The 114596-nt window shown below is 35.5% G+C and overlaps 3 protein-coding genes and 1 long non-coding RNA gene across 8 annotated transcripts; 3 read left to right on the top strand and 1 right to left on the bottom strand.

Moving 5' to 3' along the window:
• Positions 1-9415: 9415 nt before the first annotated feature.
• LOC110095526 (transcription factor UNE12) lies at positions 9416-16582 on the top strand. The gene is made up of 7 exons (XM_020821109.2): positions 9416-10031; positions 10351-10434; positions 10679-10798; positions 13413-13478; positions 13671-13736; positions 15438-15515; positions 15846-16582. The coding sequence occupies exons 1-7, from the start codon at positions 9720-9722 to the stop codon at positions 16080-16082; spliced, it is 963 nt and encodes a 320-aa protein (XP_020676768.1). The 5' UTR covers positions 9416-9719; the 3' UTR covers positions 16083-16582.
• A 9967-nt stretch (positions 16583-26549) lies between these two features.
• Positions 26550-53861, top strand: LOC114580145. The gene is made up of 2 exons (XR_003701435.1): positions 26550-26709; positions 53396-53861. It is a non-coding gene; the product is annotated as an uncharacterized LOC114580145 (long non-coding RNA).
• A 5048-nt stretch (positions 53862-58909) lies between these two features.
• LOC110095506 (TNF receptor-associated factor homolog 1a-like) lies at positions 58910-94838 on the top strand. Of its 5 annotated transcripts, XR_002302969.2 has the most exons (14): positions 58910-59102; positions 59562-59811; positions 61589-61700; positions 63716-63804; positions 63887-63955; positions 64040-64169; positions 66948-67106; positions 67277-67637; positions 73690-73802; positions 84348-84495; positions 91487-91944; positions 92097-92253; positions 93047-94610; positions 94689-94838. XR_002302969.2 is itself a non-coding variant. In XM_020821077.2 (13 exons), the coding sequence occupies exons 2-13, from the start codon at positions 59625-59627 to the stop codon at positions 94493-94495; spliced, it is 3429 nt and encodes a 1142-aa protein (XP_020676736.1). In that variant the 5' UTR covers positions 58910-59102; positions 59562-59624; the 3' UTR covers positions 94496-94829. The 5 variants fall into 5 exon arrangements, 4 of the variants coding, with proteins under 4 accessions (XP_020676736.1, XP_020676734.1, XP_028552552.1 ...); XM_020821077.2 differs by having other exon boundaries at positions 84351-84495; positions 93047-94829; XM_020821075.2 differs by having other exon boundaries at positions 93047-94829.
• Positions 94839-98709: 3871 nt separating this feature from the next.
• LOC110095507 (cytokinin dehydrogenase 5) lies at positions 98710-104944 on the bottom strand. Its single transcript, XM_020821078.2, has 5 exons — positions 104321-104944; positions 102431-102558; positions 102052-102318; positions 101496-101758; positions 98710-99344 (listed from the first exon to the last, which is right to left on the bottom strand). The coding sequence occupies exons 1-5, from the start codon at positions 104898-104900 to the stop codon at positions 98996-98998; spliced, it is 1587 nt and encodes a 528-aa protein (XP_020676737.1). The 5' UTR covers positions 104901-104944; the 3' UTR covers positions 98710-98995.
• Positions 104945-114596: the final 9652 nt, after the last annotated feature.

Genomic DNA, 114596 nt, shown 5'->3' with positions numbered 1-114596 from the left:
TTGCTTTCACAAAGATAAATTAAAAATTCATATGAAAGAAAATGTCTTTATGTATTTTAATGTTAGAAGATAACTTCATTTTCTTTCTACTTTTTCCTCTCCCCTTTAATGATTTGGTTGAGTAATCATACCATGCTGTGTATAGTTCCATTATGTTACTATGTTCTTTATTGAGTATTAATCAGATTTTACACTAATTGATATTAAAGATCTAGTCACTTTTAGAGATATGAAAGCTATCCTACTTTATTGGTATTAATCAGATTTTACACTAATTGTTACTTTTAATAATATTTTATATTTTTATAATAACAATCAAAGCTGTCTAATTTCTTCAAAAAACAAAATATCGGTGAAAACAAATCTATTAAATAAAATATCAATTTGCATTTGTATTTAGTACTTCAAAAATCATATATATAAGCCAACAGTCGTACAATTACAACATATCATTTATCCACTACTAACTATAAAAGAAAAACTAAAGACTAAATGATAAAACAATAGTAAATCCTGAAGAATCATGTTTCTGATCAAACTCATACTCTTGATCTTATTTCTTGACCTGAAATAATTAAATCATATATATATATATATATATATATATATATATATATATATATATATATATATATTCCCTCATATATATATATATATATATATATATATATATATTCCCTCCAGGAAAAGTGTATGCAATGAACAAGGATTCCGCTTATATCTCGTCTATTTTTGATGAGATTTCTTTGGATGATAACACTTTCTCCTGGTACATGAATCAAATGTTTCATTTCATCCGAGAAAATACATCTCTTAGCTTAAAAAACCCAACAAATCACTAAAATCCTACAATTGAACTCAAAGCATTAAAATGGAACAATATGCATGTAATTATTTAGTTCATAATAATTGCAGTCAATATAATCATGAATTTATTCAAAGATAGTAAAACATATGTTGTAACACTAAAGCAGTAACGCCTGTAAAATAGTACAATACGGATGTCAAAAAAAAACTGTAAACAATCATTCTCAAACAAAATGTCATAGCAGTGTATCCAAATAGTAAATAAACCATATAAATCATTAAAGTGGAAATATCTATGAAAACTTTAAAATATTTATAACAATGCAATAAGTGTTATCCAAGAATAGTACAGAAGTGTACACATGAGGTTTAGTTATTTTGTCTATGTATCAAATCAATAATTTATATCACTTGTTCAATAATAAGTATCACGTGCTCAGTAACAATACAATAAATCATGTCCAAGCAATCATACTAACCAAGTTAGAAAATCCAGCTTATGTAGTACTATTTTTTGAGTAACAATAAATCAGTAGCAACTAGCTTTAAGTAAATGGGGTCTAACATAATATTTAACAGCTTCTTATAACTACCAATTAACTTTTTATGGCTACCAATAAGTAAATCAGTGAATTAGTTGAGAACAACACCACAAACCATGGTATTTAAAGAAACACTTATCCACTCACTATCTTGTACAAATATAAAATAATCTCCAACCAACTTTGGTGAATAACCAGCTTGTACTTGTTTTTACATGCATTATTATCATATTATTGTAAAAGTAATGACAAACAGCTATTAGTCATTCACATGTATGTATCCAATCATAAATAATTGCATTAATAGTAGAATCGTAGAAAAATGTTAAAACTATTATTCCTGTGCAAATCGCTCAAATACAATCCTATGATTTCTTCAGGATTAGTATGCTTATTTGCGATGAAATCCTAGGATGAGTGAGCTCCAGAGAAATTATGCCAACATGACAAAATCATGAGGCACTTAAGCCAAAGCGGCCAATATCTTAATAGTTAAGAGTTTGGGCTGTCGCAATTGGTATCATAGTAATGTTGTTGGAATAATTGATTTGTTATCAGAGCTGTAAGAATTGATTGTTTGTCGAGTATATTCGGAAGGTTAAGGTGCTTATTTTGCATATAGCACTTCTCAGTGCTATTGCACCCAAAGCACAGTGTCATACGCTCAAATGAGCAATTTTTTTGAAATTTATATTATTCAATATTAGGGCTGTTACATAAATTCTCATTTATGTCTAATAACAAATGTCATTTAAAATGCATTTTGACCAAGTATTTTTAGGTCAAGCTCTACCTTTCTTAATATAGACCAAATTTAATACACCAACTCTCCTAACTCGGTGGAAGGCTGACACTTTGTGTGATTAGGCCATTGAACGCAGCTCTCTAATCTTATATGCCACATGAGATACTCCAATCTTTTTATGTATACACTCATTATGTATTTTGTCTTTTAAGTTTAGAGACACTCATCCACCTACGTATCCTCATCTCTGCAACACTTAACTAAATTTTATACTTCTTTTTTAATGGCCAACATTCCACATCATAAAAGCATTCTAGGTCTTACCACTAACTTATATATAAACATTTCACCACTAACTTATATATAAACATTTTACTTAGGTTTGAGAGGTACTTTTCTATCACACAACAAGTCTGATACATTATTCCACTTCAACTATCCAACTTGAATTTTACTAATGGTATCCCTATCTATTTCACCTTTACTTTGAACAATATACCTGAGATATCTAAAATGTCCACTCTTTTTAACGACATGATCACGTAAAGCCATAATCCCACAACTAAATCTATTAATGCTAAAATTACACTATACATAGCTAGTTTTAGATCAACTTAAGTGAAAACCTTTAGACTCTAAGGTTTACCTAAGTAATTCAGGTTTTCCTTCTACTCCCTCTCTAGTCTTATCAATAAGAAGAATATCATCAGCAAAAAGCATACACCATGGTGCACCCTCTTGCAAAAGTCTAATAAGAACATTCATGACTAAGGTTAAAATGATATGGGCTTAAAGTCAATTCTTGATGTTGTCCAATTCAAATAGGAAAATAATTGCACAAATCATCTTGTATTTGAATACAAGTAACAATTATTGCATACATATTCTTAATGACTTGACTATAAGAACTATTAACTCCTTTCTTTTTTAGAACTCTTCATAGCACTTCTCTTGATATTGTATCATATGCTTTCTCTAAATAAATAAAAATCATATGTAGATCCTCCTTACTCTCTCCATATTTCTCCATCAAAACTCTAAACAAATGCATAGCTTCCAGAGCAAACCTACCTGGCACGAATTCAAACTGATTTTACGAAATATATGTTCAATTACTCTCTCCCATAATTTTAATATATGACACATGAACTCAATTCATTTATAATTTGCACACTCTTGTGTGTCAACTTTATTCTTAAAAATAGGAACCAACATACTCCTATTTCACTCATATGATAGTTTTTTAGTCTTCAAATTAATATTAAAAAGCTTAAAAAAAAAATCTTTAATCTCCTACGCATGTTCACACTTCTTTTCGAATACCATTAGGTCCAACTATTTTTCAAATTTTATTTTCCTTAAATCCTATCTAACTTCAGTTTTACTAATAATACGATAAAAATAAAATTCTCTATTTTCATTTAGGGTGTTAAGGTCACTAAAGTTAATCATATTCTCACAATATTCATTAAAAAGCTTATCGAAATGCATTTTAAAATGCAAGATATTTGAAAATTTTAGTGTTCGGTTTGAAAAAGGAATGTATTGTAAGATTTTAGTTAATTATTTTGTCACTCTGTAGTTCATGTTTGATGCATTAAAAATTCGTGTGTTTTCAACCAAATTCTTAATTACACCGACTATTGCCAACCACCATCCCTGCACCCCCACTCCCCCTTTGGCACCTACCGCCACCATCGCTGATATCAGCTATTACAAATATTGGATTTTACATTGTATTTATTTTACTCCAAGCGAAATAGAAAAAAAAAATTGTCACTTTTTTATCTTACACTTATCCAAACAACTCCAAATGTTATAAATACAATGTATTTCTTTCAAACTATATTCTATTTTAACAAAGGACAATTTTTTTTCTAACAAGGGTACAAATTATGTATTTTTAATATTTTCACAATTTTTTTCATCCGTGCTTGAGATTGATATTGCTAGTTTTAAACTTTTTTTTTTTAATTTGTTATTTTAGAAAGATAAAATATAAGATAATAAAAAAAATTTACATTTTACAGACCTAAATTTCATATTCTAAAAAAGTTAAATGATTCATTTATTATCAACTATCAATACAATTAATATTTATATTTCAATATTAGTGAATAAAATATCATTAATTCATTGATCTCCAATTATACTTTACAATCTATTTTTTATAATCTTCAAGCATAAAAAGTTTTTTAATTTATATTCTATTTAACTTAAAATAAATTCTAAAATTTTTAATTCATCATGATGAACTTTAATTATAATATTCAAATAGATTTTATTTTGAGTTACAAAGAGAAGGACAATAAATATTAATTATGCTTTTATTTTAATAAAAAAATAGATGATTATAATAATAATATAAGAATAAATTATCTTGTATTTTCTTAGCAAATCAAAATGCCAATAATGGTATAGCTTTTTTATGCTAGAAATAAAATAAAATAAAAGAAGCGCTAATTCAAAAAAAAACATTAGTTTATAATAAAAGTAATATGGATTGATAGCAGACTTAATTTTTAGACCAGAAAGGAAACCGACTGCTCAGTACCAACCTATGAAGTAACCATCTCAACCTAATAAAGCTCAAGAGAAATCCAAAACTACAAATCAATCTATTCAAGGCCGACCAAGGGAGTGATTGGTGGAGATGAACAAAAGTCAGAACATTTTAATAAGATTGATTTTTTTTTTTGGCAGGTTAAGCGACTTTGTGGGACCATATAGGAGGCACGAATGACCTCAACCGCCATGCCACAACACGGGCAAAATTTTGACATTTTTATTTCAATTTAAGTTGGGCGTATTTTAGGATTATGATTGTTTAATAAGGAGTTATTTGATTAGCTAAAAAAAATATAGAATGGAAGGTAAAAGAAGTGCATCGTGTTTGAATATTTTTTATTTGGTTGGATGAATGTAAAATAAATGTTGGTGATTGCTTTATTTGTTTGATTTTAAGTAAAATGAATGGAATATAAAGTTCAAAAATGATAGTGGTTGATGGTTGACATTGTCAGCGATTGCCAATGACAGTGGAAGTGATGATTGGCGATGGAGGGTGGAGTGGCGGCTGACAGCCGGTGATGGCGACGATGGGTCACCAATGATGGTGGTGGCTGTGGCGAGTAGTGGTAGATGACGACAACCAATAACAAAGGGTTGTCAGCAAAGGTGGTGGTCGATGGCATCGGTCATGGTGTGGTGGTGGAAGATGATGGCGGTAGAGGATGGCAGCAGTGGTTAATTGTAAAAGCGCCCTAGTGGCGATGATGATCGGCAATGACATCAATGGTAAGATAACTTGTGGAGAAAAAAAATTTCTATCAATATTAGGTAGTTTTCATTAAAAAAGAAATAAGAATACTTTACACTATAATTAGAATACTTTATATACAGTGCATTTCTTTTTCAACTTATTTAACATCAATATTTTTAAAACTTTTTTATTTGGAATACTTTAAACACATTTTTTCTCCAAACCAAACAGCGCCTCTAAATGAAATAATTTGTTTTATTTTATATTTGCGATTTTGAAATACTATATAACAATAATTAAAACCCAAAAAATATTTTAAATGAAGTATAGTGATTCATAGATTAAAAAAATAAAATGATGAAAGTTACAATCTATTAAATATATTTTTTCTATCATCAATTTGTGCAAATCAAATTAATCTAATGCAAATCAAGTAAGAAATATTAGTCTAGGGATTACTTTAGGAAAAATCTAGTTATTGTAGAGTTTATACTGTAATTTCTTTTCAAATTATAATGAGTATTATATAAATATTTTTTAATTCAGGTGGCTTCATTTGTACAACCAAGTATTATTCTAAGAAAGTTTTTTATCAGCTTAACCTAAATCCTAACTCAATTGATCATTTAAGTCAAATTAACCCAACCTAATCTTAATCTATTGAACCCATAAAACCTAAATTGACCTCTATATGGTTAACTAAACAATATTAACCGGCCCATCCGAAGCCTAATCCTAACAACTAAGCACTTGGGACTCCAATTAGCCAAGTTTAGTCTTAAAACTCTTAGCTACCCCTATTCTTATGACTATAGTAAAGACTCTCATGGCTAACCAAACCCAAGTTGTGGTCCAATAAGAACAGCTAAGCTCAAATGAGCCTAAACTACCCAACAAAATCCAATCCTTCTAAATTAACCTTGTGGGTTCTTGGCTTTGTTCCTAAGCTATCCTCAAGACCTTATCAAGCCATTTAGGGGTTCATATCAAATGCCTATGATAATTTGGTCCATGACCAAATACTTTAATCACTTATTGCATCTAATTGGCTAATTATATATCACCCCATGTATTAAGGTATATATTAGCATGATCTTACACCCCCAATTGAGTATTCTAAGTATGAATAAATCATGACCAATCCCTATATCCATAATCCTTTCTTGAACCACCTTAACAATCCATACCAAATATTAGGCAACAACCTATATAAACTATAGAATTTACTTGCAAATTTTAAAACTAAGTATTATAATTAGAACACCCTTGTGCACTCTAACAAGGTATCTCTAATAAAAAGACCTATTCAAGAACGAAGAACGTGGCGGTTATGGTGAAAACTAAGGTGCTAACAAGCCAAAAGGAAGGTCCAAGCATTCTCATAAAGTATTAACAAAGCCACCTAAATGATTTGGCTCAAAATCATAGTTGATATATAACTCCCAAACCTAAAGCTTTATGTTCTAGATGATCAAGAGCACACAGCACCCCATAATCATAGGAATGAGGTGCACCAACTTATATAGTGTCTTGAACTACTAGACTTTGTCTTTTAAATCATCAAAACTGACTAAGGGATGAAAAAAAAATCACCCCTTTAAAGATAGCCTATACACATGTTAAATGAAGATAGAATATATCTTTAGTAACCATTAGATCTCAGTTTTTTTAATCCAACGATTATGATTGAATCATATGACATTTTTAGAATGAATATATATGTTGTATTTAATTAATTCTTTTTCCAATGCTCTAAATGTTGCTTAAGTAAAAAAAAAAAACTATTGCTTAAGCACAAATTAACAATCCTTGCACTCTAATGTATGCATTCATTTATAACCCTATCATGTGAGATGTACGCTCCATACAATAACTAATCAAATGCTACTACAACATATTGTAATCTTTATCACATGTTTTTCAATTATTAGAATGTTTCCTTTTGTTTCCATATTTGAAATTTAAAACTCAAATCATGTCACGTAGGTTGCTGAAGATGTAGTCCAATTAAATAAGTTTTATATATTAAACCAATACCAATTTTAGTTTGAAAACCCATAACTAATAAAAATAAGGAATGTAAATTAAATGGCATTTTTGAAGAAAATTTTATATTTTATAAAACAAATCATATTTTGGAAAATAAAATTTATTTGAATACTTTCTTGAATTTTAATAATTTCTAAATTCCTTAAATGATTAAAAAAAACTCTAGACATATTTTCTAAAAATATGAAAACTTGTTTTATACAAAATTTCATACTTTTGAAAAATTTTAAATTAATTTCATAATTTTATTCATGCATTATATATAGGGGAATTTATATGCCTACCACTTAATACATATCTAACACTTAAAAGTCACTATTTACTTAAATAACATTTATAATTTTATATGATATCTAATACTCCACAACTAATAGTGCAACAAAATGATACATCAATTCCTCACGTGTTCAAATGTCTAGACCAACCAAAGAAATATTACCATGTGAATCCCCCGCCGTTCTGTGGCTTCGTAGCTCTTGATTAGTCATTGAAGTTTTGTCTATACGACTTCATAGTCCTCGAGTAATCATCAAATGCCCTCTCATCTTCATGAAGACATGAACTCTAATAGATGCCTTCTCACTTCACTTCAACTTTGAAATGATCGAAACATTTGAAATCGGGATGGAGAGTTTGAATATTCATATGTGATGAAGTGGGAGAAGACAAATTCAAGAAGGGAGAGGGCTTTGTGTTAGGGCACTCACTCTCGTGAAGGATTTGACATATTGGTTTATGAAACTATTAGTTATCTCAAAAATTTTAGATGTTATTAAAGTAAATAGTCACATTCTAGTTTGTAGTGCTAAATATGTAAATAGAAAGGCATGGAGAGATAGGCATATAAATCCTCTCATATACATTTCTTATATTTTGTAAATAAAAAATTATAAATAAAACTCAAATAAAATTTTTAAAATTACAAACATCATTTTAATGCATTGCATTTCATTTCAAACCATTTGAAAGCTTGTGATGTAACCTTGCATAAATGCAACATCATTTACCATACATATAGTAAATAAATCTTAAATAATTTTTTTAAAATTATATGAGTCATTTTAAAAGCAGATTTATATGAAAGATTACAATTATATTTGAAAGAACTTGTGAAAACTATTATATACATGGAAATCCTGAGATTGAGAAAAAAATGGTTGTGCAGAGTCTGAGCAGGAAGAACCGTTCGGACATGTGAGTGTGCATATTTGTATACGGTGTGTATTAAATTCTTGTACACACTGTGTACTCACAATCCGGATTGTTCTTCATGTTCGGACTCCGCACAAAATAATTTCTCAAAATTCAAAAGAATGAGGGCATTTTTTTCAATTTTCTTTTAACTAATAATTATGCCAAAAAAACACATAATGTTTTTTCATGTAATTAACAAAAACATAGGATTTTTAAATGTTGATATTAAAAAAAAAACCTTTAAAAAATTTAACTCAATTGCCTTGAAAAAAAAGAAAGAGAAAGCCAAAAATCAACGAAATTTAATTTGGTCTGGTAACCTGATATAGCTTTACATTCAGTGAGGAGTAAACAGGCGACACGTGTTCTCACTATTTACCGCGCGGCCCGACAATCCGACCCGGAACGGACCTGAGAGTTTGTGTATTACTCGGTATTGCTAGGTATTGGTCGATTTTGCTCGACAAAAACGAAAAATACCATTCTGTGAAGGCCAATACCGAGCAATATCGAGTTCTTTTAGGTATTAGTATTTACAGAGCGGTATTTCTCGTTATTGTCAAGCAATACCGAGTAATACCTAGAAATACACTAACATAGTAATCCCGGATTCCGGTGCGAGACAGGTCATCGGGCTGCACGGTAAAGAGTAAAAGCACGTGGCGACATATTATTGACTACCGAACGTAAAGCTACATCAGATCACCTGAACTAATAATTTTTCCCTCAGGGTTTTCAAGTGGCTATGATCTAAATTTATTATTATTACCGTCTATATTTACTCATCTTCCAAGTAGCATCTAAACAGAGCCAAAGAGTTGACTCCTATGACGAAAGAATGCTAGGAAAGAATGCTCGTCTTTCTTCTTCCTTTATATATACGTCGTCTACTACTCTCTAAATGATCTCGACTCTCGAGCTGCGAGCCCACTGTCCTGACATTTCAACAAACAAATTCTCTCTCTCTCTCTCTCGAACTCGACTTGCTCTCATGCTCGCGGTCTAGAGCCAACTCCCGAGGTTTCCTGCAGGGAGAACTCTCTGGACGCCTAAATCCCTCTCACCCTTTTTGTCCAGTCGATGCCCTCTGATAGCCCGAACGATTCCCATCTTCCCTGTCATGGCGAACCCACCTCAGCCCCCGCCTGACGGAATCACCGACGATTTCTTTGAGCAGATATTCTCGATGCCCGGATACACGACAGGCGATGGAAGCCTCGCAGGCGGCGACGGAAGTTCGGTTCCTGGGATCGTGCAGCAGTTTAACTCCGGAGACGGTTCTTCTCCTGGTACTTTCTCAGTGTTTCCTCTTGGGCTCAGCTTGGAGCAGGGGAGGCCTGGCTTCGCCGTGGCAGAAGAGGGCTCTTGCGGCGGCGGCGGCGTAGGGAAGCGGCTCCGCGAGGGCGTTGAGGCGAAGACCTCGTCGGATGCGGTGAGCTCATCTTGCTTTTTCTTGAAGCCATCAATCATTCTCAGTTCCGCCATGTTACCGTTTTGATGCAGCTCTTTTGCTTGTTAGTAGATAGAAATGTTTTCAGTCGTTTTGTTTGGGAAAATGAAACCATACATTTGAGTAATTATGAACTTACTTTTAGAGCCGAATATTGATTTCTTACTATATCAAACTAAAGGACGGAATCTAGCAAATTCACTGTTTTTAAAAGCATGTTTTATTACTTCAAGCAACCCAAATGAACCCTAGAAGATGGAATGAGGCTAGGAAATTATGATATGCACTTGTTCTTTGGCAGGAAAGGGATTCGATTCAGTTACCGAGCTTGTTTCCCGCGTTCGGACACGTGCAGTCTCATCAAATCCGGCATAATTCTCCTCAGGTACTTTGTCGATAACTAATTATTGAGAAATTTTGTTGTATTTGTGGATAAATTTTCATATGTTAAATTGTAAATTCTGGAATTAAACTTATATGTTTAAAAAGTTGTAGGATAAAACATATTGGGGCAACCTGATCTTAAAAAAAGGATATTGTTATGCTAATTGAGTACCTCACCTGATATTAAGTTTTAAGTTGTAAAATAATCGCTTCTCAAAAGATTTGGTGGTTTTTTTCTGCGATAGATTCTTCATGGTCAATCATTGCAAGCACAAGTTGCTTCAGCATCACAAGTGCCAGCTCCCCGTCCAAGAGTGAGGGCAAGACGTGGACAAGCTACTGATCCTCATAGCATAGCAGAGAGGGTAATTTCATGCTTTCTTACTTGCATGCATATGTAACTTGTTTGCTGGAAGTTTTGCATTCTATTTGGCGTCTTTATTCTGTTTTACTTTACTAGGAGTTGGTACTATGAATATTTCTTCTATTTTTTTTAATGCCTGATGGCCTATCCTCGATGATTCGAGGTTTTTGCTATGCTTCATCTGGAGGAGACATGAATCCTGTTTAAAATACGCACCGCTAATTAGTGTTTGAGGAAAGTGCTCATTCTTAGTTTGTCCACACAAGCACATGCTTTCATATTTACTTGTTTTGACTATCAACATCAAAGTTTGAGATTTCAGATAAATCACAATTTGAAAGATCCTCTTTTGTGTTAGGTGATTGTGGTAGTTTGATGGATCATACATTGATGCATTATTGAAATTTGCTTTTGTAAACATCGCCCGATGTTTTTGACTTGTGTGCATTATGTAACATACATATTTTTTTCTAATATAAAACACGAGCAGAGTAACATGCACTAAGCATGTATTTGGATATTCTATAAAAATGAAGAAATAAACAGTGATGCCCCTAAGATCTTAACACGGTACAATATGCTGTCAAAAGAAGTTGCTGAAGATAAGCTTGATTGAAGATCAATCATGTGAGCTATAAACTTGTACAATCTAAACCTTGAGTGATTCCTAATTATTTTACAGTTTTGTTTGGCATCCATAATTGTATTGTTGGTCTTTTTGGACTACCTTGGTCATATTGTTCCTTCATCTGCATGTTTAACGAAGTTGTTATTTGTTACGAGTAGGGGTGCAAACGAGCCGAGTCGAGCTCAAGTATGGCCTTGTTCGAGCTCGACTTGCGAGCCAACTACCGAGATCGAACTCATGTCGAGCTCGAGGTCGACTTGCCAGGAGAATACAAGCTCATCAAGCTGCTCGTCAAGTCTGAGCTCCGATCCGTGTCCCTCGTCCGTTTCTTGCCCGCTGTTTTGATTCCTGCTCGTCTTCCGTCTCGCCCGCGGTTTTGTTTTCTTGTCCGCTCGAGCTCCAATCCCGCTTCCCCCCACATGTGATTGTGCGAATCGTCTTCCCGTTTCGACTGTGATCCGGTTTAGTTTCGCGTCCGACTGCGATCCCTCTGCAAGCGATTCTATTCCGCCTTCCGCGAGCCGCTCGATGAGTAATTGAGTCGAGCAGAGGGCTTTTTGAAATCAAGCTCGATAAGCCCATCGAGCTCGAAATCCTATTCAAGCTCGACTCATCGAGCCCGTTAACGAGTCGAACTTGAGCCGGCTTATGAGTCAGCTTGACTCAGTTGCACCCCTAGTTATGAGGTTATTTTCCAAAATCATAAGAAATGGTTTTTGCATTTTGTTTGTTCACTACTAATGATTATTAGTTTCTTCAAATGATTACACAATGCTATGATGTATTAGAGTGTTGGCCGCATTGCACTTTAACCCATTCATGCTTAGATTTCGATCTGACAGGGAAGAGAAGTGATGGCTGTCTTTCTTTGAAATAAGGAAGCACAACAGCTACTTCCAAAGATTACAGCAGCTGTGCTAAAGGGAAGCAGTAGATAAATGGATTCAGTATGTCAGTTTATTGAGTGCAATAATGATGTAAAGAAAAGCAATAAACCATAGCAAAAATTGCGGGGTCAGAATATAAGATGCATATGGTTTCCCTCGTGTATACCTGAGTATGGAGAAGGATGATTGGGGCTGGGATGAGGTGTTGGGTTATCATATTGTTTATAATAAATAAACAAATGCGTCTTATGGACGATGGGTTAGTATTTTGGGAAGAAAAATGATCATAAAACTGTTCCCAAATAGTTGGGTTGGCAATGTCATCTTCCCTCCATACTTTCTAAGCTATTTTTTCAGAAGTTCTTTCAAAAGCTGCCATTACGAGTTCCAAATCCTGGGCATACTTAGTTCAAAACAGAAAGTAAATACGGATTCAGAAAGTAGATATTGGAAGATGTGGGATTTCTCAGTGGCATCATTTGCTTAAATATATTGAATGATTAGTTAGATGTAAAATACTCTGATATAAGAAGTTTAAGTTTTGTTAAGGGTTTCAATTTCTTAAAGTTTATGCTGTGTTGCAAAAAATCATTTATGCGTAGTGCCATATCACATCTTTTTAACTGGAAAGTTTTGCCTTAACAGAGTTAAAATCATGTTTTAAATGTTCCAATCTCTATTACATTAATTCAAGTAACCTTTTTATTGCAGAAGATGCATGATGTTGGATTATATGGGATGCCTTAAAGATTTTATGCCTAATCTCAAAATTTGTTCTGTTGGCATCGTAATATTTGCCTGCATTCTTCCTCATTGCTACTAATTTTATCACATTAGTTATAACATACTTTGAGATAATCTGTCCAATTTTTTGTCACGATAATTTGTTTTTGAAACAATTGGATTTATACAGCATAACATTGATTCTCTACATAGGCGATTTAATGAATAGCTAATATTTTCATTTTATGATTACTGCAGCTTTACTCTGTTTCTTTGAACTTGCAATGCATTGCATGATAATTTAGGGGTATGATAATATGAGAATAGTTATACTTCCAAATATCAGTTTCCTTCTAATCATTTTCTTTTCATGGCAGCTACGTAGAGAAAGAATAGCGGAAAGGATGAGGGCCTTGCAGGAACTAGTTCCCAATACTAACAAGGTCAACTTCTACAAATCTCTTTCGTTTATCATCTGTCTATTTAATTAAAATATGTCTTACACTCATCAAATGTAAAATTAGATCACTATAAAATTTGTCAACCCACTTTTTATCATTTGTTAATCCTGCTTTTGTATCATTTTAAAGATATGCTTTTCTATGCTGATATCAATGTTTTTGTTCCCTATGCAGACAGATCGAGCAGCCATGCTTGATGAAATAGTAGATTATGTCAAGTTTTTGAGGCTTCAAGTCAAGGTAAATAGGATCCCAATATTTTATGAATTGGCATAGATTTGTATCTTTGCATATCCCTTTTGCTGATAATATTCTTCTTGTTGATAAGACTTGAGAGGGAGCTGATGAAAAGCTTGAATTATGGAGGTCAACCTTAGAGTCAAAGATTTTTCTTTTTAGTTGTTCTAAATCCTAATACATGGAGTGTAATTTTAGTATAATAGATTTAATGGTGGAATTTTGACATTGGGTGATCAAGTCATTAAAAAGATCTAATCGAGTCTATTGTTCAAAGCGATGGTGAAATAGAAGGGGGGTATTATTAGTAGAATTCAAGTTGGATGGTTAAAGTGAAGGAATGCGTTGAGCCTCTTTTGTGATAGAAAAGTACCCCTCAAACTTAAGGGATATTTTATTAAATGGTGGTGAGACCTACAATGATTTATGTTGCAAAATATTTGTCATTAAAAGAGAAACATAAAATTAAGTTAAGTGTTGCAGATATGAGGATACTCAGTTTGATGAGTGACTTTATACTTAGAATATGAAATGAGTATATATGTGAAAAGGTTGAAGTAGTTCCAGTGCCAGATAAGATTAGAGAGTCATCTTAGATGATTTGGTTACTTAAAACATTGGCCTTCCAATGACCCTGTTAGGAGAGTAGATGTGTTAGATACAACCTATGTTAATAAAGTTAGAGGTAGACCTAAAAAGACTTAGTTAGAAAGTATTAAAAAAATATCTTTTTTTAATTAGATTTAAATGAGAATTTGATACTTAATAGGACCTAATGGAGAAAAATGATTCATGTAACCAACCCTACATAGTGTGATAAAGGCATGTTGTTGTCATTGTTGTTGTTGTATAGATTTGTTTCTAGATTTTTTTCAGCCTTGCAGATTATTGAATAATCTATTTTTTAATCATATCAATTTTCTTAATTTCATATATTATATCCATAAGAGCCACCATAAAAGTTCAAACAAAAATGTTCACCACATTATGGAGCGCTGCATGAGCATTAAATTATGGAAATACTAAGCGTTGAATTCATTACTTAATTGATCCACAGTCTTAGACATGCTAAGAAGTCTCTTGTGCAATTCTAATGCTTTTTATTTAATAGATGTTATGGACATTAATAAAGTAGTAATTCAATGGATTGCTGATGCGGTCTGCATTTCGCATCTGGTTCCAACATTCACATGTTTTATTTTTTGCCATTGGCTAAAACTCTTCATGACCTTTAGTGTTTTAGCGAGTGTAAAAATATCAGAATTGTCATAAGTTCAAGAAATATTCTTCTGCATATAGCACGTACCTTGCAAGTATAACCAACTGATATAAAGTCACAGTAAGCCTCTCTTATCTGCCCAAGATATGCGGAAAGTATCTGATTTTGTTTCATACTAATCTGTTGCTGGCAATTCCGAAGTTTTTGTAATCAGTCTGTCAACATGGAATCATTAGTTGTTATATGAAATTATGGCTTCGTTTGGGATGGCTTTCTTACTGCTTCTTTAAGCAGCTTTCTAGTGATTTATAAAGTTCTGTGCTCGGCTGGAAACCACCTGATTCCGTAACAGTTGAAGTTGTCAATCTTGTTACCCATATTTTCTTTGTAAATTGTTTTAGCATCTCCTTAAATGTTCATTTCTAATGATCGTCGCAAGTGATTTGTATCTCACAATACATTTTAATCTGTTTTCAAAATGGCAGGTTCTAAGCATGAGCAGACTGGGCGGTGCAGGTGCTGTGGCACAGCTGGTAGCTGATATTCCACTATCACAAACTGAGGTAATAAGCAAATATGTTGAATAAACATTACATCGTATGAAGCATGAATAGCTTAATATTTCACAATTCACAAATATATTTATGCAAATGTACTTTGTTTAGTAGGATTCACAACGCTTGCTCTAAACTTAGGCTTCGTTTGGGATGGCTTTCTTACTTCTTCTTAAAGCAGTTTTTTAGTACAAAAGTTTTAATTTTTGTACTTGAAAATTGCTTTAAGAAACAGGAAGAAAGCCGTCTCAAACGAAATCTTAGCTAAACTGCACTTGCTCTAAACTTAGCTAATCTACATATAAATATTCTTGTAATATGTATTGGATTTCGTATTAGGGAGACAGCAGTAGTGATGGAAGGACCAAGCAACAGGTTTGGGAAAAATGGTCGACCGACGGCACCGAACGGCAGGTAGCAAAGCTTATGGAAGAAGATGTGGGGGCAGCAATGCAATTCCTCCAGTCCAAAGCTCTCTGCATGATGCCCATATCCCTTGCAGCTGCCATCTACCACACACAGCACCAGCCGGAAAATCCTTCAGTGAAGAACGAACCTAACACACCGCCGTCGTAGGGCGGCGAAAGTTAAGCTACCTAACCACTTAGCCACGCTTATTCCAGGATGATCCTCATAACAGGTCTGAAGGAAGACCCTTCCCGTGTATCTTGCCACTTTCTTAACTTTTTTTTACTTGTCAAAGGTGGTGTGATTGCAAGAGTCAAGCAGAGGACAAAAGGAGACTCCACTTACAACTGTCTCCACATTCTCTGTCTTTTTCTCAGTGCTACCTGAAGTGCTCACTGGGGCATTGAGGGAGCCCACTCCACTCCCTATTTTTGGCCCTGTGGGGCTCTGGTGCACTAACTTGCCACCTTTTTTTTTTTAATTTCTGGTATGGGGTTTTACTCTTATTCGATAGTGGGATGGGGGACCTTATAAAAGTTAATTATGGGTATAAAATTAAGCATGCTTCTTGTTAAGAAAATGAATGGATGATTATGAAGATGATTATTGTTAATCATATATTTTTGTATATATCTATAGTCTATTCCATGTTGGATAGTTGAAAGTATTGATGGTGCACTCGTCATGCTTGATAGTGGACTATGTATCTGGATGAATTATTTTGTGCGGACGCTGAACGCCGTTTCATAGCCTAATGAAAATGCACCATGTCACTTATACTCGGTACTACGGCTCGGTACTTATCGGTATTGAGCTCGGTACTGGATGACGTAGCTGCACCTGATTGGCTTCTGGATGGTAAGCTGTGTCCATACATAATAATCTCTCATGCATATGGGGGTTTGGCAGTGGAGCTTTCTTTAGACTTTTTTATAAAAAAATTTAGTTATATAATTTAGTCCACTGGATAATAAAGACAATCATGCAATTGTTGAAGCCTTTGCTCACTAATTTGACTCCCCTTTCTCACCAACTACAACTGTAATGTGGTGCCCAAATTATGGCATGTGAACTTGTTGTCTTTTAAGAAGATTGATGTTATTTGCTTACTTTTTTTTTTATTCATTTCGGTTCTCTTTCTTGCTGCCAGAAATCTCTACCTTCATAGTACTTTTTTGTTGAATTAGTATCTAATTAACAATAGCATTAACATCTCTCTTTAGAGAAATTATTCTATGTTGGCATCGAACATCATCTGGAGACCAACTAGAATGAGTCATGTCGGTACCGTGGCTTGATACTACTCGGTACCGCAGTTTAGTACCGCTCGATATCGCAGCTTAGTACTACTCGATACCACACTCGGTATTGCTGACGTAACTCATTTTGGTTGGTCTTCGAATGTAGAGCTGCGTTCAACACCCGCACAGAATAATTTCTCCTCTCTCTCTCTCCCTCTCTACTGGTCTTTTTGCGCCTTTTTTTTATCTCTATTAATTCTTGTGAGTGAGACTAACAGATCAACAATAAGTTGAGGCTTCATGAATTTTTAGTCGTCAAAATTTAATTTTTTGAATTTAAGAATATAATAGTTCTCCTTCAAGTTGAATTTATTCTGAAATGATGAAAGTTTTAGAAGAAAATTGAAAATAAATAAAATTAGGTTAATGTAGAAGATTGTCATAATATCAATTTCAATTTCAATTCTATGATTTATTTGAAAAATTTACTAAAAAAACAATTAAGTTAAGCTTAATTTTTTTTGTTTATTTTAAGATCAGTGTAATATATGAATAATTTGTATTATAATCTTAAGTTAAGGGGTTATTTGAATGTAACATGTGAGCATTTAAAATACATTGTAAATTAAATTTATTTAGAATACTCAGGATTATTTGGTTGGTTACAAAATAAATATAGAAAATTATTTAAGCACTGAGTTGGAAGTAAAACGAATCTTAAATTTATATTAATATATATTTTAAATACATATATTTGTATTAATATATTATTTTAATATGTATTTTTTGAACTATTTAATAAATTTAAGGAACAATGAGTTCGATGGGTTTCGTTGAGATTGATGTTACCAACATGGGTGCAAAATTGTTTGAGACTAATTGAATGTTAAAGGCGCGACTCGTGAGCACATGAAGAGCCAAAGATCGTGAGCGAGTATAGGGATGTTCACAAGTAGAGAGAGAGAGAGACAGATATTATTATGTATTGACTGATTTGTGCAGACGAGTATTGCTAGGTATTGCTCGATATTGCTCAGCAATAACGAAAAATATAATTATGTCAAAACCAATACCTAACAATACCGAGCAATATTCCAGTTTTGCTAGGTATTGCTCGGTATTACTATGTATTACTCGGCATTGCTAGATATTGGTCTTGGCAGAGCGGTATTTCTCGTTATTGTCAAGCAATACCGAGCAATACCTAGCAATACCCGAACATAGCAATACCAGGTTCCGGGTCGGGTCGTCGGGCCGCGCGGTAAAGAGTAAGAGCACGCGACAACATGTTATTGACGTCCGGATGTAGAGCTACGTCAGGTGTCTGTACCTAATAATTGTTCCCTTAGAGGACTATTTTGAATTTATTTTTACTTTAGACCAAATGCTTGAAAACTTAAAAGCCATGATAGTTGCTTTACTCCCACTCCTAAAGTCCTAATACAATAAAACAAACAATCCTTAATAAATAAAGCTTAAGAAAGTTGCACGTCCAACTATCAAGAAAAGAAAACAAATGCATTCCTCTTTTTTACTTTTTCTTTTTTTTTTTTAATAAAGCCAAAGTCCACTACATTAGCCATCAACCCTCACTAAAAAAAAAAATCTCATTATGGCAATTAATCTAAATTAAGGCTTCATTTGAGATTTTTTTTACTTCTTTCTAATAGAATCTTTTAGTACAGTTTTTTTAGAAATCAACAAAAAAATAATAGAAAAAAACTATCTCTACAGGAAAATAACTCATTTTTGGCAAAATTTTTGGCGAATTATTTTGCTCCGAAAGGCCTTTTTTGACGCGCGTCAAACCGGCGAAAATATTTCCGCCAAAAATGCTAATTTCCGATGGATTTTGGCCAATTTTCCGGCCAAAATATCTGCCGAAAAATGACGATTTTCATGTAGTGTATCCCAGATAACGCCTAAATCAAACTAAAATTATGCCAATAAAATAAACTCCTTTTTTTTATTTTCCATCTATTACGAATATATCTAATAAAATTTGTTTATTATTGGATCATATCTAAATTACATGATTAATTGAACCTTGATTGCCCCAACTAATATATCTTGCATTTAGTTGATACAATTTGATGCGATATGAATTAGGATTAGGGTTTTCTATTAAGATTAAAATAATGCATAGTATGCTCTCATACATAAGAAAATTTGAGTATTCATAGATTATTATTTATTAAAGAATTCATGTCATGATTATTCGTAGGGGTGTCAATTCGGGTCGGGTTTGGGTCAAACCCGGAACTGACCCAACACTATTCGGGTCAACCCGAACCCGACCCGTTTTTAAAAACGGGCCAGGTTTCCGAACCCAAACCTGACCCGATTCGGGTCCGGGTCAACTCGACCCGACACGGATGACCCGAAGTTGACATAAAATTGCTAGTTTTCGGGTCAAAAGGGGTCAATCTCAGGTTTCCGGGTCAAATATGAGTTTTTGTATCAATTTCGGGTCATTTTCATGTTGCTGGGAACCCGACCCGATTTTTAAAACGAGTTGATTTGTTGAACCCGAACCCGACCTATTTCGGGTCCGGGTTGACCATAACCCAGATTTTTCTGGGTCGGGTTCGGGCCATGTCAAAAATTGACACCCCTAATTATTCGATAAGTTTTAGGTTGGTTGTCGACTACCTAACACAACCTTCCACATTTCTCATCCATAACTTGGGACTTGACAACAACAATGTTAAATGAAGAAAAATGATTCATGTAGCAGACCCCACGTGGTGGGACAAAGACTTGATGTTGTTGTTGTTGTATAGATTACTATGTATAAACCAAACAAAAATTCACTTTTATTTTAATGTAAACATGCAATATTAATCAGTAAGCCCAAAAAAAAAAAGAAATAATCCCAAAATTTTGAAAATTTTAGCATGAACTTAGAAGCAAATAATGTGTGATCAAATCAAATAAATTTAATACAAAATTAAATTACTGCAATATAAAATTTTGATAAAATCAATACAATAAAATGTGCTACTACTAATTTTTTATTGCTTTTTCATTACTTAAAAGAAATTTTATTTTTTGAAAATTTACTTTTTATAATCAGAATAGTTAAATTTTTTTCCTCACAACAACCCCAACAAACCCTAATATAAATCAAAGTGGAGCTCAAAACTCTTTAATATTCTTAAAATTAATATAATATTAATTACTTATATATTGTACAAGTATTAAAACATTTTCCAAGAACTTTAAGCCCCATTCTCATATATTTTTTTATTAAAATATCTTAATCAACTGATAAACTTACACAATATAAACGCTTGTAAATAGAAAAGAAATTTACAAAGAATAATTTCAGTTTAAATTCTTTTATTTTAAGAGATTTATGCTCTATCATCAAATTTTTTTTATTTAAAAATAATCATTTATATTTTTAATATGAATTGTTAAACTAATATATTTGCGTGTGTGTTGGCGAATTATTGAGAGTTCACTAATATTTTATTATGCAATCGAAAATGTTTGTGTAAAATAGAATTCTGTTGCCTTTACCAGCAAGAATTTCTTCTCTTGCCATCAATTTCCTGCCTATAATATCTGGATATGGATATTCTTCGCAGCTGTCTTCCACTACTCAGAACAAATGTCTCTGTCAAAAAGATTTCTGTCAATCTTAACCATTCTTAATAATAAGAATTTTTCTTTTGCAGACTAATTTTCTTATAAACATATCTCAATTTTATCCAAAAAAAAAATGTCAAAGCCGAATAACGTGTTGTCATCAAAAGTAATTCAAATAAAGTGCTACGATTCTTCCTTTCTTCGGCACTTAAATACTGTTAAGAGTCAAATTATTATTTAAATTTAATAAAAATATTATTTTTTAGTTATAATCATATTTTTTAAAATTTATCTTTATCTTTTTTAACAGAGGTCAGATCTAATACATCTACTCTCATAACGAGATCATCCGAAGGTTGACGCTTTATGTGATCAAATCATCTAAGTTGTATCTCTATAATCTTATCTATCACTGGAGCTAAAGCTACTCCAGCCTTTTCATGGATATACTTATTTTTCATTTTATCTATAAGTGTAAAATCACTCATCCACCTAAGGAAAAGTTATTACGTCCGGACAAAAAATGAAAAATCTGGACGTATATCGAGCAATACCGAGTGCTCGGTACCGAGCTCCAAGTTACGTGGGATGATGTTATTGGTCTCTGGACACGTTCGGCGTCCGGACACAATAATTACTCTCCACCTAAGCATCATCATCTATGTTACACTTAACTTAATTTTATGTTTTTCTTTTAATATCCAATATTATGTACCATAAAACATTGCAAGTCTCGTCACATTCTTAAAAAAAAATTCCTGTAGCTTTGAGGGGTAATTTTCTATAAGATAATTGGTTCGATGCATTCCTCTACTTCAACAATCTAATTTGAATTCTAATAATAATATCTCTATCTATTTCACCACCATTTTCAATAATAGATCCAAGATATCTAAAACATGCACTCTGTTTAACGACTTGATATTTTTGTTAAAATTACACTCCATATATTCAGTTTTAGATCTACTCAAACCAAAATATGTATGTCTAAAGTTGACCTATATAGTTCATTTTTTTCAACTCTATTTAATTTTATCAACAAGAAGAATATCATTAGCAAAGAACATACACCAAAATACATCCTTTTACAAATGTCAAGTAAGAACATGAACGAAAAGAATATGAACAAAATCATCATTATAATTAAAAATAAATAAATAATTATAAATATTAAGCAAATCTAATTTTTAAAAATTTTCTTGCATGCTAAGTAGAAAAATGATTATCGCCTAAAAAATAAAGCTAATATATATATAATCTTCTTATAATTATGCAAAATAGTATTTACCCAACCAACCAGCAGACAATCTTCTATATTTGACTAAACTTTCCTCATTAAGCTTCAATAATCATCATATCAAATAAAAAATATATATATAATTAGGGGTGTCAATTTTGGGTCACGAGTCGGGTTTGGATCGAATCTGAAATTGACCCGGCATCATTTGAGTTTGGGTCAACCCAACCCGTTTTTGCAAACGTGTCGATTTTCTGAACTTGAACCTGACCCGTGGGACAACAGTCGACGGCAGCGGGTCAACAGCCGGTGGAACTCAAGCGGGAACGCCGGGAAGCGGGCTAGACGGAATGCAAACTTTGGCAGCTGGCCTCGGGAAGCTACGTATGCTACGCTGGTGGTTTGCCTCGAGACGCGATGCAATGTGACGCAGGCAGCTGGGACAAGAGGGCACTTAGGCCATGGGGCAACCGGGATAGACAAGTTTTTAGGTAAACCCTTGCCATTCCGAGTCATTCCCGAGTTCCCGAGCCAACCCGAACCCAAACCGGTTTTTCAAGTGGGTCAATTTTCCAGACCCGAACCCGACCCGCTTCATGTTCGGTTCAACCCAAACCCAAAATTTTGGATCGTTTTCGAGTCGGGTTCAATATTGACATGTCTATATATAGAATAAAGGCGTCAAAAAGATGGGGCTGTTTATGGCCGACCCATTAGGCAGGCTAGCTTTTTATGCAAGACTCCTTTTACATCTGAAAATGCCATTATAGCTTGCATTGGGCAGACTTTGCAAATTCTAGAATTGATGTGCCTAAAATTCCAAAACTTCCAATAAAAGTTCAACACGTGTTAATTCCTAACCAAGCAAAGAATGCAAATTAAGGTTTTGAAATCCAACCTAAAAGTGTGACTAAGCTTTCCTAAAATAAACTATCTTACCTATATTTATGATTTGAATCTGAACCGTTAAAATCACTTCTTTTGAACTTCAATCTGAACCGTTAAAATCACTTCTCTTATTACCAAGCTTAAAGCCTCAAACTGAACTTGAATCTAAAGTTGAATCTGCAATTGGATCTGAACCGTTAAGAAAGGGTTGATAAAAAATATTAGAAAAATAAAATTGAATATAAAAGAAAGAGCAGACAATAGATCTGAAGAATGAATATTTTTTAGGAACAAAATAAGAGCATAATTGACTTTTACAATTACAGCCAAGCAAAATTTTTTGGCCAATTTTATTTTTAAATAATAATTGTTTTTTTTTCTTCTATTTTTTGGACATTTGGCTGTTTGTTTTTCTTTCAATGAATTTATTTTAGGATTAATACAATTCAAATTATTTACATAAAAAAACTAGTTTCAAAATAAATTTAATGATTTTTAAATCCATTGTGATATAATTTGCATCAAAACATTTTTTCCACAATTTTTTTTTCTTAGCAACAATATATTAATTTTTTAGAGGATTTACATATATAACACCCGAATCATTTATTTTTACATATTTAACACAAATATTCTTATTTATATCATCTAGTACTTTGTTAATAGAGTTAATGAAATTCAATGGGTACTCATCATATCTCATAATGTTGGCCTATTGATGGAGCTATTATTCTGTGTGGATACTGGACGGTTCTCCCATCTGGTTAAGCGCTCGGTATACCGAGCAATGAGGTGATGTGATATTTTTTTATTGGTCTTCGGACTCCCTCTCTCTGTGAGCTTATATATGACTTTCTCTTCTACTTATTTTGTCATGTTGGCTGGGCCTATAAATGCCTTTGCCTTGAAAAATTATTATGCCTAGTTACCGAAAGGTATGGAGGCCAAATCAGAACGCACCACGTCATCTGATACACAATGATGAAATACAACGTATTGATGACGTGATGCATCCTGATTGACCTCCAGCTGACGTTCGATGAACTCACATAAGAATTTCGCCTTTGCCTACCAACTCCAATGCAATTTCCTCTCTTATTTATCCTCGAGAGATTTTTAGTAGAAAAGAATAGGAGAGCGAGAAGAAAGAGAAAAAAAAGGAAGATTAAGACGTGGGTGGAAGCATGAGGATGATATGTGAAAGTGGGATGAAACTAATTATGAAGAGTGATATAAAAAATGAGGTGTGAAATGCAATTAGGATATATATATATATATATATATATATATATAATGTAGTAAGAATTTGGAAAAGCATTCAGCCAAATGTCATTAATGAAGATTCTATCCAATTTAATATGAATCGGGGCATCTAATCTCTGATTAAACCAAGTGTAAAAATGACCAACAGCCGCAAGGTCAGTAACAGCAGTATTAAACACAAAGTTGTTTAACTCACCCAGTTTGCTCCAATGTAAAGGCGTACCTCCAACCTTATCAGCGGGAGACATACAGCAGTTAAAGTCTCCAATAATTGCCCATGGTAGTGAAATAGAAGTAGCAAGCCCAGCAGTTTGATTCCACAGAGACTGTCTTTCCGAGACAAAATTAGAGGCGTAAATGACAGAAATATAACAAATTTCTGTCTGGCCCCGAGAAATAACACCATGGATGATTTGAGAAGTAGAAAAAAGAGGTTTGAAAGTAACTCTCTGGGCATTCCATTTGATCCAAATGCGGCCCGGAGAGGAGTGAGCAAAATTGTTGCAAGATCCTTCATCAGGAAAGATCGAATGGGTGCGGGAAAACCAGTCGTCAGCCAGAGACTGAGCCGAAATTTTTGCTTCAAGAATGAATATCATATCCAAACTGAATTTTTTAACCAAAGACTTACAAGACAAAACTTTGGAGGCATTATTAAAACCCCGAACATTCCAGGAAGCTAATCTGGGGAGGGTCATTTATGTTTATTTTTGGTATTGTTAGCCTTTTTGGCTTGCTTGCTCCTAGTGTTTTTTGGACTGGATTTGGCATATGCTGAAGAGTGGCTAGAACTAGCACTGTGGGAAGGGGTGCTAGTGGAGGTATTTTCGGAGCAGGATAGTCGGATAGGATTCTCCTGGACCAAAAGAGAAGACAGGGGAGGGTCTTTGTAAGTGTTTTGAGAAGGGGAAGGAGGAGGTTGATGAGAAGGAGAAGGAGGAGGTTGGAAGTCCTGCTGTTCAGACAGAAGATCAAATTTATTGGTGGTAAGAATGATAGCAGACTTTTGAGGTGGAGGATTCAAGTCATTAAGAGGAGGGGGAGGATTGTCAGTTTGGGCAATATCAGAGGTGGGCGAATTGAGGTTAGGAATGGAGACGGGATGGACAGGGGGTTGTAGTAGAGGGGTGTGGGTTGGGAGAAGAGGAGGCGCAACAGCCTGAACAGCAGCAGAGGTAGAAGGTTTGCTAATGGCTTTGGAGTTTGGCGGCTGGCTAGTCCTTGGTCGGCGACTAGTGCTGCGGCCACGAGCAGTGGGAGGGAGGTTGGTCGATTTAGACGGTGGAGGGGGGTTTGGAGGTGGGTTTGGATTTTTTGGGCATTGAGAAGGGGAGTGGTATATAGAGCGGCAAAAATCGCAAGGGTTAGGCTTCCAGTCATAGAGAACAGAGAGGGGTGTCAATTTACCATCCACAGATAAAAAGATTTCATCAGGAAGAGGGTCAGAGCAATTGACCTGGACGCAAACCCTGGCGAAGGTTAATCTGGTCTTCGCCGCAGTCAGAGCATCCACCGCCAGGGGCACACCGACACAGCTTGCTATTTTCGAGATTCCCTCTGGAGTCCAGCAGGATAGAGGTAGGTTTTTAATCTTGATCCAGAGAGGGATGGAAGCAAAGTCTTCTCTTTTGGGAACAAAATCCGGCGACCATTTGGAGGATAAACGGTTTCCCGAAAAAGAACCACGGGCCGCCGGACCAGGCCATCTCGTAATCTTCAGGGGCCGAGAACTTTAAAAGAAAAAAACCGTCGTCAAGCGTTAACAGGGAGAGTTCCCCTTTCAGCTTCCATGAACGCTTGATGAGCGAGAGAAGAGCTTCATAGAAAGGTCTTTTGCCTAAGGAATACCCAACCAAAGATAAAGACCACTCAGGAGCACCAGCATCGAACTGCGACTGAGTAAAAAAGGCGGTGAAGTTTTTTGTTGGGTGATGAGCAAGCGAGTTAGAGAAATCATGAGAGACGGGCGTTTGAGAAGATAAAAGCAGCTTCCAGTGAAGGAGATCATTGGGGAGAGGTGTCAAAGAAGCGGCAGAAGAAGATGAGGGAAGAGGGGGGAAAACGGAGGAGGACATCCTGCAAAGGAGCCCTCCTCAGGCGGCGGCAAGACACACACAGAACGACATAAATTCTAATATTTTAAGCATGCTAAGCCCCTAAAATTATTTAAATTATAGGTGGTAAATATAACATTGTTACCCACCGCGCGGTGGCCTGGTGGTGGAGAACTGGCTGGCCATTGGTCAGGTACCGAGTTCGAATCCCCTCGACGCTTCGTGCAAGCCTTAAGTATTGGCCCGTATAAATTGATGTGGGTTGCATGCTAGGTCGACCGGGTTATCCCCTAACCGGGATAATATGTTTTTTATAATATAACATTGTTCATTTATCTCACCCGGGCCGACATGAAATCCCAGTTTCCGCTCACCCGGTCACTCCTTCCTATTGCGGCTAGTCTCTCTCTCTCTCTCTCTCTCTCTCTCTCTCTGCCAATGCCAAGTTAGGTTTTAATTTTGTGAAGGTCAGCTGTTGGAAGCATTGGTCATTCCTCTTTATGCGTTATGGGTATGAGGTTATGTCTCTATCTGCTCCAGTTATTATTCCTCCGATGCTTTATCGTGATTATCTACGCACTTGCTTGTTCCCAGTCTAATGGGCTACGCAGTTGCTTCTTCCCCGTCTAATGGGCAGTTTTGCTCTCTTGTCCTATAATATCAGATTACCTTTTGAGTTATATAATTGTTCTTGGGTTGATAACAAATTTAACATTGGATTGATAACCGATTGGAATACCGCAAAATTTTTATTTTTTTTTAATGTTTGCATGACATTGTTTCCTAACGACCCAAAAAAAAAAAAGACATCCTTTTTTAACAACTGATCAAGTTCCATAATTATAGTAATGAACATCAAGGGTGTAAGAAAAAATCTCATTTTTTGTGAAGAACCTGTGTTTGGTTTGATAATCTTTTGTGTTTTAGTCGTCCATTAAGTAAATGAGCTGCAATTGACCAATTTTTTTTTTCTGGATTGATATAAGCTCAGCATATGGAAAGATATTTGAACATATATACATATATTTATCCATGCATATTTATATGCAAACGTTTTATTTGCTTATTTATTTAACTATTGAAAACCATCGAATATACTGAGGAAGCATGAAAAACATATATTTTATGCAATATGATGTTTTAAAAGATGTTGCTCTATAAAAATTACAAAAGTTTTATGAAAAAATTGAAGTCATATAATAAAATTTGTTTGATGCATCTGTGGTCATTTACTAGGCTTGTTATTCACAATTGGTTTGTTTGGTTCTATAATAAACGTGCCAAAAAAATTTTAGCTTGCTAACGAACTTTAGCTCATTCGTGTTTGGTTCTATAGTTAATGAAAAGAACAAAACAAAGAGACTTATTCATTCATATTTGGCTTATTTAAACCCTCATTGAGTGCTTTTATTAGAACCCTCGAACTAAATTAATAGTGCCATGATAGTGATGGCACTTCTATAACAAAATTTTATGTTTTTTCTGCTACAAGGAAGCAAAAGTTGAAGTAAGAAAATATTGTTAAGTGTAATTTGAAAATGACTCAATATTGTGGTAGCAAAATTGATTGCTTCTAAGTTGATAAGCAGAAGTGATAAGCATTTGTCTTTGCACGGCTACAACTGCCCATTGCATTACTTTTCAACCACTACCTCTGTCGTGCAGTAACACCTTTTGTAGATTAAATCAATGTTATTGAAGTGTAACTGATTTACATCTTACCGTTGATTGTATTACTTAGTCTAGCTATATATCCTATAAACAACAGAAAGGTGAAAAAAGGGGGTGAATGAAATTATTTTTGTATCTATGTTCTATCTTCCTTTACCTTTGCTTTTACTGTTGTTCCTTTTATTGTAAGCAACTACAGGTTCTCATGGTATCAGAGCAACCAGGTTGCGGTTGTAGAACTGAGGTTTTGTTCTACCTGTTTTCTTGAGTTATGGAGTTGGTCATCGTCAACCCCAACTAAAATGAATGCTGATTCTTCTATCAGTACCTCTATCCTTTCTTCTCAATCTCCCATCAAAATAAGTGAGATTTTCATACCTCCTCAACTGAAATTTCTAATGTCAGGTCGGTAATGAATATTCAACTCAATTTTGATAATTACCCCTTTAGAAGTCAAAGTGCTGAAGTTGTTTACTACAAACGACTTTGATAGATACCTAAACAGTTCTACGCCGAAACAAACGAAGCAAATTATTAATGAGTCCAGTGAAATTAACCCTACTCAAATTTGGATACTTGTGGATCATAACCTTGCAACAACCCTTTACTCTGTAATTTCATAGAATATTGTACCCTAAATTTTAAATTTGGAGTCCCGCGTAGAAATCTGGCAAACAATCGAAAGAAGACTTCAATCCATGAAGGATAAAACAATGCTACAGTATCTTTTCGATATCAAGAGTAAATGCGACGCAATCGCTACTTCCGGAACTCCATTGAATCCAGAAGATGTAATACTATATACGTTGAATGGCTTACCTTCTTTTTATCAATTGTTCAAGACTGCAATTCATACCACTATTCAGCCAATCAGTCTAGAGGACTTCTATACATTGTTATGTAGTAAAGAACTGAATATTGCGGCTGAATCTGCTCGTGAAGGCTCAGGCTCCACTCTCATGATCCCTGATCCACATTTAGCTTTAACTGCTTCTCGTGGACATGGCAGCTCGTGATTTTATTCTATTCGAGGACGCTCCCGATTTGTTGCGTCACCTACATTTTCTATACATAATGCTAGTCTGCGCAGTGGAAGAAATAATTCAGCCTACATTGAATGCCATATTTGCAGAAAACTAGGCTGCTTTGCCTTTAATGATGACATAGAGCAAACTTGCAGTATCAACTGCCCTCTTCCTCTGCTTTAATTGCTATATCTGCTCAAGATTCCTTGGATTGGGTTCTCGACTCAGGAGCAACTTCACATATCACGCATGATATAAATCTTCTTCAACAACCCCAACCATATTCTGGTCCCCAACAAGTTCAGAACTGGAAATGGATACATGCTGCCAATAACACATTATGATCAATGAATCCTTCCAACTCCACATTGTAAGCTTCGTCTTAAAGCCTTATTACATGTTTCTACTCTCTAATACAATCTTCTTTCAGCACATAAATTAGTTCATGATAATCCTTGCTCGATTATATTTGATAAATATGGATTTTCTTTCAAGGATTTGATGAACAATCAAACTCTTCTCCAAGGTCCCTCTCATCAAGGGCTTTATAGACTTTAAGCTCCACCAACAGCCTCATCAACTTCCATTGCCTTGCTTAGTAGTCTTTGGCATTGTTGTTCCATTTATCTTTTCTACACAAGTTGATCTTCCTACCGTTTTTTAAGCTTCTTTTACCAAGTTTCATTTAAAAGAGTCACAAATTATCTTTTTCTCGTTCTTTTAATTGTAGCAAAGATCCTTTAGAATTGATATTTACAGATGTATGTGGTTCTTCTCCTATTTTGTCAATTCAAAGATTTAAGCATTTTATACTTTTTTTGGATGATCATTCTCGTTATTGTTAGGGTTTTTAAATGAAACTTAAATCTGAAGCTCTTTCTAAATTCTTATTGTTTAAAATTTCAGTTGAAAAACAATTCAATAAACCTATTAAAATTCTCCGATCTGATAATGTTGGTGAATTCATTAACTCCAATTCCCAAGCTACTCTCCAAAATGCAGGCATCCTTCATCAATTAAGTTGCCCCTACACTTGAACAAAATTGTGTTGCCGAAAGAAAACATTGTCATATTATCGAAACTCTACGCAGCTTAATGTTTGATGCCAAACTTCCTTTGCAATTTTAGGTTGATACTTTGCTCTCCACCATGTATCTAATCAATCGTTTTCCTATTTTGCATAGCCCTAAAACATCTCCCTATCAATTACTTTACCGGAAACTATCCAACAATACTCATTTAAAAATATTTGGTTGTTTATGCTATCAATAAACGCCACATATTTGCAAGCATAAATTTGATCCCAAATCATCTCCTTGTGTTTTCTTTGGCTATGGTTCAACTTCTAAAGATTATAAATGCTACAATCTTCAAGCTCATAGGATCATCATTTCAAGACATGTTTAATTCTTTGAACATATTTTTCCTTTTCACTCAACCAACAACTCTTAATCATCTCCACCACCTCAACAATATCATCCACCATTAAACTTAGTTCCACTTAGATTTCCAGGGCCAGATGCTTCATCTCAATCCTCCGATCTTTCTAATTTCTCCTCTTTCCCAACTCCTTGTTGTCCTTCTCCTAACTCTTCACAACATATCTTTTCTCCAAATGCAATCTCTCCAACTACAATTCAATCACTCTCCTATATCAAACAATTCTTCTCAGCCACCTCATTACACTCATTATATGCTCACACTTTTTAAAATTGGTCATTTAAAATCAAAACATATTGTTAGCATGTCTCATAATCTTTATCCTATCGATCCCACTTGCTATTCTCAAGCTTCCGAGCAACTTGTTTGGCGGCAGGCTATGTTTGTAGAATTTGATGCTCTTCAAGCTCAAGATACTTGGACACTAGTTCCACCATCTCCTATACAAAATATTTTTGGCTGCAAGTGGATTTTCAAAACAAAATATAATGCAAATGGCTCAATTGCTAGACATAAAGCTAGATTGGTTGATCAAGGGTTTAAACAAGTATGGTTTGGACTACTTAAAAACCTTTAGTCCAGTTACTAAAATTCCTACTATACACATTCTTCTCACTGTTGCGGCCACTCACGAGTGGAAAATTTTGCAATTAGATGTATCTAATGCCTTTTTACATAGTGATATTAAAGATTGTCTCAACCATCTGGTTTTCTTGATCCGATGCATCCAAATTATGTTTGTCTTCTCAAGAAGTCCATAATGGCTTAAAACAATCTCCAAGGCAATGGTTTACTACCTTTTCTACTCATTTGTTTATTTTTGGTTTTTAGAAAAGCACTGTTGATCCATCTTTGTTGATTTATCAAAGCTGTACTATTGCTCTTTATATTTTGATCTATGTTGATGATATTTTGTTAATCAGTAGCAATGAACAACTCATTCAACATTTACTAATGGATCTTCACAAGCATTTTCAGTTAAAAAATTTGAGATCTATACATCATTTTCTTATCATTCATGTTCTTCCAACTTCAACTGGTTTATACTTAAATCAAGCAATCTATACTTTAGCTATTCTTAATCGGGATGGTATGCAGGACTGCAAACTTCCTTCTACTCCAATGACAATCAAAATAATTTCATCAGTTGACACCCAAGAATCGTATGCCAACCCAGATTTTTATAAACATCTTCTAGGGTCATTACAATATTTGAATATTACAAGGCTTGATATTTCCTATACATCAAACAAACTATGTCAGTTTATGCAACATCCTTTAAATGCTCATTTTTGTCTGCTCAAAAGAATTCTTCGTTATATCAAAGGGACGTTGTCGTTGGGACTGTTGATACAGCCGAGTCCTCTCCAACTTCTTGCATTTTTTGATTTTGATTAGGCGGGAGATCCTACATATCATAAATCAACAACAAATTGTGCCTATCTTGGGAATAATTTGTTTTCTTGGCTAATTAAGAAACAAAAGATTGTAGCACGTTCATTCACCGAGGCTGAATATCGTTCCCTTGCTACTGCTGCTGCAGACTTGTTTTGTCTGAGACGCCTTCTACTCGAATTTTGCGTCTCCATAGAGACTTCCAGTGCCTTGTTCTATGATAACATTTCAACCATTACCCTTGCCAACAATCCAGTCTTTCATGCTCGTATAAAGCACATTGAGATTGACATTCACTTTATTCATGATTGTGTTGAGAATAAAACAATATATATTCATCATGTCAATACTATTGATTAAATAGCTGATATATTTACCAAGCCTTTACCCATCAAATTCTTTCAAGAGCTTCCACACAAGTTAACACTCATTGAAAGGAGTGTCATCTTGAGGGGGGATGATAAGTAGAAGTCATTAACCATTGTCTTTGCACTGCTACAGCTGCCCATTGCATTACATTTCAGTCACTACCTCTGCCTTGCATTAACACCATTTCTAGATTAAATCAATACCATTGAAGTGTAACTAATCTACATCTTACCGTTGATTATATTACTTAGTCTAGCTATATATTCTGTAATCAGTAGAATGTAAAAAAAGGTGAATGAAATTATTTCTGCATCTATGTTCTATCTTCCTTTACCTTTGCTTTTGCTGTAGTTCCTTTTAATGTAAGCAGCTACAGGTTCTCATAAGGATTTTAAGGATCTTTGGTGCAATCTTCATAGTGATTGGTGTCTAAGTGTGCATGTGGGGATGAGATTAAATATTATTCTATGGAATTTTTAGCTTGTTTGGAGTGTTTTTTTTAGCATCAGTGTTGTCACTTTATTGTACCAGATTATTGCAATTGTACCCCAATTTAATTCAATTTTACTATTATTTTATTATGCCGTTTATTTTGGGAGCTTTGTACTAAACTTGTCGTTGTTCAGCATCAGAATTGGTACAATATCGCAAAATAGCCACCTTCAGCTAGTTTGGATCCACTGTTCTTTAAATATTTTGAATTATTAATATTTTACTATTCTGATTTGGTTTGTGTTTTCTGCACTTTGATAATTGGATACTAACAAATCCAGGGCACCACCATACAAACATACAACATTATTCTTACCTCCTACGGTTATGCAATGAAGAAATAATCGTTGTGAGCCTTACAACACAAATTTAGTTGCAAAATTAAATCATAATAAATTTTCAGACCATGTCACTGCTTTGATGATATTTCATTTTTGAGGGTTTCATAAACATGATTCTCTGTGATTGGAAAGATGTTTTCTTTTTGGAGATATCTAAACATTAAAAAAGAGCCATACTCTTTAAATGATTATTCTTGCAATGCCTTCTAAGCCTCAAAGAATACTTCTCATGCTTCTTTAACTAACTATTTAATCTGCATATCTGAGCATTTCCATTTTTTTGCGTAATGGAAGTGGACTTCAAAGATTCATTGAAAAATGTTGTCTGGAAGACCGGGTAGTGCTATGTTATTGACTCAAGCGGACAACTTAACACTGAAAAGACTTCGAAAAATATCAGGCATGTCCCAGTGGAAGGTCATTGAAATCTGCACTTGCCATCTGTAGGACTAATTATTTTGTGTGGACACCGGGATTTGTTGTGCACAAATCAGTTGATGCGATGAAGAATATATGACTTAATTCACACTTAATTTTTCAAGATGAAGAATATATGACTTAATTCACACTTAATTTTTCAAGATAGTGGCCGCCGAAGTCTAATTCCATTAAATTTAAGTTTACTGCTTACCATGTCTAAGCATTATATAAAGAGATTGTTGTATTATGTTAAAGCATCAACAAGAAGCAACAATAAAGAGAGAAGATGAAATGGAAGAGAGAGAAGGGCTGTCATCTAAGAAAGAAAGAAATATTTTTTTGAGTGCTTGCAAGGAGAGTTCTTAGGTTTCTTCAAGAAAGAATAAGTGTTGTTATTTTTGGATTTAACAAATGAAGAAGCTCTTGATCATAGCAAGGAATCAATCTTATTTAGATAGCCATAATAGAAGGAGAAAAGACTAGTTGGAGACACAACATCTCCTTCTCTTCTAATCCTCATCTTTGTAGTAGTTGATTGTATTTTACAGCTAGACAAAATGATAATTTATTTATATCTCAAATTTATATGAATTATAATTCTTCATTGATCCCTTTTGAAGCTTAAGAATTATTTAATCTTTTTGTGGGTGTGAATTTAGGCTTACTTAAGCCAAACCCAAACCATGTAAATTTTAGTGCTGTTTTGTAGTTTTTATTCTCTTTTGCAGATACTTTGTGATTTGCCGTACTTGCCTTTATTTTGAGTGCACTCTCTTCCTAAAATATATCAACAAGAGAAACAATAAAAAAACAGGCAGTCAAACCTTTTTATTTGCCAAGTTACGTTTCTATTGAGATCAGCTCAGGTATGACATTGTCCAACATGGGGAGGGGATTGCTATTGAGCAAGGATGCCCTAGCAGGTACATAGTCTTAACAAAATCCATCATGAAATAAGTGAGTGAGGTGATCCTAATGACAATGCTGGAGAATAGCCTGATATCATCTTTGGGAAAAGCTAAATCAAGCTCAACCCAAAGTGGATGAATTTCAGCTAGAAATGTGTTTGTTTAGGAGCTTGTCAATGGAGAATGTGATATAAATGACATTGAAGGTGCTAGGAAGGCTGATCAACCTGACTCTGCCGCTAAGGCTACTCCACCTTAGCCTGATTGTGAGATCCCCATGGGACATGATGATATGGAGGATAAGTATTGATGTGCCACCTGCACCAAGGGATTCAGAAACCTGCAAGGAAAACAATAAAACATGGCAATACGAAGAAGGAACGGAAATTCCTCTATAAAAAACTGTGATATATTTTTTTCTATCTATTTCTTTTCCCTCTTTTCCTATATGTATGAGGCTTTCTCCTCATTACTAAATAACTACTAGCAAGCAAAAAGTGGGACTAATTCCCTGGTAACTAAAAGTAGTAAAAGACAAAAGCGGTTAGTAGATAGTGGAGCTAAAATATAAGAGGGTTGTATACTAATATGCAGGTGGCTGCAGGTCCGTGCGCTGCATCAGGTCCCTCCGGCTAACTAGAATTGACAGTGTCCTCACTGTATGCTAAATCCATTTCATCTGGCGGCTTGTATGGATGGATGTCAGCCACGTTAAAAGTGGACGAAGTGTGGATATGCGGCGGTAATTCAACTACATACGCATTATCATTTATGCCTTTAGTAATTGGTACAGGCCCGATTTTGCGAGGACTGAGTTTAGAATATTGGCCTGCCGGAAAACGTTCTTTTCGCATCCTCACCATGACAAGGTCTCCTGGTTCAAATGTCAGTTTCCACCTATGAAGATCGGATGCTAGTTTGTACTGAGTATGGGATTCCAAAAGTTTTGTTTTAACCACCTGAAGCACAGACTGCTGTGGATCGGAGAATGAAGTGGCTGCTGCCGTGCGGCATTTGGGCAATACTGCTATGTCTAGGATATGATTTGGAGGTTTGGTATAGACAATGCTTAACGGACATCTTCCCGTTGACTGATTGGTCATGGAATTATATGCGAATTCTGCCTGACCCAAGGCCTCATTCAATTGTTTCGGACGGTTCTGCACAAGGCATCGTAGCATATTAGCCAACGTACGGTTCACCACTTCGGTCTGGCCATCGGTTTGGGGATGACATGCGGAACTAAGCTTTAGGTCAGTGTGTAAACGACCCCACAAATCTCGCCAAAAATGGCTAATGAACTTCACATCTCTATCAAAAGTTTTACTTCGTGGCAGCCCATGTAGTCGAACCACTTCTCTAAAGAAAATTCGAGCTACGTTAACAGCATCAAAAGTCTTCTTGCATGCTATAAAATGCGTCATCTTCGAAAATCGATCAACAACCACTAAGATTGAATCAACTCCATGCTTCGTTCTAGGAAATCTCAAAACAAAATCCATACTTATATCCTCCCATATGGATTATGGCATCAGAAGAGGCATGTAGAGTCCAGCATTCTGAGCAACTCCTTTATATTCTTGGCAAACGGAGCACCGCTCCACCGTTTTCAGAACATCACGGTGCAGCCTAGGCCAAAAGAACCGGCTCTGTAGTTGTTGCAGTGTTTTTTCTCTACCCAAATGGGCGGCCAATCCGCCACTGTGGGCTTCCCGAATTATCTGAGAGCGCTAAGACGACTCTAGGATGCACAATAGATTCCCCTTGAATAGGAAACCATGCTTTATGGAGAAGTCTTTGTATGGACTAATACTGCTGCATTGCTTCCAAATTTGTCTGAAATCCACATCTTCCTCATACAAGTCCTTTAAGCACTCTAAACCTGTGAGTTCTGTTTGCAATTGAGTGAGCAACGCCGCCCTCCTGCTCAGCGCGTCGGCTACTCTATTGGACTTGCCCGATTTGTGCTTCAATACAAAGGTAAACTTTTGCAAGAATAATACCCATCGAGCATGCATATGGTTTATTATCTTTTGGCTGTTTATAAATTGGAGTGACTTGTGGTCGCTGCACAACACAAAGTCCTGATGGAGTAAGTAGTGCTCCTAATGCTTAAGAGCTCGCACAACTGCGTATAGTTCCTGCTCATAAACCGTCCATTTCTGTCTGCTCAGGCTAAGTTTCTCGCTGAAGTATTCTATGGGCCTATCGAGCTGCATCAATACTGCTCCGATTCCCACCGCCGATGCATCTGTTTCCACTTGAAAGGGCTTGTCAAAGTCAGGTAAAGCAAGCACTGGGGCGGAACTTAGTGCTTGTTTAATGCATTCTAAGCTACCTTGTTGTTCAACTCCCCAAATAAAAGATTTTTGTTTTAAACAATCCGTGATCGGCGCCATTATCATGCTGAACCCCTTTATGAAGCGCCGATAGAAATTGGCGAGGCCATGGAAGGTACGGACGTCAAATAGTGACGATGGTGTCGGCCACTCCATAATAGCAGAAATTTTGCGTGGATCGACCTCAACTCCGCTGACGGAGACGATAAAGCCAAGGAAATACACTTGCGAGGTAGCAAATTCGCATTTAGATAAATTAAGAAATTACCGGTGATCTCTCAAGATTTGAAAAATTTCAGTCAGATGTTGTACATGAGCATCCATAGAGTTGCTGAAAACAAGTATATCATCAAAATATACTACACAAGATTTACCCAGAAGTGGTTTGAGTACATTGTTCATCAACCTCATGAATGTCGTCGGCGCATTGCACAATCCAAATGGCATGACTCGCCACTCATATAGCCCTTGGCGCGTCTTGAAAGCGGTCTTCCATTCGTCTCCGGGGCGAACTCGAATTTGATGGTATCCGCTTTTAAGGTCCATCTTAGAGAAGACTTCCGCACCCACGAGTTTATCAAGCAATTTGTCAATCCGAGGGATGGGAAAACAGTATTTTACCGTAATCTTGTTGATCGCTCGACTGTCAATACACATTCTCCATTGACCATCCTTTTTGGGCACAAGCAAAGCAGGGACTGCGCACGGGCTCAAACTCGGTTGGATGAGTTATTTGTTCAAGAGTTCCTCAACAATTCCTTGTAGTATGGCGTGCTCCTTTGGGCTCATTTTGTAGTGAGGCAGATTTGGGAGTGTCGCTCCAACAGTAAACTCGATCTGGTGTTGGACGTCACACAGAGGTGGAAGTCCCTCCGGCAGTTCCTTGGGCGCAAGATCCTCAAATTGTTTCAATAATAATTGGACGACATCTGGCATTTCTAAAGCCATGGAATCTGGCTGAGCATCGGTCACTACCAAAGCCATAATTTCATTTTCATTTTGCCCCGTGGCTAGCAACGCACGGCCCCCCACCAACTGAAAAACAACACTGGTCTCTTTACTGTTATACTTGGAGTCGGAGCCGAATGGTAGAAGCCGGATTTTCTTGCCTTTCCAATCGAAGGCATATGTGTTTTGCCTGTAGTCATAAACAGCTCCGACATCATATTGCCATGGTCGGCCCAGAATAACATGGCCGACATCCATGTCGATTGCGTCGCACAAAACTTCACACATATACTGCTTCCCAATAGAGAACGAAATTCGACACATTTTAGTCACCACGACTTCCGTCCCCTTCTCGATTCAACTTATCTTGTAAAGATTGGGGTTCTTCTGCGTCTTCAATTGCAATGCTTGAGTAAGAGAACGGGACACTATGTTCTCTGTGCACCCATTGTCGATGATGAGGTCGCACACCTTTCCTTCAATCGTTCCTCGAGTGCGAAAGATGGCATTCCGTTGGGACTGAACAAGTTGCCGAGGAGCTAGCAACAGTCGTTCCAAAATACAAATAACTACATCCCCCTCGTCAGCGCTCAATTCTTCAAATTCAGCCTCGATTACATTATCAACGAGATTTTCTGAGCTCTCCGCTTCACCTTCTACCAACTGAATACGTGGCCGAGTGGGACACTCGTTCAATTTATGGCCGGGCTGGAAACACCGGAAGCATTTATAAGTGGCAGGCTTTGAATATGGATTCTCTTTTACTCCAGGCCTCGGTTTAACAACTTTGGGATCAGCTGTTTGTACTTTGGCGGGCTCAGTTCCGGAGCCAGAACTGGCTGGTAGCGGCTTATTGCTCGGTGTCACGAATTGTTGCTCTCCCATAGATTCTATTCCTTGCCGTCGACTCGAATGGCTGCGCGAATGACGCGTCATTTGCATTTCGGCTTTGAGGGAAAAATTAACAGCTTGTGAGAGAGACCAAACAGAGTTTAATTCTAGTTTGTCTTGCAAGTTATCCTTCAACCCGCCAACATACCGCGCCACCAGCTAATTTTCTGATTCATTGAGGTTGTTCCACGCACTCAAACGATAAAATTCCTCGGTGTAATTAGTGACAGTCCGATTTCCTTGCATGCAATGTTGATACTGTATGTACAACATCTGTTCGTAATCTGTAGGGAGATAATGACTTCGCAACAACTGCTTCATATGGGGCCAATTGCGAACACTTCCCTTTCCTTATCTTCGGCGGGTTTGTAAAATTTCTGCCACCAAGCACTCGCACCACCTTTCAGTCTACATGCTACATACTTCACTTGTTTTTCAGCCGGAATCTCCATGTATTCGAAGGACTCGACTGCTCTCTCCCAGTCAAGAAATCTTCTATGTGTAGCCTGCCATCAAAGAAGGGAATGTCAAGTTTAATACGGAACTCACCGTTGGGTCTATGGTAGCGTTACGACATTCACCTATTCACGTCAGGCAATGTGATGTTCTCATTATTGGAATCGGAATAAGTAAATTGCTGATGCAGATCTACGTCTTCTTCCGAATCCGCAAATTCCATTACGAGCTCCCTTCGCCGGCGCGCCATTCCGCGCACAGGAGGAATGGTTTCCGATAGTGCTTGCCTCGCCGGAGGTAGTTCATAGCGGCCCCTACCCCTGTCCGCCTGGAGTGCTTGCCGAACCTCCGCTGTGAATCTATTGAAGCTGGCATTAAGCTCTTCCAGCTGCCGAGCCAGTTTGGTTTGTTCCCTCCACAAGGCCTCCACGCTCCGATCTACGTCCGGCGTGTTGTGAGGATTTCCATCTGCCATTGTCCCGCCAGGAATCTCTGCTCTAATACCAACTTGATGTGCTACCTGCACCAAGGGATCCAGAAACCTGCAAGGAAAACAATGAAACAGGGCAATACGACGAAGGAACGGAAATTCCTCTGTAAAAAGCTGTGATATATTTTCTTCTATCTATTTCTTTTCCCTCTATTCCTATATGTATGAGGCTTTCTCCTCATTACTAAATAACTACCAGCAAGCAAAAAGTGGGACTAATTCTCCGGTGACTAAAAGTAGTAAAAGACAAAAGCGGTTAGTAGATAGTGGAGCTAAAATATAAGAGGGCTGTATACTTATATGCAAGTGGCTGCAGGTCCGTGCGCTGCATCAAGTATGGCCCGTGGATTCTCGTCTCCAGGAGGAAGAATAATCACCAACATCGTTCTCAGGCCATGAAATTCGCTGCTATTGATGGAGCCCATCCAGCGATGCTGGCCCTACTGCAACTTCTGTTTTCTCCCATAGCCATGAGAAGAGCTCTTATGGACCACCAATCAGCTTTGCTGCCAATTGCTCTACCCCTCAACTGATGATATTTGATGCAGGAACTAAGGGTCTCTTGAACTGTCGAGAAGACATCAGGTACTCACTATTCCTGTTGGATTAGATTTGAAGACATGTGGTTAAGCTATCCCATGATGTGGTGGATTGTATGAGAAAAATGGAACAAGGACGCTGGATCTGAGGCGAATAAACCCCAGCATAAGTGTTCTCGCACCCTTAAAGCTGTCTACTTTTCGAGCAAGAATAAACTGTAGCAACTTAACCAGCTATAGAAGGCGTTGGAGCTTGAAATTGGCAAGCTCCTAGCCTAGAAATGCATGCCTAATAGTCTTTTTGCCGCACAATCTATAACACTAAAATGCACTCATTTCAACTCCACCCTTGCCCGTATTAGCTCCTGGTGGCAACAGCGGCCCAAGGTTCATTGGCTCAAAGATGGCGCCGCTAAATCTCACTTTTTTTTTCAGTCTATTGCATATGCGAGAAGATGGTGAAATCAAATTAATTAGCTCAAGCTGGTTCAGGGAGAGTTCATTTAGGAGCCGACAACCATTAAGGAAGGCTTCTGGGAGTATTTTAATTGTCCCTCGTTTGATGACTTTCCTAGGCTTAGTGACAAAACCGCTGCTCTCCTTATTGCCGCTGTCACCAATGGGGAGATCTGGAATGTTATTATATACATGAATTGCAACTGTTTCCCTAATGCCAATGGGACCACTTCCTTTTATTTTGAATGTTTTTGCCTTTTTGGAGCACAGTGGCCAAATTTCTTTTGTAGTCTTTTAATGCTCAAGATACTCTTGTCATTTTTATGCACAAAGTTGATAATGCTGACATCCCTTCAAAGTTTTGGCCTATTAGCTTATGTCAAACTATATACGAAATTGTTGCTAAGGTCCTTGTTCACCGGCTGTTGACCCATACATTAAGAAACACGAGAAAAGAACTGAAATCGGAGATGCAAGCAATGATTGACGAGCTCAACACGTCACTAAAATGGTCAAACGACATCCGATCACCAAGCGAACTGTGCTTTTGCGATCAGAACATCAAAATTAGCTAAGAGTGAGCCCCTCACAGTCAAATAGGGCAAAAACGGTTGAAATCGGCGGCTGACTCCTAAAAATGTTGCACGACACTACCCAAACGACATTCGATCGCAGAACAGATTTCGTTGTTGCATTTGGGAGACGACAAATACTTCGAGGCGACAACGACGTGAATTTCGAGGCAACAGACACAAATTGAGAAATCCTCTTATGCTAAAATCCCTTAAATCCTGCTCAAATCCCACTGAAATCTCGTTCAAACCCCTTTAGATTGGCGTTTGAACTCTCCCAAGATTTTTGTGAGTTCGTCTCGATTACGTGCATGCCTTCACTATTAAAACAACGGTAGATGGAGCTCTCGCGAGTTTTCTCTGATTTTTTCCTCTCGCACAATCCTCCCTGCTCCAATCTCTCTTCCACCAACCTAGCCCAGCACAGAGCCCAATCGCACCTCAAGCCCACATCCAATCTTCGTTCTGTCTGACTCCAGGCTATTCGAAACTCTAACCAGCCCTTGTTCTCAACCTTTTTACGACCACCTCTTTCACCTTCCAATTCCTTCTACCCGATCCGACAGAGTCGCAGCTCTTCACTATATCAAAACTATCTGCCTGAAGCCCAACCTCCAATTGACCAACTTCTCTATCAAGCAACCCACTCCAAACAACCTACTTGCCTCTCACCCTTCTACAACCCAAGATAGCCACCAAAATCAGCCCTCCTCGTTGTGGCCCGCTCTACCTATCTTCTATCTCCCAATAGTAGCCAAACTATCTTCATCTTCTCCACCTCTTATTGTTATTATTATTATTATTATTATTATTACTAATATTATTATTAGTGTTATTGTTATTATTATTGTAAAAAGAAAAGAAAAGAAGAAGAGAGAAAATAAAAAAGGGGGAAAGGAAAACAAAAAAAAAAGAGGAAAAGAGAGGGAAAAGAAATTTTTGTGCGTTTGTCGTAGTGCCCTCCACATCGACACCGTTGCTGCTTCGCTCGCTAAGGTATAAATGGTTCCTAAACTAAAAAAAATACCAAAATCCCATTTTCTGCATTTACGGCGCAATGAGCGGACAACATATACATGCTTTTCTTAACGTGGTGGGAAGGAGCTCAGTGCGATGCTTGCTTTGAGTTGGGTGGGCCTTGTATACGCTTTCTTAAGTGTAGTGGGGACACTGCTAAATACCCGTGTACGTACTTCTATGCTTACTTGAAAATTTGCGAGCTTCAACGCAAGTACCTTAAAGACCTATGGTTTCTTTTAGTAAAGTGGTGAGATTGAAAATCACAGCCACGGTATTGCCCGACACCGACAATACATGTTTTTTCTTGACATAGTGGGTAGGCCTATAGTCCCAATAGTTCTCCTAAACAAGGGAGACGTCTGAAGATTGCTGAAATTTAAACTAACAATGGATAAGACTTGAACAAATGACAAGGAATAAAACTTACAAACTAATAAATAGGGAAACAAATTTTAAATTGACAAATGCATGATCACAACGAAGCTACAAATGCTAAGTAATTTTTCGGGTCATTCAAATGGATGTCAACTAGCAAATATGGAACTCATGGCATGCAAAGAACAACGAATACTCAAATAAATACAACAAACCGCCAATAACTATGAACAAGAATATAATAATTGCATAAATACAATAGTTCATTTGTGAGAGGAGGGAGATTTGTAATGAATACACAATCCCGCTTACACGCGACAATATGAGGCGAGATGATTGCAATGAATGTCATGGTGTGTTCATGAATATAATGTATAAGGTGTGCAAGAAATGCAACACCCTGTAGTTAATATCAACATACAATCAAGCATATTAAACCCTACAAGCAGTGGAGGTTGACATGCAATGAACTGCTAATCGAGATGAGTTTGAAGAGTTTGAAATATATGCACCTTGTACTTAATCGATGCCACTTAACTGCAAACAAACACACAAAACCCCTGCAAGTGACAACGATCGATATGCAATGTGTAAAGAATTCCCTGCAAACATATACATGAAGCGTGCAATAAATGCTGGGACATTTGTCTAGTTAACAACAATTTAGTGTCAGGAAAATACATCAATCCTTTACGAGCTAAGGCTGTTGATATGCAACAATAGTCCACTTACAAGAAATTGCAAAAGAAAACGTATATGATGATTTACCCACAAGCACCAAGGAAGGATAGGTGCAATGAACACCTCGACACATTCATAAGCAAGACATAGAACTTGCCCGCAAACAATGTTAATGAAATAAGCATTGTGCAAAAACCATTATATGGGTAATAACTAGCAGTATGCAACCAATGCGACTGGTCTCTTGCACGCATGAGCAAGAAGATTGCAATGAACACTACATATTGCCTACCATGAAAAAGCATCAAGCCTCTTATAAATGCAAGCACTTACGAGCCACTATAGGAAATTCATCACATATGCAACAATCCTACCTACAGCTTGCCTATGAGCTAAAATAACAAGTTCATGATTTCCAATAAGTGTATATAGGGAAAATGCAATGCATGCAACATACTATGTACGAATGAGGGTAGAGAATGCAAGCACCTACGAGCTGCTGCAGAAAACCTTTCATGTACACAACGTGCTATATTCGAGCAAATATAGAAGAGTTGTAGTAAATGCAAACACCTATGAGCTAAGCTAGCGATTTCTGAATGTTTGGTGATAACCTATAGGCGGATTCAACAAAGCTAGCACGGCACGATAGGTCAACAACTCGCCTGCAAAAAGCAACAAGCGACCCGTGGCGTAGTGCTACGACCCATCTGCAGACAATGCTGGAAAATCTATGTTGGGCATAGTTCACCTATACTCAATAGCGAGTGACTTTTGAATGACCACTGACGAACTTCAAGCTAGTTTTACAAATATTGCATGACATGACAACTCGCCTGCAAGAAGCAACGAGTGCCCCTCAACGCAGCGCACCTACAAGCAGTGTTGGAGGATTCGTGCTGAGCACAGTTCATCTAAATTTAACAGTTGGTGGCTCCTGAATGCCTAGCGCCAGATCACAAATAGTATTAACAGAGCTTGCATTATGTGATAGCCTGCCTACATAAAGTAGTAAATGACCCACAGCGCAACGCTATGATTCATTTATAAGCATAAATAAAGAATTTGTAGTAAAAATTGTGGACCACTAGTAAACTGAGGCAATAGATTTGTGGCGCCATGTTGTCTCGCCGAATAGATCAGTTTACTTGCAAATGATAGGTGGAAGGCTCCTGATGCGTCGTATAACATATCTATCAACATAAGTACACTCCTGCAAGCTGAGCACTGAAGAAAATGACAACACTACTGATGTACAACAAATGAAACCTAACACATTTCTAAACAATGCCATCAGATCTGCAACTTTAATACAAGCGGACATAAGATGTTCATAAGCCCCCTATACTCAAGGAAACTCGTGCATCTTCCAAATGACGATCACTTGCAAAGTTGATCATATTTGAATATTGCAAAAATGCTCTCCCTCATGCATTAAAAGGCGTACTGACACATTCATAACATGTATACATTTGCAATATGCATTATGCATCATGCAAGTTCATCACTCAATATACAAAGTACGCCCTGATGTGATGACACATTGCATTAACATGCTTGCATTAACATGCAAAATGCATCGTGCATATACATGTTGCAACATACGAAATGCATTATGTAAATGCACCATGCAACATGTAAAATGCACTGTGTAGTAACAGTGCTATACATCGACATGCAAATACTTCATGCATTACATAAAGGCACTAGAGCATCATGCAAACAAACAGGCAATGCATAGATACATTATACATGCATATCATGTAAATGTACTATACGCTATCTTAGCAAGTTAAACCACTATATATCATCATGAAAGATGCAAATACACATGCCAACCTACATATATATATGCAAATGCACAAGTATACATGTGAGTATGTTAACATACGGATGAAAATATAAGTGTGTGTGTGTGTGTGAGCATGTGAATATGTTGTATATACCCATTGCACTACATACTTATAATTAGGGGTGTCAAAATGGGTCAACGGGTTGGGTTCTGGTCCAACCCAAATTGACCTGGGTCCAAATAGGTTAACCCTAACCTGACTCGGGTTTTGCAATCTTGTTAGGAATTCCTACCTAGACCATACTCACGCGGGTTAATGGGTTGACCCGACCCTACCCTCGAACCCAGGGTCTGCGCGTATGCATGGTGTGAGGTGCGGCGTGGGAGAAAGCCTGTTCGTGCGTGGGGTGCAGGTGATGGGGCGATGCTCGATGCGGACGTTGAAGGCTCGCGGGTGGTTTCGTTGTGCCGGTGCAGAGTGCAGACGCATGCACTGCGCTGTGTGGGCGGATGCAGTATGCTCGTGAGCAGCTGGCAAACAAGGGTAGGCTCACACTTAAGTGTCGTTGTGCCGCTACAAAACTGTTGATGTGGTTCGCGCTGTGCGAGTTGACACGGTAGAGCCGGTAGGCTACTAGGCTCGCGACACAATCAGCTAGCAGACGTGGTAGGGTTTTGTAAATGGGTCAACCCTGGTTGATTGCGGGTTTTTGGGTCAACCCTAAGCCGACCCGATTTTATGAAATGGTCGAAAAATGAAACTCGAACCCGACCTGTCTAACAAACTGGTCGACCCGAACCCAGAATTTTTTTGGGTCGGATCCGTGTCAGGTTTTGGGTTGGGTCAAATATTAACACCCATACTTAAAATTGTCGTACAAATACATGTTCCAAAATACATGAAAAAACATATTCCCACATGGGCCATGAAGAACGTGATGTATGCAAAATATATGCGTGTGTCAAGAAATGAAGTCAAGTTCAAGCCTGATCCTCTATCCGCAAAAATATAAAGTCGACACGGTTTGAATCATCAAACAAATATACGATCGTAGCATAGACTGAAGTAATTATTTTAAACCTTCATATTAGGCTATCAAGGTTTATTACAAAAAGAAATCGCTACCAAAAGCATAAAGCCAATAACAAGTTTGATCCTCTATTGGCAAATGGATAGAGTCGACAAGGCTCGAATCGTCAAACAAATGCACGGTCGTAATGCCAATGGAAGTGTTTGTACATTCGGTTAGGTCGGGTTGACAACCTCCTCTGACTAAGTAGACTAGGGGCCATGATGACCCATGACGATGGAACCAAAGGATCTTGATCGGATTCATCATCATTTTCTCGCTTTAAGGGGGTGTTTGGTATCGGATTTATTTCGAGTTTTTAGTAGGATTTACGGTAAATCCAGCCAAAAGCAAAAAATGGCGTCGTAAATCCGGCAAATCCGTAAATCCCGTATTTGCGGATTTACGGCGTAAATCCGCTAAATCCCGGTAAATCCTAATCCCGCTAGAAGTCGGATTTACGGGATTTGGCCGAAGAAGCGCGCGAAAGGGAGAAAGTTACCTTCACAGCGAGCGAGAGGGAGCTCCCGTCGTTGCTTCAGATCAAAATGTTGTAACGTCCGATCCGACAGGAAGGGAACGTCGTCGAAGGAGCGAAGTCGAACAGCAACGACTCGCAAGTCGAACAGCAACGAAGGAGCCGAAGAAGCGACTCGCAGGATTTACTAAATCCGGATTTACAGGATTTAGTAAATCCTACTAAAATTGAATCCAATCCTATACCAAACACCCCCTGTGCGGGGTGATAAATTTTAGTTTTCAAATATCAAATTTTGTTGTTACTATATGTTAGATACTATGTACCTGTTCGATGACTAGCTTTAATCGAAAGTTCTCTCTCATTATCAGGATGGGTAATTAAACCTAAACTCTTATCATAAAGTTCTCTCAAAATGAGGGTGAAATCTCTAGGTAATGTCTTATATAAAACTCAATTTGCCTTGGAACTTAAACGTTAGAACTCTCCTCATTTCAACGACCATAAAAAGAAAAAGGGTGGCAAAGAGGTCGGGCGCGAATTTTTGGATACCACAGATTTCTGGGGACTCCGCTGGGGCTGACTTTTCTTTCCATCTTTAGCTAGTAGTCTGTATGCTATAGTAACATCAAATCAATATGGGCTAAAATTCTAAATATTCTAAAATGACCCTTTAATAAACTCATTAAAAATTCACTAAGGAAGATCTTATTTTTTAAAAAATTATTTATTTATGTTATTATGTTCTATTTAGTCTTTGTATTTTGAAATTGTGGGGTGATGTATCAAATTCTAATTATTAAAACTTATCTTTCATTTGTGCATAATGGAACTACAGAACACCCCATTTATTATCGAGCTGGGACTAAGAGCAAGTTAATGCTGTTATCAACATCGAAAATGCTAGAGCCACCATCTAGTTTGGTGGATTGAAATTTTCTGCATCTACTGTAATGGATGTCGTTGTTCCTATACATGACATGGAAATTGAAGTCCTTGCCAGAAGATCTCGTTATACTGAAAGCACTGCACATTGCACGTATCTACCAGTGCTATGAATTGCCACTGATGAAGGTGTTCCTCGTAGGAGGATTTCTTTCTTTGAAAGGTTGTCTTAGCCAAGAACCCCAACTACGAAGAGGGTTGGAACCGGGGTAAGAATCCTTGTGGTGACTGCAAACACCGTTGCCTTACTAAGTACGTCTGTTTCACTTGGAAGGTATGATGTTGAAGCTTCCTCTTCTAGAGGAAAGTTGACAAGAAGGCAGTGAAGGAAGAAGAATGCGGGAGCTCAACAACCACTGCCAATCCATCCTTCCAAACTCCAGGCTCAAGTGTGAGAAGTGAGTGTTCCGTCCTGGAACAAATTTTCAGATTCGAAATGGGTGAAGAGGAATAGCTCTATTGGCGAGCTGAAACAGTCCTTCTGGGAACAACAACACCAAGCTCCAATTTCTCAGAGGAAGGGACGTGAAATGTTGTCTGCCAAAGTACACAAAGTACTGAATGTGGCAAAAGAAAAGGGACCCATGAAGAAGAGGTTCCAGAAGCCGCCTGTGACGAGGGCAAGGGAAGAATGACTACCATATGTTATGGTAGTGAAAAAGGAACAGAAGGAAGCCCCACAAGGTGAGAATTAGGGTGTGACACATAAATTGCGTGTCCAGAGATCCCACATATCCCGGGGACTTATGAAGAAGAGGATGTTTGTGCTACAGTGGCTCAATTTTTTTGTAGTCTTTTAATGCCCTCACATTGGAAAGAGACTTTTGTCATTTTGATTCCCAAAGTTGATAATGTTGACATGCCTTCTAAGTTTCGGCCTATTAGCTTATGTCAAACCATATACAAGGTTGTTGCTAAGGTCCTTGTTCACTGGCTCAAAAATTTGTTTCCATCTCTCATTTCTAAAGAGAAAGACACCTTTGTCCCCGACCGCTCAATTTCCAATCACTGTCTCATTGCCCAGGAAGTCATGAACAAGTTCAAGCAGTCCATGGCCTTGTCCAAGCTTATGACGATTAAAGTTGACATGGAATAGGCTTAGGATAGCATGTATTGGCAGACGCTGTGAATTGTTACGGCTAAAATGGGATTCCCACATACCTTCATATATTTGATTTCTCAATGTTTTGTGAATCCAAAAATTTCCATCTTAATCAATGAGACTCGTTCAAATTGGGTAAAGGTGGAGTCTGGGTTTTGTCACGGTTGACCCCTTTCTCGCTATTTGTTCATTACTTGTTCTGAGTTACACTCCCAGGTTTTCAAACAACGATGATAGCACCAGGGCATTTCAATTTTAAGGCAAAGCGACAAAATTTTTAAGATGCTGTATGTTGACTATATCCTCTTGCTATCCGAAGCTTCGACTACTGTAGCTAGCGCATCTCATCCATTCTTTTTTATTATTGCCTATTGTCTGGACAGAAGATTAATAAAGCTAAACCTATGGTCCTCTTCAGCAAGGTTACTGGCACCTGAAGAAGAATCAGCTTGCCAATATATTTGGAATTCGCAAAGTTACAGTATTCGACTACCTTGGAATAAAGCTGGCTTTACGGTGACTTGTGAAGAGTGACTTCTCTGCTCTCATCCAAAAAGGTGTTGCTAAAATCAACAATTGGGCGATCTGTCATCTCTCATTTGCCGACTTCTCCACTTTGATCAACTCGGCCCGCTTGGCACAACCAACTTCTCTGCTCATGTATACAGAACTCCCGGAGCTGTGCTGTTGACAATTGAGAAATTATGACACAACTTCCTTTGGAGAGAGATTGCTTTGAGGGACATTGGTGTGAGAGCTGGTTTGCAGTTGGTGAATCCAAATGTTTTGAGAAGCTCCCGTGCATTGTGTGTTTGGTTTAGAAAATAGCCTTGCAGGGTGTAAGTAATCTGTATGCCCAAGAACAGAGAAATCGGTCCTAGCTCTTTGAGGGAGAAAGCTGTTTGTAGTTTGGAGAGAAGCTATTGAGCTATGGGTTGATGACATCCTGTGATAAGCATGTCATCTACATACATTAGTAGATATATTTGAACATTGTCATGAAATTAGATGAGGAAGGAAGGGCCAAATTTGCTGAAAGTGAAGTCAAAACTGAGAAGAATGAGGTGAACTTATTGACCATTGCGTTGGAGCCTGTTTAAGATTGTACATAGCTTTATGGAGTTTACAAACATAATTGAAAAATCACGCGTCTATAAATCCTGGTGGTTGCCTCATGTAAACATCATTTTTGAGATCTCCATGAAGGAATGCATTGGAGGCATCTAGTTGGAGAACAGGCAAGTTTCTGTGAAGAGTGATGATGATTAGAATCCTGATGGTAGGTATTTTTGCAACTGGGCTAAATGTTTCTTTATAATCTATATCATACTCTTGGTTGAAACCTTGAGCAATTGGACGGGGTCACGGGCTTTGTAACGGCCTATCCATCCATCAGGTTTGAGCTTGATTTTGTAGGTCCGATGGCAACCAAGTTTTGATTGATTTGTTGGAGCTGGAACTAACGACCATGTGCCCTGTTTTTGGGGTGTTAGGAATTCAGCTGACATAGCTGAACGCCAAGATTGATGTTTGGCAACTTGAGTGTAACATGTAGGACAGTAGGAGTGAGATTGACTTGTGGTGTAGACGAGAGATCAAAGATTGGTATGGTCCTTAGATTCCCTGTGTTAAGACAGGTTTGCATGGGATGAGTGGAGGAACGGGATTGAAGAAGAGGTGGAAGTTCGGGGTTATTAGTTTCTGGAAGTATAGGTTCTGTATGGGATAATGGAGGATGGTTTGCATGTATGAAGGAGGAGGTTTGTGGTGTATTATTTGGGTGGATAGGTGAGCTGATTGTGGAAGGGTCTGAATAGTGGAGATTGGAATGAGTATAGGAGGAGATTGAGAGGTGGAAGATTGTGGAACAATTGTGTTTAAGGATATAGAGCTTTAGGGAAAGTACTTTTCATGAAAGATCACATGTCCGGAGATGTGAATTTTCAGGGTTTGTGGGTTGAGAAAACGATAACCTTTATTATGTAGAGTATCCCAAGAATATGCACTCCTATGATCGTGGTGCGAGTTTGTTAGAGGTTTGATGCTTGAGCCAAGGAAAACATAGACAACCGAATGTTTTGATATGGGTATATGTAGGTGGATGACCCTGTAAATGTTAGAATGGAATTTGAAGATTACAAGCCTTGGTAGGTAGACGATTGATGATGTAATTTGAGGTAAGTAAATCTTTGGCCCAGAAAAATAGTGGAAGGTTTGCTGCATGTAGCAATGTACAAGTTATATCAAGTAAATGTCTTTATTTTCTTTTTATCAACCCATTTTGTTATGGTGTGTAGGGACAGCTTAATTGATGTATGATGCCATTATCTAGTAGGCATTTCTTGAAGTTATGGCTTGTGTACTCACCACACCCATTAGGTTGAAAGGTTTTAATTTTGGAATTGAATTGATTTTTCAGCCATTTGAATGAATTATTGAAATTTGGATACTGTCTCATCTTTGGTGTGCATTAAAAATAGCCAACAAAATCGAGAATAGTCATCAATAAAGATTACATAGTAACGATAACCATTAATGGATGAGACCATAGCCGGACCCCAAACATCTGAATGAATTAGAGTTAAAGGTGTGGTAACATGAGTAGAGCTTGTAGTAAATGGTAGTTTGTGGATTTTGGCCTTTACATGATTTGCATAAAAAGACGTGGAGGAAATACATAGTGACGGGTTGATTTTAGATATTGTATTCATGAAAAGCTGATGAGGGTGGCCTAAGTGAGCATGCCATAGTGAGGTAGAGTTGAGTTTGGAATGAAATGCAGTGGAGGAAGGAGCTTTGCTTGTAGACACCAGATAAAGGCTGTCACGAATGCAACCATGAAGGAGAGTTTGGTTGTCCAATAGATCCTTGATAATGAATCCAGAGGCATCAAAGGAAATAGAGCAATTATTGTCAGAGGTAAGTTTGTGCATAGAAAGGAGATTGTGAGATAGAGAGGGGACATGAAGGAGATTGTGGAGAAATAGCTCACGATTCAAATCTAGAAGGGGCAGGATACCTTGGCCACTGTGATGTATGGGAAGGGAGCTGCCGCAATGGAGATAGAGTCGGCACCTTGGTAGGGGATTGGCTGTTGAAGATTGTTGGCGTCTATTGTCAGATGCTTTGAGGCTCTAGAATCAAGCGCCCATTATGTAGGTGAACTTTGTTGCTGGTGAGTAAATAAGGCACGAGGTGTCCAAGAGTTGGTTGGGATGTATTGAAGATTGCAACTATGCCAACAGGAGGTAACAAAATGTCCTGGTTTGTGACAGATTTGACAAATTTGTCTCAGAGGGGTAGGAAAGGATGATCCACGACCAACAGTGAATAATGGTTTGGAGAAAACTCCACGACTGCAAGTGAAGCGGGATTGGTTGGAGTGTTTGTTTCTGTCTCGGATTGATCTAGTTTTGGGTGAGTACAGGGCTAGATTTTCTTTTAGAGCAGTTGTGTCTTCTAGCAATTCGTTATGTATATTGATCTCCTCACTGCAGAGCATGGAGTAGCTGATGGGATTGAGAGAAGTATGGATGTTTGTCTTGAATGAATTGTACTTTAAAAGTAGACCATTTAATATGTATAAAATGAAGTCCTCTGAGTAAACTTGAGAGCCTGCCGCTGCTATGTTGTCTGCTAGAGCCTTGATTTGAACAAGATATTGATTCATGGTGTTGTCTACCATTTGGATGTGGTGGGTTCATTTTTGAGTTGTATGACATGGGGTCTATTTGTAGGTTGTAGTATTTTCTCTAGAATAGTCCAGATTTCATGGGCAGTGGTGAGATTAAGGATATATGGTAGAATCAAAGGAGATATGGTGGAGAAGAGAACAGAAACCAAATTATAATCGACGAGATGCCATAGGCAATAATCTGAGGTAGTAGAGGTATTGCCAATGGAGGACGGGGTCGGCTCGAGAGGGTGAGGTTGTCTGCCAGTTAAGTACCCTTCAAATTCATTTGCTGAAAAGAGTTTGTAGATCTCAAGTCTCCAAATTGAGTAGTTTTCATTGTTGAGCTGAATGTTGAAAATGAGCTTAATATTTGACATTAGAAATTTGAGTGGGGAAGGTATGGTGAATTCTTTCATGGAAGCAGAAAGAGCGGATGCAGACTGGGTACTTGAGAAATCCTGATCTGCCATCGAAGACGAGAGTAGGAGCTGCGAAGCTTATATCTCTGATACCATGAAGACAAACATGAATTGAACTAAGGAGAAATTCAGAAACGCAGAGAGAGGAAAGCTTTTTAGTAACAGTAATTCTGTATGTTCCTTTTCAATTGTTACACTATTTGAGAGTTTGTATAGAGGTGTAGGAGACAAGTTGGTTAGAGAATTTTGTGATGTCGTTATCAGCAAGTCGTGACTGCAGCACATATGGAACAGTTTGAGAATAATGCTGTAGTGGAGAGCAGAGGTCCTCAGTAATTTTTGCTGGCAGTTTGTGTGTGCTAACAGTTCTTCATCCTAAGATGGTGCAAAGAGCTGATGAGGATAACTTCTAGAAGTCTATTGTACTTACTCCATTTTATCTTATCCCAATTAGATTTATAAATATGATTGCACCCCTATTTCTAAGGAGAGAGTGGGAGATGCCATTGGAAGTATAACTAGCTGCAGATCACCTCATTCAATCTCAAAGGTTAGAGTAGCTTTTTTTTATACTTAGGCTTCGTTTGGGACGGTTTTTTTTACTGCTTCTTGAAGCAGCTATCTAGTACAAAAATTTTAATTTTTATACTAAAAAACTGCTTCAATAAACAATAAAAAAGCCGTCCCAAATGAAACCTTAGATTAATCAAATAAGATTAGAGCATAAATTTGATACTCTAATCAATCTCGTACAAAGTTTTTTTTTATAAAGGGTACATCAGGAGAGAAGTGAGACTTATTTTAACTCGTTAAAAGTATGTTTCCAACATTTGAATTATATTTTTATTGCAGTTTTTTTTTGTAGCATATTGATTATTTATGTTACTTAATTAGGGAACAAATGTGTTGCTGCCCAATTGCCTATAGTTTTGATGCAGTTGTATTGGATGAATCATTTAATAGTATCTACTTTTCAAAAGCTTAGGAGAAAAGAGTCCTCCAAGTCGACTGATGTAGCAATCATGTATGTCAATTGTATATGAGGTTAAGTATTTGAAGTCATGAGTTTAGGATTTAGGCTTCGTTTGGGACGATTTTTTTACCGCTTCTTGAAACAGCTTTCTAGTACAAAAGTTAAAATTTTTGTACTTAAAAGCTGCTTTAAGAAGCAACAAAAAAGCCGTCCCAAACGAAGCCTTAGTCATATATTTTGAATGAATTGGAACAAAGCATGTAAGATTATGTATGAGATCTTACTTCCTATGATCTCTATGAAGTTTTTTATAATTGTGAACCCTCGTGCATCTCATTAAGAACCATGACAACATTTAATAAGTGCTTTCAGATGTTGTTGAAGCAATTATAGCTATTTTACTACAGACATGAAGTTATTTCTCCAGATCTCATTGGATGTGGAATAGAGCCTCTACAGATGGAAAAATTATTACGTTCGGATAAAATATCGAGCATACCGAGTATATCAAGCGCGGTACAGAGTGCGGTACCGAGCATGGTATCGAGTGCTTGAGTGACGTGGTGCTTTGTTATTGGTCTCTGGATGCATTCGGTGTCCGGACACAATAATTACTCCTACAGATGAGGTCACAATGGTTATAGTAAGAGTCCATTTTAAATTTAAAAAGAAATAAATAAATCATTTAAATTATTGCATATAGAGTCTGATGATTGCTTCGTGTGTTATTTGTAGTAGTGATTATAGTGTATGTAATATAATTCTTGATATATATTGTTTAAAAGAAAATTCTTCTTGATGTCATATATGATCACATATTATTCTTTAATGATTGTTTCTATGTATATTTAGGCTTTTTAATTGCTTTCTAAAATAATTTTTTAGCTCAAAATTTCTTAAATTAAAAGATTTTGTACTAGAAAGCAGTAAGAAAGCGACCTCAAATGAAACCTTTTTCTGCAATAATGTAGAGTCATAGGATATTGATCGTTCTGATGTGACAACTAATTCTTTAATTATATTTACTTTTTCGTTAAACAAGTTTATTAAACTCTATTGCGATTGATGTGGATGGATTTTGGCTTCATTTAGTACAATTTTCTTACTGTTTTGTTTTTCAGATCTCAAGCACTATTTTTCAAAAAATTTGTATTAAAAAACTGTTTTTTACAACAGCTTTAAAAATTATTTTATATGGAGCAATTTTTACAAGATAGTAAAAAAAGTTATCAAAAATGAAATCTTGTTATGGATGTTATAAACTTACATAATTTTTGTGAAATGAGCATTGTCTTGCGGCAAAGAATTTTCTTGCCACCCTTCTTATATTTGATCTATATTTTCTTTCCTAATTTTACTGTATCTATTTATTTTACTGATGCATTATCAATACATGATGGATGCCCAAACTATTTATAATATGTTTTTATCATTTTATGTTCAATATATATTACTCATGTATAATCATTTTTAATGTAATTATTTATCATTTTTATCTTCAGAATATTATCACACATTTTAAATACAATTTTTCACAAGCTTTACTTATGTATCGATTTTTTTATCTCATAATTGAAAATTTTCAACATATTGATCAATTTTAAATTCATAAACCATTTATTTCACTACATAAAAAATCAAGCGGATGGAAGATGATTGTTGCACGCGTGAAGGTCGTGGAATAGGGTGAAATATTTTGTGCGGACGGTGTCCGGAGGCAAATTAGAGAGCATCACGTCACTTTTTTGTTGTGTATTGGATGATGTGGTGCGTTTGGATTAGCCTCCGAGCGGTCTAGTGACTGCACAGAATAATTTCTCGTGAAATAGGCCTTTCAAATGATGGTTATGGCATGCAAATGTTGCATCATATGTATTGTAGGGGATGGTTGATGTCCATTACAGGCTTTGTTTAGGATAATTTTTTTATTAATAACAAATGATGCATTTCATTATTTCACATGAAGTAATCGAAAAGTCTTTCCTTGGCTACTTAGGCTTTGTTCAGGATTGCTTTCTTACAGCTTCTTAAAACAGTTTTTTTTTTTAAATTATATTTTGTACTAAAATTTATTTTAAAAAACAATTATAAAGCCGTCCTAGACGAAGTCTTAGGCTTCATTTAGAGCAGCTATCTTCCTGCTTCTTAAAACAGCTTTCTTGTAAAAAATTAAATTTTTTGTTTAAAAAGCGGCTTTAAGGAAAGAAAGCCATCCCAAACACGAAGCCTTAGTCGACTAGATCTTTGTTAGCCGAAGTGGCAAATTAGGGCGATCTAGTGGTGACTACAGACAAATTGACAGCAATTGAAGAAGATTTTGATAATTAAAGCTTGAGGTCTTATTTTAATAGTAGCATCTTATTGAAACTATGCAAAAAAAACACTTGAATGATCAATTCAACCTTAATCAAATTAATAAATTTGGGTTGTTCCTCACACCATATGGGTCAATAATCAATTTTAGTTCTTAAAATATTTTGAACATAAAATAATGGTATACTTTTTATTCCACTAGTTGGGCAACCATAACCAAATCATTATAAAAATTGTTTTTAAAAAAATTCAATGGAAGTCTCACATACCAAAATATATTCTTAATAATTTTGCTATATGCATGCAAAATCTTATATAGCTTAAAGTGATACTTGTTCAATATTTGATATGTTTGCATGAAAAATGCTTAAAATATAAAATACTTGAAGCATTCTTCTTGTCTATAACACAAATCATATAAAAAATAATGTAAGTCTACCAATTTATGATTTGTTTGAGACAACTTTCTTGCTGCTTTTTAGAATAATTTTCTAGGATAAAAATTTCTTGATTTAAAAATTTTGTAATAAGAAGTTGTTTTAGAAAGCTCTTACTGCTTCTTAAAGGAGCTTTCTAGTACAAAAATTAATTTTTTAACTAAAAAACTGCTTTAAGAAGCAGTAAGAAAGATGTCCCAAATGAAGCCTTAATTAGGCACAATAATCTAACAAGAACCAAGCTTTTTAGGCTTCATTTGTGATAGCTTTCTTACTGCTTCTTAACACAACTTTTTAATTCAAAAGTTTTGATTTTTGTATTAGAAAGCTGCTTTAAGAAGCAGTAAGAAAGCCATCCCAAACGAAGCCTAAATATGATTCGATGGTTGCTTCTCATTCAAATAATATTAGAACCAAATAGATTGAATTCATAGTAGTAGTTCCAAAAAATATTCGATGATTGAAGCCATTTAATTCTATATTGGCCCAAAAACCTATTTGAGTCTAAACTTTTCTGAATGATTCTACTAAGGTCTCATTTGAAACAGCATTCTAATTGTTTCTTAAATTTAAATATTTTTTATTAAAAAGATGTTTTAAGAAGCAGTAAGAAAGTTGTACCGAATAAAGCCCAATGATAAATGTTATAGCTTATCAAGTGATTATCATGTAGGTATTAGATGTTTTATTGAGTCATAAGAGTCTTTATGATGTCTAATATGAATACTTCTCGTGTGCTGATTGGGTCGAGCCACTGTGCCTATTTAGTATTTACTATTATAGTTATTATGTGTTTTATTAGGCTATAAGGCTTTTTATGATCTATAAATACTTCCGATATGGAGAAAGACTTGTAATCTTTATAGAATAACTCAATTCCTTCTCTCTTTCCATTTGAAGGTCTAGACAAGCTACAATTAGCAAGCTTGACCAGCTCAAAATTAGCCCCCTATCTTACAGCTCAAAATAGATGCTTTTTTTTCTTCGTTTAGGCTTCATTTGGGATGACTTTCTTACTGCTTCTTAAAGCATCTTTCTTTTTTTTTGGGACATTTAGGCCATTTAAGGCAAACTCACACACACAACGCATACACAAAGATTCGAACCCAAAACCTCTTAGTTGAAAGCATAAGCTCTCAACCAACAGGCCAAGGTGAGCTGTGTAAAGCATCATTCTAGTATAAAAATTTTATTTGTTGTACTAGAAAACTGCTTTAAAAAACAGTAAAAAAACGGTCACAAATGAAACCTTGATCTTGAGTTCTTTTCAAAAGTACTATAACTTGTTTAATTGGTAGATATTTAAATACAAAATTCAGTTTTATTCAATTACTTACTCATTTGGACATACAAAATTATTTGTTAATATGATAACACATGGAAATTCTTCAATTACTTTGTTACGTGTTAGAAATTTCATGGCACTAGAGAGACGATTTTACATCTTAATTTTATATAAAGATCTAACATACATAGACAAATTTAAAGATGTTGGAATTACTATAGGTTTTAAGTGTAAAAGCCACGAAAGTAAAGAACTATGGGCTAACTTCAGCTAAATTTATTCATTAAGTAAAAATATTGTTGCTTGTCCCCAAATTAGAGAAGGCTAAGTTACGAGAGTATTAGTTGCTAGTGAACAATATCATAGAGTCAGTAGGGGATGAGAGCCATTCAGACGATTGTGGTAGAGTGACGGTGGTCCGATCATGGTCTTTAAATGACAATGATTTGATAACGAAGATCGTGTGATGATGAGGCTTGTGTGGCGGTAGTTTTATAATGATAGTTGGATAGACGTGGCCTAATGACAGTGGTATGGTGGTAAAGGTGGTCTAATGACATTAATCAAGCGACAATATTCTAACAACGGTTGTCGAGTAACGATAGTTCAATGATAGAGATTGAGTGATGACAATTAGATAATGGAGGTCGAGCAATGGCACTTTGATGCTAGAGGTTAGGTGATAATGGTCCAACAATACCGATCTGGGCGATGATGATTCAATAGTGCTAGTTCAATGACGGTGGTTTGGAAGCAATGGTCTAATGGCTGCAATTAAGCTATGGTCTCGGGGTCCAACGATGCTTAAGGTTGGGCAGAGTTCTTGGATTCTTTATGCTTCCCGGCTCTCTTGAATCTCGAAAAAATATCCTTCATATAAAGAGTAGGGGTATATTTATTGATTTTGAATGCTTGCCTCATAAATATAACATAAATTCAAAACATTTCATCATACGATTTGTACTGAACTTTTTGGATTTGTCTCAAGGAGATTTAGGGGTAGTGCCCAATTTCATTTTATCGTATATAAATAAAAAAAAATGTCAAAAGGCAAAAATGAGCTGCATCATTGCTCAAAAAAGAGCAACCAGAACAAAAAAAACCCAAAGTAGAAATATAAAACATGTAAGCTCATAATTTATTGAATTACATCAGCAGCAAATCAACTTCACTATAACTAGAACTAATGCTATATTTACATAACTTGTAAGAAGCTTGAGTACACCCCCTACCTATTAGTAGAGATCATAGAGATGGCCCAGGCCCGGTACAGACATGACCCGGCACATGCCCGCCCATCTTTGTACCTACAAGTAGCAATTTTCTTATTTCCTTTTTTATTTTATTTTTTTGCTTAATTTATATTTTTTTTTTAGAGAGTGAAGCCCTCGCAGCGCGACCTCTCATATAAATTTTTATTTTTCTGTTACCCCAATTTGCTCGCGTTGCTCGCATCCTCGAGCCCCAATCTCTGCTTCCCTCACATCATCTTCTCTTTCTCGCTATTGCTCTCCAAGGAAGTTGCAGATTTTCTTTCCCTTTTATAAGTTGTCAGCGCCCGGTGTTGGGGACGCCGCAGATGCACTTGCTGAGGTGCTCGATTTAGATTTTAATTAACATCCAGCTCCCTCTTGATTGTATTCTATAGGTTTTCCTGTTGGGCGCTTGCTACTGGAAAGCTGATTCCCGATTCCTCGTGGTTTTCATTTCGGATGCTGCATGGAAATTCCTTGAATTTGTTTTCTTCCTTGTAGGTGGTTTGGCGTTCTTTCTTATTGGGTAGCTGATTTTGTTGATTAAATTTTGGGAGTAAGCAGGGTTTAAGGTTTTTGGTTGGATTTTCTGGGGGGGCTAGTTTTAGGGTTTATTTGGGTTTCCGTAATTACTTGAAGAACTGCGAGGAATTCAGCTTCTTTGGTTGCTATTTCTGCGCCTTTTTCGATAGGCATTATTAAGATTTGACGCTCTTGCATAGTTTTTCATGTTTTTGAGAAGATTTCTTTTGGTTGTTGTCAAATGGACTGAGGCTTTTCGTATATTTGGTGTATGCAGCTGAAGAAAAGGAGGGGAGGAGAAGATAATTTAGGTTAGATTACTAAAGTTTGACTTGCGTTCATGTCTGGGATCTCTACTGAAGAGCACGAGGCAGGAGGAAGTTCATCGCTTACTGAGGGCATGTCTTCTGGTCAACGGTGCCAATCTATTGACTCTCTTGCAGAATGGCGTTCTAGTGAGCAGTTGGAAAATGGAATACCTTCCACTTCGCCTCCTTTCTGGGACACCGATGACGATGATGAATGTGGTATGTGGGTTATTCAATTCCTGGGTTATGAAAAGAGTGTACAACGTTATTTAAGCGTGGTAGGCTTTAGTTTTTTGTTTCTTATGGGATAATTATGGTGACAAATGCTTCTTTTTTGACTTGTTTTGAGATGTATACTTCATGGTATTGATTTGTGGTAATTTTTTTCAGTTTATTGTTGGATTCTATTGGTCTTTAACTGAGGTAATTGAATTCATATGGCTTGGTTCTGCTAATTACTGCTCAACAATGGAAAATTCAACTTTATGCTGATTTCCTTCTAAAGCCTATATTAAACTTAGAAATTGAATGGTAATTAATTGCTCATCGCAAAGCATGCATATCAAAATGTAATTTTCTTAGAAATGCACAATGAATACGGGACCTGGTGCACTGTATCAGGGTATGACCATGGACAATTCACATTCAAAGCAGCTCTTCTAACTTTGCATGAGCGATAATGTTTTGCACATTACCTCTTGAAACAAAGCACCCCGGAAACCTTACTAATGTACTTTATTAGTTAACAATGCTTCTTTGTTAATAGTTAACAAAACAAATTGTTATGATTAAAACCCAGATCTCTTTCTGGTCTAAAAAGGGATATTTCATGATTCTAAACAAAAGAAGCAAGAATTTATTTATTCTTCCAAAAATAAAAATGAAGAAAATTAGATGCAGAATTGATACTTAATTTGTAGTGTTCCCTGAATTCCGTAGGGAAATCTGTATGTATTTAGCTTTTAAAACTTCACGTTGGACTTATTAATTAGATGGGAAAGTGAATGATGCATTTAATATTTCTCAAGATGCCAAGTATTTTATGGTATTAAAGAATGAATTTTTATAATTCATCCTGTGTTGGATGATTAATATATGAAAATTCCTTGTGTTTGTAACCTCAAACTATTATGCATCAAGCTGGTCTCTTTGTCCTCAGGCTTCAATGATTTTGGCCCATGCAACAAATTTTTTGTGCCATGACAAGTGTATGAAGATCCTTCAATGGCGATAGTGGTTTTGATTTTGTTTTTCATGACTCTTTTCGCTAGTATGATGAGTGATTGATGAATATGATACTCTTTGTATATTGGCATTACCAATTGCTCCATTAAAGGGATGGTGTAAACATTGATATGTTAGGCCATATAGTCTCTTACTTGTTAATGGCTCATGGTGTCTACTGAGGTGGTTTCTCGTGGGACCTTAGGAAAAGGTTGACGAGTTATTATTGAAGTAGAAATGAAAGTGGATGTAATGTGGAAGAGTTTGAAATGCAAAAAATATAGAAGGGGATTTAGAGTAGAGTGTATAGGTTTTACTCAATAAAAGATGGACGACTGTTATATCAAGGCAGCAGTGAATATCTTTGTAGGTGTTGATCCAAATAGTTTATTGCCAACTGCAATGCACATGCGTGTATTCACACAGAGATATATATGTATATCTTAATGGCATGTAAATTATTAGAGAACTATTTCCTTAATTACTTTGTTTATTGGAATAAAAAGTAGTATGATGTTTTGAATGTCAGTGGAACATTTTGAATTATGTTGTTCATAAGCTACTTATTTTATTGCATTCTTTAGTCTTGTTGATGGAATGTGGATGGGATTGTTTCTATTGTTGCTAATATTCTTCATAATTGTTTAAGACCTTTGATTTCATTTATAAAGGACATTTTTGTGACATAATTCATGTTTTTAGCAATTTCATTTAGTATATTTCTTTTTCCTCTACAATGTAACTACTCACTAGTAAATTACTTTCATTTTAGGACCTAAACCCTCTGAGCTCTATGGAAAATTTACTTGGAAGATCGAAAATTTTCGACAGTTGAACAAACGCGAGTTGCGAAGCAATATTTTTGAAGTTGGCGGTTACAAATGGTGGGTGATTCATGTTAAGTTTAAATTTAATTTGACTCGTAATTATTTTGATTTCCATATCATTCACATATGTATATGTTTGTATCTAGAGCTGTAAGTTAATAAGTGCACTTTATGAATAGATCAATATTTGTTTATATAAACGTCATTTATATTCTTTTATTTATATAATTGAATGGTCTTGAGATAAAATTTTATAAGCTTATCGTATAAATGTTGAAGCTTAGAATTCAAATCCCTCTATTTATTTTCATGACCATGCTTGCTTGTTGTTTAGCATATTTCTGAAGACTTCAAAAAAATGCTCATTTAATTATGACTTAATTGCTATTTGATGACATATTCTAGGATATTCTTTTAATTTCTATATATGTTATTTCTATTGGTGTGATTAAAGTATTAAATAAATAGCTAGATATTAGATTTAAATATTTTCTTATTAATATTTAAACTTTACTAATATAAATAATGCCTGATAAATATGCTAATTTTGAATAAAATTTATAAATCCAATTATGCATAGCGATTAGGTTATATGTCCAAATTATTAGCATCAAACATATAATTAATTTAGCTTGATTATGTCAACTTGAATTTGATAAGAAAATGAATATATAAGCTTGAACAATATTTTAAAATGTGAGTCATGTTCAAGCTTGACTTGAACTCAATAAACAAATAAATGAATGGCAATGAATAAGATTGTATTCTACTCGCCTCGAGTCAGTTTACAACCCTAACTGCATTCACACCTATTTGGCTGATTTGCTAAATGATTTAATGCAACTGCTAAGTAATATTCCTATATGCATGCATTTCTAAGTATTTATTTGAGTTGGTAATACAGCTATTTTTGACAACTTTATTTGCTGCAAATGTCTTTAAGAATGCAGAAACATCTTTCATATAAGTAATTGAGCCGACTAACATAAACTATTTTAATTATTGAGCAGGCTGTTCGTGCAGTTAAGTTAGCCATATAATACATTGCAGGTAGACATTTATTTTACTTGTTAGGAAGCAAATTTGATCAATAGTTCATATTACTGACGCGTGCAGACATGAGTTCATTTAGGCTTATCTGACCGCTGAAGTGTAGCAAACATATGATCGTTCATTAGTCTATTGGCGGGAAGAACTTGCTGTCTTATAACTTACATAGTTTGCTAGAACATGAACATCACGTGCCTTTTATTTTTTTTTTTTTTTTTTTTTTTTTTTTTTTTTTTGTTCCAAAAGTAGTAGTTTGGCTTGCTATTTTTAAAAATGCAAAATTTTCCTATGCGTCTGAGTAATTCTTGTATGAAAATGTTATTGTTTTTCAATTTTCATAATCTATTGGAAATTGTATGTGTCTTTTTACATCGCATTTTAATTCGAATTCTATTCTTATCTGGGCTAGGACAGGGTGTCTCGGTGCTAGTTTCTATATGGTTATATCTAATTTGCTAAACAACTGAAAAAATTAGTAATTGGAGTTTCTGAGCAGTATTAAATAGGATTTTTTGTATTTATGTTGCTCTAAAAGATGGAAATAAAGTTTCCAGTGCCTTGATTTCCAAGGAGCTGCCCACTTTAATGAAGAACTTTGCATCACATTTCTTTTATTTGCTCTAAAATGTTTGCAGGCAAAAAGTTTTCGAGTGGCTGTGATTCTGCTAAGCGAGTTTATTATTCATTTAGCCTCTTCTTATCCTCTTTTCTTATAAATTGTTGATGACTTCTGTCGTTGTAATGACTCAATGCCTTCATATAGTTATTTTGTCTTTAATTACGTAACAAGTTGTTATTTTAGTTCCATTAATAATGCATTCTTATAGGAACATCTTGAATGCCTATTAATGTTATGAATTTTTTTAAATAAATATGTAAGCATCCATGGTTGTAATCGGATATGCTTTTGATTTAGTTGCATTGCAAATTCTACTGCAAGAGATGCATGTATGGCCTAATGCCTTTTTGATTTCATAGCAATGACCATATTTTTAAATTGATTTTATTAAGTGTTTGTGCAGGTATATTTTGATATATCCACAGGGTTGTGATGTCTGCAATCATCTCTCTTTGTTTCTCTGTGTTGCTAATCACGACAAACTTCTTCCAGGTCAGTCTTCAGACGTACATCTTTATTGGTAACATCATAATTTCTAATTTATCCTATCTATTTGTTTATGAAATGTTAACAGGATGGAGTCATTTTGCACAGTTTACAATAGCTGTAGTAAACAAAGATCCAAAGAAATCCAAGTTCTCTGGTAAGTAGTTAAGAACTTCGCAATCTCCTTATGTTTGGTGTAACGTAACGTTCTTATACTTATTGTGGCATATATGTTTGCTAGATACATTGCACCGCTTTTGGAAAAAAGAACATGATTGGGGTTGGAAAAAGTTTATGGAGATCAGTAAGGTTTATGATGGCTTTGTAAATGATGATAATCTCGTGATCAAAGCTGAAGTTCAAGTAATTAGGTACCACTGCATATTTTAGTCAATGGACACTGTTTTTGGTTCGTTTGGGGCAGTTTTTTTACATTTTACCTTTTATATAATTGTCACAGTTTTGTTTGACTATAACTTTTCTTTTTCTTTCTCAAACATTTCTATTATGAAAACTAGTTTTTTACATTCAGATTTATTAGAGTATTATAGTAATAAGAAAGTTGCCATAAAAAATTTTTAAAACAAAAAAATTCTATAATATCTACAAAAATTAGAAGAAAATTCTACAACAGCTTCACAACAACTTTTACGGACAGTTGCAACTGCTCCAAATAGGTCTTTCACTATCTCCATTTTTATTGTTGTGTAGGCTGTCATTTTGCTAGTGTTTTTGGCTTAGATGAAGCTTTTTGAAGTGCAAGTTATTGTCTTTTATAATCGTTTCAATTCCTACGGTGCACCGATACGGATATGGCAACACAAATACAACACAATACAGATACAGGAAAACATCAATTATTAAAAGTATAGGACATGGGTACTGCGCGGATATGCATTATAATTTATAAATCGTGCATTAAAATTAAAAAAAAAATCAAAGCATAATATTTAAAAGAGAAAAGGATCAAAATGGCCCATCAACTCTTTATGAGAGACCAAAATAATCCCCAACTATTTTGAGGGATTAATTTGGTCCCTCAACTCAATGGGATTATTTTTATATTTGGAACATTCATCTTTAATTGAGAGTTCTTTATTATCCGTTAAGAGAGGTAATTAATTAGGTGTGCTTGCGCTCATAGGAAGTAAGGACCCAGATCTAACTAAACCATGACACTGCCATAAGGGGAAATCTAGTTAACTACAATCTTCCTCAAGGAGAGTATACTCCTATGGCTGTAAAACAGGATTCATGCCGACCGCCATTTTTCTTGTGCCAACACACCTGCTCGCGTATTGCTCCTTCTATGAAGACAAAGAAAGCGATGAAAATGAATGCTCCTTCGGCCTTCCCTTCTTGCATATAACCCTCCTACGACGTCTCTTGCTCGCGTAAATGAAAATACATAAAACTTAACCGCGCCTCTGCTCGCGAAAATGAAATAGTGATACGGGCAGATGAGTCGAACGAGCCATATCGGTCGCATTTCCTCTTGTTTTATTTAATTTTTTTCATCAATTAATAGGACATGTGTGTCTGACACGCGTGTTTGCAATGCGTGTCCCTTTCAATTTGAACATTATTTTAATTGGACACATTTTTACCATGTCTGAGCTGTATCAGGCGTATGTCCGTGTCGGACACGTGACGTCGGACACGTGACGGACACGTGTCAGATATTGCATACCTTTATAAATAGGTGTATCAGTGCATCATAGCTCAGTTCTTTGCATGAATTTCCATTAGTTTCTATGTACTTAAAACTATAACAATCTACGGGTTTATGAATAATATTTTCTTTTGAGGTTATTTTAATCCATGTAATAGAGTTTGCATGGAATAGTGGAGGGTTACTGTAGTTTGCAATGCTCTTAAGGGCTCAGGCGGCCGTGGAGAAGAGTAGAAGGGACAAAAGTCATTAAATAGTAAGTTGTGTGGTAGGAGGATGAAATTTGTTACCTTTGAGGACTACCGGCTGTCTCACTCTGAATTACTAAGAGGATGGGAAAACATTAAACAATACTAAAATTATAGAGGCGTTGGTTGACAATTTCGGTTGCAGGAAATATTTTTCATTCATTCATTACCGACAAAAAAAGTTTTAAGGACCTTCAATAGCATGTAACCCTTGGGTACGAGTACAGAAATGTCAAACAAAACAAACAATTTGGATAGTGATCTTAAGTCCTGAATAACAAAGCAAAAGTCATTTATTCTTAAGAGCTCAAATTCATGTTGTAACTTAAAATAACACGCAACAAAATCAATGAAATGTAGATGTAGATGTGACATATAGAAATTCTGAATTTGTTTTGGACGAACACTTTCATCATGCTAATAGAGTAAACCCAAAACTTGGTTTTATGCTGACCCACCCCTAGGTTAATCATCTGTCCACAAAAGAGGCAGATGCCTTAAGGGGTAACCAGCCAGAGGAAGGGTAGAGTAGTAAGTGTGGAGTTCACATAAGAAAAGTGGCAGGGATAAAAAAAAAAATTGACCAAGCACAAGGCTCCTAATTGGAAGACTAGAGCCATAGATTAAGCAACTAAATATGAGATTGAACGAGAAAATGGAGAGAATAATTGTGAAAAAATAGGCAATGGATGCTTACTGTGATATTGGAAATGTTCCCTAGGCAAGCTCTCCTGCAACGATGGTGACAAAAGTAGGTGGATCTTGTTTTTCCTCCATGACCTTTTATTGACCTTCCCCTTGCTCTTTGCTATAATGAAAGGCATTCAATTATATGCATATAATAAGAGTTTGGTCATGTGCTCCTGATATCCTGGCGTGAATTTTATGTTGAAAATTTATTTTTCAGGCTAGATGAAATGATAGATTTGGGCTAGCATTGGCATCTGTCATCTGATGTTTTTTCCCCTTGTTTGGACTTGTGGAGTTTCTTGAGGTTGAAAGAATTCTATGTTTCTCCTTAAAATTCTTAAATGTTCCAATTTAACATATTGCTATACGAAACCATTTTTTACTTAACTTACTCTTGCTAGTCATAAAATATGTTTGTAATTACTAAATATTATTGAGAATTTGTTGCCTTCAGCTGATATTTTATACTTATGTTCTTGAACATGATCCTAAAAGTACATTTTCATAACCGCATCTGCTTTTCTACTTTATTCTTTGAGGGAGAAAGCAAACCGCCCCTTCCGTTGCCTCGACTGCCAATATAGGAGGGAACTAGTTCGTGTATATTTATCAAATGTGGAGCAAATCTGTCGACGTTTTATTGAAGACAGAAAAAATAAACTGGGAAAGATGATTGAAGATAAAATGAGATGGTCAAGGTTAGATCTTTTTTTTTTAAAATTTTTGTTTCAGATGTGTGATCTACATTGCTTCACTTATTACTTGTACTAAAAAGTGAAGTTCTACTTTTTTTAGCGCATGAAAATTTTGTTTGACTAATTTTTCTTGAAATTCAAGCTTTTGTTGACTTAATTTTGCCTGGCTGCAGTTTTCATGCCTTCTGGACAGGAATTGACCAAACTTCAAGGCGAAGGATGTCAAGGGACAAGTCAGATACCATACTAAGAGTAGTTGTCAAACACTTTTTTGTGGAGAAAGAAGTTACTTCTACCTTAGTTATGGATTCACTTCACAGTGGTTTAAAGGCTCTTGAACACCACAGTAAGAACAAGAAAGGGAAATTAAAAATAGAAATGGAGGATTCATCAGATCCAATGGTTCGAGTTGAGAAAGATATGTTTGTTCTTGATGATGATGTTGTACTATTGCTTGACAGAGTAGCATCAGAGCCCCTTCCCACAACTTCTTTGCCTCCCAAGGATGACAAGGTGTCGCTGAACCGTGCTAAAGTAAGATAAATTTTTGTATCATTTTAACATATTTTTAGTAGAAAACTGGTTTCATGGAGCGTAAGATTTTACCAGCTTTCCCTTCTGACAAACTTGATCATCTGGTAGTTTGTATGCTTGGACTGTAACTAAGAAGCTTTCACTTTTTTATGAGATTATCTGTTCTTCTTCTCTTTGTATGCGTAAATACTAATAATTATTTTACTTTAATCAGGATGAATTGCATGCTTAAGATATTGCCACCCAAGGACCTGGCTGTTTTCTGTGAGATTCTATTGCTGCTTCTTTAGTTAGTTAGTCTACTTGGATTTATTTTTTTCAAAGTTTTAACTTAGTGGATTAGATAAAAAAAGTAGTAATATTTAGTCGATTTAGAGGAAAGTACACTCTTATCGAGGAAACATAAACATATGTTTTCTCTCCTTATTTTATTGGACATTCCTCATAGAACTTCTTATAAAGTGGTGGATGCGAGGCATGCAAACCTGAGGTGTATCAGTGACGACAAAGTTGCTATCACTAGGACAGACTGGAAAAGTTAAGGAGATTTTTGTGTTAATCAATCAATAATTTAGTAGTGTACTCCAAGATATTGGCCTTCATGATTAGGATAAATGGTGTGCTGGCCTGTAACTGACGCCAGCCCCACACACACAACCCCTAACTACCGGCTCTCACTACCCACGATCACATGACCTCACCGCTCCCCACGATCTCTCCCACATACAGTAGAGAGAAGGATTAAAACAGAGAGATTGGGAGAGGTTACCTCAGAGACAATCGAAGCCCGTCCGCCTCTGCTCCTCATCCCGCCGATCTCCTGTGCCGGACCGACCTCCAGCTGTGCGAACTGACCTCTGCTACCATACGCAACTCCAAGCCGACGCCATCTGTCGAATAAGCCACGCCGACCCAACTCCTCCGACTCCGACCTCCTTCACGCGATGCCAAGCCCGCCGACCTCTAGCTGTCGAGTCCAATCCGACGTCGGCCACCTCACCGGTCGAGCCCATGCTGCCAGCCAACTCACCCCAGCCCAATTTCCGCTTGCTCCCGCCTCAGACCTGTGCGTGTTCCGGCCCCTCTCTCTGTTTATATATACTTTATTTTAATAAGAAAAAGAGATGAGGGATTTTTTTTAAACCAAGCATCGACAACCGACTACCAACAACCAATCATCAACGACAATTATCTGCAACCAATCACCGGCAACCAATTACCTGCAACCAATCATCGGCATTCATCAATTGGAGCTTCAAAACACAATTCCGGGACCCGACAATGTCCCGAAGCCCTCGGCCGTTGATTATCTTTCCTGCCGGGAAAACCAAAAGGGCAAGTGCCCTCCTCAACCTCCCCGCGAGGGGATGGGGCGCCGGAAGGTTGTCGGATTTTTAAGGGGATTTAAAATATTTTTTAAAAATCAAGTAAAATCAATAATCGACAATAATCGACAATCGTCAATTGGAGCTTTTGAAGACCATTTTCGGGACCTGACAACGTCCCGAAACCCTCAACCGTTGACTATTTTTCCTGCCGGGCGGATCGAAAGCGCAAATGCCCTCCCCAACGTCCCTGCGAAAGGAGGGGGCGCTGGAAGGCTGCCAAATTTTCAAGGGGATTTAAAATATTAAAAAAAAATAAGTCTGTTAATCGACACATCGCGTGCAACAAAGACATCCGAAGACCAATTCTGGGACCCGACAACGTTCTGAAGCCCTCGGCCGAAAACTATAACTATCTTTTCGGCCGAGCGGATTGAAAGGGCAAGTGCCCTCCTCTACCTCCCCTCGCATGGAGGGGACGTCGGGAGGTTGTTGAAATTTCAAATGACACAAAGAGCCCTTACAATTAATTTCAAAATATAAATAATAAAATATACATATAGATAATTAAAATTTGTGTAATTCAATTAATAAAAAAGGGGACCATCATACTTGAATCATACTCATAATTCCATTGTGGATGGTCAAGATTGAGATCATTTATGTTAAAATGACTCCAATACTGGTGGATTTAACCTTTGCCTCCCAATCATTAATGTGGATTGATTAGTTGGGATGAGCTAATTTCATAATACGATTACTGTGGTCATTGCAGAGGAAGTAAAATTGAAATAAAAATTTAGAGTCCATGCTGCCAATCTTTGATCACATATTGCCTATGATATTGGAATTGAAAAGAGTACCAAACTATGATTCTCTAATAATTGATCACAAATGACTTGATGATTTGGTATATGGAAACCTCAAAAAATACCCATTATTCCATAGATGGAGACATATCATAAATAAGTTGAGGGGTAAGGATGAAAGGATCTTGTTGATCTAGAAAACAAAAAGCTATGCTATGATGGTAGGAGCTTGATGGTCACTTGTTGATTTAAGGATATCTTTAAATATAATGATGGTATGATTTATTTTATTGGGCATAAGTATACTAAAGTCAATACTTAATCGATTGACAAGAGTTTAAATCTTTCAATATTGACTTTAACTGCAATTGATGAGGGAGAATGTAAGAGACCATAGAAAAGAGAGATTTGGGTTTAGTATTGTCAACCCCTAAGATTATATTATCATTAGTATGTGCCAAGAAAAATAAAGATATTTCCTTTGGAGAAGAGGAGCTTTCATCTCTTCCACTTACAAGATGTGATATGATATTGAATCATGAAAATAGTGACTCCTTTAGTTCATTTGAAGGAAATGTGAAAAGCTATTGAGTCGAGTTGTCAGAGCATAGTTACAAGATCATCTAATACAAGTAACTTAGGTTACAATGATAAAAAGAAAAGGATATTGTATTCAGATAGGAATATAGTTTTGGTGGTAGATGGTGGAATTGACAATAATCACGCAAGCAAAGCTTACACATCATCAAACAAGTTTTAAGTGCAAACATGACACTCAAGCATACTACAATTCACTTATGAGCAAGAATAGGGAATTTGTAGTGCATACAGCAATAGCCTACAAGCAAGGACAAGGAGTTTGTATCAAACAAATCAGTCTACCTACTGGAGAGAATAGGGGAACTTATAGCAAGCAAGATAATTCTCCTACGAATACGAGCACGGTCTCCTAATACCTATTGAGCAAATACCGTCTACGAGCCGTGCTAAATGACACTTTAAGGAGTCAAAGTGAACTAAACAATATCTCTTTTATACATGCAAGAACTGAAGCTAAAAAGTTCTTACACCACTGGATCCACAACATTTATACAAGCGGATAGAAGGCTATATCGTTATGATAACTCTAATCTATATGTTAAAATCCACCCTGCATGTGCTCCAACAAACGTGTTAAAGTTACAAATACAAATGTCTGAGAATATTGTGCAGGGTCAAATGCTCACTAATGTAACATTCTATTTTCAAAATAAAAATAACCCACATATGCTCGGACAAATGCAATAAAGTTACACAAGCCAATGTTTGAGAATGCTGCGCGGGTCAAATATTCAATTCTCATCCTCCTCCATGAAAGGATCGGAGTCGACCTGACTTGAATCATAAAATGCCTCCCAAATTCTTGCGAAAATATCCCAAATTCTTGCGAAAATACCAGTGACTTTAATGTCACCCTGATGATGGCCGTGTTGATTGAAAATCTTAACCGGATGGGTCAAATCCTAATACTAAGAAAAATATTGAATTCTTAAAATAAAATTTATCACCTAAAAATTTAAAACTAAAACTCATCCGCCTCCAGCAACTATTTGTCGGGTGTGATAAATTTGAAATCAACCTCAGCTCACAAAGAGCGAATGTTGTGTCGGGTGTATCACTAAGATTCATCCTTAAATAGTCTCTTGCCAGCAGGCACATGGCATGTGCCATTTGATCAGGTGGTTTTATTGTGAAATGACACCATTATATTATGATCACGGCCAAAGCCCACATGTTCCCGAAAGGCTTCAAACCCTTGAGTAATGAATCATAGGGTATATTCGATAGCCATAAAGCCCTCTGACAGCTAAGATGGATTCAAATCTATCTCCTTAGACAAACACCAACCCATGCCTACAAGGTATTCTTGGGCGAAGCAACCCATGACTGCCGATAAGATACCTTCTGTCAGGTTGGGTCGACTACCTCCTCTAACTAAGTAGAACAGGGAATATGATAACCCGGAACGACGAAACCATGGGATCTTGATCGGTCTCGTTTCATTCCCCCCACCACTAGTTTAAGTTTATGGTGATAAATTCCAAATCATAAAATCAAATTCAAACCCTAAAACTGTTGTTATCATATGTTGGATTTACAACCTATGTAACCTCTTTAACAACTAGCTTTAATCGAAAGTTATCTCGTGTTATCGTGAGGGGTTAGGGGTGTAAGTGAGCCAAGTCGGCTCGAGCACGACTCAATAATGAGCTCGTGAGCCAAGCTTATCGATCCACTAGCTCGAGCTCGAGTTTGAGCTGAATGAGGCTTGGCTCGTGAGCTCGCGAGCCGGCTCGAAATTATTTAATTAATTAAATTATTTTAATTAAATTAATTAGTGAACATATTTTTATTTTTTTTAAAAAAATCTATTCTTTACCTGTTTCGGCCTATATGATAGTTTTTAGAAAAGTATTCATGTTTCAGCCTGTATGACAGGACAACCTATACCTCCTCTTCATTAATATATGGGAAAAGTTTTAAAAAAATATGAATAAAAACTATTAGTTATTTTCCCCAAAAAGAGCTACTGCAAGTTCATGTTTAAAAAAAATTCTAGTGTTTCTACTTTTTGAAATACGAATGGACAAGGTGGCAAAATGAAAAATTGGGCCCGGAAAAATGGGACAAATGCGAAATCTAGTCATAATCGAGCAGCTCACGATCTGGCTTGAGCTCTTTAATAGTGGGACGAGCTCGAGTTTGAGCTTGACTTGAGCTCGCTTTCTGACTGATGAGCCGAGCTCGATAGTGCCACTCCACTCGACTCGTTTACACCCCAGGAGGGGTAATTAACTATAGGGGCTTGCGCCTATAGGAAACCACAACTCAGATCATAAAGTCCTCACAAAATGAGGGTGAAATCTCTATGTAATTTCTTATCTAAAACACAATTTGCTTTCTGAAATTTCACCCAGAACCTAAGCTCGTTAACTCTCCGCCGTCAATTATACAAACAAGAAAAGAAAATAGACTGGCACGGAGAGGCCGGGGAGCGAACGTGGAATTTTCAGAGCCCACATGGTGCTTGGCCCCTTCTATGAGTTAAGCTTTACCATTGAATTTACTCGATATTCAAAGCATACCCTTGTTGGATGATGTACTTTATTCTTGACTTCCAAATTGCTTACGCAACATGGAAAGAGACTAGCAAGAAAGAAAATGGCTAGAATAGGTACGGAAGAGGATGGTGTAAATTTTGAAGGGGTTTCCAGTTTGAGAGTACGGATAATTTACTTGATAATTTAATAACCGCAACCAAACTTGGGAGGTATGTTTAATGGTAGTTCTTTGATTTTGTTGTGCTGTGCTGTTTGCTATGAAATGCCGTTATTGCTAGCATACCAAAGATAGACAATCTAATCTGGGTTTCCTTATCATGGAACATTTGGGGTTGCACGGATGGACGATATTGTTTTCATACATTAAACTTATGATATGTCAATTTTTTCATAAAAAATAGTCGCTGAAACTAAATCCCAAACGAGGATAAATGTTAAGAGGGATAAAATAAGTTTGTACTGCATCTTTTATTTCCTTTGAAATTGTTAAATGACTACATCTCTACTGGATTTGCTTTTTGCACGTAGAAAGAGTGAGGAATCATGGTTTCATTAAGTATTGAGACTAATTGTGAAGTCTTATGACATAAGTCATGCTATATGTCGACCACTTTCACTCAAAACTCAAAAGAGTAACTATTTGTATGAGAAATTTACTAATTAACCAAGTTGTTTGTTGTATCACACTCTATCCATCTCTGTTTTTTCATCATGAAGAAACTTGGTAGACTTTTTACTTGTGGTATTCATTTGTCTTTTAAATTATCCCCTTGTTCATTTATGTTTAATGATTATTAAGTTTCTGTTTGGTGTATAGGAAGGCAGTTGTTGTGAGGAGTTCAATAAGGAGTCTATTGAACGTGATGAAAGACGTCTAACAGAGTTGGGTCAAAAAACTATAGAAATTTTTGTCGTTGCTCATATTTTCAGGTAATTTTTGTCTTAGTCCTTTTTTTTTTCCACAATTCACTTTCTATATATACATATATTTTAAGATATTTTTTATCCATAGTATACTAACAAGATACAAGACCCTGTGAAAATGCCTTTGGAGATCCTGGAAATTTATAAAAAAAGTTATGTTTTTATGTTTTATATGTCCATATGCATGCATATTAATGTTCTAACACTTTATATCTATATTTAAGAACACATAATATATTAAATATAGTGGAATCAAATTTACGTCAAGAGTAAAGATAAATAAGAGAACATTTAAACATTGATTTAGAAAAATCATATGATATTCAAAAATCAATTTGAATTTATGTTAGGGCGTTCTATTTATAGGCTATTTTTGTGCTAAGGTAATTAGTTGAAAATTCTTGAGCGTGATGGAAGGACTTATATGATTTATTGATATTGGAATACATTTGATTGAGTAATTTGAGAATTAATTTGGTGAGTATGAAGGAGAAATCATATATATCTCAAAGACTCAAACTATAACGTATGTTGATGTTGTTAAAAATATATATGATGGAGCAATGATTGACGTTAGAAGTAGTTTTGGATAAATCAAAGAATTTTCAGTCACATTAGGGATTGGCATTAAGTTTTTATCTTTTTGTGTTGGTTATAATTTCTTACAATAGATAATTAAGCAAGGTACCTTGATGTATGCTATTTGCATATGATGATTTTCATAAGCAACGTTTCTTCTGAAATGATGAAACTTCATTATGAGACAAATTTTTAGAAGATAGAAAACATAGTTTTAGTAGCAAAACTTGAGAACACAATATAAAAGCTTAGCGAACACATAATTGATAATTAATTTAGGAAGATTGAGTGATACAAAAATGTGTTACTCAAACATTCTTATTCTATTTTAGAGAAGAATAAGGGTAGAGATGAGGAAATGACTTCTGAAGTAAAGATAGATGTTTAAAATTGTGAAATATTTTAGTGGTATCATGCAATTAGATTATAATGCGGATCCTTGTAAGAAAATTTTATAAAATTTTAAGCAAAATATCTATTATTTAGGGATGAGAGTTTTGGACAACAAAGAAGTCATTGATAGTTTTGTTGACCAGGATAAAAATAATGATATTGTCATTGAATTAATTGTTAAAGTTAGAAGCAGCAAAGTGAGGAGTGGCAACATTAAATATATGATTGGAATAGATATGAAAGTTGAAAATAGTTTGTAGATAATTTATGCATCTATAATGGAGCTTATAAGACGCAACAATAATGTAGGTAAATAGAAATAACGTGGAAGGATTATAATGAAACAGGGGTAGATAAAATGTAATATGGATGATAGTTATATAAAAAATATGTACAAAATAGAGTTGAGCCTTAATGGGATACTCGATGGAATGAATGGAGAAGGATCAAATATAAAATTGATCCAACGTTTGATGTTGGGATATGAGATAATGATAATGTTGGTGTTAGCAATCTCATATGTATGTATTTAGATATTTGATATTCATATACACGTTTAGAAAAATGAAAATGCATCTATCATGGTCAAGAGTTGAGACAAATATAAATAAAATTACAAAACTAATATACACATGCATACGTGCGCTTGTATGCAAACGTGTGGGTGAGCTTGCATGCGGGCACCATAGGTGCATGCATGATTGTGAGTGGTATAGGAAAATTAATTGTACAGGGTCTAATGCAATCGATGATGAGATGCATAATAAAAGCATACAAAAGATCACAATCCACATGTTGCAAACTAATAACTTAACAAAAATCAACCACTTCTAATGTAAAAACATCAAGCACATTTATTGCCTTCTAAACAATATTATAATAGTCTAAAAAAAATCCACATGGATGAATTTGGCATGCATCACATTTGACATGATTTCAATGTCATACACACTAGTGAGTAAATAAATTAAAATTAAGAAAATTGATATAAATCATTGAAAGTGAGAAACCATGCCTCACATTAGTGCAAGATGTCTCTCTCAGAAGTAGTCGACAAAATTCTCAATGCATTCAAAGATTACACATCTAACTAGCATACAACATTGAGAAAAATGGAATTTTATTTTAATAATTAATATTCTATTATTTTGGCATTCATCATGGATGATACTTTTGTATTTTTTAATTTATAAGTGGATCAAATAAAAAAAAATTAGAATCCTCCTAAATTTAGTAAAAAAATGGCAATTCTAAACTTTGTAGCACATAAACAATAGGGATCATCTTTATGTTTCTTAATTTTCATGTGAATTTATCTTAATAATTCATTAACAATTGAGATTATGACAATTGGTATAAAGCCAGCTTAGGAATTTAGCAAAATGAAAAAAACAACAACAATCCAATAACAACAACAACAACATCAAGTTTTATCCCATTATGTGGGATCGGCTATATGTATATTTTTTCTCCATTGTGGTATGTTAAGAGTCAAATTCTCATTTAAATCTAATAAAAACAAGGCAATTTCTAATACTTTGTAAAAATATCTTTATAGGTCTACCTCTACTATTCTTAATATAGGTTGGATCTAATACATTTACTCTCATAACTGGATCATCGTAAAGTTGATGCTTTATGTGACTCAACTATCTAAGGTGACTCTCTAATATGATTTGGCATTGGAGCAAGTCCAACCTTTTCACATATATACTCATTTCACATTTTACCTTTAATATAAAGCCACTCATCCACTAGAGGATTCTCAGCTTTGCATTACTCAAACTTAATTTTATACTTCTCTTTTAATGACCAACATTCTATGCCATAAAGTATTGCAGGTCTTATCACCAACAACAACAACAACAACATCAAGCCTTTATCCCACTACGTGGGGTCGGCTACATGAATCCTTTTTCTCCATTGTGTTCTATTAAAAGTCAAATTCTCATTTAAACCTAATAAAGAAAGGTCATTTGGCTAACTTATTGCAGGTCTTATCACCGTTTTATAAAATTTTTCCTTAAATTTGAGCGATATTTTTCTATCAAACAACAAACCCAATGCATTCCTTCACTTTAACCATCCAACATGAATTCTACTAATAATATATGTATTTATTTCACCATTACTTTGAACAATAGACTTGAGATATATAAAATGTGCACTCTTTTTAATGACTTGATCTCTTAATGTCACATTCTTACCACTAGATCTATTACTACTTAATTTATACTCCATGTGTTCAGTTTTTGATCTACTCAAACAAAAAGCTTTAGACTCCCTTGTTGATTGTTGGTGATGTGGAGTAAACACCACAATGATAAAAAGCAAGAAAGTAAAAGCAATGAAAAATAGAGGACACTAGGATTAATGCGGAAAAACCCAAAATAGGAAAAAAAATCACAGAGTCACACCACACCAAGAAATTCACAATTAAAATTCGGAAAAATAAGTACAGATCTCTCCTCTCTCAATATCTCTTTGTTTCTCTTCTCACATGCACCGTTCTCTTTGTCTAACCACTTAAAATATAAGATAAAGCCAAGTAAATAACCCCAAGGGACGCAACCATTCAAAAAAATGAGAAATAAAACCGTTCAGTCTGTCTCGCAGCGCTGCGGCGCCAATTTGGAGCTCTGCGGCGCTTGACACTCTGCCTTGATTTGTCGTGGCATCGTATCTAGACCGCTGCGGTGCTTCGCTCTCTGTCGTTTAGTCTTGGGCGTTCGAGAACACAGTGCTGAGGCGCTCAAGTATGTAGCGTTGGGGTGCTCGTGTAACACCCCACGATACCTCTACTAGTAACTCAGAGTGTCACAGAGAATATATTCATAATTTTCAACATATAATAATTCTAAGCATTTTCATATGTATATTTCTCCAACTACATTATACATATTTTTCTTGTTGGCATGTCAAAACAAAAGAGAAAGCTCCACTCATATCTACTATTCCACTAAACCAAGTGTGCTTGCATAATGCTTTAAGACTTCAACCCGTGTATTTTGATTTCCACTAAACCAAGTGTCCTGAATAAACGAAACTATCTACATATTCCTACTTGCATCACATAAGTAATTACAGAGCTATTAGGAAAATCAAAATACATCACTATTATTTGACTGTATACATTAGGGGTGTCAATTTCGGGTCACGGGTCGGGTTCGGGTCGAACCCAGAACTGACCTGGGTTCAAACGGGTCGACCCTAACCCGACCCGGGTAGACAAACGGGTCGGAAATTCGAACCCGGACCCGACCTTGCGGGTTGCCGGGTTGACTCGACCTGACCCGATTTTGGGTTCTGCTGGTGCCGGAACGGCGGCGGGGCTGGAACCCGAACCCGACCAGTTTTGAAATCGGGTCGGGTCCAACCTGGATTTTTCGGGTCGGGTCCGGGTTGGGTTTTCGTGTCGTGTCAAATATTGACACCCCTAGTATACATACCTCATAAACACTGTTAAACAAAAAGCTAAATATTCAATAATCTGAGACAACTCTGCTTCAATTTTTCCCTCACCTTTTCTTGTAACAACAGCCAATATAAAAAAATTAATTAGTTATGAAATCATAAAAAAAAAAAAAAAAAAAAAAAAAATAAAGCTATGCAATTTAAATAAGAAATTAAATGCAAGATTATAAGGAATAACATAATTAAAATCATAATTGAATCAACTTACAAACATTTGCAAAACAACATAAAAATCATATTTAGGATCAACATTTATTTCAATGATAGCATGTACAAAATATTATAATTAGTCTTCTAAGATTCTGACCATCATTTTTCATATAGTTAACTTTCATAAGACTGTTCAATGGAGCCCAGATAAACCTGACATTGTCGTCATTGAACTATATAGAGCCCAGATAACTCAAATGTGCATGCAGTTGCTTATACATGAATACTTGATTGTATACTTATATTCATTAAATTGAATAAGCTTAATATCCTTTTTCCCTTTAATGAATTAAAAATCAACTCTCCATACTTATAAATGAAAGTATCTATATTTTTAATTAGATTTGCATCACTTGCTTTCTTGACGAGTTGTTTCTTCAAATCCGACACCTCGAGCCCTTCTTCGTTTGTAAATTACCTATAATTCACATCTCAATCTTTTAATAAATTGCATAAAATCAATTTATCCTAAAATCATATTTTACCTCGTAACCTCCTCTCTGCAGATAATGGATGAAACCTAGAACATAATTAGGTATATTCTTATTAAGGAACTTTTACTAGTGTTTGAAATTTTTATAAAAAAAACTGAAGAAAACCAAATTGATTACCTGTATTCCTTCTTCTTCATCTTCCTTAACATAGATTATTATTCACTCATAGCAGTACTTGTTTCCACCACTCACAAGTCCCCACTGAATTCTTATTCCACTCAGTAGAAGACACCCTGCTTCTATCTCCACCGAAAACAATTCTCCTCAATGCCAATGATCTATCCTAGTCGCAGGTTTTCACAGAATTCCACTATGTTCGTCCGTTTGCACTCCACACCTCTGCCTTTTTTCTTTCCTGCTTCCCACGCATTAACTATAACTGCCTGCCTTTCCTTCTGATTTCCCACTTTCACCCGATCCCATTATTTGTTTCCAATTAATGTGAATGGAAACCAGCCGATGCCTGCTTCGAATAATGGGTGGATAAGTGGAAACAGTTATTTCATTAATGTAATGTTAATACTATATTGAGATTAAATTTAATTAACAGCAGTGTTATTATTAACAGTAAGTTACATTATCTGCTATTTACTTAATCGTTTCACAGTAACTGCCACATTATACTTCACAATCTTTTGAAATCATCAATTCAGGAAGTATTTAATTGTCTAATTTAATTTTAATCTTTTACTTGAATATAAATACTAATATTTACTTAACTATTTTACTAATAGTAATTAATCTGATAATACTAATTTACTTGCAAGTTATCTTTAAAATTTAAATAAAAAATTTAAAATATATTTAATTAATTAAAATTTTTACATACCTAAAAATTTTGGTTCTTACAACTCTAGCATATAGCATTGGGGCATTGTATGAAAATAATTTTTCTAGTAAGAACATCTGAACCCAAGCAGGGGGTAATTCCCCTGCACCCCCCAGCAAGCACGACAAACTTGAGGTCCGAGGTAACAGAACAATCCGATTGATCAATACAATTAGATTCCACACATTCATTGACCTTCATAATTCAAGTTTTCCTTAACTCTAGTATTATCAACCAGAAGAATATCATAAGCAAAAAATATGCCCTAGGATACATCTTCTTGCAAATGTCTAGTTAGAACATCCATGACTAAACAAAAGGATATGGACTTAAAGTTTGATTAATTATTATTATATGAGTAACATTCGAAATAAGAGGAATTTATTATATTCCATTTTTCAATAATAATTGATAAAAAAATATTATTATTACCAAAAAAAAAAAAGATAGGATGTGCCGCAATTGCCATTGAAGGAATCCCCCGAAGCCCTCGCCCGTCGATCTAATCCGGCCGAGTAGATTGAAGACTATTTCCGGCTCCCCTGAAGTTCTCGCCGTTGATTTGATCCGTCTAAGTCGATTCGAAAGGGCAAGTGCCCTCCCCTAATCTCCTCTGGCGGGGAGGTGACGTTGGGAGGCTGTCGAAATTGCCCCACAAAATTATTTGCATTGAAAGCTTGCCAAACTTCCAAGGATTATTGCAAAATTTTTTAAATAACTGAACTCCAAAATAAATTTAACCAATCAATGAAAAAATAATTAAAATATAAAATCTAAACTCCTAATTAATTGACTGCGAATTCTCTAATAAAAAAATAAATATCAAATAGTTAACCAGTTAATTAATCCAATAGTCAACTCTAATTCTGCATAAATGATTGATTTAAAATATAATTGAAATTAAGTTTTGAAATAACCATCTTAGATTTAAATTAATTAAATCGAATGAATAAAAATCAATTTGAGCTCTAAATTAATTTAACTAATAAATTTAAATTAAAACTAAAAAAAAAATTATCTCTTATAATTAATTCAAATAACTAATTAACTCATTTTTAAGAAGGAAAATTTTTTTTTTTTGATTCATACCAAGCAGAACTTTAAATCAATTTGAAGATTCAATCATTAACTTAATCAAAATAAAGTTAAACAGAGCTTTTTAGTATTAACTAATAAAACTTAAACTAAAAAAAATAATAATAACTAATCTAAAACTTAATTAGAACTAAATTTGTAATCTAATTTAGTTAACTGTTGGGGTCTAAAACTTAAATCAAATTAAATTTGTAATCTAATTTAGTTAACTGTTGGGGTCTAAAACTTAAATCATAAAAAATTTTAATTAATTAAACTAATTAATTTAAAATCATTTAAATCAATAATTTTAATTAAGTTTAATTTAATGAAATAAATAAGAGAAATTTAAATAATTAAATTAATCAATTAATACGATATTTAATAAAAAGCTTTAATTGAAACTCAAATTTAATAATAGTTAATTAAAGAAACATTTAATTAAATCTTAAACTTTTAAATTTAATAAATTGAGCAAATAAAATTAATTTTAATTAATAATTATATCAAATCAATTGAACAATTTTAAAATACAATTTCAATTAATGAGCTGAGCAATTGATTTTAAATTAAAATTAAATTTCAATTAAAAATTTTATTTAATTAGTTAATTCAATTAAATTAAAATAAAATAAAATGAAATCCAGAACAATGTTCACACTAATGATATTATACAATACACACTAAAACTCAAACTCTTAAAAAACTAACCAAAATACCAAATAGAAAGAAAACTCCAAAATTCTATTCTAAACCCAGCTCCTAGCAAAACACCATGCCCCTAGTGAGGTCCAACTCCTAGCAAAAGTTGTAACTGTAAGCTCCATCCCCTATAATTGCAGCACATATAGCTGTAAGCTCTAGCTATTGTAACTGCTGGCTACGAGCACTTCCAAACAAGAAAATAAAAGTCAGCACGTCATAAATTAAATTAATGCTGAAAGTAGTAAATCTGACTACTACAGGCAGAACAAACACTGAAAGCGGATAAAAGAACAAACAATAGTACTAATGTATAGGCTGTATAGCAACAAACTACTGTAGTAAGAAAAATTACGAGCACAAAACAAACAACAAGCACATTGTTGAATTCTAAAGTAGAAAACAATTGCTGACAAGTGTCAAAACCATCGTCTAGTGTCAAACTAACAAACAATAGACTACTTCTAAGCTAAGCAGTAAGACCCGCATGTTAGAAAACTTCTAAATGAACGACCCTAGATTTAAAATTCAAACTCCTATGAATAGCCTTGTTTATAAGAACTAGGTTGTAAGACCCACAATCCAGCAATTTTTAATAGAAGCCGTAAGTCCGACCTCTAAGAAAAATTTTTAGGTAATAACACAAACCTAAACCCCTCACCTGGGCATCCTGGTCTATATGGCTAGGTTGTAAAACCCATCATATGGGCTGCTTAGCCTACAGGGCTAGGTCGTGAGACCTGTCATCAGACAACTTCTAAGGAAGCCATAATATCTATCCAACCAATATCCCTGGGCACCTTAGTCTACAGGGCTAAGTCGTAAGGCATGCTATTCGTGCCACCTCTAATAGAGGCTGTAAGACCCAATATTAAGGCTACTTTCAAATAAAAGTCGCAAGCCTCTACCTAAATCCAATCACACGGGCAACTCTTAAATAGACTTATAAGCCCCAACCCAAATTAAACCAAATTAAAAATTCACATTTCTTCACTTCAGTTTACTCGGGATTCCTAAGAGGAGGCAACCCATGACTGCTAATCAGATTCCCTGGATACTACAATCAATGATTGTTAGTATTATTGGACTGAACCCACAGTATACCCGGGATGATGAGGACATCGACAGACGCTACCGACATGTTTATCGCCGGCGAAACCGCAGATCGACGGCCACGATTCAGCGCCTCTACTTTTGATTGAGATGACATGATGTATTTTATTATTGTCTATTTTGTAGTAGTTTCACATCACGGGATGATCGAACCATGGGATCTTGATCGGGTGTACCTTCATCCCCCATAATAAAGATTAAAATACTAAAACACTGTTGCACATTTCCACACTCCTTGCACAAACTAAATATATTTCTAATGCGTTAGAAGGGGTAATTGATTATGAAGGCTTGTGCTTATAGGAATTAGAACCCAGATCTAAATAAACCCTGACCTTACTCTCATGAGAAATCTGATTAAATGTTAAATTCAATTTACCTCAGGAAAAATAAGGAACCTTTAAGTTTGTGAGAGCAAGGTTTGCAATTTAAATATTTTTCCGGAGCGAACAATATGAGGGATTCGTGGAGGAATGACCAGATTGTTACCATTTCTGGCCTGAAGGTCACATGTTCAAATCATAGAAAACATCTTTTAATCTATGGTAAGATTGCGTCGTCAACCGCCATGCGGGAGTCTTAAGCTATATATGCCTTTGTTTGATGAGTAAAACTCTAGTGGAAGTAGTCGCAGAAACAAGATGAGGCTGTTTCCAACTCTTGTTTTAAGAGAGTAAACCATTGGTTGGATTCCTTTACTCATTTTTGCTTTGGAGATATCCTTTTTTGTTTTGTTGTTTTTTCTTCAGTCATCATATCTTAGCACAGGCTACCTATACAATGTTTGCCATTCTTTTTTTTTTTTTTTTCTAGTTCAGCAAAAAATAGAGGAGAAATATAACTGAAAGTAGAGGAGAAAGTAGAACAAATGAAGATAGATCAAAATGAAACAGGCATCTGAATGCCAGAAATATATTTCAGTTTTTATTTCTGTGAATAATTCATTTATTACGTTTATACTATTTCTTAGTTCGTGTTAGAGGTCTGTTCTAGAGAATTGGCTTGTTGATTCTATTGTGACCTGACGGTCACGGTTTCTAATATTGAAAACAAATAATGTAGGTACTTGAACCACTGTTCCCAATATCCCACATTGCAAGATGCCTGATACGCTAGTGACATTTTTTTTTTTGTTCATTTTCTATCCCACATTTCATATCTAATTGCTCTAGCTGGTTATCTTTGTGACTATTGGCTTCTGATCATATGATCAGATCTTTATAAATCTGGTCGCAGCTGATATAGACTTTGAACATTGGTTATTTTTTCCTAGTATTTGATATATTTGGAAATGTGACATCTTTATGATTATGAAATTTTAATATGGCACTGAATGTTGGACTCGAGCGTACATTTAGAAACCTTTTACGATTACTGGATATTGGATGTAAGTAAGGATCTGGTACTCAGTATATTATCTTTTTAGTATTTCCTTTGGTAGATGAGCAGTGCTCATGTCATTTTGTGCATGCAATCCACTTAATGGGCATGTTAAATCTTGTTGGGAGAGTTCCATGCCACATGGAGACATTGATCACGCCTGGTCATGCCCGTGAGGTGCCTATGTAGGCCTAGCCAGCATTCTCCAAGTTAAATTTTCCTTCTGAATGTAAAAATAAATTTCTAGCCTCAAATGCTATGTATTATTTGGGGAGTACATATATATCATCTGTTTGTTTGCAGCAGTAGAATTGAAGTTGCCTACCAAGAGGCTGTTGCTTTGAAGAGACAAGAGGAGCTGATTCGAGAGGAGGAAGCGGCTGGCCAAGCTGAACATGAGCTCAAGGCGAAGCGTGCTGCTGCTGATAAGGAAAAGCGGAAGAAAAAGCAGGTAGTTTTCCACTATCAGCTTATATTTTTTATATATCTTGTCCACCTAAATTTGGTTGTTCCCATTTGTTTCCATGTAGCTTATTCATCTTCAACTAAGTATTTTTACGTTTGTTTTTTGCTCCTTGAATCTGCATCATGTGTTTGCACGGGGAAACATATAGATCAAAGAATTAGCGAGTTTTTAGCCGTTGATCATTTATTGATCAACAAACTTTTAGTGTTGACTTCAGGTCCTCAAATTTTTGTTTAACTTATATTTATATTCCTTCTTATGAACATTTCTATTACACGACTCCTTAGGATTGTTTTTCAATGGTCAAACAATGAAATTAGTATTCCTTCTGACTTGATGATTCTCCCCGCCCTCCTTTTTTCTGTGATTTTCTGATGCTTCTCGTTTTCCTCTTAAGAGCTTCAGAGAGCTTTGTGAGACAGCAAGTGCTTTTTGTCACCCTTAGAGCCTCACCGCATCATTGACAATCCTTTCTCTTCTACTTCTTTCTTTATTTATTCTCTGAGCTCCATTGAAGAGTTAACAGTCAGCCGTACATCTTCCAGAGCCACTGCAAACTACTAGCAAGCCTCACCATTACTGAAAACCTATGATGCACCGACACTTCTCCTCAAAGAGGCGTGCAGTGTCCGACACCGTGTCCGACACGACACTCGTCCGACACTCCTCCGACACGTGTCAGACACGCCGAAAACGTGTCCGATTAAAAAAATATTAAAAACTAATTGGACACGCGTGTCTGACACGTATCTTAAATATTTTCTAATTTTTTTTAAATATAATTTCTTATGTTTTGCGAGATTTAAATTAAATTTCTTATTTTCTATCTACAACACCAAATCAACGTCTGCATTTAATACCCATTCATCGAATATTCTCATTTTCATTTCTCTTTGGCAATGAATGTATTTTCATCTCCTCTCTTTTTATACAATTACAAATCTTTCTCTTGTTGAGCCAGAGTTGAAAGCAGTGATATTCAATGATGATGATATTGAAGGCAAAAAACAAACCTCTAAAGCTAATCCTAATAGTTGAAGTTTGAATGCTTGATGTTGTAGTAAGTGATTATTTGCTTATATTTTTGTGGTTGTATTAGATATTTTGTACTTAATATTTTATATTATAAGCTAGACAAATTATCATGTCATTCATTTATTATTGTTTGTCATTTTTAATATGATATTACATTAATATATATACACTATATAAAAAAATGTATTGACGTGTCCGCGCCGTACCGGTATCCTATATTTTTAAAAAAAGCCGTGTCCCGTGTCCGTGTCGCAGTGTCCGTGCATCATAGCTGAAAACTCGATCAATTGGTTAAGGATATGAGCCTATATCCCAAGCAGTAACATGGGAATATCTAGAAGCCTTTCTAGTGAATGTTCCATGCTCTGATGCTGATTGATAGAGTTGCAGGAGGCATGGATTCTTACCAGATGGCTACGACATTCCTGGAGGGTGTATGATTAGTGGAATCTCTTGCTTGGGGCTGAAAACAACAATAAATGGGGAAGGCTTAGGGCTGTGGGAGGGAAGAAAGGATGGTAAGGGACAGCTTGGAAGATGAAGCTGCCAGCATCTCATTCAGCTTTTTGAAGCTCTTAAAGAGAGGGAGAACATCACACAACCCAATCAGAGGAAACAATGTGGCCAAATATTTCAAGCAGATCCAATTCATTCATCATAATGTTCGAAAATTACTCTAAATAGACATTTTTCATAGCTAGACTACTAGAAAGACTTAACCTTCAGACTTTTTTTAATCAAAATCATTCATAAAATAACCAAATGACAGTTCAAATAAATAAATACATAAAGAGTAAAATGGTATCCATTGACTAACTATGCATCAATAGAGCCCGGACAAATCTTAATAATGGGTAGGGCAATAGTGTTCTCAAGTAACGAATGGTGGGGAGGCTTTTTGATGGACTCCATGGATATTATAAAGTGAAAGCCTAGTGCATGATGGGGTTACAAATGTTGGGTTTGGAGGTATATATCTCATTTCGGAATTGGATTTTTGCAAGCAAAGGTAAATTAGAACTCTTCTCTTGATATTTCCCAATGTGGGCTCCGAAAATTTGCGCCCTGGCCTCCCCGCGCTTTTGCTTTGGGGTGGGGGGGGTTAACAAATTAAGTTCTGGGGTAAATTTTCAGAAAGTAGATTGAGATTGTAGATAAGACACACTCAGAGATTACACTCTCATTTTGCAAGGAATTTATGATCTGATTTCCAGTTTCTTATAGGCGCAAGCTCCAAGTTCTTATAGTTAATTACCCCTTTCGATAATGAAAGAGAACTTTCGATTAAGGCTAGTCATTGATGAACACGTAGATATGTGAGATTCGGTATATGGTAGCAACATTGATTTAATATTTGAGAATTTAATATTTAAAAATTAAAATTTCACCATCTTGCACTTAAACGGATGGTGGGGGGAGTGATTATGAGCCTGATCAAGATCACATGGTTCTGTCGTCCCGAACCATCACAATCCCTGGTCTACTTAGTCAGAGGAGGTAGTTGACCCAACTTGACAGAAGGATCCTTGTCAACAGTCATGGGTTGCGTCGTTCAAGGGTACCTTGTAGACCTGGGGTGGATGTTTGTCCAAAGGACAAATTTGAATCCACCTTAGCCGATAGAGGGCTTTGTGCTCTATCAAGCATATCTTATTGGTTCATATCTCCAAAATTTAGTGTCATTGGGGAACATAAGGGCATTAACCATGACCGTGATAAAATAGTGCCATTTCACGATGAACCACCTGGTTCAGAGGGTCATGGTCATATCTGTTTAGCTGTGGTGTCATTTAGCGGCAAAATCATAGGTGTGGTGCCATTTAGCGACGAAATTACCTGCTAGAGGGCACTTGTTACATCCTTACTGGCAAGAGACTGATTTATAATTAATCCTAGTGATATTCTTGACTAGACATTAGCTCTTTGTGACTGAAGTAGTTTTCATATTTATTCACCTCGGCAAACTATTGCATAGGGTGGATGAATATTTGTTTTTAAGTATTTAATGTTTAGTTTTAATTTTAAATAATCTTGTGTTTTGGTACTTTTGGAGTCTTGGATTTTATGGGCGTTTGGGGGCATTTAAAAAAATTGCTTGTGATCCCCTCCTGCTGAAATTTCTATCAACACGGCTATCATCAAAGAGATTTTGGGTTGTTTTCATTGTTGTTGATTGAACCTTATCAACTATGTCTACTTGCCGACAGAGGATCGGGTTCGAATCCAAATTTATTTCTTAACTCGCACGACATTCTCAAGCGTCGCGTTTGTACCTACAATGGGTATATATCGTTGGATGCATTTCATACGATGCATTCATGTGTACACGATATGACTTTTTGAAATGCAATTGTGGTATCAAATGGCACACTGGAGTGAAACCCTTTGCATCCTTCCAATGCATGCTAGAGGTCATTTTGAGATGCAATAGCAATGTTGAGGCGACATACTAGAATGAAATCTTCGACATCCTACAGATGCATGTTGGAGATGTTATCTTTGGAATGCAGTAACAATGTCAATTGACATACCCGTATAATGCATTCTGTAAATTATGACACATGCGCATGCGGCATATTGTAATGCAAGTGAGATGAGTGTATGTGGGCATTTTTAGAATACTTGCATGCAGTGTAAATGGGTGTCTGGTTGCATAGATGAATATTGTTGCCGACTATGTGCGGGTTTATTTCAGGCTTTGTTGACGCCTTCTATCTGCTTCAGCGGCCTTTTATTTTTTACTATTGATTACCTGTTTTTACTTACAAGTGAATGTTGGCGTTGTCACTCGAATGCCGCGAGGCACTTCGTTGTTCTGATGTAGGTTCCCTTTTCTCGTTCATCGGAGATCGCATCCATGAATTAGCCTATCATTTTTTTGGGTTGGGTAAACACGTCTAAACGACATGAGGTCATTTTATGATAGATGATGTATCACAAGATGATGAGACCAGAGGCTTGGTTAGTACATCATTATATTGCTTTGTCCCCAACTCATCATGAGGGTAGGACATTGAGTTGAGGAGCTTGATGTCCGGGCCTTCACTTGAATTGCACTACATGGCTTTCGGGAGCCCCAACATATTTGAAGAAATGATAAAATGATATATCATTCATCATTTTTTTCTTCAAGTTCTCATGCTTTGACTCTACAGAATCATTCATAAAACCATTTGAATTTGCGCGGTTAATGCCATAATTGGGGCCTTCCATTGATAGTAGGTCAACAGGTTTCTTGCGGCGATTTGTAGATACTTGCGGTCACCAGAAGTCTTCGGTATCTCTAAAAAATGATGAGATGAAATATCTTTTCAACTGATCATTCTTTGATTCTACAGAATCATTCAGTCGAATCATTCACTTTTACATACTTCCCACCACCGTCGGAGTCTTTCTTAGATAATGTATCAATTGATTTTCTCCGTACGTCGGGTCACCTTCATATCTGACTATTAGACTCTTTGAAGTCATTAAATAGAGGAATTTTAATTATACTTGGTCAACAAAGCTCTCGGCCTCGACGAGGTGAATGTACTTCTACACTTGTACGGGGCCTATCATACTTGCAGCTTCTCAATCATTGCTATTGTAGATGTTGTACGTGTTTGTGTTCATAGAGTATTCGCTGTATTTGCGATGTATCCTATGTTGTTATCCACAAGTCGAACTTATTAGCTGTCTCTGCTCGCCGTTAAATCAACATATTTATCTAATGTTGCATCATCGATGATTATATGAATCTCCAATCATTTGCATGTTGTTGCAGGCTACTGGATGAGTTGCACTCATCATTGACTTCTCGTACACATATTGATTGATGGATTACCATATCCACTATCGTCACTTATCAACAAATTGATGTATTTGCTTATCAGCTAATGACTGTTGTTTGTAGATGGGTTATTTTCACTATAACCCTTCTTCTCTTCATTTCTAGTCATGATGCATCTTTCATATCTAATTGTGGGTGAATCAACATGTTGTTGTCCTTTGCAGATGCCTACAAGCTAGCTACCATATGTTCCTTGTGATCAAGTGACAATGACAAAATCACATTTTCTTTAGGGTGTTTAATCATCTCTTAGTTAGCAATTTATTACATACTCGATCCTCATTGCATTCACGGTTGCATATGCTTGTAAGGTTCTATTGTTGTCGACTGTATGAATACCCAGGTGTTTGTTGCATACTACATGTACTTGCATCATACCCAGCTTTACCATTCACATGTCGTTTTATTGTACTTATCGGTAGTGGTAAGTTGTATGCAGACTGTTGGCATTGAATATAAGGTATTCCTGTATTCGGCGCCTGTCGTCTTTATGTGAGTTGTTTTGTGCATGACAAGTCTTATGTTATTGCTCTTAAGCGTTACTATTTCAATCTGTAGGTTGATTATTGCTTGCATAACATATATTTGATTGTTGCATGTGGATGGTGCCTGCACATTTTGCAGTTGACTGGATTTGCTTGTAAATTAAAAGTTTCCCTTTAATGTTCATTATTATATCTATTTGTACCATCTATTAATATTCGCTTGCAATTTTGCAAGTTGAATGAGTTTCATTACCCATTGTTTACATGCACTGAGGATCTTTGTTCTCCATAATCTCCTGCTTGTTGGCTCATGTTCATTTGAATGCATTTAAATAATTTTGAATTATCGTTTATTTGCATTTCAATTTTATTATGCATTTTAATATTTAGGGTCTAGTTCCCTGTAATTCAATTCAAATCCTTCTCCCCATTGTTCAGACTTGATCTCCTACTCTTCATACAAGTCCCTTACGTTTTTGTTTAAATTTAGATCCTCGGTTATTTGAAATTTTGGCAGCATCCTGGTATACCCCCCATTTGGGAGAAATGTGGGGAATTGGGCCTTCCCACCAAGCTACAAGAGCTTGTATGATAGATGTCCGTAGACACCGTGGTCATAGTCTTCAATCCCATCTCGCTACAAGAGCGCATATGGGTCTTCAAAGTACCTGTATAAAAATGCACTGTTTTCTTTCCCCGCAGGCATTGAGGCGCATACGGGTACTTAAGATTGTCCCCACCACACCACAAGAGCATGTATAGGGCATACCCTCCTCGTCGCATGCATTACACCGGATTCCCCCCTACAATGCTACATGAGCGTGTATAGGGGGTCCACCCGACGCGTTGAGAAGGGATTTAAAACTTTATATCCTACGTAGAAGTCGTCGACGGTGTTGATGTCGAGGTCGAGATCATGTCGGCGGTTTCAGCATTTCTTTTCCTTTTCTCTTCTTTTTAAAACTATAATCAATTGTGTTTAATAATAATTAACTTCAAATTAAAAATAATTAATTATAATCACAATAACTAATCATGATTAATTATAGCTAATTAATAATAATAATAATTAATCATAATTTAAATAATTAATTACAATTAATTTTATATAATTATAACTAATTATTATTATTAATACTTAAATATAATTAAAATACAATATAAGGTTGGAGTAGCTCCAGTGGAAGATAAGATTAGAGAGAATCGACTTAGATGTTTTGGTCACATTAAACAGAGCCCTTCCAATGACATAGTTAGGAAAGTTGAGTTATTAGATTTGACTTATATTAAGAAAGGTAGAGGTAGATCTAAGAAGACTTGGTTAGAATTTAGAAAATATTAGAAATGATATTTCTTTATTAGATTTAAATGAGAATTTGACTTTTAATATGACACAATGGCGAAAAAGGATTCATGTAGCCGACCCCACGTAGTGGGACAAAGGCTTGATGTTGTTGTACTATCTCGATTTCCAGTGAACAAATTGTCATTTTCGTTTTTTTTTTATTTGAAGTTTACTGTACAGCTAACAAATACTGTCTATGTTGCTTGTGTAAATACTAACCTGAGAATGCAGCACTGAAGAATTTCTTATTTCTTTTGTAATGCTGTCCATTATATCCAGCCTAAACAGAAGCGGAATAACCGTAAAAGTAAGGATCAACAGAGGGACTTGAGACCTGTCATGACAACGAAGGAAAGACAACCAGAAAATTCTGCGGATGACATTGTTTCTTGCGAATTGTCTCCCAACCGGGTACAGTTTATGAGTGAGAAGATGGACACACTTGAAGATGCTTCTGATGTCTCCTATGCCGGGGAAGATGCTACGGAGCCCATTCATCCCGATTTAGATGATAGAGATGGTAGTCCTGTGAATTGGGACACTGATGCTTCAGAAGTACATCCTTGCATTGAAGCTAGATCAAGTGGAAATTCGAACGGGCCACCAGAAAAGAGAAGTCCTATCATTGATGACAGCTCTTCGACCTGTTCAACTGATTCAGTGCCTTCAGTTGTATCAAGTGGCCCTTATAAAGGATTTTCTGGGCAAAACAGCAGAAGCCATACTTCGCCTAATCGGTAATCTTTGTTTTGTTTTTCTTCTTCTTCACTCTCTTTTTATTATACCATTATTTTAATATCCTGAAGATGGATCCATGTAGTTGGCAAAGGCTAATGATAAAATATGATTTGTTTAACTTCTCAGTACAATTATTGAATTGAACATTTAGGGGAAAGAATCCGCTTGGCAAAGGCTTGCTAAATCAAGAATCTGCCGGTCATTTTGATGATACGCTTGGAAGTGGTAGTTCTTGCCATGGCATGGAGACAGATGCTGCTTATTTGAAGCATTCTAAACTTTACACTGAAAAGCATCTGATTGAAAAGGTGGGGTAAAATTTCTTAGATTGTCATTAAAGGAAAAAAGTTACTTCCGTTCGTTCTTACGGTTTACGGTTAAATGTCAAGTCTTGCTGCTCCCTTTGACTGGTTTTTTCATCAACAATTTATTATATTTCCAGTTTGTTACAAGTGCATATTTTCTGTTCTTACAGAACTGATACTGCTTTAGTATTCATATTAAAGTCAAATTCCCCATATGTTGTCACATTGATTCCTCTTTTTAATAAGTTTGTGTTGCTAGCCTCATTTTTCTGAAAACAATATATGCAATTATTCATCATGCTTGCAGTTTTCTGAACCTTTTTGCTGTTTGAATCTGGATAAATGAAGTGAAAGATAACTTGGAAGAGAGTTGTACCAAAACTTCATGCTCATATTATGTGATTTTATTTTTGTTGTATTCGCAAGGTATTCTGTTATGTGTTATTGCTCCAATTTCTAACTTCCTATTGGGTCTCTGCGTCTTTTTCTGCTTGACGTTTGATGATTTAATTTGTTACTTCTTTCTTTGATTTTGTAGATGAACCTAGTTGAGATCTCGATCCAGCAGATGATTGGTATTGTCAATTGTGGTGGTTTTGTTTTAAATAAGATTTTTTAGATGTCCTTTTTCTGTCTCGCACTACGTAAATCTGCCTACTTTTGTGCATTCGATCTATGCCGTCTTTTTACGCTTTTATTTTTCTATTTTCTCCCATCCTCTTTAGTGATTATGTGGTAAACACTTACCAACAATGGGAAATTGCTCAATTATTTGTGATCTTATTAACCATTACAGCGTGAAGAATCTGCAACTGTGCAAAAGAAAATAGTTGTTAAAGATGAAGAAGAGGCAAAGAGCTTGTCATCGAACTCGTCTTTAGAAGCATCATCTGCTTCAGTGCGTTTGGGGAGGAAGACAAATCTACTTTTGCAGCAGCCAAAGAAAATTCTGGAAAGTAGCACAACTGCATCGAATACCACGGCAACTCAACTAGCTGAACCTGTTCTGGTTAAAGAGCCTTCTGCAACTAATACCAATCAGAATGCGAAGTCAGCTGCTGCTATAGCGTCAAAGTCACCACAATCTTCTAGTTCTAAATCTGAAGCTCAAAGAATCGCTTCCATAATCATAGCAAAGAGCACAACGGCTCAGCCTTCCAATGCAATCTCAAGGCCTTCAACCGCCCCTCTCATCCCAGCCGCATCAAGGCCAACCAGACCTATTATTTCCAAAGTGCAGAAGCTGCCACTACTTTCAAGGTCTGTTAGTGCTGCTGGTCGGCTTGGAACCGATCCTTCTCCATCTACTTCGAGTTGTGTTCCTCAATCATACCGCAATGCCATCATTGGAAAGACCACAATGGGATCTAATGCAGCTGGGTTTTCTCATTCTGCTTCAGTCTCATTCAGCGAAGCACCAAGTACATCGTCAAGCCAATCTGCTACTTCCTTATTACCTGCATCTATTATGCTTCCACCAACGCCAGGTGTGAGGAAAGAGCATCAGATGAACACCAGGCCTACTTTTACCTTTGGATCCGTCAAGCCGGATGCTTTGCCCAACCACCATGAATGGAAAGATGATCGTTTGCATCAAGCAGCCACAGCCGCAGCCACCCCGACCACCACCAGCGGTCTTTATAGCTCGAACCTCATGAATGGAATTGAAAGGCTTGAGATTTGTGACAACCAACAACAGGAAAACCAGTTACTTTGTAATACTCCTCCAGTTCAACCGCCTATTGGCGGCATCGTAGATGAGTTTCCCCACATTGATATCATCAATGACCTGCTCGACGAGGAACAGAGCGCCATGGGAAGCGAAGCAAGCAGCAGCAATCCATACTACCCTCACCACCACCTCCACCCGTCGTTCGGCCGCCAATATTCTTTCCCCGGTGACATTTCTTCTTCTGATCTGGGCTTGTTAACTAACAACAACTCAGGCAGATATGAACAAACCGAGCAGTATTATGATGATGGCTATCAGAACATCTACAGCAGTTCGTCTGTAAGCCCTCTGCATAGGCTGAGAGAAGGACAATTTCCTCAACTGGATCTTTCGGCATCATATGCCGTTAGTCCCATGGATGGAATGGTTCAGATCCCTTGGCCTTACAGCCATACCGATCTTTCAACGGTAAATCTGGGCAGTGCAGGCACTGATGCTTATTCTTACCAACAATTCTCAGACTATTCTAGTCTAGGGAGGGGGACAAATGGATATGGAATGTATCGGCCTTAATGACAATTACAGGATGATTTATCGTTGTTTAATCACTAATAATGTTGCAATGGAGGTGATTGAAGCGTCTTAGTATAGAATTTGAGAGCTGTAATCCTTCTCTGCCGTTTCAAAGGTAGAACCATTTGATAGAGCGATTCTGCATTTTGTCATTAGTCTTCATGACTCTCGTGCTTATGAGGGCTTGTTGTAGGTTGTATCAAGTTTTTCAGTTGGTTAGAAAAGGCAAATGGCTTGAGCTTTTCAGATTGAGCTGTGGTGGTGCTGTTGCATGCGATGTTGATTCAGAAGGTAATCTTTCATTGTTTTTCCTCAATGAAGTAAGTTCTTCTCATTTGATCGATTACTTTTCTATTAACTGCTTGAAGTTGCTAGATTCGCCCTGGTTTAACGATGATAATATTTTTGCAGCCGTTCAAAATTCCTTTTTTTTTTTTTCTTAAATCAAAATTTAGAAAAGGGCTTCTTTTGAAAGGCCTAATTAAGGTTTTATTTTGGAATAATTTTTATACTTCTTTATAAAGTTGTTATAATTTTTTTTTAAAAATAGTTATAGAAAGCAGTTTTCAAGCAAAATTTTTTTTTTTGACAGCTGCAGTCAAATAAAAATTATTGTTATGCTAAAATCTAAGGTTTTTTTTATTGTTTTTAAAGCTATTTTTTATTATAAATTTTTTTGTAAAAAAAAAATTACTTGTAAAAATAATAAATAAGTTGTTTCAAATGAAACCTAAGTGTTTATATAGATAAAGTTTAACACTAATTTTTCTTTATTGTTATTTTTTTTCCTAGATCAATATTTTTTGACTCTTTTTTATTTTTTTAATCTGTTTTGACTCTTTTTATTTTTTAAATTAAAAGTAGAAAATCATAAATCAACTAAATGAAATCTTAATTTAAAGTCCTTAAAAATCTCTGGGTTTTGAGATTTCAATTAAATTTTCAGGCAATCAAAATCGCCCATTGAAATAATTTTGAAGCCTCAGATTATCGAGTTGATGGTACAATGTTGAAAAATTAGGCCAAAAGATAAAAAAATTGTGGTCAAATTTTAATGCTAAGAAGATGCTAATTTTTATTTGAAAGACTTTCACTTGACAAAGTTCTAATTCAGTAGGCTTGTTGAGTTGTCTAATTGCAGCATTCTATGTGTATGGAAGTAAAAAAAAAAGGCTAAAGTGCCGACAAATAAAATAAGGCTGACTAATTGACTAAACAATTAACATAAAACATTCATAATACACAAGAAGTTAACAAACATGAAAAATGTTGTATAACAATTTTTCAATTTTTTACTATTATATGAAGCATTTTTTTCAGTAAAAAAAATTTCAAATTAAAAAAAATTACTAAAAAACTCAGTTATACAATTTTTTATAGCTAAAATTTAAAATAGTTAAATATTATTATTATTTAAAAAAATAAAAGTTTTCAATGGATAATATAAAACAGGACTTATTGTTAATTATAATTTCTATTATATTTTCTCAAAAATAAAATTTTAAAATAATTGTAAAATAACCCTTTTTTTTTCTTTCCAACATCTTTTACTTTTTTGCTTGCTATTTTAACTACTACAAAAGCAGGCAAAAAGCAGATCAAACACAATCCTTCTTATGGGACAATTTTTTCAATGCTTTTTAAAGCATCTTTTTAGTACAAATATTCATCAAATTAAATATTTTTTTTACTAAAAATTGCTTTAAAAAGTTGTAAGAAAGCTGTCCCAAATAAAATCGTAGAATCTACGAATATAACATTACTTCTCTATTCCATTATCTAAAAAGCTTGATATTTTAGCTTTGACAATTAAGAGACATGCATGATTAGTGATTGAGAATGAAGGGTTTATAATTAATTATCAAACTCAAAGTAGACATCAAAACACAAACCTAATTGTGACCAACAAAATAAAGAGCACAGCTAGCTCTCTCCCAAATATACTAATAAGTTGATAAGTGCGTTACAGCAATCAGAAGTTATTTAAGTAATAAATGTGTGTTAGCTGAGAGCCATATATGGAATTGTATTCAGAATGATGATATCATGAAATCTGATTCCAAGATCTTCATATCTTCATTCCATCAAAAGTAGCTGCAACAAGTTATGTGCATGATGTCATCTTTCATTCCTTTACTCACTTCACAAAGCACACTTTTGAAATAAATAAATAAAGCAAAAGCACAAGCTATTGTGATTTAGGTGAGGCAATTTTAATTATAGTTTTTTAACTTCCTTTACATTTTGATTTGATTCAACATTATGTTTTTCGATTTCAAGATCATATATCACATGTCAGCTAAAAAGACTAGAGAATTTTTTTTTATTTTTTTTTATTTTTTTTTTCATAATAATCCTTTTATGTAAAGGTAGACCTTATATGGTTTGGTTACATAAAACGGCGGCCTTTCGATGACCTGGTTAGGAAAGTAGAGGTATTAGATTTGACTTATGTTAAGAAAGATAGAGGTAAACTTAAAAAGTCTTGGTTAGAAAATATTAGAAATGATATTGTTTTATTAGGTTTAAACGGGAATTTAACTTTTAATAGGACACTGTGGAGAAAAATGATTCATGTAGCCTACCCGACGTAGTGGGACAAAAGCTTGATGATGTTGTTGTTGTATAATGATCCTTTTATGCATATTTAAGCATTACACACCTCAATAATGTGCATGCACACATAAATTTATAAGATACAATAGATATACCTTGGTTCTTGACCTCACAGAGTTTAGAAGTTTTGGTAGTCTTTAAGAGAGAGACAGTGATATTTTTCTTATAAGAAAGAAGATGATTATTCCCTCCAAGAAAACAATCCTACATTCTAAGATTTTCAATGATAAGAATATTTAATCTCATATATAAGGGTAACTCTATTTCAAGAAGTTAAATTATCTCTACTTAATATTTGATAATTTTGTAATTTTGAAAGATAAGAGTGAAAATTGAGTGAGTTCAACTCAAATGATAGTTCTATTTAAGATAAATTCATGTCAAATTAATGATGAACATTTCAAATTTGAATGAAACACAACTCACTCTAATTGAGCTTTGTAATACTCCAATAATATTAGAGTTTAAGTCACTTGCTCATCGACCATCATGTCTCACCATGTGGGTGAGTGAATAACACTCGATGAGCTTTTAACATAATCTCATTTTGGAGACATTATTACGTGTGGAGTTCGGTATTATACATAGCGGTGTCAATTTCGGGTCACGAGTCAAACTCGGAATTGATCCGATACTATTTGGGTTGACACAAACCCCACTCCTTTTGTCAAACGGATCAATTTTTTAGATTTGAACCCAACCTGCTTCAAATTCAGGTCAACACAACACGATCCAAAAGTGGGACAACAGGATGTCGGACATCAGACGTGGGCGGCGAGACGCTGGAGGCAAGCGCGATATGCTCGACGACTGATTCGTGAATTGGGACAGCTGGATGCGGGCAAGCGCGGCATGGAGGCAGGCGTGGCATGCGAGTAGACTCGGGCATGGCAGGCGGGCGCGGTCATTCCGAGTTATTTTTAGGTTTTCGGGTCAACCCCAACCCGACCCGGTTTTACAAACTGGTCGAAATTCCTAACATTAACCCGACCAGGTTCGGGTTCAGTTCAACCTGAACCCGAAATTTCTGGATCAGGTTTTGGTCAAATTTTATGGTCGTGTCAAATGTTTACACCCCTAATTATACACACACTATGTACAAGATTGTACATAACTTATGTACAAATAACGTGGCCTAATTTGATTGGAGTCCAAATGCAAGCTGCCGGGCTTACGTCTAAACTCCGCACTTAGTAATTTCTCCTCATTTTGAGCTCGCTCAAGCTAAACTAAGCTTTTTTTTTTTTCTGTTAGAGGCAAAATTTTAAAATTAATTTCAAAACTTACAAGCGTTTCTTATCCTCGTTCAAAACTACAGCAAAATGATACATGGTGCATGAAATAAAAAAAAGATGAATATTGATAATTTATACAAATAAGAAAAGCATTTTATATCAGAGCTATGCACTGCTGAACTTTCTGAGATCTTCAACATTGTCTTTTGTAAAGAGAAAGAAATCAAGCATGTTTGCTTCATGTGATTCTGAAATTCTTCCTTGTCAAACAGGCCATATTGTATTCCCATCCTCTTCCTCAAAAGTCCCCACCATTTTTATTCTCTTTCTCACTTCCTTTTGTTTGCTTATCAATGACAGACTATCTTCCTTTACATCTCCATCACTACTGAATCCCTTTGTCTCCTTCATAACCTTCGCCCAGAAAGCAGCCCGACCCACGAGAGATTATTCTGTGCGGTGTCCGAGCACGTCAGGAGGCCAATCCAGACATGTCACGTCATCCAATATTTGTACATTATGTGACATGACACATCTGAATTGACCTCCGGACACGTTCAAACACCGCACTTAATAATTTTTCCGGACCCACAGCCTGGCCCACCATGTTAGAATTTCTACACTCCTAAAAAATTCTTTCACTGTTGATTCATGAGGGGAGCAAAGAGGACGTGAAGGGACAAGATGAAGGGTGGAAGATCCCTTGGCCGGTACCGAGGATGCAGCTCGGGTCGAACTCAGCTTTCCGACGTTGAAATGTCTCCCATTTATCGGGTCCGAAGTGGCGTCGCCACTCGCTCCGCCCCCGGTGGCTTGGAAGATATTGCTTGGCGTCGATGCCGGCTGACTCGCAGAACTTGAGGATTTGCCGGTTTTGATCGGAGAGATACTCTAAGCTCTTCGTCAGATCACTAGAGCCGGGCACCGCAGACCTCAAGAAGGCCACCAGGTAGAAAATGTCCTCTTCCGGCAACACCACAGAGCTCCTCTCATCCCACCTACACAAATTTTTCAATGTTCTTATCTCTGCGATTCAGAATTAAAAACATAATTTTTCACATAAATCAAAATCACTTTTTGAAAAGCTTAGTGGAAAAATCACGTTCCATGCATGCAAGCGATTTGATTACAGAATCCATTGCTTTCTGCGATGAGATATATGCTGAACTTCCTTTTTTTTCTTTGGTTTTGCTGAAAGTGGCGAGCTTTTGTTGGTGACCAGAGGAACAAACTAGATAGAATTAGCTATTTGGTGATTTGCCTTTATTTTTATTGCAGTAAGAACGTGCTGCTTCTCTTTCACTGATAGTACTTAGTATTTGTTTAATATTTTTCAAATAATTTATCAAAATAAATAGGACAGGCTGCCTACTGGCTAATTGGCTTTAATACGGAAATCAGGTCGCCATCCATCGAATTAGATTTGGCTTAGCAATTAATAGATTCGGTGGCTTTTAGGTTGAGGGGAAATTATTGGGTCAGGTCATCGGACGTGTTTGGAGCTCAATAAAAATGCATCACATCACCTCCTACTGAGTACTGCTCAGTACCGAGCTCAGTACTGTTCGGTACTCAAACTTCACAGTACCGAGCTCAGTACTGTGAATAGCGAACGTAAGCTGTGTCAGGTGTCCGAACCCAATAATCTCTCTAGGTTGAGAGGTTAAGGTTTCATTTGGGGGCAGCTTTATTACTGCTTTTTAAAATTAAATTTTAGTTAAAATTTTCAAGTTCAAAAAATAGTTAAAAAATTGTTTTAAAAGAGAGATTATTCTATGCGGAGACCGGACACAGAATGTCGTTCGGAGACCAATCCGTCAGTGGTACCGAGCCATGGTACCGAGCATAGGGGTGACATGGCGCATTCTGATTGGTGTCCAGATAGCATTCGGCATCCACACAGAATAATTAATCCCTAAAAGAAGCCCAAGAAGGGATGTTTTAGCTCTTTTGTACTATCAAAGAAAAAGGAACGTGAAAGTTTTAGGCCTCATTATTTGATTGCTTTATTTATTTTACATCTTTTATAATTGAATTTATTGTCAATATTATTTGGATGATAAGGACCGATGATCAACTAATCTCAATATTTATTATAAAGAAGCCAGTTACAAAATTATCTATGACCGACAAACTATTAAAAAAAAAATATTGGTTAAATTTTTTTTTTTAAGCTTTGAAAATTAAATTTCATTTTTTTTAATTTCAATTTAGTTTTCAGTGAAGTTAAGAGTTTGTTTGAGAAAATTATTTTAAATGTTTATGTCATACTTCTATTTGATCATAATATTTTTACTTTATCAATTTTATTATTTATATAATGAATTAATAATTTATTTTAAGAAAGTTGATACCTATTTTTTTAGTTATAATAATCATAATAATTTTATATATATATATATATATATATATATATATTCCATTCTAAAGTTGAAGCTGCTTCAAATTTACCCTATGTCCATCACGTGCATATAAGTTTGTTCTTTAGATTTATATAATATCTTCATTAAAATTTTTTTGAAATATTCCACAAATTATTCGTGTATCATCAATTTAGGCTTTGTTTTGGATGGCTAAGTAAAACTCTGTTTGAAGAAGCAATAAAAAAATCGTCTCAAACAAAGCCTTAGTCTCAGAATATCATGCTACTCCATATAGGCTTCGTTTGGGACGGCTTTCTTATTGCTTCTTAAAATTGCTTTTTAGTACAAAAAATTTAATTCATGTACTAGAAATTCGCTTTAAGAAACGGGAAGAAAGCCGTCCCAAACAAAGCCATAGTCTCTTGACTATACAAAATTGACAAAGAATAGTCTCCGTTTTTTTAGTACCTCAACTTTACCAAATTGATCTGAATCTAATCTCAAATCCATCATTTTTTTGTATCAATTTTGTATAGTCAAGTGACTAAAACTTCGTTTGGGACGACTTTTTTGTTGCTTCTAAAAGCAGCTTTTTAGTACAAAAATTTTATGTACTAAAAAACTATTTTAAGAAACAGTAAAAAAAACGTCCCAAATGAAATCTAAATTAAAGCAACTTCATACTTTGAAACTAAAATAATCATATAAAAATAATTTGAGAACTATTTTGAAATGTTTTCATATTTATCTTGGTGAATAAATTAATGGGAGCATATATGCATGTACCTGTGTTGGTTCATTGGATAGATCAGAATAGGGCCACTCGTATTATTTCCAAGAATGCCACGGAAGACCCCACGGTCAAAATCCTCTATGCGGGACGCCGGCACAAAGAGGTTGAGCCAGGGATGCGGGACCTCCCACAGCCCCTTTGCCCTCAGCTTCAGCTCAGATTTGTGAACCCGGTCCAGGAAATCAACGTAAGGCAAGTCAGTCGTGAAAACCGAAGCCGGTATAAAGTCCAGTTCCCTTAGCAGACCCTCCACCTCCTGATAAAATCACACCATTAATTCATTAATTATGCATGTTTGTTGAGGCAAAGGCAGCATAAATTATTCCGTGCTGACACACCCGTGTCATTCAGAGGCGAATCATAGCACCTGAGTCATATGGCGCGCTCTGATTCGTCTTTGGACTCGTACAGTGTCCGCACAGAATAAAATAATGAAAGTTGATAGAATAAAATCTAGACTATGAGATCTCCTTTCATGTTCCCATGTGGTTGCAACTTAGGAAGATGCATTAATGAATAGATAACATGCAAAGTACAAAAGTGGCTAACCTCATCAATTGAGTCAGCTGAGGTGTGGTGGTAGTTTTTGGTGAGTTCAAGACAATAGAGAACACGGCCGCCGCCGCCGATGGAACTGATCTTCACTGGATTGCTAGGGGAGAAGAAGGAGGATCTCCAATTGTTGATTAGGCCTTCGTCGACGATGACGAAGCCTTCGATGTAGTCGAATCTTTGTTGGCCATGGAGGGAGATGAGTTGCTCCTGGTCCCTTGTGAAGGAAGTGAAGTTGGAGTAAAGAACTCGGATCCATCTCACCTGATTAGAATCTACAGCTTTGAGACTAAACAAACTAATAAGTGGCAGTATAAGCCATGCAACTTGATTTAACAGTACTTATCTAGCTAGAGACAAAATGTTTTGAACTAACCCTCTGAGGAGCCGGCTCAAGGGCAATCCTTGCTCTAGTTATGATTCCGAACTGCCCCAAGCCACCAAGAACAGCATGGAAAAGCTCAGAATTATCATCCTGTGAGCAAGTCACCAACTCTCCCTTACCTGCAAAATGCCAGGATCAAACTTACAAGCTAATAAAAAGCCATGACGAGAGCAACCACAATTAAACTAAGGCTTCGTTTGAAACGGTTTTCTTATTGCTAGCTGCTTTTTAGTACTAAAATTAAAATTTTTATGCTAAAAAGCTGCTATAATAAACAGTAAGAAAACTGTCCGCACAAAGCATTAAGCATTATTTAGAACAACTTTTTTTTAATACACAAATTTTTTTGAACTAAGAATTTTGATATTAGAAAGCTGCTTAGAAAAAAAAAAATATCCCAGATTATGCATGAAATAGTTATATTGCAATTCTACCAAAAAAAAAAAGATGATTACTTTCACTAAAAAATAGATAATATTATTTATAAACAGACATGATTTTCCAGCTCAAATCAATCCACCTCAAGCAAATCCAAAAGTTTTTTTTTGGAACGGGTTATCTACCCCGCTGCCAATTCAAAGAGGGTGCTTGGCGGAGTAATTAATCCCTCAGCGAAGTCTAACAAGGCCATCCACCGGCATCGGGCCCACACTTGCTTTGCCCCGAGGCTATAGTAGAGGGGATTTGAATCCGGGATGGGGTTCCCAAACATGCTCGCCTACCAACCACCCTAAACATCGATGGATGATAATATTAATCATAAGCAGACATGATTTTCCAGCTCAAATCAATCGACATCAAGCAAATCCAAAAGTTCTATACAGTTAAAGAAATGCTGTAACTGTGCGTAACAATCAACCAAAAAGAAATTGAAGTACCTCAAATTAGTAAATTACTGTGTTATCCTCAACGTCAAGGTTATAAACTAATAAAAAGGAAAGTACTCTATAATAATTTTAGTTCAATCAATTAACTTTTTCATACACTATTTTCCCAAAAAAAAAAAAACTTTTTTATACACTTTATTTAACATTTTAAAAAGGAATACTTCCATTTTTTTTTATACTATTTAACTTATATTTTATATTTTGATTAAAAATCAAATAAAATGACTTATATAAGAGTGATGATTACTGCGGCAATAATTATTTTTAAAAACACTCAAAATACCTCAAAATTTATTATAATTTGAGATTTGAAGTGAGATTTGTAATTTATTAATTTCATGGTTATTATTAAATGCCCTTAACAAATATTTTAGCATGTGCAATAATTGACCAAAGAGGAGATTAAGGTTTCTTATTGGATAATTATAAAATTTCTAGTTTAAAAAAAGTTGTGTGATAAATATTAATTTAGAAAGCATAAAAAAATTGTCCCAAATGAAACTTAAAATGCATCAAATTACATTTTTATTCTTACCCCCGAAATTAAGTGAGATAATTTTCGTGAATTCGATTGCCTTTTTATTCCAAATATTTTACCTAATTTAACATTCCTTTGAGGAGAAATGGTAAATTATGCAAAATAATAAACCAAAAGGAGATTTAAAATTAAATTACTATTATCCTTATTTAAATATCATATGTTTTAAAAAAAACTAAAAAAACACACTATAATATGAACAATTCCCTTCTTAAATTTTTTCTATTTTTTGCACCATCTTAATATAATTTTTTTAATTAAAATGAGAATAATCTAATCAAATTTTAATAAAACAATATTAAAATCATTAATTTATTTTAAAATGAATATAATATATAATTAATTAAATTAATTAAATTTTATGGTATATTCATCAGAAAATAAATTTTATAATCTTAAAATACTTCATAATTAAAAAATAATATATTTTTAAAAAAAAAAAATTGTCTGACTTACCGGTAACCACATCAAGCTCAAAGACATTACTGATCTGCGGCCCATAGTGAAAAGCCTGACCGCTGATCCCTGCATTCGACAGAGTTCCCCCCACCGATAAATACAAATAATCCGTCCACGATCGCGGCGCCAATCCGCCATTCGCTAGCGTCCAATTCAACACATCTATCCACAATTCCCCTCCCCACACATCCACATACGTCTTCCCGAACTCCATCGAGTTGACCGGAGGCGACATTCTCCGCCTTGCGCCGCCGCTCATGGCGACGACGATGCCGCCGCTGGCGCCGGCTTGGCCGTTGATGGAATGGCCGTGGCCGCGAGCGGAGATGGGAAGGGGAGGGGAGGAGAGGCGGGCGGAGCGGATGAGGGATGCGATGTCGGAGGGGGAGGAAGGGCGGAGGACGGCGAGGGGGAGGGAATGGGTGGTGGCGCCGAAATCGACGGCGGTGGGAAGGGTTTGGGAGGGGAGGAGGGTGAGAGCAGGGGAAGGGGGGAGGGAGAGGCCGACGGTGGAGATGGAGATGAGGCGGTGGATGAAGAGAAGGAGGAGGACGAGGTTGTGGGTTGCTGAAGGCATGGTTGGTTACTTGGTGGGAATGGTGATGTTGTCTGGGTTTTTTATACGAGGAGGACAGAGGAGGGGAGAGAGAGAGAGAAGATGAGGATGCAGAGAGAGAGAGAGGTTCAGAGGATGGGCAATACTAGATAAAATTATATGATTATTTTTTTAAAGGAGAAAATTAAGCATAATTTAAATTTACAATGAAATATTAACGTTATTTTTTTAAGAGGGAAAACCCTTGAGAGAGTTTGGTATTTGTATGGGTGAATTTTGCGTATGATCATTTATTTAGATAATTAAAAAATTACAAAGGACTCTTTTGCATTATTGTATTAAATTTTTTATGAAGAGGAACTTTCACATCTTTTTTTTATGCTTCTAAAAATAGCTTTGTAGTACCAAAATTAAAAATTTTATAGTACCAAATATATAAGTCTCGAGTCCTCAATGAAAAAAAAATAAAGAACTGTATTACTTATTATAATATAATTCTTTTAATATATTTTGTCTTCGCTTATTGGAATAAAGGCTTGGTGTTGTTATTGTTTTTTGTTATTGATTTAGTTTATTATTTGTTGAATTTAACGTTAATTTAATTGTATTAGTAAATTAATTGTGCTCACCTAAAATTTGAGTTAAGGCATGAACTCGGTATAATTTAGAAATAAATAACTAAATCCTTTTTTAATTATATTACTATATAAGCGTATTTCCACTCATGATTTTCTCTATTAATTTAAAATTAATTTTGATTAAAAAGTGGAAACTAATAATTCAAGACTTTGTTTGGGATGGCTTTCTTGGTGATTTTTAAAGAAGCTTTTTAGTAAAAAATTATAATTTTTATATCAAAAAACTGTTTTAAGAAGCAATAAGAAATTTATCAAGGCTTCATTTGGAATGACTTTTTTAAAGCTTTGTAAAGTTGCTTTTAAGTATAAAAATTTCTTAAAAATAAAAATGAAAAATAGTGATTTAAAGATGTCCTCAATGAAGGCTATGTTTGGGGAACAATTATTTGGTTCGGTGAACGTACGCTCCTCTACGTTCGGCCACCAACATTTTAGCGCCACGTAGCACGAAGAAAAGTCGCCGAACCGACCCGCTGTTTTTTGGGTTCTAGCGCGTGCGTTTTTTTAATTCCTTGACGAGCCGATCAACATTCCATCGCCTTTTGGATATATTTTAAATATCTGGCAAATACCGAGTTGTACCTAGTTTTTCTAGCAATACCGAGTAAATACCTAGCAATACCGAGCAAATCCCTAGCAATACCGAGCAAATCCTGAGAAAATACCGAGTTGTACCGAGTTGTAGAAAAACTCGGTACAACTCGGTATTTGTATATTTTTGGTGTTCACAGAGCGGTATTTCTCATTTTTGCAAAGCAATTCCGAGCAAATACCGAGCAATACCGAGAAAATCGCGAACATAGCATTCCCGGGTTCCGCTCCGGGTCAAGTCGTCGGGCCGCGCGGTAAAGAGTAAAAGCACGTGGCGACATGTTATTGGCGGCCGAACGTACCTCTACGTCAGGTCAGATGACGTAATAATTGTTCATGTTTGGGACGGCTTTTTTACTGCTTTCTAAAGCGACTTTCTAGTATAAAAATTTTAATTTTTGTACTAGAAAGTAGCTTTATGAAGTAGGAAGAAAACCGTCCCAAACGAAGCTGAAATCTAAGATGAACTGCATAAAGCATGAGAACTTACTCTATCAGTCAATTTTTACTAGAACAATATACTCCAAATAAGCAATTTTAGCATTACTCAAATAAAACAGTAAAATTATTGCTATAAATGGAGAAATAAAATCATAACAATTAAAAAAAAAGAAAAATAGAACAATTTGGATAAATGTTTAAATAAACAAAGAAGCTTGAATGGGGAGTATGGCGCAGAAGTGCAGGAACAAAATCTTGTGGCAGGGTTTTTGGGGGTGGGGCAAATGGAAGTGGAAATGTGGGACGAGGCTTGGTTGGACTAACGTAAGCAGAGATCACACTTTAAAGATCTCCCTCGAACGCAGCATGCCCAAGATTCGCCTGCATCTGCTACGCTCAGCTCCCATGAGAGAAAGTGAGAGAGACATTTTATAGTTCAAAAAATTTATAGACAGTTTGAGCCCATACCGTTTTCTGCTTGGAAAATAGTTTTATAACCTCTCAGCATTATCTTGAGGAATCTCGATATCTCTTTATTTAGGATTAATATTTGAATCTTATTTTATGAGTGAGCTGATTTAAGGCTTCTTTTAGTATATATTTTTTTACTATTTTTAAGAATTTTTATACTTAAAATTTATTTCTACAGCAGCTTTAAGAAAAGCTAGATTCTTCACAGATATATTACAATCACATTTCTTAAAATTGATGTCAAAACATCTAAGGTCGACGTACTCTCTCTAAGCTTATCTTTCATTGGAGCTACTCTAACCTTTTTCATATATATGTTTATTTGGTATCCTATCTCTAAGGGTAAAGTCACTCATCCACTTGAGAGCATCCTCATCTCTAGAACACTTAATTTAGTATTATGTTTCTCTTTTAATGACCAACATTTGGCACAATAAAGCATAGGAAGTCTCACCGTCATCTTATAGAATTTTTCCTTAAGTTTGAGGGGGATTTTTCTATCACACAACAAGCCCGATGCATTCATCCACTTCAACCATCTAACTTGAATTCTACTGATAATATCCCAATATGAACAATAGATCTAAGATATATCTAGAACGTGTACTCATATTAATGGCTTGATCTCCCAAAGTCACAATCTCCTCACTAGTTATATTACTACTAAAGTTACACTCCATATATTCAATTTTAAATCAACTCAAGCGAAAACCTATAGACTCTAAGATTGACCTCCATAATTAAAGTTTACCTTCAACTCCCTCTCTATTATTATCAACAAGAAGAATATCATCAATTAGGGACGGATCTACCTAAAGCCCAGGGGGAAATTGCCCCCCTAAAAGATTTTTAAAAAATTATTATATGATTTTTTAGTTAATTTGTCCCCCGCGACGCCATCTATTTTTTAGTCTTTATTACAACTTTTTTAGGTAATTTCCTTAGGTTTTTGTCTAAAAAAGGGGGTGATGATGACCTGCCACCACCTCTAATATTGTGACTGATTTGAAAATGTTAGTTGTTGCACAATTTATTTCAACAGATTTGAACTTCTTCAAGTATGTATTTCATGATATTCTATTCTTTTGCGATCCATTTGTGATTGCATACACCTTTTAATAAGAAGAGTTAATTCAGTTGAAAAAGACATAATATTATTATTTTCTGATGACCTAATCAAAATATAAAGAATATATCCGTGATATTATTCCTTCATTGTGATCATAACATAATCTATTTATCATCAAAAATATGCTCACAACATAAGGTTCTATATTATTGTGAGGCTAAAAATTAAAATAATCAAATTAATAACATGGAGAACTATAAAATAAAGTATCTTTTATACATTTTTGTATTTCATGGATCAAAATTGTTAGACAAACAAGAAAAAATAAGAAAGAATAAATAATTTCATCCTTGTATATGTGTATATTCATCCAGCTTTTGGTTATAGGATGTAATACTAATCTCGGCACAAATTTAATGATAATTAACTCCATCTTGACATAATTTATATTAAGAAATCTTGGCACTATTTTTTTCTCTTGAGAATGATGTAGGAATGATGGTTTGGAGTCATAGTTAATTAGGGGAAATTATTGGGTTCGGACACCGAACGACGTCTGGAGCCCATGAAAATGAACCACATCACCCCCTACTCGGTACTGAGCTCGATACTCCAGAGTACCAAGCAGCACTGAACTCAGTACTTCACAGTACCGAATTCAGTATTACTCGGTACTTTGAAGCACCGAACGGTAAGCTGTATCCGATGTCAAAACCCAATAATCTCTCGTTAATTAGAGGCTGATATATAGCTAGGCTGGAGCTTGAAGATTGTGAAGTGAGTTCATCTGCACTGGGGCATGGTTGTGGCACTGGACATCAATGATTTTAGGACAACATAGGCATTCGAGGATGATGCATTCTTCAAAGATATATATAGCTACATTTGGAATTTGCCCTACTTAAATAAATTTTATAATTGTAACCAAACCAAGTAACACCTAATTTGGATAGATTCACCATAAAAAAATAGGACTATCGAATCACTATTTTTGAGTTATACCGGCGGTTATAACCGCCACTAATTTCTTTGTCACTGTGGCATGATATGCGCTACAATAATATTCTGCAACAGTTTAAGGACTTGTGGGGTAGGTTTTCAAACCGCCCCTAACAACTGCTGCGAAAAAAAAAAAACATTTTTATTACCAGTGATTGCAAGATCATTAATTATAATGTATAGAGGAATTCATAAAATATTACGTCCCCAATTAATATTCCGAGTTCACCGAGATTTTTAATATTAAGCATGCTCATAATAGAACACTCTTAAAATGAATGATTTTTTCACAAAATCTAATGCGAGGATAAATTTGTAAAAATTGCACTTTCCACTTGTACAATATCTACAAACCAAGACATGCTTTGTGATCAAATAATTTCAATTAATTACACAATTAAAAATGTTTATTCATGCATGTGAATATGTGATCCATTCGATTTCATATTCTTAGAGCACACAAAAGAACAATTTTTTATACGAATCACATGTACAGATATCTAGCTATATATAAATAGTAGGATCTAATCTAATTATTAGCCAAAATTCCCCCACAAAAGATCCAAAGCAAAGGGTCGCGGTAATGACAACACAATATCTTCATCTAATGCTTATAAATTCCTTTTATTTTTGGAAGATTTTATGCGTATAATATATATATTGTCTCTAAGTTCTAATAGTTTATTAGTTATTTTACAATAATTTTCGGACATTAAATGGCCCACAAAAGATCCTCCTAATATTTTTTTCTTTAGAACCTAATCTTTTTGTGGGTAAAATTCCTAGCAATAGTTGAATACGATGAGTGCGACTTCTGTAATAATATTATCGATCAAATCTAGTAGAATCTCGAACTTGGAAGCAATCAAATATTTTGATAATTATTCCTTTTTATTTTATTTTGGTAGGTTGGTTGGACCTTTTTTTTTTGTGTGGTAAAATGAGGTTTTGTTTGGAATTTATTTTAAATTATTTTGGTGGCAAGAAAAGTAATTAGTAAAAAATAATGTGTGGTTGGGAGACTACAATTATTTTATCGTTATTTCAAAATTTTATCTTTAAATTGCTATTTTTGAACAACATTTTTGAATCTGTGGACTATGGCTAAGGCTTTGTTTCAGAGAGTTTTATTACCGCGTTGCTTTGGAGAACGCAATCATAGTTTATATTTGGTTACTATTTTTTTTTACTAATTTCAAGAAATTTTTATGTTAGGAAGTTGTTTTCTGCAGTCACTTTAAAAAAAAAATTATTTTATCCATAGCAACTTTACAATTACATTTATAGAAAGCTATTGCTGTCCTGAACGAACCCTAAGGCTTGGTTTGTGACAGCTTTCGTACTGCTTTACTTTTTAGATCATAACTATAATTTCTTTTTGCCTATTGCTTGTATACTATTTCAAATAAAATTTTGTATTAGAAAGTTGCTTTCTATAATAACTTTAAAAAAGTTACTTTCTTCTAGTTCACCCTAAGAAAGGAGCTTTTAAAAGGAAGAATAAAAAAAACTTTAAGTTGCCGCAAACAAAACCAAAAATTGATGATTTGGAACCCTAGTTTTAAGGTTTTAATATGAGTTATATTCATCAAATTTATTTTTAAATTAAGAAAAAAAATACATTTTTATTATTTAATTATTTATTATGGATTTTAAAATACAAACTTCATGATTATAAAAATTTATTTCAATCAAATTTAAATTAGGATATTTTGACCAAAATTTTTTTCCTAATTTTTTAAGTTTATGCTCATCTTATGCACACACTAAATCATTTGTTAACAAAATGCCTAGCTTACCTCACAAATAATAATTGCAATTAATATTTTAGTTTTTCAACTATATTAAAATATATACGTCAAACGAATTTTAATTTTCAAAAATATTAATTATATTTTTATGTGTTTTTAAAAATTTAAATTTAAATATTAGATGCTCAAAGACATAGTGATATGTAAGTAAAAAAATATAAATTAATTCCAAATTAATTTTATATCTCAAAAAGACTTAAAAGTCATTATTTATCCTATATAATTGTATTATCTTATACTTCTTAATTAAATACTCCTTATTTTATTTATTTATCTTAAATTTCTACTGTAGACCGTGTCAGAAGCTGTGGGCATTATCTAATTAATTATCTAAAGCCGAAATTTGATTAATTAAATATGTATTAAATAATTAATTAATTAAGAAGCATTAATTAAGCTCCGACGTGAGACATCATTTGGTGATTTGGTCTATGTGAGACTAATTAATTACTTGTTTATCCAGTAATAATAATTTAATTATTATTTTAATTATGAAGTTTTAGACAGCAAAAACTTATGAAAGCAATGCTTAACAACCTGTCGTTATCTACAAAATCCGCAACTTCATAGGAGAGAAGGGCTGAACTCTACTAATTAATTTTTAATTAATATTCTTATTAATTGCTAGAGAAGGCATTTATTTAAAGTTTTTTATATAGAAAGACTTTTCTATGAGAAGTCATTTTACAATTTAAAAATATTGGATAATGTTAGATTTTTTTTTTTTTTTTTTTTTTTTTTTTTTGTTTTTTTTTTTTTTTTTTTTTTTTATATTTGGTTTGTATGTAATAAAAACCTAAAACAGTAAAAGTAAGATTGGTTTTGTTTGTTTTAATTCGGGAAGGATGTTTGTTTTTAGAAATTTAATAACAATGACAGCAAAATTTTGAGCTATGATTAAATATTTTTTTAATTAAAATTAAATTTAAACATAGCTTCTTCATAGAAAATGTGACTAAAATCTATATGTGGTCACATATAAATTTGGTGCAAGGCTACAAGCTATAGTAGTAACTCATCTTCATTATAATAGGGTGTCAAAATGGGTTGAAATGTCGAGTTTGGTGTTGTAGATGAAAGTAAAACACCGAGACAAAACAATTAATAAAAAATAGAAATACAGCGGAATGTAAAGAACATCAAGATTTAACATGGGAAATTCAAAATCGGGAAAAAAAAAATCATTGAGCCACACCACATCAAGAAATTCACTATGAAAATTGGAAGAAATAAGTACAAATCTCTTTTTGCTTCACTTCTCTCTTACACCATTCTCCAACTCAAAACAAAAAAGAAAGTAAAGTTAATAATGCTAAGGGACGGCACTGGACAACAATCTTAAGAAAAACGAGAAAGAAAAACTGTTCATTCTACCGTGCAGCGATGTGGCACCAATTTTGAAGCACTGCGATGCTAAATCTATAGCGTTGATGTGTTTTGCTCTCTATTATTTCTTCCAGCAAACTTGGTAGCACCGAGGCGTATGGGAACAGAGCATGCACAACAAGAAAATCATCAATTATCGATGACCTTTTTGGCGGCTAAACTAAGATTTTAGTCTATTTTGAAAACTTTTGATAGTTGGCCGGCATTTCAAAAACCGCCAAAAAAAAAACCATGTAGGAAAGGATTTCTGACAGCCATTTTCCGGCGTTCAAACTTTTCAGGGGTTTTTCGACGGCTTGATAACCGGTAAATTTCAGCGGTCAAATAGCCGGCTGCTGCCGATTAATTACTTGTGGCATGATTGTCAGTTATTTCGTCGTTCTCAACGATCGGTATGCCGACCGTTAGCTGCTAGTAATTTATCAACGACTGCAAATAAAAATTGGCGGCTAAATAAGCCGTCCGGTATCGAAGTTTCCGGCGGCTAAACCGCAGGTTAGCCGCCGGAAACCTGTAGCATCCAAAAAAAATTGATAACCTCCCTATTTACACCAATTTCCACAATACCTACATAAAAATATAAAATTTCTATTTATTTTGTATAAAATAACAACTTTAAGGGCATAGCCACAAGACACAACTCACAAAAATAGAATCCAAAATAAACATAATATTATTATATGAAATAACAAAACACAATCCATATGTTCCACAGTCAACATAATAAATGAAATCTACACTAATCATAATGTTTGAAATCCACACAATCAATAATGCAAATGTTTCAAATACACCAAAAAATTCTTCAAACAAATAACAACACTAATCATCCTCCATATCATTGCTGCCCTGTGATTCAGATGTCAGCTCTTTCTATTTCTTCTTCTGATTTTCATCTAGATATGATCGTAGCTTTGCCTTCATCTCATTTTGAAACTATCTCATCTCCTCTATCTCTCTTGTGAGGGTAATAACCCTATGGCTTACAGTTTATTTAGCTCCACTAACATCATAACACTACAGGAAAACAACACATTTCTTACAGAATTTTCGACGAAAAAAAATTCGTCACAAATTTTGGCGGCTTTTTCGACGGATTACTGATGAAATATTTCCGGTGGATTTTTCGACGTTTCTCCCGTGAATTTTTTGACACATTTTCCGGGGAATTTATTTTCATCGGAATTTCTGACCAAAATTATTTTTTCTAAAAAATAACTATAATTAATTTTTATAATAATTAATTTACTAAATTAAGTTAAATAATTTAATAACTTATTATCAAATAAAATTATTGAAATTAGATTTTATTAAATTAAATTAATTAAATAATAATTCATAATTAAATTAAATATTATTAACTCAAATTTATTAAATAAATTAAATTAATAATTAATTGTTAAATTAAATTAATAACTGATTGTTAAAATAACTTTATCTAATTAAATTAAATTAATTAAATCGATTAAACTTATATTAAGTTACGATATAAATAATAGAAATACAAATAAAAACTGCCTTCTTTCAAGGCTCATTGGTTTGGGGCTCGTTGACTTGGTGGCCGGGGGTTCCAATCCCGCCATAGGAGGGTTGTTCCGCGGGTCGGCCGGTCCGCTTGGCGGCTCGCGTGGATCAGTTTGGCGGGCTTAACTAAGCGGGGTTGGGCGCGCGAATGAAGCCAGGCTAGCTGATCTGGGCAGGGGGCGGGCTGGTGCAGCCGCTTTCACCTTTTTATGCTTTTTTTTTTCTTTTTTATTTCCGGCGCAAAATAGTTCGATGGAGCCAAAAATGTTACGGGTGGAATTATTCCGCCAGAAATATTTCCGACGGTCTATTTTGCGCCTGTTTAACTTTTCGATGCGCTTGTTACCGTTGAAAAAAAAATCCGTCAGAAATACTAATTTTCGATGGATTTTGGACATTTTCTGACAAATTTTGTCCGCCCGTAACACGCGATTTTCCTGTATTGTAAAATGCTGACGTAGATGAACTGCCCTCATAAGCAAATTCCTGCGAGCCTAAGTCATAAACCCTCCCCCTCTACCTTCCTCCAATAACATCTGACCATGCGTGATACTCAGAATAATAGGTCAATCCTGAAGATGATCCCTCAACAGTAGATTGATGACTTTCCCTAACTCGTACAAAATAATCCTGCGAGAATAAATCTATAAACTAAATTTCTATTTATTTTATTTTTCATACTCAAAATATTGTACTCACGTGAGCTTTTTTTGTCTTCTTATCAACCCACTGATGATCAACTTGATATTGGTGAGTCCTTGTATGTAACTCTAGTGGTGTCGGCTCT

The sequence above is a fragment of the Dendrobium catenatum genome, unplaced genomic scaffold (genome assembly GCF_001605985.2).
Source record: "Dendrobium catenatum unplaced genomic scaffold, ASM160598v2 fragScaff_scaffold_827, whole genome shotgun sequence".
Lineage (NCBI taxonomy): Eukaryota > Viridiplantae > Streptophyta > Magnoliopsida > Asparagales > Orchidaceae > Dendrobium > Dendrobium catenatum.
The sequence above is the reverse complement of the archived record's forward strand: the minus strand, read 5'-3'. Positions and strand labels throughout refer to the sequence as shown.

What these genes read in the sequence shown, in the direction of transcription:
- LOC110095526 (XM_020821109.2), top strand. Translation starts at nt 9,720, where the DNA reads ATGGCGAACCCACCTCAGCCCCCGCCTGACGGAATCACCGACGATTTC. An exon ending in CTCATAGCATAGCAGAGAGG is followed by an intron (nt 10,799 to 13,412) that starts GTAATTTCATGC and finishes TTTTCATGGCAG; the next exon opens with CTACGTAGAGAAAGAATAGC. An exon ending in TTTTGAGGCTTCAAGTCAAG is followed by an intron (nt 13,737 to 15,437) that starts GTAAATAGGATC and finishes TCAAAATGGCAG; the next exon opens with GTTCTAAGCATGAGCAGACT.
- LOC110095507 (XM_020821078.2), bottom strand. Translation starts at nt 104,900, where the DNA reads ATGCCTTCAGCAACCCACAACCTCGTCCTCCTCCTTCTCTTCATCCAC. An exon ending in TTGAGCCGGCTCCTCAGAGG is followed by an intron (nt 102,319 to 102,430) that starts GTTAGTTCAAAA and finishes GATTCTAATCAG; the next exon opens with GTGAGATGGATCCGAGTTCT. An exon ending in TATCCAATGAACCAACACAG is followed by an intron (nt 99,345 to 101,495) that starts GTACATGCATAT and finishes AAATTTGTGTAG; the next exon opens with GTGGGATGAGAGGAGCTCTG.
- LOC110095506 (XM_020821075.2), top strand. Translation starts at nt 59,625, where the DNA reads ATGTCTGGGATCTCTACTGAAGAGCACGAGGCAGGAGGAAGTTCATCG. An exon ending in GAAGTTGGCGGTTACAAATG is followed by an intron (nt 61,701 to 63,715) that starts GTGGGTGATTCA and finishes GTGTTTGTGCAG; the next exon opens with GTATATTTTGATATATCCAC. An exon ending in AAAGAAATCCAAGTTCTCTG is followed by an intron (nt 63,956 to 64,039) that starts GTAAGTAGTTAA and finishes TATGTTTGCTAG; the next exon opens with ATACATTGCACCGCTTTTGG.